General features: G+C 40.9%; 1 protein-coding gene and 1 non-coding gene across 2 annotated transcripts; one reads left to right on the top strand and one right to left on the bottom strand.

The window, feature by feature from the left end:
* Positions 1 to 43,337: 43,337 nt before the first annotated feature.
* GNAI1 (G protein subunit alpha i1) lies at positions 43,338 to 107,825 on the bottom strand. Its single transcript, XM_029077868.1, is given in 11 exon segments — positions 43,338 to 44,858; positions 44,997 to 45,197; positions 47,957 to 48,110; positions 49,423 to 49,552; positions 56,277 to 56,405; positions 58,194 to 58,351; positions 63,717 to 63,858; positions 63,964 to 64,006; positions 95,362 to 95,367; positions 107,715 to 107,807; positions 107,810 to 107,825. Coding segments are annotated over 10 exon segments (1,062 nt in total). The 3' UTR covers positions 43,338 to 44,858; positions 44,997 to 45,006.
* A 20,344-nt stretch (positions 107,826 to 128,169) lies between these two features.
* On the top strand, positions 128,170 to 128,307 carry LOC114816312. Its single transcript, XR_003764076.1, has one exon. It is a non-coding gene; the product is annotated as a small nucleolar RNA SNORA7 (small nucleolar RNA).
* The last annotated feature ends 15,872 nt before the right edge of the window (positions 128,308 to 144,179 follow it).

Genomic DNA, 144,179 nt, shown 5'->3' with positions numbered 1-144,179 from the left:
TGTTTTGTACCTTACCCAGCATCTAGTACAGTGCTTAAGAAATACCATAAAAAAGAGAAAAAGGTAACAAGCAGCAAAAATTAGAAAGAGACAGAAAGAACTGGACCTGAATCATCCAGTGCAGCAAATCTGCTCAACACCTACCCACCCCATGGAGGAAACAACTGCTGCTGTGATGTGATCCCATCACTAGTGTCACCAGGATCACCCTGGCTGCAGCCACAGATCCATATATCAACCAAGATATTTACTGAGTGCTTACTTTGTGCAGAGCCCTGTACTAAGCACCTGGGAGGGTGCAGTATACTTGGTGGACATAACCCCCGCCCTCAAGGAGTTTACAGTTTAGCGGATGCACCTTCCAAGGAGGTATGTGATAGCCTAAAGCAGTATTAAGAAGGGACAGCACAAGCTGGAGAGGAATCAAGTGGGTAGAGGTAAAGATGGCTGTACTTTGCTCTCCAGCCAATCAATCAATGGTATTTACCAAGAGTTTATTGTGTGTCAAGCTCTGTACTAAGCACTTGGCAAAGTACCAGGCAATAAGAATAATAATAGTAATAATTATAGTACTTTGTTAAGTGCTTACTATGTGCCAAGCACTGTTCTAAGTGCTGGAGTAGTACAAATTAATCGGTTTGGACACAATCTCTGTCCTGCTTTGGGTTCAAAATCTTAATCCTTATTTTTTACAGATGAGGTAACTGAAACACAGAGAGTTAAGTGATGTGCCCAAGGTCATACAGCAGACATGTGGCAGAGCTGGGATTAGAGCCCATAACCTTCTGACTCCCAGTTCCATGCTCTAACCAGTAGGCCATGCTGCTTCCCAATGGAGTTGGTACAACAGAGTTAGTAGACATGATCCCTGCTCATAAGAGAGAGAAGCAGAGTGGCTCAGTGGAAAGAGCCTGGGCTTGGGAGTCGGAGGTCATGGGTTCTAATCCTGACTCCACCACTTATCAGCTGTGTAACTTTGGGATAGTCACTTAATTTCTCAGTGCCTCAGTTACCTCATCTGTAAGATGGGGATTAAGACTGTGAGCCCCATGTGGGGCAACCTGACTACCCTGTATCTACCTGAGCACTTAGAACAGTGTTTGGCACATAGTAAGCGCTTAACAAATACCAACATCATCATCATAAGCAGCTGTCATCATTATCATCATCATCAATGGTATTTATTCTATGCAGAGCACTATCCTTCCCAGCTTCGCTTCCCCACTTACGCCAGTATCCTAGTATCCCCACCACTGCCAACATAATTATTCCCACCACTGTTGCAAGGGTGATAGCAATATTTTGTCCCATCACGTTCAGTTATGCCTGTGGAAATATTAGCTTTGTCACCATAGGATCACTTCCCCTATCATTAGTTCTGTGCCTGTCAGAATTGCAAAAATCCCCTCAACAAATGCCCTTTCCACCTCATTGTTAATGAAAGCTGCATATTCAACCAAAACTTCAACCAGGATTCCCTTCTCTCCCAAAGCAGAACAGGGATAGCAGAAAAGGAAAAGAGTTTCTAAGAATTATCTATTGCTTTATCTCTTATTAACTGAGGAAGTACGTTTTTGGCTGGAGAGTCATTTTGCCAAATTAAAACTAACAACAACATCTTAGTAACGAGTACAATTACATAACAATTTGTTCTTGGCAGGATCCCACTGTGTCCTAGTGTTCTCTAATACCCTGGAGATTACATTTTATAAAATGAAAAAAATGCAGCATTCAGCAGGAACTCAGAATACTGTTCATGTAGTGTAAAGACTGTAAGCTACTTGTGGGCAGGGTTGGTGTCTATAGATTCTGTTGTGTTGTACTCCCTCAAGAGCTTAACACAGTAAATGCTCAGTAAATTCCACTGATTGAAAGGTAGCAAAAATGCTACCCTTGACATAGATAGTGCTCAATAAATATGATTGAATGAATTAATTAATTTACTAATCATGTACAGATGCATTGTTACTTGTATGTTCAATTATTTATTTGGCTATTTCTTTGTTGTGCATTTGTACTACTACCTGTTACACTGTTGTTTTTCCTCCTGCTCCCACTATTTGCAAATAATATTTGCTGCTTTTCCCCATTTTAATGGTGAATTCTTTAATGATATTCCATTTCCCCCCTACCTTTAACTTATTTTAAAGTTTGTTTTCCACATTAGATGGTAAACTCCTCAAGGGAAGGGATTGTGCCTATTTATCCTACTGTAGTTTCTCAAGTGCTTAGTACAGTGCCCTGCACACACTAAATGCTCATTAAAGACCACTGCTTGATAGATTCGGGTCAGGAAGTGTGTATTTTCCTGTGTAATCTCCAGAGCACTAAGTACAGTGCTCTGCACACAGTAGGTATTCAGTAAATACTATTGGTTGACTGACTGATCTGCTGATATTCTGGATCCTTCTGGCCTTTAGGAAATAACCAAGATACAGAACTTTCCCTGTCAACTTTAGCAGAAATGTAATGACTGCTTTTTGGTCATTCCTAAAATCCACTCCTCTGGACTTTGTCCTGGGGTACAGCAGTAGAGTTGGGAGATGCAGCCTGATACCAATATTATTAAACTTAAAACTGCTTTATGGGGATAAAACAGATGGTCCATCTTTGAGGAATTTGTCAAATAAGAAGATGGCTGCCTATAAAGCTGCATTAGCTTCATGTAACATTTATGGCTAGATCAAGCTTCTTTCCCAAATGCTCGATTGATTAACCAGCCTGGACCAAGCCTGAAATTCCTCTGAATTTTCTTCAAGCTCTATGTTCGCAACAATTATACAGGGATGACAAAGAATTCAAAGGTGGAAAATTACTAAAGAAGCTGCTACGCTACTTGAGAGTCCAGTCAGAAAGTCCCAAATATGGTCAAAATGGAGCAAGCATTTTTCCATTTTCCTTTTATTCTTCAAGCCACTTATTTCCAATTTTTGGATACTTGGATTTTCCTGATTCCTGAGGCTGCCATTTTTCTATGCTTTGCATTTCAAAATTGTTCTAATGAATAAAGGGAACAAGCCAGTCAGGAAAGGGAGAATGGACCATTGTATGTAATTAACAGGCTTATGCCTCAGAAGCTTAAAGGATTTAAGGCCATACCATCAGTAATCCGCTGACTTAGAGCAAATAAAGTGCTTTACCTAACCCAATTAATGACACCACTCCGCCTTTTACCGAGATTAACAATGGCAGGACTCCATTGCTCCATAGGTTTTGGGGCTGTTCTTGTCTTTCTTTCTTAAACATTATTTACTTCTATTTAAAGTGATCTTTCATTGGGATCACCCAGCACACTTTTTTATTATTATAATTATTAATAATAATAATGATATTGGTATTTGTTAAGTGCTTACTATGTGTCAAGCAATGTAGTGGACCCAAGATGATCCGGTACCACATGGGTCTCACAGTCTAAATAGAAGGGAGAATAGATATTGGAACCCCATTTTACAGATGAGGGCACTGAGGCACAGAGAAGTGCCTTGGTCACAGAGCAGACACATGGTGGAGGTGGAATAGAACCCAGTTTCCCTAACTCCCAGACCCTTGATCTTTCCATTAGGCAACACTGCTTCTTCTTTTAAATGAAAGTGTGGAAACTGGAGTTGAGTAAGTCTGCTTGTCTGTGTTAATCCCCTGCACACTTGGTGGAGATTGGTTAAAATAATGGGTTTGAGATTGACTGTCCTTACTTAAAGTGTTGCATGCAGATTTCCTGGAGACTAAACCCCATCCCAGAACCACCAACCTATGCAGCAATGAATCCACCTGATTTGTTCTCTCAGTTTTCTGCACTTTAGCAGTTCCCTGAGAGTCATGTAGAGAGCAAGTGGTTACAGATATTAATAGGGGTATGTATTGCCAAATGCAGTTAGAAAGCTTGCTGATATGAATTCAGAAACACACTGTCAGCAGACCTCTGGGATTTATTGAAGTTTTCCCAGCAGGCCCATTCACTTTATGATGTGTCTCCATGCAACACCACTGTTCTGCTGTCTGATCTTCTTGACGAATGGTTGAGCAAGAAGCAGCATGGCCTAGTGGATAGATCATGGGCCTGGGAATAAAAAGGTCATGGGTTCTAATTCCCACTCTGCCAAATGTCTGCAGTGTGACCTTGGACAAATCTCTTAATTTCACTGCACTTCAGTTACCTCATCTATAAAATGGGGATTAAGATTGTGAGCCCAACGTGGGACAGAGACTGTGTCCAACCCGATTTCATTCAATCATTCATTCATATCTCATTCACTGAGCGTATAGTGTGTGCAGAGCACTGAACTAATAATTATAGTATTTGTTAAGCATTTACTATGTGCCAAACACTGTTCTAAGCACTTGGGAGAGTACAGTACAACAATAAACAGACACATTCCCTGCTCACAATAAGCTTATAGTCTAGAGGACTGGCAAGTGACCTTGTCCAAGGTCACAAAGCAGACAAATAGAAGAGCTGGTACTAAAATCGAGGGCCTTCTGACTCCCAGGCCCATGCTCTATCCACTAAGATACAAGATAATCAGTTTGGACACAGTCCTTGTGCCACATGAGGCTGTGGAAGAAAAACTTCACAAACTCTGTATTGTGCTTAAAAGGCTATGTCAGAAATAAGTTTATTACTACAAGCACTTCCTCCAGCACTAGTCGGGAGAGGTGTTGAGCAGCAGAGATTCCCCCTGAGAGTCAAGGCCAGATATCTGTCAAGTCATAGAGTTACTTTATATACTGTTAGTACAACATTCATAATGATTAGAAGAATACAATAAGAGAAATACTTTAGGATAGAAAGTAGTGAGTCCTGGGGCATTTTCTATTTAGCCCCGCACCTGCTTTCATAAGGTGATAAGCAGGGCTAGGGGCTTGATTAGTTGAAGAGGGGGTTTTTACCATGTTGTGATGTGCTTGACTCAGGTTGAGCTTGACTATTCAGTTTGAGTCATTCATGAAAGCAAATTGAGTCAATCAAATGGCCAAGGTATTTGAGTCAATCAAATGACCGGATTTGGCCTTCAGTTAATCAAGTTACCAGGTAGTTTGAGTTAATCAACACATTAGGCACACCCAAAGTGGTCAAGCGGGCCTAGGCACAGAGAAAGATCAGAGAGAAAGGCAATAAATGCAGGACCTTGACCATTGTGCTTCCACAAGGCTCACACTCTTAATCCCCATTTTAGAGATGAAGTAATTGAGGCACAAATAAATTAAGTGACTCTGCAGCAGGTAAGTGGCAGAGATGGGAATATTACCCATATTACTCTGACTTTCATAGCTGTGCTCCTTCCACTAGGGCACACTGCTTCATCATTCATTCATTCATGTATTTGCTTGCATTCCCCACCAGCACTTAGTACAACGTCTGGCACATAAGATGGGCTTAACAAATACCACCTTTTTTTTCCTTTGCGGATGATGAGCCTCAATTTTTAGAAGATAAACCAGGTGCAGCCTGCAGCACTAATGATCATCATCTGAAAATCCTAAGTGAGGGTCAGCAATATGCAAGCATCCATTCAAGGGAAGTCTGAATCACTTAGAGAAAAGCCTTTATAGTAGATTAAAATTAATCAGTCAATTAATCAACAGTATTTATTGAATCACTGCTTAGTACAGTGCCTGGAAATAGTAAGTGCTTAAATATCATAATTACTATTATTATTATTATATTTATGGGGGCAGAGCACTCCACTAAGCACTTATTGATTAATCATATTTACTGAGCACTTATTGTGTGCAGAGCACCATATTAAGTTGTTAGGAGAGTATGCTATAATAAAGTTGATATTTAAAGAATACAACAGAAGAAGACATAATGCCTGCCCGGAAGCAGCTTCAATCTAACTGGTGGAGACAGTTTACAAATAGGAGGAAGGAGGGGTCAAAAAAGAGCACACAAAATGATGTGTACAAAATTGCCACACACTGAGAAGTGGTGAGTGCAAAAATGCAAATGTACAAAAGTGCTGGGAAAATCACAGGGAGGATGTAACACTGAGAAAAGAAAAGTTAATCAGGGAAAATCTCCTATAGCAGGCAGGATTTCAGAATGGTTTTTGAATATGGAGAGAACGGTGGAATGTTGGATTTGAAGGGGGAGGGCACACCAGGGAGGGAGGCAGGATTTGAGGCAGAGGTCAGAAGTGGGTGACTCAAATTTGAGGCACAGTGCACGGGAAAGCTTGAAAGGAATGAAGAGAGGAGTTGAGCTGTAGTAGGAAAGGCGAGTGATAAAAGTAAGAGTAGAATTTCCTGAGTGATGTGAAGAAGAATCGGTGACCATCAGTGGTGATCTACAAAGATCTACAGAGATCTTTTATGGGCCTCTCCTTTAAGAGTCTGACCAAAGCATAAACAAACAAAAAAAAACCAGAATTCCATACCAAGATCCAGAGCTATACATCCATTATGGTCAGTTAATGGAGGCTTGATCCCTCTCCCCTGGAGCCTTAGATAATAAAATATACAAACAAATGGGTCAAATCAATGTTCCATCTATTACCACTCTATAAAAATAACAAGGGGATGCTTGGGAGAACAATTTGATGCCTTCCTAGACCAACATCCATATCACTGGAGATAGGCCATCTAATATCACAGCATTTTCCTATAGTAGTCCATTATGGATTTATCATCCATGAATACATCCGAACCCCTTCTGGAATTTACTGGCATTTTCATCAGGCAAAGCTGATGGCACAATTTTTGCCAAGGGAATATAAGGCATTAGTTATACAGATGAACCATGGAAGACTGCATTCATTATAATAAAATCCTTCCTACTCCAGACCCATGACTCTCTGTTGAAAAAATCCAAAAGAAAATAGTGAGCCACAGAGGGTTCTAGGCAATTTGAAAAATATCCCATGAGAGAAGTGGTGAGTTTATTTTCCAGGAAGTGAAGTAAAGTGGATTTGAGGGTGAATGAATGTAACGTATTTTGAATAAAAACAAACATTTTGTTGCTGCAGTGATTGAGGATTTGGATTACAGTATAAACTGACCTTTTCAAAGAGTGGCCCAACACTAATACAAGGATTAGGCTTTTACCCTCCAAATGTTCTCACTTCCTAACTGTGAAAATCTTTCCCCTTTATTTGATAGCAGACTATTGATTAGAAAGCCCTTTTTATAGGCCCTGAACGTTTCTCATGACAGCAAAAGAAAAAGCCTCATTAGAGACACAAGTACAAAATCATGTGAGGCCGAGACAAAAGTCTGCTAACCTTGACAAATAATCCATCGAGAAAGATGTGTCCCATTATTGCCAACATGTCGATTTCGGAGAAAAAAAGCAGGAGCCCTGAGTTAGAGAAGATCTACAAGTTGGCACAGCCAGATTTATGTATTTGTGTCTTAAAACTCCTAAACCCAAAGCAGTTGTTTTTAAGAAGAAAAGCTGAGAGTAAATATGGCTTTTTATGGCCCTCTCTTCCAATGATACACAATCACTGTGACAAGGAGTAAATAGGGAAGCATTTACCTGAAGCTATGACACCACCGCGAGCTATCTTTCATCTAAATTCTTCTACCCTCTCTAAGTGATCAGATGCGCAGCACCTATGTATTTCTGCTGGACACAAGTCCTTTTCTCCTCCACCACTGAATTCGACCTGTAAGAATGAATCATGTCAAGATGAAAGTTCATAGATTATGGACACGATGTGCATATTTGTGTTCAAAACACCGAAACGATTTTCAAAGAAAGGATGAGTAAGTAGACCCACTGGGCAGCAATGTCTGACACACTGACAGCTTGTGCGTGATTTTACGCACTTGTGGTATTAATGCAGTTTCCCTAGCAACTGTGACATCATGAGGTGCCTTTTCAGCTACAAGAGCCTACTTAAAGATAAACACACCTACACCTGTTTGGAAAAATCCATCCTAATGAAATATTTCTCCACCTGAACACAATCTAACATTGACATGTGAGACTGTTCAGAAATGTATCCATTTGAATGGGTTTATTTTATTTTTTTCATAATTAAAAAATCTCATCAGCTCATCCCCAATAGATTTACAATAAGAAAAACTCAAGGGCCATACCTCACGTCAGAATGATGGATTCAGTAAGTGCTCAATTTCAAACAACTTTAATCACCGGTTTGGGCCTTTCCAGTTTGATGCTTCAAGCTGACTTCTTCTTGTTTATTCAGTGAGAAGCAGGTTATTGTTTCAGGAAGAGAGAGGAGATTGATGAAGGCAGAGGGGAGTGAATATGGCCTATAGCTAGTTCAGTGTGGTAATCTGCTTTACCAAATGCAGCAAATGATTTTATTAGGGCAGAAGCAGTTTCCACTGGGCCGTACTTTCCCAATCTAAGTTTTCAAAAGCCACTTGCCTAAAATTGTGACTGTTGACAAGCTATGAAGAAAATTAGCAATAGACAGAACTTGAGTCCTGGTAAAACTTGATGAACTAAAAATAAATCTTTCAAATACTGCTGAAAATTGCCCCACGTAGAATAAGGTTATGTTCTAATAAACCAGTCAATACAATCAGGTTGCTGGCAGAGACCCTAAATTCAATCTCCTGCCTTCAGAGGAGGCATTGACATATGCCTAGGCATAGACATAACCTAGACATAGTGAGGCCTGTCTATTCTCTTTTTTTATGGTATTTGTTAAGCCAGGCACTATACTAAGTATTGGGAAGATACAGACTAATTAGTTTGGACACAGTCCATATCCTACATGGGGTTCACATTCTTAATCCTCATTTTACATCTGAGGGAACTGAGGCACAGAGAAGTTAAGTGACTCGCTCAAGGGCCCACTGCAGACAAATGGCAGAGCTAGGATTAGAATCCAGGTCCTTCCAACTCCTGGGCCAAGGCTGTATCCATCAGACCAACAGTCCCTGAGGAAAGAGATTTGTTAATGCCACTAAGTAACCTTCTCTGCTTTATAATAATTCTTACTATGGAAATAGCTATCTTTTGGGACTCAACTAAATCACATGAGGCAATAGATCTATTTGGTCTTATTCTCTCCAAAAGAGAGATGGAGTTCAGCAGAGCAACATCAGAGAAGTCAGATGTATGCAGGACGTCACAGAGGAACATCAAAAAAAAAAGCTTTAGGCATTCAATTTCAAGCTGAGTCCATTTACCTCCTCAAAATAACAGGCTGTCAGAAATAAGAGAACTTCTGCCATTTTCTAAAATGTATTTCTTAAAAGTTCTGGAAAAAAATCATCTCCTGGATTCCCAGATTAATTCCCCTTCCTTTCTGACCCAGCCATACCATCAGATATCTCAGGAAATAAGAAGAGAGCTGTTGATTTGTTAATTTATTCACTTGTGAATATTACATATCTATTGTTTTACTCAAGCAGCATGGCCTAGTGGAAAGAGCATGAGCCTCAGAGACAGAGGACCTGAGTTCTAATCTCAGCTCCATCACTTGTCTGCTGTATAACAGTGGAGAGATCATTGAGCTTCTCTGTGCCTCAGTTACCTCATCTGTAAAATGGGGATTAAGACTGTTTGCCCTATGTGGACTGTGTCCAACTCAGTTATGTTGTATCTACCTCAGTGTATAATTCAGTATCTGGCACACAGTCAGCACTTAAATATCAGAAAAACAAATACATCAGTTTGAATCTACTGTCTTCCCCATGATATTTTAAGAATCCTGGGCAAAGGATTAATTTCATTACATTACATCTTTTTTGTGTGTGTCTCCACAAGTGACTAATACAGTGCTTCTACTTGACCACACATGGTAGTTAACTTTTGAGTCCAAAGACAATACATATGGTATCTGTGTCCAATACATTTACTAAGCCAACATATTTAGACCCAGGATAGAGCAACTAAAAACCCAATAACCACTTTCTTTCCATTTTCCACTATTTGCATGTTGGCTTGAAGAGCCATTTGGGGTGGGGGGAGGTTAATTCAAATTGGGTGAAAATTAGAGAGGTAAGATGGACCATCCATAAATATTAAGACTCCATATTTGGAGACAGATTCCTGGCCTGAGTCATTGATCTGAACTATTTAATGGCTTTGCTCATGCTCTCTCTTTTTTTTTCTTCATTTTGTTTTTTTTTATGGCATTTGTTAAGCACTTATCATGTGCCCTCTAGACTCCTTGTGGGCAGGGAATGTGTAGAACAACTCTGTTACATTGTACTCTCCCAAGCTCTTAGTTCAGTGCTCTACAGTCAATAAGCACTCAATAAATATGATTGATTGATGCCCCAGGCACTGTACTAAGTGTCGTGGTAGATACAAGATAGATTGGACACAGTGTGTGTCCCACATGAGGCTCACAGTCTTACTCTCCATTGTACAGATGAGATAACTGAGGCACAGAGAAGTCAAAGTGACTTGCCCAAGGTCACACAGCAGACAAGCAGTGGATCCAGAATTAAAAAACAGGTTCTCTGTCTCCCAGGCCCTTACTTTTACCACTAGGCATGTTGCTTCCCATTGCTCTTAGGCTCTTATTGCCAGATGAGAGGAAAAATATGTCACAATAGAAGATGGTGTGAAGAAACAAGGAGGGCATTATGGAACTAGACCCACAGCTCTGGGCTGGGGTCACCCCGTGCTCCATAATCAATCAATTGGTGACATTTAATGAGGGCTTACTGTGTGCAAGTCATTGTACTAAGCACTTGGGATACATATATAACAGAGTTGGTAAACAAGTTCCCTGCCCACAATACTATTGCATAATTTAGCTAATTTTAACCTCACAACACTCCTATGGGGTACGGAGAGTTAGGGATTATTATTATTCCCACTTTATAGATCAAGAAAGTGAGGCTCACACAAGAGTTCAGTAGTAGAACTGGAACTCAAATTCAGACCCTCAGAGTTCCAAGTCCTTACCACTAGACCACACTGCTTCTTCATGAGGATGAACAAAGCTACATTCCCAGTTAAGGCACTTTAGAAATAGAAAAACAAATTCGTCCCTCTTCTCACAGTTATTTTGGAGCCAAATACCTCAGATTTCTACTAAGCCCCGCTCTCCAGCTCACTGTGCCATCAGGAGGACAAAGGTCAAGAATGTGTCTAACCAACCCACTCTTTCAAATGCCAGCACAGACTTAATGTTTCAACTTTCCCACTGGTACATGGCCTGTATATTCTATGCCTTCCCTATGGGCTTGTTTGTGTGTTTCTACGTAGGTGAAAACTAATCAAATTGCAGGCTGGTACAAATGTCAAAACCACGCTGTAAACCCACTGGTCTAACTGCTGAATGCATTAAGCATTCCGATGAACAACTCATCCTTGTTACAAAGGTTGCAATATGCCATGGGACCGAACTGTCCAGGGTATCATTTTTATAACAAGTACTTTAATGAGAAAGGAGATGAGAGCTTGTTTGTGATGGTTTTGTCGTTCTTTTATTGGGATTTCCCTACCAAGATACTGAATCCTTGTTTTTAGGCATTAAAGGCTAAGGTTTACATTGTAAAAAATAATAGTAGTAATAATGATAAATATTTCATCTTCATGTTGGATCACTATCACCAATACCTTACACTTGGATATAGAGCTCTGCCTAGTAAGGAAATGCCCACTGCCCAGAGGCCAATTTCCCTTAAGTGCAGAATAAAAAACACCCTTCACCTTGGGCATTTCTTCTTCTCCAAATTTGAGGCAAGCTCAGACATTAGGCGGTCCATGGTCCTGGTTGGAATCTAACAGCTTAATGGCTTCATTTCATTCCTTCTCTTGCACTGCCCTTTGGAAATGCCATTTGTCTTTCCATTTGGAATTTTCTCTTGGCCATTCCTCCTCTTAAGAGGTAGTGCCACAAGAAAAAAATCATGGCTCTCATTACCAAGCAGAGAGCCAAGATTTCCCAAGAAATAAACAGTTGGTGTTCTGTTCCAGGAAGAGGACCTGGTAGAGAGAAGTGAAGCAGTGTGGCCTAATGCAAAGAGTATGATCCTGGTAGTCAAAAGTCTTGGGTTCTAGTCCTGGATCCTCCACTGGCTTGCTGTGTGACCTTGGGCAAGTCACTTAATAATAATAAAATTAATAAATGTGGTATGTTTTAAATGTGTACTATGTCCCCAGCACTGGGGTACATAAAAGGTTATCAAGTAGGACATAGCCCCTGTCCCACATGGTGCTCAGTGTAATTTCTCTGGGCCTCAGTTCCCTCATCTATAAAATGGGGATTAAGTAAGTGTTCTCCTGCCAACTTAAACTGTGAATCTCATGTAGAAGAGGGATTGTTTCCAAACTGATTATCTTGTATCCACCCCAATGCTGAGTACCGTACTCTAATAATAATAATTACTAAGTGGACATAGAGGAAAACAACCAAAATGTTTGGGTCTTGGGAAACAGTCTCTTTTCACGAAAGCAAAGGAAGTAGGTTTATTAAACATAGAAAACAAAAGATAAATGATGAATTCCAATGCAAACCCTTGAAAATCTTATTGGTGATGAGTAGCTTTTCTCTGCTTTCATTGACCTAAGACAGAGAATGGAGCTTGAATTTTAGCAGCAAGAATTCTGATTACATATTTGGAACAACTTCTCGGTGCACAAGCTGTGAAGCCTGTGACTGCAAGGAATTTCTTCTGAAAAATATTAAGAATGGGACTGACAGTTATTTTTGTGGAATGGGTTGAATGAGAGACATGAAAAATCACCACCTTTAGGCTGTCGACCTTTTCTTACACTGGCCCTTCTGTTTTCACTCACCCAGGTTTTTATTAATACCTGAACTCACATTGTCTCATTGTAAAATTCCCTGGATTGTAGAGAAATCCCAATACTTGGACTCATTCTTCCTGTGAAGTTTACACTATTTGATTGGCAGACTGCAAACTCTCATTAGACTGTAATCTCCTTGAAAGCAGGGATTCCTTTTTCCAACTGTGTTGTAATCTCCTGATGAGGTCTGTACAAATCAATCGATTGTATTTATTGAGTGCTTAGTATGTGCAGAACACTGTATTAAGTGCTTGGGAGGGTACAAAATCAGGACTCAGTGAATACCATAAATGGACTGATTGATTTGTAAATTAAATTCAGACCCCTCATATTGAGACAGACATGTGTCCCTAGTTAGTAGAAGCTTACCCGTTGTACTCTTCCTTCTCTTTCCCAAACTCACTTGGAAGACAATTGGGCTTTTGCCCATGAAAACACATAATATTCTTCATAAGTTTTTCTTTGTTTTCTACCTGACACTGGTTTCAGCTGGACCTGAGGAGAATCATCAAGGAAATCTGGACATAGCAGGGAAAAGGGAAAGGGGAATGATAGTAATGGTAATAAATATAACTGTGATATTTGTTAAGGAGTTATTACATGCCAGGCACAGAATTAAGTGCTGGTGTGGATACAAGCAAATCAGGTTGGACACAGTCCCTAACCCTCCTAAGACCTCTCCTAATCCTCCTTGACCTCTCAGCTGCCTTTGACACTGTCGACCATCCCCTTCTCCTCCACATTTTATCTCACCTTGGCTTCATGGACTCCATCCCCTCCTGGGTCTCCTCTTATCTTTCTGGCCATTCATTCTCGGTCTCCTTCGCAGGCTCCTCCTCCCCCTCTCACCCATTAACTGTAGGGGTTCCTCAAGAGTCAGTTCTTGGTCCTCTTCTGTTCTCCATCTATACTCACTCCCTTGGTGAACTCATTCGCTCTCACGGCTTCAACTATCATCTCTAGGCAGATGACACCCAAATCTACCTCCCCTGTTCTCTCCCCCTCCCTTCAGGCTCGTATCTCCTCCTGCCTCCAAGACTTCTCCACCTGGATGTCTGACGATTACCTAAAACTCAACATGTCCAAAACTGAGCTCCTTATCTTCCCTCCCAAATCCCATCCTCTTCCTGCCTTCCCTGTCACTGTGGATGGTACGACCATACTTCCATCTCTCAAGCCTGCAACCTTGGTGTCATCCTTGATTCAGCTCTCTCATTCACCCCACATATTCAATCTGTCACCAATGCCTGCCGGTCTCACCTTTACAATATCGCCAATATCCGCCCTTTCCTCTCCATCCAAACGGCTATCATGCTGGTACAAGCTCTCATAATATCCCGACTGGATTATTGTGTCAGCCTTCTCTCTGATCCCTTCCTCCTGTCTCTTCCCACTCCAGTCTATTCTTCATTCCGCTGCCCAGATCATCTTCCTACAGAAACTCTCTGGGCATGTCACTCCCCTCCTTAAAAACCTCCAGTGGTTGCCTATCAACCTCTCCCCAAAACAAAAACTCCCCACTCTTGGCTTCAAAGCTTTCCAGCACCTTGCCCCTTCCTACCTCACCTCCCTTCTCTCTTTCTACTGCCCACCGTGTACACTCCTCTCCTCTGTCGCTTACCTCCTCACTGTCCCCCGTTCATGCCTATCCCACCGTCGACCTCTGGCCCACGTCCTACCGCTATCCTGGAGTACCCTCCCTCCTCATGTCCACCAAGCTAACTCTCTTCCCCTCTTCAAAGCCCTACTGAGAGCTCACCTCCTCCAACAGGCCTTCCCAGACTGAGCTACCCCCTTTTCCCTCTGCTCCCCCTTCACCCTCTGCTCCTCCCACTTCCCCCTTCACCTCTCCTCAGCTGAGCCCCCTTTCCCTCTGCTCCTCCCCCCCTTCCCCTCCCCTCAACACTGTGATCATTTGTATATATTATTTATTACCCTATTTATTTTGTTAATGAGGTGTACATCCCCTTGATTCTATTTATCATGATAATATTGTCTTGTTTTTGTTTGGTTCTGTTTTGCTCTGCCATCTGTCTCCCCCGATTAGACTGTGAGCCTATCATTGGGCAGGGATTGTCTCTGTTGCCGAATTGTACATTCCAAGCACTTAGTACAGTGCTCTGCACATAGTAAGCACTCAATAAATACTATTGAATGAATGAATGAATGAATGAAGTCCCTGCCCTACGTGGGGCTCCTAGTCTTAATCCCCATATTACAGTTGAGGTAACTGAGGCACAGTGAAGAGAAGTGACTTCCTCAAGGTCACACAGCAGACAATTGGTGGAGCTGGGATTAGAAACCAGGTCTTTTGATTTCCAGGCCCGTGACTCCAGGAATCTGGCATCCGTAGTTTTACCCTGAAAGCCCTGCTTCTGATTATTTCCCCCAGTTAGCTCTCTTAATTGATTCTGTGGAAAGACCATCTAGAGAAAGAGGGGTAAATGAAGCATCATTTCCCTTAGAAAATAATGTAAAGCACATTCATGTATGACCAAGAGCCACTAAATTGTCCAAAACATGTTAATATAGTTTAAAACAATTAAAAATGACAAGGAATATAATAGGTATGTGATGAACTGGCAATGCTTATACGTATCGATTTTTCAAGACTACACATGTAAATACTTCGGACCAAAGGACATCCTCTGAGGTAGATGAATCCAGCAGGGAACAAGAAAAATAGCTGGCTAATGTAGGTTGGGGCAGCAGAAGCTGCCAAAACAACTGCCCTTTGGCCCCATGGCATAACATGGGTCATATGCTGTGCTTGTTTTGGCTTTAAATAATTAGAATGGCAATCATAATAACAAAAATAATGATATTTGTTACGTGATTACTCTGTGTAACCACTGGGGCAGATTCAAGATAATCAGATGAGTGTGCAATAAACGTCATTGATGATGATAATGAGCAGTTAGTAAATACCAAAATAAAATGGGGAAAAGTTGTCACAGAACTGTATCCATCCCTTTGTAAATATATTATTTCTTTTAGATAGTCAGTTCTACAAGCCTTTACCCTTTTTTTCATGATCCCAGACTGCATTCTGGTTCAGCATTTCATCAGGTTACACCTTGCCATTTCTAATGATTCTTCCTTAAACTTCCTAGGTAAAGATCAAATTCAGTAGAAAGTCAATTAACCAAAATGAGTCAAACTGAGGCCAGCCCATATAATCAAAAGGTCAGACATGATTTGGGTTATCTATTTCAAGTCTAACTTTTGTTCAATTATTCAAATTTTCATCTTTTAACTGGACATGTGGAAAATTATGGCTGAGATTTTAAAAACTTTCTGAAAAGTTGGAGTTAAATACTGTCAGCACAGAGCCTATTTTTCTAGAATGTAGCATAAATACCTCTGTGAATGAGAGAAGTGACACACTTAGAATAGGAGTTCATTAAATGTCATTTGTCACAACAGGAAAGGAGGTACCTAGGTTAGGGGAAATTAAATGGAGGGAGGTTAATTACAGTGCAGTTTTTTTATGTGTTTTTTTTTCCCCTGCCTCCACCAAAGAGCTGGCACAATTCCCAGATCCATTCTCTATGGTAAATATAATTTGTGCTCCCATCCACTTCCCAAGTTGATGGTTGCAAACTTCTTTTTTAAGAGAAAAAAAAATCACTAATGAGAATACCCTAACTCAAATGCTCCCGGAAGTCAAGGCTATCAAAAATTCCACAGCTGATTTCCTTTACCAAAACTACAAAAACGTGTAGAATTTTTCCCCATTTGGGTAACTCATGTAGAAAATCATGTAGTGTCCTAGATATCAAGAAATGGATTTTGTCTTCTGTTCCACAAACAGGCCGGAATCTGTCTTCGAAAACAGTCTCTAGCAGCAATATTCATTCATTCATTCATTCATTCATTCATATTTATTGAGCATTTACTGTGTGCAGAGCACTGTACTAAGCGCTTGGTAAATACAATTCAGCAACAGATAGAGACAATCCCTTCCTAACAGTGGGCTCATAGTCTAGAAGGGGGAGACAGACCACAAAACAAAAAACAAGCAGACAGGCATCCCTACCATCAAAATAGATAAATAGAACAAGACATAAATGGATATCATTAATAGAGTATTAAATATGTACAAATACATAAAATATGGAACACTTTACAAATTTGCGTGTCATCCATTGGTTTGAGTGGCTTTCATTTACTATTTTGAGAAGGTCTGGAAACCCACACAGAGTATATAGGAAGAGATGGCTTAGATTACCATTGCTAAACTTCTTGATCTTTTACTGCTCTCTCCCCCAAAGTTTTTTGAGGGCAGGGTTCATATCTACTTACTCTGCTTTACTTTTCCAAGTGCTTAGTAAAGTGCTCTGCACACAGAAAGCGCTCAATAAATAGCATCTATTGATCTCACCAATCCTCATACTGAAAAGACTGTCTGGTACGTGATCTAGACTCTAATCTGATTTTTGTCCTTTGAGCCTGAAATTTATCCCAGTCAGTGAGTCCCACACTCCTTATCACACTATTTCCCACTGAGCATCCTTTTCAAAGAAAATGAAAGAAAAATTGGCATTAAATATAGTGAGTCCCCGTCACTCTGGCTCTTATTAATGTATTTAGAAAGATATCATTAAGCTGGGATGTGTTTGTAGCTACCCAATGAGGAAATAAAAACTCTGTGTTCTCTAGTTAAAACTGTAATTATTGTTGATGCTCACTGCATTCCATCTAGAAGGGAGTAAATGAGTCATGATCCATCATAGGAATCAAAGGCATCACTGCATACGATATTTATTTATTCATTCAGGCGTATGTATTGAGCGCTTCCTGCATGCAAAACACTGTACTAAGCACTTGGGAGAGTACAATATAACAATGAACAGGCACATTCCCTGCCCACATATGAATTCTGTGACGTTGACACAGAAGAAAGGATAATCACAGCAGGTTTACTGGGAACCCTAAGCGTTGACCAAGAACAAACTATGAACTGTGAAAGATTAAAATCGGGTTTTTAGCAGCCAGTTAAAAAGAAAATGGTTTCTCTGAAGAGGTGTTCAGTTTATCAAATGAGGCCACAGAGCTGTAGGAAAGAGAATTTATTATGGCATAGGGTTTGCTTTTAACTCACTGCGGTCAGTGCTCTAAATGAAAATAGGATGTCAATAAATAGCAGCTGTATGAAGCTGCAAAGTGCAAAAGCCGAAGTACTAAAAACGAAAGAAAAATTGAAATGCTATTAAATTGAATGTTCTTTTTAGTCATTAATAGTCCTCTCTCCTTTCTCATCTCTTTTCATTTTCCCTTCTCTCTCCTTCTGACTTTGCTAGCACGGGCCAGTGGACAGAGCACAGGCCTGGGAGTAGCAGACCTGGGTTCAAAACCTGTTTCTGACACAATCTGCTGTGTGACTTAGAACAAGTCACCTACCATCACTGTCCCTTAGTTTCCTCATCTGTAAAATGGGATGCAATATCCATTCTCTCTGCTATTAGACAGTGAGCTCTATCTGGTACAGAAACTGGGTGTGACTAACTTTTATCTATCTCAGTGCTAAGCAGAAAGCAAATTCTTAAAAAACACTACATGTATTATTATTATTATTTCCCTCTTCCTTTCAGCCCTATATCTCCCACTGCTCAACCCACATCCCTTTTCTCCTCAAAACCTTCTTCCGGCTCCCTGTGTTTCTCTATATAGAACAAAAACTCATAACTGACTTCAAGGCTCTCTGCCATTTTACCTTATTTTGTCCTCATCCATTATTCCCCCAATAATAAATCTAAATATATTAGTATTGTCTATAGTATCACAGTGCTCTGTGGCAATGAAAACTGATTTTATTTTTGTTTTAAAGGTAATGGTTAAAATGATCAGGACATTCACCCCCCGAAGAAAGTCCAATAGTTGCCCATCTACCTCTGCATCGAAAAAAACTCCCTGCCATTGGTTTTAAAGCACACAATCACCTTGCCCTCTCCTGCCTCTCCTCACTACTCTCCTACTACAACCCAGCCTGCACACCTTTGCCCCTCTAATGCCAACCTTTTCACTGTACCTCGATCTCATCTATTTCACTACCAACTCCTCACCCACGTTATACCTCTGGTCTGGAACACCCTCCCTCCTCAAATTCAACAGACAATTACTCTCCCCCCCTTCAAAGCCTTATTGAAGGCACATCTCCTCCAAGAGACCTTCTCCTTCTCTGACTAAGCCCTCATTTCCTCTTCTCCCACTACCTTCAATTTTGCCCTGGCTTGCTCCCTTTATTCATTCCCCCCTCCCAGCCCCACTGTACTTATGTACATATCTGTAATTTATATTAATGTCTGCTTCCCATTCTAGCTGTAAACTCAATGTGGGCAGGGAACGTGTCTGCTCTTTTTTATAATGTACTCTCCCAAGAATCTAGTACAGTGCTCTGCACACAGTCAGTGCTCAGCAAATATGATTAAATGAATGAATGAATTACTGTGTGACTGGGACTGTTCTAAGCACTGGGGTGGATACAGATAATCAGGTTAAACTCAGTCCCTGTTCCACATTAGGCTCACGGTCTAAATCAGAGTGTTGACGATTTAATCTCCATTTTACAGATGAGGGAGCTGAGGCACAGAGAAGTTCAGTAACTAGCCCAAGATCACCCAGCAGGCCAGTGGTGGAGCCAAAATTAGAACCCAGGTCCTCTGACAACCAGACCCGTGTCCTTTCCACTAGGCACATTGCTTCTAGTTTACTTTGGTGCTGGCTCACTAATCCAATCCCTCATTTTTTATTATTCTGATCATTCAATATTAAGTATGATACTTTGGTGGCATGGCGTAGTAGATAGAGCACAGCTCCGGGAGTCAGAAGGTCATTGGTTCTTATCCCTGCTTCACCTCTTGTCTGTTGTGTGGCCTTGGGAAAGTCAATTCATTCCCTGTGCCTCTGTGACCTCATCTGTAAAATGGGGATTAAGACTTTGAGCCCCATGTGGGACAGGCACTGTGTCCAACCCAATTTGCTGTATCCACCCCAAGGCTTAGCACAGTGCCTGGCACGTAGTAAGTGCTTAACAAATGCCACAAATGTCAGTATTTACTGAGTACTGACTATGGACCACAATTGTTATTATTATAATTGTCATTAATGGAACTGCTCTAAAAGTCAGAGTGGCAGTCTTTCACCCTTATAGAAGGTTTGACATGATACTTTCTTCATAGACCTTCATTCTGGTCTGAAGGTTGATAGCACAAAATGGCACCAAGCCCTCCTTATAGTCTTTCAAAGGACATGCTGGCTTTGCATAGTTTCCATTTCTTTGTCACTGAATAGTGTATTGCCTTGATAGCAGAATTCAGTGGCAGTGTTATATTCCTCCTCATTTTTTTTCTTTTTTTTGTCAGTTGCATTATTTTTAGACATGCTACTTAGACCTACATCTGAAGGGAAAACTTCAGGGACTATATATAAATCAAAGCATTCGTATTCATGTCCTTGCTGCAGTTTTGGAAATTATCCAGTGTATTAAGAGGTGGACTTCAGTCAATATATTCATCTGAAAGAAAATGAGGAGGTCTGGATTCCAAAATCTGCTGCTTTAGAGCCTAATCACCCATAAAATGGAAATAATTTCATTTGCTCTCCAGGAAAAAAAAATGCTTAATGACAACAATCTCAGAGGCAGGAATAGGTTTCAGAATAAAGCCTTAAAACCTCCACAGAGAAAGATTCCAGACAGACACACTATAATCGTATTACCCAGAATTCTCTGAAAGGGATAGACCCAAGCGACTCCCAAACTTTCTCATTTTTTTGTGATATTTGTTAAGCACTTACTATGTGTCAAACACTTTTCTAGGTACTGAGGTAAATACAAATTGATTGTTAGACACAGTCCCTGTCCCACATGGGGTTCACAGTCTAAGTCAGAAGGAGAACAGGAGAACTGAGGCACAGAGAAGTTAAATAACTTGTTTGAGGTCACACAACAAGCCACTGACAGATCTGGGATTAGAGCCCAGGTCCTTAGTGCTTTCCACTAGGCCATGCTGCTTATCTCAAAGATCTGTACTCACATATTTGCAAGAGCTCTTATTACCCAGACTGAACAAGAAAATGACCAGAGATAGCGAAGATTGCTTTTATCTAGTTTTGCTATATCACAGTGGTCATCCCAAAGCCAATGTTTCTCAAGCTTTTAAATTTCAAAACTGACATTAACTCTACTTGAGAGTTGAGTATGAATCTGTTACCCAGAGAAGGTTGGACCAGTTGTTATGCCGTAGGCTCCATATCTCCCAAATTGAGAAACCCCTTCAAAACCCAAACATTTAGATTTCCTTCTACCCTAAATTGCAAACTAAGCAAATCTCACTTGCATCATTCATCTTGGCTCATCTAAGGCTCAGGATGAATAGAAAGCAATATTTTCAAGCTCATGCTTCTCTCTACTGAGCTTTTCAAAACAGACATAAAAGAGGAATTATGAAAGATTCATTCAGCTACTAACAGAATGTAGAGTTAGAGTGTAGATGTGGTAAGCCACAACCTAGACACAAGTCCAGATCAAAGCTGGAGTTTCATGTTTGCCTGTTTCTGCTTCACTCATGCAAGGCCAGAAGGATTCACTATTGCTTCTCATTAATTCAATTCATTCAAATGTATTTATTAAGTGCTTACTGTGTGCAAAGCACTGTTCTAAGCGCTTGATCACTAAGTTCTACTTCTCACTGTACCTCATGTTCAGGAATAGCATACTGTACCTTTCATATGTAGGATCTGCAGAGTTTATTGTGTCCACCTACATTATAATTTATGTACAGGGTCAACTTTGGTATATTGAATGAGAACCCTCCAAATAAAATCTAGATTCCCTTTGTATTCATCATTATTATTATCATTAATGATAGTAATTGTGGTATTCCTTAAGCACTTATTCTTTGCCAAGCACTGTACTAAACACTGGGGTAGATATAAGATAGAGGTACAGGTACAGAACATAGTCCCTGTCCCACACGGGGCTCACAGTCTAAAAGGGAGGTTGAATAAATACTAAATCCTCATTTTACTGATGATAAAATGGAGGCACAGAGAAGTTAAATGCTTTGCACAAAATCACACAGCAGGTAGTGGAAAAGCTGGGATTAGAACCCATGTCCTCTGACTTATTCATTCATTCATTCAATCATATGTATTGAGCACTGTGTGCAAAGCAAGGAAAGGCTCCAAGGCCCATGTTATTCCATTTAATGGGGCGGGGGGGCGGGGAGACACACAATTGCCTGTCTTTTATTACTTCCCTTAATCCTCCTCTGCCTCTTTCATGGCTTGCCTCTAATAAACAATCCACCCCTAAATACTTTTAAGTTTTCTTGACCTAAGCCTTGTCACTTTTCATGTATAACTCCTCCAACTTCCTTTTGTGGTTTTTTATTATCATTCTAAAAGCCAGCCTCCATGTGACTTTACCTATGGCGGTGTTTTTCACTTGCTTAGATGACTGTGACGTTTGTAATGGGTTTCTTTCTTCCTGAGTTGTATTAAAACCCATCCTAAGGCGCAGGCTTCCTCGTGACTTAAGCTCTCCACTAAACAAGATAGGACATGGACTTCTCTGAGATAGCTAATCCAAATTGGGTCTGGATTTTGAATTCAACCCTGTTTAACTTGAATAATCCAACCAGATTTTAACTGGACTTCTTCCACATACCAGACTCAAAATGTGCTGAGAAACCCCTCACCCTTTCCAAGAAAAAAACAAAACACTAGTGGGTTGGAAGTGGAGATCCCACCCCTCACTTTGATGCCACCTGAAAAGTCCTACCTTGTCCCCGTTCTGTAATCCTGAATATTCCAACCTCATTTTAAGAGCACCCAGATTTCCAAAACTGAAAGCAGGCTGGAGGTTCCTCCAAACACATTAGGGGACTCCTGGAAGACAGCCTGGGGCTGGAATCTCCCAGCCATCTCTGAGGAATTACAAGAAGCTAGGCTCACATCTGTTTCAGATGTGATCCGAGAGAGTGTTTAAGATCCTTTTCTCTCTCTCACCAACCCTCCCAGATATCAATCATTTGCCTGCCCAGGGCGCATTCACTATCAGGGATACAACCCCCAAGGGCTAGTCAAATTTCCTGTCCCTCACAAACCATCCCTCTAAAGATCCATTTTTCAGCTCATGTTCACAGCTCGACAGGAAAAGGATGCCCTATTAATAGCACAACTTTGAACTCGCTTATTTCTGAAGAGGCAAACATTGTTGTTGCTCCAATTTCCAGTTCAAATCCTTTCCATGATCAAAGAATGAATCCACTGATCCAGCTGATAGGTGTTGAACAATCACTTGGGAAACTCTGCTTGGTTCTAGTTTCATCAGTCATTTTCACCATTTTAAGTGTGTTTTTAAGATATGAAAAAAAGAAACGAAATGAGAAATATTTCAATTTTTTCACTGACCAAAGCGAATGATGATTTCCTTTTTCTAATTGAAGATACAAGGGGTAAGGTGTTATTTAAAAACAAACACACACACACAAAACGCCCCCACCATATTGGATTTGTTAGTTACTTACTAGGTGTCAGACACTGTTCTAAGCAATGGGGTAGAAATGAGGTAAACTGGTTAGACACATTCCCTGTCCCACTTGAGGCTCACAGCCTTAATCCCCATTTTCCAGATGAGGTAACAGAGGCACAGAGAAGTGAAGCACATGCCCAAGGTCACATAGCAGACAAGTGGCAGAGCGGGGACTAGAATCTAAGTCTTTCAGACCCCCAGGCCCATGATCTACCCACTAGGCCATGCTGCTTTTCAGTGTTATTTTTTGTGCAGCAAGTACTGAAGTGAATAGGTCTAATAAAAGATTACAAATGGAATATATGCCCTAGATTTCAAGTTGTGGATCATCTGAAACCCAATATTCCTCCATTAGAAGAAAAAGTTGTCAAACTACAAGACTCAAATCCTAACAGGAATGGTACAATTTCAGGATATGTCCTCCTTTCCAAGAGACTTACTTAACCTATTTGGGTAGGTTAATGGCACGTGCGTCTAACACAGTTTCTGAACACCAAATTATGTTCTCAGCACCGTTCCAGTTTTCCATTAAAAAGTGATTAATATGTGTCTGAAGCAGGGCAGAGGAAGAATATTTCACTTTTCAGGGAAACCACTATTATTTGTTAGAGCTACTAACACCTTGACTTCATAAATCACTTTTTTCTCCAAACTGTTTTCACATCAACTCTCATTTTATTTGCATAGAAATCCTGTGAAATAAGTAATCTGTTACATGACTGCTGTATGACCTTTGGCAAGTCATTTAAGTCCTCTGTGCCTCAGTTCCCTCATCTACAAAATGGGAATTTGATACCTGTTCTCCCTCCCACTTAGACTCTGAGCCCCGTGTGGTATCTGAAGCAGCTTGTCTCAGTGGAAAGAGCCTGGGCTTGGGAGTCAGAGGTCATGGGTTCGAATCCCAGCTCTGCCACTTGTCAGCTGTGTGACTGTGGGCAAGTAACTTCACTTCTCTGGGCCTCAGTGACCTCATCTGTAAAATGGGGATTAACTGTGAGCCTCACATGGGACAACCTGATTACCCTGTGTCTACCCCAGCATGTAGAAAAGTGTGCCAAGCCCTGTTTTAAGTGCTGGGGCATATACGAGTTAATCAGATTGGACACATTCCCTGTCCCACAAGGGGCTCACGCTCTAAATCCCCATTTTTCAGATGAGGTAACTGAGGCCCAGAGAAGTTAAGTGACTTGTTCATGGTCACACAGCAGACATGTGGTAGAGCCAGAATTAGAATGCAGGTCCTTCTGACTCCCAGGGCCATGCTCTAGCCACTAAGCCACACTGTTTGCTACTTGTCTTCTGACTCCTGGCCCCATATTCATGCCACAAGGCAATATTGCCTCCTTGATACTCTGGGTAATATTACACAGCCATAGTCTTTGTGGGCCCTAACTATGAACTGTGTTATTCTGAAAAGTAAGTCACAACCTATCTTTGGTAAGCCCATCCATGGGCAGGGATTGTCTCTGTTGCCCAGTTGTACATTCCAAGCGCTTAGTACAGTGCTCGGTACATAGTAAGTGCTCAATAAATATTATTGAACGAATATTTGGAATAGTAGCCAGTAGAACAAGGAAGCTGCTAACAACCAAATCACATCAGTGGTCTTCATAGACTGTGAGCTCAGTGTCGGTTAGGGATTGTCTCTATTTGTTGCCATATTGTACTTTCCAAGCACTTAGTACAGTGCTCTGCACACAGTAAGCACTCAATAAAAATGATTGAAATGAATTTACTGCTTATTGCATGCTGATCATCCTAAGTCCTTGGAAGAGAACAATACAACAGAGTCACTAGAGTAGTTCCCTGCCCATAAAGAGCTTATAGTCTTACAGGATTTGGTTTGAGAGCCTTCCAGTGGGTAAACTTGAATATCAGGCTTACCTCAGATAAGCTACTCAGCTGAGTGGAATAAAATGAGAATCCATCTCTTCAATCAATCAGTGTCATTTATTGTGTGCTTACTATGTGAAGACCACCGTACTAAGTGCTTGAGCAAGTATAATGCAACAGAATTAGCGGACATGTTCCTTACCCGTAACGAGCTTTCGATGTGATCTCTGCTTCTTGAAGGATCAAGGTCTCCTGGCCACTCCCAAGTGCTCAGGAAATAGGATGGACTTCTACAACTACTATTTCAACCAGTATTGCCAACCATATTGCTAAAGTATGAAATAAATATTCCTTTCACAAGTAATTAAGCAATGATATTTATTGAGCACTTACTCTGTGCAGAGCACTGTACAAAGCACTTGGGAGAGTACAGTATAACAGAGTTGGTAAACGTTCTCTGCCCACAGTAAGCTTGCAGTCTAGAAGGGAAGACAGACAATAATATAAATCCTTTACAATATATAATTTATAGATATAGAGAACTTCCTTGACTTCTCAGCTACCTTCGACACTGTGAACAACTCCCCGTTCACCATTAGGTTTTAAAGTCCTTGAGAAAGGGATTTTGTCTTCTAATTCCTTTGTACTCTCCCAACTACTTACTACGGTGCTCTGTACGCAGTTGGCACTCACTAGACACTCCTAAAACAAAGCGATCTAATTTGAAGTGCATCATTAAGAGAGTATGCCTAAACTCTGATCACCGCGGAGTTGGCACCTCACAAACTTCTGGTTTTAACATTAAGAGAGTGCAGTAGAGTTTAGACGGGATCCCTGCCTTCAAGGAGCTTACAATCTAAAGAAGGAGACAGTCTCTAAAACAAATTTCAGGTAGGGGGAAGCAACTCAGATACGAGAGAAATAGCAAAAGAAAGAGTCCATTGGCCTAGCTGGTCTATTCCTTTTAGAGGTCTCATTTCCAACTGTAAACTAATAAAAAGGTTAATTAATCCTACCATTTGCCAAGGCTTAGGAGCAAACTAAACTTCAACATCTCTCTAAACATTCTTTCCCAATGATGGGTGATGAGTCAATGATAAGAAAAGGGCACACAGCCATCAATAATAGACATGCTTCAATAAAGCCTCCTGGCCTTCAGAGCCTTAAGCAAGGTCCATCTGTTTAGACAGACTGTATTCCTAATTGATGAGAGTCTTCTGGTCCTCCCTCCCTTAAAGGCTACAACCACTTGATTTTGATTGTTTTAGTGGAAAGGTTCTAAAACTCCTCTGTTGGGAATATTTTTATAAATGACATCAGCTGTGTTTCATCATTTTGTTATTACTGACCAGAATCAGATACCACACAATTAAAATATACTAAATCACACAGAAATTCATCAGTAAAGTAACGAAGGCAAAAATCTCCTATTTCTGTTTAAAAATAAGACAAAAAAAGGAATTAAAAATTTTGAGACAGTGAAGCTTTAAGAAGTCAAATAATTCCATCAGTAACAATTCAATTTTCATAAATGCCACTGAAACAAAATGAGAAATTGCTTTTTCATGTAAAGTTTTGTATTCAGCAATAAATCTATGCTTGTATTCAAATCTGTCTGTGAGGAGGCTGAAAGTGAGTGGGAGTATAGAAGAGAGAGAGAGAGAAAAGGAGAAGAAGAGATGGAGATTATTTATTATACCAAAACAAGTTTCTTTGCCTGGATAATTTTTGGCTCAAGAGGAAAAACTTAAGAGAAAACAATAGTAAAGTGTCAAAATAATTTGAAGTCTAATAGATGGCACAATCGTTCAAAAATACACCAGCTCCTTATTGTACCCTTTAGAAGTAATAAACATAACAATAATAGCATTAATAGTAATATTTGTTAAGCAACTACTGTGTGTCAAAACAATCAGATCAAACACAATCCCTGTCACATCCAGGGTTCACAGCAAGAGGTAGAACAGGTATTGAATCTCCATTTTTCAGATGAAAAAACAGAGGCATAGAAAAAACTCAGTGACCTGCTCAAGATCACATACAGCAGCCGGCAAGTGATCAAAGCAATAATAGATCAGGTTCTCTAACTCCCAGTTCCCTGGTCTTTCCACACAAAGTAACCCCTTAGATCTGGGTATACTTTCATTCCATTTGTTGTATATTTAAGGAAATAATTTCCTCCCAAAGAACTGAAGATGCATTTCTCCTAATAGGTCTTTAATTCAGTTCACCAGCTGAAGAAAGATACCACTAATCAGATACTCACTGCCTTTATCTGAGTGTGCTGAATTTGGATAATCTCTTTGTCTTAATAGGTTGCATTGTCTCAAAAACTACTGCTGTGTTTGCTAATTACCTAAAGTTTTACCATGAGTCCCTCTTGAGTCTTTACTCATGGATGACACTCTTAGATAAGGCATTTGCTGAGACTGGAGAGTGAAGTTGGACAGTAAATAGTCATGACTTTCTAAATTGTTGATTCATTAAACTCTAACCACCAGGATCTCCAACCCGACGAGAGCCAGAAGCACCTAAAAGAATGAATGAGGAAGGATACTGTGGAAAGTGCTTTTGAGAAATGCTTCAACGTCTTCTTCCTTTCCTATTTCCCAAAGCCCAGGCAAAGGTATTCATTGTCCTACTCACGGTTTCCCTTCTCAGTTGGTCCTGGTACTCTACCAAGCACTTTATATAGTGCTCTTCATTCAGTAAGCAACCCCAATAAATACTGATGATGATGAAGCTACTCATAGGAGGCCTGGGGAAAGCAAGACCAGCTGGTATTTGTAGTGCTGGGAGAATGAAAGTTAAAGCAGTAGCTTCCAGTTGGAGGCAGCAGACGTGGTTGGGGGAAGGGACTTAAAAGTCCAAGAGCTGACTTACAAGTCTTAAAGGGGCCTTATACTAGTCCTCCTCCACCTCCATTTGCTGAGTTGGCAGGTAATTGGCTGCCTTCGACTTTAACTTTCCAATTGACTAGCTACAACTGGCTCAATTCAGAGGCCCCTGAGCAACTCATATTTTACACTTAAGGAAACTGAGGCACAGAGAAGTTAAATAATTTGCTCAAGATACACAGGAGGCAAGTGGTAGAGTGACGATTAGAACCCAGCACCTGGGAGAGTCAACATGCTTCCTGTCCTCAAGGAGCCAACGTGCTGGAAGTGCAGCATAATAATAATAATAATAATAATGTTGGTATTTGTTAAGCGCTTACTATGTGCCAAGCACTGTTCTAAGCGCTGGGGTAGACACAGGGGAATCAGGTTGTCCCATGTGGGGCTCACAGTCTTAATCCCCATTTTACTGATGAGGTAACTGAGGCACCGAGAAGTTGTGACTTGCCCAAAGTCACACAGCTGACAAGTGGTAGAGCCGGGGTTCGAACCCACGACCTCTGACTCCAAAGCCCGTGCTCTTTCCAGTGAGCCACGCTGCTTCTCTAGCAGGAAGATTTCCATAGAACCGTCTGTAAGATCATTGTGGGCAGGGAATGTCTGTTACATTGTGTGTTGTGCTCTCCTAAGAGTTTATTATAGTTTCCTGTGCACAGTAAGTGCTCAATTAATGCGATTGATTAATTGAACTGTCAAACAATAGCCAGAGGACATCGAGCTTCCATGGTTCCCAAAGAGGTATTCACCTCTAAGTTTCTCACAAGTCTGCACAATAATAATAATAATAATAATGTTGGTATTTGTTAAGCGCTTACTATGTGCAGAGCACTGTTCTAAGCGCTGGGGTAAACATAGGGGAATCAGGTTGTCCCACATGGGGCTCACAGTCTTAATCCCCATTTTACAGATGAGGTAACTCAGGCCCAGAGAAGTTAAGTGACTTGCCCACAGTCACACAGCTGACAAGTGGCAGATCTGGGATTCGAACTCATGACCTCCGACTCCAAAGCCTGTGCTCTTCCCACTGAGCCACGCTGCTTCTCTATAGGTCAATATATCATCAATTTCCCTTTCAGTGTCCCTGTGCCCAATTCTTATCTCTGCACCCAACAAGATCCCAGTCTATGTCAGGAAAAACTATTTGCTGAGTGCTTACTAGGGGCCAAGCAATTTGCTAAGCACTGGGTAGGAAAACTGATAATCAGATCAGATACAGTCCCTGTTTCACAAAGGGCTCACAGTGTAATGGGGACAAAGAACAGGTGTTTAACCCCCATTTCTCAGAGAGAAAACTGAGACACAGAGAAGTTAAGTGACTTGCCCCAGGTTACACAGCAGGCATGTAGTGTGTACATGAGCATGTGATATTGTGCTCTTTCCATTAGACCACAATGCTTCAGACATACTTTTCAAAGGCATAGGGAAAAGATGAGGGTTTTTTCATCAGAACTTAAAGTATGGTGTAATAGTATAAATCAGTCCAATCAGACATAGTACCATATGTTTAGAACACCCCCTCCTAATTGACTTACTCAATTCCTCTAGTAGGATGCTAAAATCCAACACCTTAGTATGCTGAAGAGGGTTATCTTAAACAATCAATGAACAGTATTTATTGAATGACTACCAAATATGAGGCACCTTATTAAGAACTTGGAAGGATACAGCAGTGTAGTAACCCAACCTGCTTCCTGCCTCCAAGAACTTTATAATCTTATGGTGGAGGCAGGCAAAAATTATTTACAGCTAGGGAAAGCTGAAGGAAGAACAAGTCTAAGGCAGAAAGCAGTACAAACACAGAATGAAACAGCTGAACAGATGATTGAATGTTCAGATGAATATATGAATATTATTTAAATAAATTTAAATTATACATAGATAAGTAATCACTGCAAGGGAAGGGGACAGAGCTTGTTTTATTTATGGAGAAAAAGCCTTTTTTCCCCTCTATAAATGTGTGGTTTCTGCAATGGATCTGTTGCTTCCTGTGCCTCTCCAGTCAGTCAATCGTATTTATTTAGTGCTTACTATGTACAGAGCACTGCACTAAGCGCTTGGGAGAGTACAATGTAACAATAAACAGACACAATCCCTGCCCACAATGAACTTACTGTCTAGAGGGGGTGACTGGAATTCATATAAATAAATTACAGCTCCTGAATCCAGAGCTGTTGTTTTGAGTATCTTGTGCCCACCAATGTTCAAAGTGCAGAGATTCAGAGGGGAGGGCAAGGCAGGTGGTGGGATGGGTGCATTAGGGACCTCAAGAGGGGAGCAAGGAGTGTAAGGAGCCCTAGAGCCAGGGAGAAGTGGAGACTCTGCTCATCGGGCCAGCTGGGCCCATCTGAATAGTCCCTACCGCTCCTTCTGCCCTGGGAGACGGGCTTTGTTGTTAATAGCTCTTATCGCCTTGGGGATTTGTAAAAAAAACAACATACCTATGCCTACAGAAGATGCCATCATGCAATGGGTCCAGGAGACCAGTTGAGTTTGCAAATTCTGGCCAAGTGGAAAGACCATTGGCCTGGAACTCAGAAGGGCCTGAGTTCTAATCCCGGTTTTGCCACTTGTCAGCTGTGTGACCTTGGGCAAGTCACTTCACTTCTTTGTGCCTCAGTTATCTCATCTATAAACTGGAGATTAAGACTGTGAGCCCTTTGTGGGACAAGGACTAATGTTCAGCCCAATTATCTTGTATCTATTCCAGCGCTTAATACAGTGCTTGACACATAGCTCTTAACAAATACCACAATTATTATTATTTAAAAAGTCTCTTTCATTCATTCATTCATTCATTCATTCATTCAATCGTATTTATTAAGAGCTTACTGAATGCAGAGGACTGTACTAAGCCCTTGGAAAAGTATAATACAACAATAAACAGTGACATTCCCTGCCCACAGTGAGCTCACAGTCTAGAAGGTGGGGAGACAGACAATACAAATAAATGAAATTACAAATGCTGTGGGGCTTCCACTTCGCAACTGCCCCTCCCTCTCCACACTGACTCAAGCATCTTCACTATCCACCCCTAGAGGAAAAGCCTGAATAAGCAGATGAGCTTACAATCTAGCGGGGGAGAGAGACACTAAAATAAATTACACTTAGGAGGAAGCATCTGAGTTTAAAGATATCCACATAAGATTGGGGGTCGGGGTGGTGCTTAATGAGTATTTAAGTGGTTAGCTGGTGAGAATTCATGTACGTAAGTGATGCAGTAGGGAGGGAGATGAGAGATTAGTTAGGGAGTGAGATGTGATTTTGGTAGGGTTTTTGAAGATGGAGAAAGCAGTGGTCTGCTGGATATGAAGTAGGTGAGGAGTTTCTGTGTGGCACAAACCAGGTTGTAGGGGGTCAAGAAGAGAAGTGAAGAGAGGAAGTGGAGGCAGAGGATGTAAACAACTTCCTCCAGGAGTTTGGAAGGGAATGATAGGAAGGATATGAGGTGATAACTGGAGGGTGTCTTGGGGTTAATAAGAGGAGGGTACTTTTAGGGTAGAGAATACACAGGCATGTTTGAAAGCTGTGGGATAGGATCCATTGGAGAGTGAGCAGTTGAAGTCAGGGAGGATGATGCAAAGAGATGGGGTCAGAGAAGTTGGTGGAGGAGGTAGATTTTATAAGCAGGTGGCAAATGTAAAATGAGGATTGAGACTGTGAACCCCAGGTGGGGCAGGGACAGTATCCAACCTGATTATCTTGTATCCACCCCAATGCTTAGTACAGTGCCTGGCACATAGTAAGTGCTTAATAAATACGATTATTATTATTATTGTATGTAGAGGGCTATATCCATACCTACCAAGACAACCTCTCCCAACCTCTTCTTCCTTGAACACCATAAAAGACAAGCAATAAATTTGAGCATCTGAGTTGTTATGCTCCCCTGCAGCAAATTAAATTTCTGCCCTCCTCTGTAGCTCTAAAAGTAGAACTGGCCTCAGTAGATAACCAGCTCTAGGGTGTCTGGAGGAGTTATGAAGGAAAAGAAGAATTTGGCTTGGGAAGACTGAAACAAATTCAGTTTTGTATTTTGGCTGAAGACCATTAAAGAAACAGACTTGGAAGATGAGGATTTTGCTTTCTTCAAAACAGGATTAGTGAAGGTGAATTAGTAGGATTTATTTGGTAAAAACAACCTGGCTGGTTTAGTGTCACATCAAATATGCAGCCTGTAATTTTACTTCCAAAAATGAAAAAAGATCAGGGTTTTTGTTTGATCTGAGATGCCTGGCTCTGATTCAGTCCCTGAAATGGGTTCTAGTTGACTGTAAGATCCTTGAGGGAAGGAGCAGTGTCTTCTACTTTTTGCACTTAGTACAGGATTCCTCTAGGTCACATCTGGCTGTGTGGTTCCCCTGCAGCTCTGGACTTCAAGCAGATGGGCTAAAGCTCCCTCTCATCCTTAGCTCAGAGCTGTTAATTCATTGGTTCAGCTCACTTTATCATATTGTTTCTTTCCTCAAGTGCCTGGCTTCTCCTCACCATTTACAATTTTAGACTGTAAACCCCCCTATGTTGGAATTATTATTCTGTATTTTTGACTCCAGGTAAATGCTTAATAAATTATAATACTTTTGATGATGATAGTGATAAATAAAAATGATTAAAGATTTACTATAGCACTGTACTCAGGGGGTGGATAAGAAATAATCAAATCAGACACAAACCCTGTTCAACCCAATCCTTGTCCCTCACAGTCTGAGACCAGGAGAAGCAGTATGGTGAAGGGAAGCAGTGAGGTGAAGTGGCAGAGTCCTGGTCTAGAAGCCAGAGGACCCAGGTTCAAGTCCGAGCTGTGCTGTTATCCTCCTGTGTGACCTTGGGTGAGTCACTTAACTTCCCTGTATTTCCGTTTCCTCATCTGTAAAATGGGGGTAATAATAATACCTGCCTTGTGACCCTATCTCCCAGGGTTTTTGAACTAATTAATGTGATAGTGCTTTGGTAATAAAAGCTCTATAGCAAACCAAGGTATTAAATACTTATTACAGTGCTAAGTGCTTAGTATAGTGCTTTGCACACAGTAAGTGCTCAATAAATATGAATGAATGAATGAATGAATGAATGAATGAATGAATGAATGAATGAATGAGAACAGGTGTAATCCCCATCATACAGATGAGGAAACTGCATTCACTGACAGATGGAAGGAAGAATACAAAACTTGATAGATCTTCTACCTTGCATCTAAGGTGACAGGGATTTTCCCAATCTAAAGAAAGGATGGAAATGGTGAAAGGACATAAAAAAGTGCTGAAAAAAAGAGAGATTGGTGAGGTTTAGCAGTATTGATTCTGTTGAACTTTTAAGAAGGGCAGAAAGTGGGTGAAAAATTCAGGAATTGCAATCTGAAGATTTTAAAGAACGCTTACAACTTTCATAGACTCTAACAAAATAAAAAGCTAGATGACTTGTACTAAGCCCCAGAAATAGCCAAGAAAAGGTTTGCAAAGTCTGAGCTCTGACTCAACAAATTGAATTTTAGGAAGTCGTTGGTGACTAAGTCAGTTAAAAAAATATTTTAAAGTGGAAAAAAATGTAGACCTAAAATATGCTGTGCTTGAACAGTCTCTTCCTGGGGTTACTTGGCTTCAATATGGCAACGTTTGGAGGAAAATGGCTGAGGGAGCTAAAGCTGAGTTTGGAAATCACCATAACATAACAGGAGAGATGGAAGACTCATCTCTTCAGAAATTTAGTATCAGAGGTGCCTGTAATATAAGAGACAGGTAAATTTTCTTCTTTATTTGCAACCTTTAGAGAAAGAGAACAGCACCAGGAATGTCATTAGCTCTGGACTAAATTCCAAAATAAATAAATAAATCAGTACTATTGACTGAGTACCTATTGTGTGCAGAACACTGCATTAAGCACTTAGAAGAATACAGTAGAGGTAATAAGAATGATCCATGCATTCAGGGAACTTATATCCCTCTGGGGAAACCCATTAAAATTCTTTACACATAGGAGAAAGAAACAAAAGGGGATATTTACATTACCTATTATTTAAGTAATAGGGGATGCTAGTTATGTACATATGTGCTATAAGAGATTATGAGTACATAAGTACTTGAGTGGTTTAGAAGTGTTGAAACAACAGTTGGGAAGATACAGGGTGGGATATTAGAAATTAATTGAGGAAGATGTTTTATCTCTCCTTACTTTTCATCATTTCCATCCTTTCTCTAGATTGGGAACATCCCTGTCATCTTAGATACAAGGTAGAAGATCTATCGAGTTCCGTATTCTTCCTTCCATCTTGAATTCTGTCAGTGAATACAGTTTCCTCATCTGTTCTCATTCATTCATACGTTCAATCATATTTATTGAGCACTTACTGTGTGTGGGGAGCACTGTAATAAACACTTGGGAGAGTACAGTAAATCAATAAACAGACACATTCCCTGCCCACAATGAGCTTACAGTCTCCAGTGATTGTCCATCCACCTTTGCATCCATGAGATGTCCTGGAGATGCAAGCTTGGAGAGGAGAGAGGAGCACCTAGGGGGAGAGAGAGAGAGAAACAGTGAGAACACAATTGTCATTCACTCACATCACCCACATCACAGCTGAGATATCTGGCCAATCTTCAGTGTAGGAGACTTGAACCATAGAATTTGTCTGATCTTCAGCCTTATTGTGGTCCTAGAATTTATGTAGTTTATTGTTTTTCTGTGTGTATAATGCCTGTGATATTTTAGCCAAAGAATCAGTATTGTATGTTATATGTTGCCACCAAGAATGTTCTTAGAATTATTTTCTCTCATATTTCTTACTTAGGAATCACATCAGATTAGACAGATCAGACACAGTCCCTGTCCCAAATGGGGCTCACAGTCAAAGGGGGAGGAAAAACAGGTATTTTATCTCCAATTTACAAATGTGAAAACGGAGGCACAGAGAAAATAAGTGAACTGCCCAAGATCACAAAACAACCAAGAGGCCAAGGCAAGATTAGACCCCCAAAATGGTTTGAACAAGTGCCAATCTGCACAGTATATATGTAAACTTATGGGAAAGAAACATGTCTGTTAATTCTTTCATATTGAACTCTCCCAAGCACTCAGTAAAATCAATCAAGCATTGGTATTCGAGTGCTTACTATGTGCAGAGAACATAGTAAGAACATAGGACAGTGCTCTGCACATAGTAAGCGCTCAATAAATACTATTAGTTGATTTATCTAGTAGTAGCTAGTACTCAAAGATGATACCATTAATGGTATCATTTGCATGTGACTGAAAACAGATATGAACTACCCTCCATTTGAGACTGTGGGTACAGCTAGAGTTCTTAGTTGGGACACATTCCATTCAAGAATTGTCTCTGTTTTTAAGGCAAGACTAGATCAGGAATTTACTGTCTTCATTGGTCAACAAGGAAATCAGGGTTTGCTGGACATTACGAGTTCTCTACAAACCCAAGCTACTGCTCTATAAAAGCTGGTTATCCACAGGATACCAGGAAACTGATTTTCCTGATGAATAACTCCAGAATCTTTGCTGGTAGGTAAATTCGCTTATCCGCCTTCCAATATTCCAGATGAAAAACAAGGATGATTAATACTGTTAGAGTTGTCACATGGCAGTTTTGGTATAGTGCATATGGCTGAGTGCATGTGGCTAAATATGGCTATACACATATAAGTTGCAGGTGAAAGACCTAGGTAAAATCATCTAGGGGACCACGACTTGAAGCAGTGAGAAACTGAGAACTACCTTCTCCAGATACTGACCTAGCTCTTTAGTTTAATATTCTTATTATATTAATGGTTGAATTGTAAAGTGTGTTATTAATAGTAATTATAAAAAAAATTCATATTTAAGTGCTTGTAATGTATCGAGAATTGTGCAAAGCTCTGGGGAGGAAACTAGAAAATCCTAATGGATATGGTCCCTATCCTACAGAGGTTCACAGCCTAAAGGGGAGAGAGAATCAATATTTAAACCTCAGTGGGCAGAGAAGGTGTCTGTTATATTGTTACATTGTACTTTCTCAAGCGCTTAGCGTAGTGTTCTGCACTCAATAAGCACTCAATACAGTTGATTGATTTCACAAATCAGGAAACTGAGGCACAGATAAATGAATTAATTTGGCCAAAGTCACTCGTGGGCAGAGTCAGGATTAGTCCCTGGATCTCCTGACTCCAAGGTCTGTGTTTTCTACTAGGTCATTTACACTTATTTTCTATGTGACTGTCCTTCTCCGCTTAGGTAGTGAGTTCTTCTCACTAGCTAAGTGAGATTGATTGATTGACTGACTGATTAAATGATTTTTGGCCAGGACTGTGTATCAATTGCTTATCTTGACTCTATTCCGGCAATTACAGTGCTCAGCTCCAAGAGCCTAATCCAGTACCAATTCTATTATTAAGAAGCAGCATGGCCTAGAGCAAAGAGCAAGGATCTAGGAATCAGAAGACCTGGGTCTAATCCCAGCTCCTCCACTACTCTGTTGTGTGGTATTGGGCAATCATGTAACAGTGCCAAAACTTCTTTCATCTGTAAAATGGGGATGAAATTCTTGTTCTCCCACCCTCTTAGACTGTGAACTCCATGAGAGACTGGGCCTGTGTCTAGCCTGTTTATCTTTTATTTAACCCAGTGTTAAGTACAAAGTTTAGTATATACCACACTTATTAGTAAGAACAACAACTGCAGCATGTGCATGTTTAGATTTTCCTTTGAAAGGGGACACATGCAAGCAGGAAGAAGATACAGGAAGATTAGGATACGAAGAGATGGTCAAACGTTGAGGAACGGCCGAGAAAAATATATTTACTGGCAATATTGTCAGTGGTCTTGAAGATACACATTCTTGCTGGATGATAATTTCCAGCTTTCAAAATCTCAGAATAGAAGATGTAACTTTTAGCCCTGAAATGGTTTCTTCTCCCAAGAATTTGACAGGATTTCTGAGGTCCCTGATGGTTAGCACTATAGATGTTATTCCACACATGTCTAGAAGTGGATAGCCTAGCTAGTTTCAGTCAACACATTAAATGCAGAAATCACTGAAAATACTATCCAAAATTTTAAATCTGTACATCAAAGCAAGATTGCTATTGGTGCCTGAAAGGGTTATTAGCGTTAAAGGATACTTTTCACCATCAGAGTATTCTTCCTCAACTCAAAAAGTAGTTCTGTCAACCTGTCCCCTTGAAAAGAGACTGAGTTTCAATGTGGAAATGAAAACCATTTTGTGATATGAGATGAAGAAACAATCAGATTACATAATTCACATGCATAGAAAGCTTAAACCCAAGTTAAAAAAAAAAGAGGAAATTGAAATGTGGTATCACCTTCTAAAGTAGTATAGTTAACCAATAATGGATCTTGAATTTTTGCAGAGTTAAAAGAAACCCAAGTCCTATGCCTGTAGTCTTTCAACCTATAAAATATAACAGGCTGGTTTCAAATGGAATTTATAGACATGACCCATTTCTGCTATAAATGAATGGTTTATCCTGAGGTGTTAGAAAAATGCATTAAAAGCTGAACAGGCAGATCCTGTATAAATGACTGGACTTCACATGTGTTGAAACATTACACTATAAAATAATACATCTTCAAAATACTTTAGGACTACTAAGAAATGTGGGATAATAATAAATGATTTGATCTTAGGAAAATAATCACGGATCGGAGGCCAGAATAAGTAACACTTATGCACTTGTTTGCTTCTCTTAACCAATAATTTATTTTAACCTCACTTCCCCCACCCCCATCCCCCAACTAGACTTTAAGTATCCTAGGGGCAGGAATCATGAATAATAACACAGGCTACTCTCTCAAACACTAAGTACAGTGCTCTGCACAAGTGCTCGGTAAATATCATTGCTTGACTGCATTTTTTATATGGTAGTTGTTAAGCGCTTGTTTTCTGTCAAATATTGTTCTAAGCCCTGGGGTAGATGCAAATGAATTAGGTTAAACAGTCTCTGGCCCACAAGGGGCTCACACCCAAGTAGGATTGATTGATTGGGTGTGGTCTCAGTTAACAAAAGGAATAAGTGTGGATGGCTGTATAATAGCATTGAAGTCAAGTGTGTTCAACCCTCTGCTCCCATGGATAAACATAAACTTTCTAAATCGTTTCATATTGTAATCTACTTTACTTAAAGTTTATTTGATCGGAGTTGAGAAACATCAATTAGGCATCATTGAAAAGATTAATCAACATTCTTGCTTTCCAACTCTACTCCGACTTTATTTTTTTTTTTTTGAGTTAGGCATTTGTGGGAAACTTTTTTGTCACAGTGAACCCATGCATATTACAGATGCAAAGAAACTCTTCCTTCCAGACTCTGAAGACATAGTCATCAAGCTGGTCACATGGGTGGGGTGCGATGTGGCTCTCCAGATAATAATGTTGGCATTTGTTAAGCGCTATGTGTAAAGCACTGTTCTAAGCGCTGGGAAGGATAGAAGGTGATCAGGTTGTCCCACGTAGGGCTCAATCTTAATGCCCATTTTACAGATGAGGCAACTGAGGCCCAGAGAAGTTAAGTGACTTGCCCAAGTCACACAGCTGACAAGCGGCAGAGCCAGGATTTGAACCCATGATCTCTGACTCCCCAGCCTGTGCTCTTACCACTGAGCCCGGCCAATGGGTGCAGTAGTGAAGAGGAACGGGCAGACTGAAATTATGAAACAATGCTAGGGTTAGCTCCACTATGTCACCAGAGCTTCCTCTCCCAGGGTGCCTGACGCCACCCCTTTGATTTACCTCCTACGTTTCATGGCCTGAGTAACCTCGTTTAACAAACCAATAATAATAATAATGTCATTTAAGTGCTGTGTGACCTTGGGCAGTCTCTTCACTTTCCTATGCCTCAATTACCTCATCTGTGAAATGGGAACTAAGACTGTTAGCCCCATGTGGACCATGGACTGTGTCTAACCTGATTGGTTTTATCTACCCCAGTGCTTAGAACTGTGCCTGGCACATAATAAGCACTTAATAAATGCCATTAAAAAACAAACAAACTGCTCTGAGCCCTGGCCCATGCCCTGCCCAGAACTCCCTCACCTTTAAAATCTGCAAGTCTGCAGTTTTACCCATCTTTAAAATCTTTTTGAAATCCTGTTTCCTCTAGCATGCTTCCCCTCATTATTTTTTCTTCTTCCCAGGTCATGTCCGCCCTTCTTCACCTCAGTACTTTTACACCACCTTAACACTTCTGAACTCACTATTTTCATTGCACTTTTGGATATATTTTCCATACTATACTTCTATTCCATTTTGCCTCTCCAGCTAGATTGTAAAATCCTGATGGCTAGGGTTCATGCCTTTTTATTGTACATTCCCAAATGCAATACTCTTGTACAGGCAGACACTTTACTGACCACTCCACACACACTAATAAAAAAAAATCCCACCATTTTTATCCCAAGGAATAGCTCTCTTTATATACATGTAGATTTTTAAATTTGCAAAATTGAGCAACAATATAATTTTGATCACCTAAACATTATAATTTCTCCTATCTCAATTACTGACAGGTTGTCAAAATTGGTTGTACTTTAGGGAAGCATTCAAATTAAAAGGGTTTTAACATTCGAATTCAAACCTAATCAATCACTGCTACTGCTACTGTTCAGAAAGATGAACAGTATGGATTTCTTTTAGAATTTGGAGATCTGAGAGTTCATGCCACCCTGAGGGAATAGAGCAATCAAAATGGCATTAACTGCCTATGTCATAGGCATTCGATGACTTTTAAACCTTTTAAGAAGTCTGCAGCAAAATCTAAAGAAAAAATGTATAAGTGAATAAATGCAAACTAAGTTGCCTCACTGTTAATTTAATATTTTCCTAGAGATAATATACTCTAAAACCTTGATTGTCAGGCAAATTAGCAGCATGACATTACCAAGCACAATGGACACCTGTAATAGTAATGGAACAAGAGGTGACAAAAGACTTCCAGAGACTCTGACTGGAGAGACCCTCAAAAGTAATATACAGGATTCAAAGATGCTGACTGAAAGATAGCTGTGGTCTTGAGATTCCCATTTCTATAATTTTTTTATGGTATTTAATGAGGGTATTTAAGCATTTACTATGTGCAGAGCACTGTTCTTAGCACTGGGGTAGATACAGGGTAATCAGGTTGTCCCACGTGAGGCTCACAATTTTAATCCCCATTTTATAGATGAGGGAACTGAGGCGCAGAGAAGTTACGTGATTTGCCCACAGTCACACAGCTGACAAGTGGCAGAGCCAGAATTCGAACCCATGACCTCTATCAAGCCCAGGCTCTTTCCACTGAGCCACGCTGCTTATTTGTTAAGAGCTTATTAAGTGTCAAGCACTGTTCTAAGCCCTGGGGTAGACATAGGCTAATCAGGTTGGATTCAGTCCATCTCCCACATGTGGCTCAGTCTTAATCCTCATTTTACAGATGAGGTAACTGAGGCCCAGAGAAGTAAAGTGATTTTCTCAAGATCATACAGCAGATAAGTGAGTGGCAGATCTGGGAGGAGAACCCAATTCCTTTTGATGCTTAGGCCTGTGGCCTTTTCACTAGGCCAAGCTTCTTCTCATTTTAATTTTGAGACTAGAACTCCCTTAAAACTAGCATTTATAGGTATCTCCTGTATACCTCGGTTGGTCTACCTTTCAGCCTTTGTGTAAAATGTGCATAAAGACACAATGAATCTGTGAGCATCCCCATGAACATGTCTATGGGTCCATAGCATAGTCCCCACTTCTTGGAAGTTCATCTCTTTGTTTCTAAATTTATAGAACAGAAATCTATTAAATTGCCCACCAACACTGAGGTGCTCACTGTCTTCCTTCATCCACTGGGTAGAAAAGTGAGTAATTCACTGAGAATTTTGTTAAACTCACTATAGAACAAAATCTTCGCATTGTAGAATGAGAACTTATTTTCCTTTGTAATAGGGAAGCAGCATTAACTGGCATTATAGAATGAAATAGGATGACACTCCTCAAGAAATATCTAAGTGATTATGCCATCAACTGAACACTACATTAGACCTGCACAAAATTCTCTAGACTGTAAGCTCATCTTGGACAGGGAAAGTGTATAATTCTGTTGTATTATACTCTCCAAAGCCCGTAGTACAGTGATCTGCACATGGCCTAGTGGATAGAGCATGGGCCTGGGAGTCAGGAGGTCATGGGTTCCAATCCTACCACTGCCACTTGTCTGTTGTGTGGCCTTGGGCAAGTCACTTCACTTCTCCGGGCCTCAGTTACCTCATCTGTAAAATGTGGTCTAAGACTGTGACCCCTATGCCGGACAAGGACTGTATTCAACCTCATTAACTTACATCTACCTCCAACTCTTAATATAATGCCTGGCGCATAGAGGTTAACAAATACCATAAAAAAATCATTGACTGATCCATAAAAAAATATTAGAAACAGTTTAATTCATACTTAAATGCCTCTACTGGAATTGAGATGGACTCACATTATATAGCAGTTGGGTCTTAGTATTAAAATGCTTTTAATTTTTCATCTTAGTTCAAAATTTCCTAAACGCTACATGAATTCAGTTGAATTACGATACTTTCTTACATTATACTTTTGCAGTCTGATAAACCATAACAGCGGAGGCTATCTTTAAGGGACACCATAAGAAAATCAGATCTCGTATTATCCAACCTGTCCAAATCTGTCCCATGTAAGCAACGCCTGAAACCACCACTTCTCTGTGAGAAAATCCAGCTGAGGGAAAGGGATTGTGGAAAAGGCCACCGGTGCAGCCAATTTGGCATTTGGGCAGTAGATCTTGCCTCAATTCTGCCCCTGAAAAAGAGCAGTTGTCACTAGCTGAGTCAGTCAATCATATTCTTTGAGCACTGTACTAAAGCACTTGGGAGAGTACAATATAACACCGTAACAGACACATTCACTGCTCACAACAAGCTTACAGTCTAGAGAGGGAGACATACATTAACAGAAATAAATTACAGATATGGGGCTGGGAAGGGGGACGAATAAAGAGAGCAAATCAGGGCGACACAGAAGGGAGTGGAAGAAAAGGGAATGAGAGCTTAATCAGGGAAGGCCTCTTGGAGGAGATACGTATTCACTATTATTCGTAAGGGTTTGAAGGAGGGGAGAATAATTGTGTATCGAATATGAAGAAGGAGGGCGTTCCAGGTCAGAGTCAGGATGTGGGTGAGAGGTCAACGGTGAGATAGAGATAGAGATAGGCAGAGCACACAGAGCTAACACATCGGTAGTCCTTGGCGCAGCCCACGGGGATGCCCAAAAGAGCAGCATCACCAAACCTGATCTTCTCAGAGCTGCTCGCAGACACTACTTGCTCCTCCAACTTTCTGCTCAGCAAAAGGCAGCCTTCAGTGAACTCCAGAACATTTCTTTATCCTCTTTCAGGTTAATGTTTAACTAAATAGTATTACCCCAAATAAATACTGCCAGACTGAATATACACTCCTTCTGACCTTCTGGGAAACTGGTGCCAAGGAAGAAACCAATTCTTATTTACTAAGCAGCCAGAAAGCCTATAAAAATCAGTATCAGTCAGTGGTATTTACTTAGCACTTACCGTGTGCAGACCATGTACTCTCCTCGGACTCTTCACTCCACAGAGCTATGCTTCTGGAACTGCAGTGTTACCCTCATTTAATAACTGATATTCTAATAATTACGGTCCTGTACTTGGTAAGCACTTATTATGCGCCAAGCACTGTTTTAAGCCCTGGGGTAGATGCAAGGTAATCAGGTTGGACTCAATCCGTCCGACAAGGGGCTCATCATTTAAGTAGAAGAGAATAGCATTCAATTTCCATTTTACAGATGAGGTAAACCGAGGCACAGAGAACTCAAGTTACTGGCCCAGGGTCACACAGCAGACACATGACACAGCTGGGATTAGAAACCAGGTCCTCTGACTCCAAAGTACATGGTCCTTCCACTAGGCCATGCTGCTTCTCACATCCTGGTGGGAAACAGTGAGCTTGAGTCTAACCTAGATCTCCAAGTCAAAATGTCCAGTGTTCACAATTATAGCACATGGCACAAAACCCTCTAGAGTACAGCAGGGCATAACCAGGAAAGGGGTAAGGGTTCGATCTTTGACTCTGCCTCTGGTCTACCTTTCTAATTCAGTAGAAACTGAGGTACCGGTTGTCCATCTAAGATGCACTGTATTGATTTATGGGCTAGGGGAAGAAGACCTAATTTCCCAGAGTGCCAAGCTTGCTTTTTCTACAAGGGGATGAGGGAAAAGGCATTCCATCTTGGACAAAGTCATGTGGCTTTCCTCTAGCGGGGAGGAGTTGTTTGTGCCAAAGGAAGAATACAAAGTTTTGGGAAATACTGGTGGTTCAGTTAAAACTTGCAAGCGATACATGTGATCAGCAAAACAGATTATAAAATTTTAAAAATCTTAAATTTATTAGGCTTTATTAGTAACTCAATTACACAGGAAAAAAAAAATTCGGGAAGTCATCAGAGATGGTCCCAATGTGTGCTTCTTGAACAGAATTCTTCACAATGCAATTCTACTTCATTTCCTTTGCTCCTCTTCACACTCTGGACACAGGACTCCCATATGTAGATTTAATGAAAAAAATATATATATATATCCCCCAGGCAAGGCACATAAAGAATTTAGACAAATATGACAAAAATGTTTTTGATCATTCCCAATTTCTTCTCACATTACCAGTACAAAAACTAAAGTGAAATGGATACAAATACAATTTTGGTTGCACATAAAGTACTTCAACATTACATAGAAACATCAACAAATCCAAAAAGACTGCACATTTAAACAGCCCAAATGTATTAACTGCTTACCTGCAAAGCTTATTAAAAGGGGGCTTTATCCACTGGAAAAATAATTGCTCTTTCAAAGCATACTGAAGGTGATAATGCGAAGCTTTGACAAACTATCATTATCATTGCTATTTTAGTCACTGCTAATTGATCAAATTTTACAAATTCTACCTGTTCAATAATGTTCCACAGAAAATAATGGAACTTTATAAGAATGAAATGATGCTGACCTCATGAGAGGGAATTTGAATATCCAAGAAAGAAAAAAAAACCCATCCCCAAATCCCTTGTCACACAAATGAAGTTAGCAGAATAACTAGGTTCAAACCCAGCTATATATGTGACTTTTTAAAGCTTCTGCTGAAATCAGTAGTTCTAGTTCTTACACTCATCTGGTAAAGTACTATTATGGAGGCTGCATACACAGAGTTTCGCGAAGCAGGTTCACAAAAGAAGGTCTTTAAATTCATTATGGAGCAGTCAATTTAAGCCAACAAAAATGCTCAACACCCCTCTCAACTTATTTACAAATAAAATCTTATTCATTTAAAATGTATAAAAAATTAATTTTGGCACCACCTTTAAGGCAATGCACCTATATCAATGACATAGTAAAATCCAAAGTGAAAGCGCTTAACTGAATAGAAATGTGGTGTAATATTAACTGTAAGAATTTTCTGAACCTTAAGAGCCCTACAATATTTCTTACAAGTTTTGCAAACAAAACTTAAGAGGGAATAAGGCAGCATGCTTGTTTGAAAGGAAAGCAAAATTAAAATTTACAAGATTGGTTTAAATAATCAATCCAAAGACAAAATATTCATCCTCTGTAAGAGCATTTCAATAAACCCCAGGAAATTTAGAGGACAAATCAAGTTATTAAAATATTCTGTTTGACGTTATTTTACAAATAACATTCCTACAAGTATACATATAAGATAATTTTCCAATGCTTTCTAATAATTACCTTACTGAAAAATTTACAGGACATGAACATAAATAAAGCTGTTTAAAACTCCAAATACAATACTGGGCTATCATTCAGCCCAACTTGCTCTGTATTTCTCACTTCGAGAAGCATCAGGCTAGAATCCTGTGAAGTCATTCTTCAACCTTGAAAATAAGTTCAAATAATTAGTTTCTATTTAGAATCACAAAATAATTTCTTTACTTACTCTCAAACAAAAAACAGTAATCCACAAATCCATTATAAGTGTGCATTTTTCCAAAAGGAATGTGATTTACAATCACCTGCATGCTTTTAGAAGAGGCCACAATCTTTAAGATTATTTTTTATGATGACATCTGTGACTGCATCAAAAACAAACTGCACATTCTTAGTATCTGTGGCACAAGTGAAGTGGGTGTAGATTTCCTTTGTGTCCTTTCTCTTGTTGAGGTCCTCAAATTGGCACTGAATATATGCCGCAGCTTCTTCATAAGTGTTTGAGCCTGAGGAGGCAAAACAACGAACCGTAAAATTAAGGCACTTAATTTGAAAACTTTAAAATCACATAAGGAAATAGGACAGTTCAATTGGGTTTTCCCCTTTTATATTACGGAAGAATGAAAATCCAGTGAATACTGGATGTTTGATCCAGCAAATTTAAAACAAGAGGTGGAAGCCTGAATGGAATCCTGACCCTCTAACAAGCAAATCCATAATTTTTACTGCTGTTTATCCACCTGCAGTAGAGCAAGAGAAGAAACTATTTTTTCAGTTGTTTGTTTCTTCATCGATGGATTTCAGAGCAACTTGAATGGATTTTTTTTAAAAAAATAGCATTTGTTGAGCAGTTACTATATACCAGGCACCATACTAAGCACTGGGATAGATACAAGATGATCGGGTTGGACACAGTCCCTGTCTCACATGGAACTCACAATCTTAATCCCCACATACAGATTAGTGAAGCAGCATGGCCTAGTGGATAGAGCATTAGCCTGGGAGTCAGAAGGACCTGGGTTCGAATCCCAGCTCTACCACTTGTTGGCTGTGTGACCTTGGGCAAGTAACTTCAAATCCCTGGGTCTCAGCTACCTCATCTGTAAAATGGGGATTAACACTGGGACCCCCTTGTGGGACAGTAACTGTGTCCTACCTGATTAGCTTGTATCTACCCCAGTGCTTGACACATAGTAAGCACTTAACAAACACCATCATTATTATAATGGAAGCACACAGAAGTTAAAAGTGACCATCATCATGATGATGGGTATTTATTGAGAGCTTACTGGATGCAAAGCACTGTACTAAGTGCTTGGGGGCATACAATACACCAGACATCCCATCCACAACTGTGCAAGTTCACTTTTCATGTCACACTTTTTAGTCAATGCAATGAAAGACACTGGCTTTCCACAGTAACTAAGGCACTTTACTTTTTCTTTTGGAATAATGAGTTCTAGGTTTCAGTGTATAGGTGGGGTATACTGTAGAAAACTAATCTTTAAAGCCTTGACACACTTCTGGTTGACTTCTGCTTTCAGACAAAAGCACAATGAATTCTTAGCCCTTCTAGACTGCTGGTGATTGCTAGAACCCCACTGCAAGTCTGTTCAACCCTCATTCACTGATGAGAATGTATATTTTATTAAAAATACTGCTAACAAAGAGCAGCATTAAACAGCTAAAGTCATAAATGTCAAGCTAAGGGGTTTAGATATATGGGTGTAACAGAATTGACTCGATTAGACCTTGAAGCTGGTCTTATAGACTTCATCAATTCAGGCAGAGCCAACCATCAGGTTGTCACTAAAAGTTTTCAATGATTTATAGGATTCTATACACAACGAATATAAAGTTCAGAGGCTTTATATTTTTTCCAAACACTTTGTTTTAAAACAGAGATGACTCAGGAAACCAAATTCTACCATCTGGGAGAGGTGCAAAATATTTGGATGAGTGTACGCAGGAAGGAATTTTTCCGAGAGATTGCTGTGTGCTAAATCATTTAAACACAGACAAGTCAGAAAACGGACACATTCCCATTTACTTGTATGCCTTAGCAATCAATCAGTGTTACTTCTGAAGTTCTTTCTGTGTGCAGAGCACTGTACTTAGTACTTGGGAGAGTATTCTACAGCAGAGTTAGTAAACATGCTCCCTGTCCACTGGGAATTTATAATTTAGAGGGGGAGAGAGACGTTAAAATAAATTACGGATTTGGACTTCAGTGCCGTGGGGCTGAGGGAAGGGAGTAAGGGAAAAGAGGAGTTAACCCAGGAAGGCCTCTTGGAGGAGATGTGATTTTAATAATCAAATCAGGTTCTCCTGAGGAATCTCATTGTTCTTTGAAGTGCTCAACTGACAAGTGAAAACTCCTGGACAGAGCTATCTCTAGAACTGAAATCTCTCTGGACTGAGGGAGGGAAATTCAAATTAATTTGACCACCTTCTATTGGATTCATTCATTCACTCACATTTATTGAGTGCTTACTGTGTGCAAAGCACTGTACTAAGTATTTGGGAGAGTACAATACAATAATAAACAGACATTCCCTGTCCACAATGAAGCTTACAGTCTAGAGGAGGAGTGAGACATTGATATACATATATAAATTGCCTATATATACATATGTGCTATGAGGATGGAAGGGAGGATGAATGAAAGGAGCAAATCATGGTGATGCAGAAAGGAGTGGGAGAAGACGAGAAGAGGGTTTAGGGAAGGCTTCTTGGAGGAGATATGCCTTCAATAAGGCTTTGAAGAGGGAGAGAGCAATTATCTCTCTGATATGAGGAGGGAAGGCAATCTAGGTCAGAGGTAGGATGTGGGCGAGATGTTGGCAGAGAGACGAGATCAAGATACAGTACCAAGGTTAGCGTTAGAGGAAGGAAGTGTGCGGGCTGGGTTGTAGTAGAAGAGCAAGGTGAGGTATGAGGGGGCAAGATGACTGAGTGCTTTAAAGACAATGGTGAGAAGTTTTTGTTTGATGTGGGGGTGGATGAGCAACCACTGAGCTTCTTGAGGAGTGGGGAAGCATGTTCTGAATATTTCTGAAGGAAAATGATGCGGACAGCAGAATGAAGCATGGACTGGAGTGGGGAGAGACAGGAAACAGGGAGGTCAGCAAGGAGGCTGATACAATAATCAAGGTGGGATAGGATATGAGCTTGCATTAATATAGTAGTAGTTCGGATGGAGAGGAAGGGTGGGATTTCAGTGATGTTGTGAAAGAACAGCTGACAGGGTAGGAAAGTGAAATACCTGCATATTCTGGATAGCAGATGGTGAGAGGACTCCTCTTGATTTTTTCTTCAAAGAGATCCTTCTTATTTAGGAAAAGAATAATTGAGGTGTCCGTAAACCACTTGTTGTTGCAGATGCTGTCAAACAATTTCATGCTCTCGTGCATCCGATTCTGCAATTGAAAAGAGTGTTGTTAATAAAAACCGTGATATCTGTTTAGCACTTTCTTCATGCCAAGCACTCTACTAAGCACTGGGGTAGATACTAGTCAATCAGAACTCCTATGGGGCTCACAGTGTAAGTACGAGGGAGAATAAGTATTGAATCCCCATTTTGCAGATGAGGGAATTGAGGCATGAAGAAGTTAAGGCATAGAGCATTAAATGCATGCAGATGAGAATAACATTTGTATTAACTATGAAGTTCACATCTGCCACGGACAGACCAAAAGAACGTCATCACTCCAGTTGCCTTAGCAGTCCTGATCATTTCTCACTCAGTCAGCATTAAGGAGGACTTATGAGAAACCTGAAATGCAGCCTATCAATTAGGTGGATGGATTTATGTAGGAGTTACCAGAGCAATCTGGAGGTTGGCCTAGTGGATCTTGGACTCCCAAAAGTTAATCCCTTCTGCACAATGCAATCCTTGCTAACCTCTGCCTGGTACTGAATGTTAGGTTTGCCCCCACACTGAATCAGGCAAAAGGCTGAACTTTCCTGAGGAAATTATCTCTAAAAATTATCCCCGGTCTGTTGAGGAATAGCAAATATCTTTGAAATCCCATCAGAAAATGAATAATGAATGGGATTTTTAAACCTCAATTGAACTAAAGAGTGTTTCCAAAAAATAATGAGTTTGATTCACCCACATTTACTCAGACATTAAAGTTTAACATATTAGAATCCTATGGGATTCAGGGGGCAAAGTAGAAAGGAGTGATGATAGGCATGGTATTTGTTAAGCACTTACTATATGCCAGGCAGTGTCAAAGCCCTGGGGTAGTACTGGATCGCCAGGTTGGCACAGTCCCTGCTCCACACAGACCTCACAGTCTTCATCCCCACAGAGAGGTTAAATGACTTGCCCAAGGTCACACAGCAGAGACGTGGCAGACCTGGGACTAGCACCCAGGATTTCTGACATCCAGCACTATGCTCTTTCCACTAGGCCAAGCTGCTTCTCAAATGAGCTCAAAACTCCTCTGTGCCATTCAAACTAAATGGTTGAATACAAGTGACCTTTAAAATATAGGAGAATCAAACGGCACACTTTGCTGTCTTCATGTCCATTTAAAAAAGTCTGAATGCAAGATAAGGGAGCGCCAAACTCGGATGCAATCAAACTAATAGTGCTTCCTCCACAAGGCAGAGTAGTACTGAGCCTTAGGCGCTGCCCTCAAATGGTACAGTTTTGAGAAAACCACTTTGCGACATCCAGACTATTCCTCCCTTTCCCAATTCTTTACATAATATTTCACTTGCCATTTCTTCATCTTCGGCTAGAACCAGGTCATAGTCACTAAGAGCGACACAAAAAATTATCGCAGTGACTCCTTCAAAGCAATGGATCCACTTCTTCCTTTCAGATCTCTGACCTCCCACATCAAACATTCTACAAAAGAAAACACATCACATTATAAAACAATAAAAGATGAGCCCTCTGAATAATACCATCAGGTAAATACCTACAAACCAGCTGGAACTGGAGGTAAAGAGGCCAGAAAAGAGAAGGGAGGGTAAAAGGAAGTGAGAAAGGGAGGGGGGCATGGAATGAAAATCAAAATCATACTATAAACAAAGAAAGCTTTGAAGAGAGAGGGAAGAGGAAAGTCATTTTGATATTGTCTGAAATTTCCCTCGACTTAATAACTTGACAGATGGGATTGTTGTTTTTTCAAATTCTAACTCCAACAATTCATTCTCAATCATTAGTATTTACTGAGCACTTACTGTGCTTGGGAGAGTTGCCCACAACACAAATGGAAAAATTATCCAAAAAGGAAGAGCACAATCATCTAATTGATTTGAATTATCTGAACTACACACCTAATAATAGAAATAAAAGTATATGGAAGCAGTAAGGCCTGGTGGAAAGAGTATTGGACTCAGAGGTTCTGGGTACTAATTCCAGCTCTGCCAATTCAGTGCTGTATGAATATGAGAAAGTCACAACTTCCCTGGGACTCAGTTTCCTCTTCTGTAAAATGGGGATTACATCCTACTCCCTCCTAATTAGACTGTGAACCCCATGTGGGACAGGGACTGTGTCCAACTGATTATCTTGTACCTATCCCAGTACTTAGTACAGTGCTTGGCACACCAAAAGCACTTAAATATAATTATCAAAATTACTATTATTAGGGTGCTGTTGCTAGAGACTTAACTACTCATGTGGAAATGAAACTATTCATGTGGAAATGACCTTGAACTTTTCAGAAGTTTCCTTTCTAAAATGTACTACAAATGCAGAAAACAAAAAACTTCAGTGGTTGAGCAAGGGGTTGGAGAAACCACCCTGATAAAGATATTTTACGTATCAGATACAGTTGAGGGAGTGGTGCATTTCATTTTCTGTGTCAGCAGAGTTGAACACAACTCAGTAGACATGAGAAAAACTATTCTTATGCAACCAAATGCATAAACCAATGCCAAAATGCCCTTTCATGGAAGTGGTAAACTTCGAAACCAAACTGGTAGTAGTAGTAATGGTATTTATTCAGTGCTTACTGTGTGTACTGCACACACAAGTGCAGGGTAGAGCACTGTACTCCTTATTAACTCATTTAAAGTTATGTACACTTATTGCAAAGGTACTCAGTTTATATGAATTAAGGACATGGTGTATGGAGTTACACTCTGTCAAAATATTCAATCATCAGGAAGAGAAAAAGGAGTTGAGTTCTGATGGCTCTGTCTGACTTCCAGGTACTTGAGCTTGCACTAGTACTAGTACTAAGCACTAGGGCAGATACAAGCAAATCGGGTTGGAAACAGTCCCTGTTCCAAATGGGGCTCACAGCCTCAATCCCCATTTTACAGATGAGGTAAGTGAGGCACAGAGAAGTGAAGTGACTTGACCAAGGTCACATAGCAGACAGGTGGCAGAGCCGAGATTAGAACCCATGACCTTCTGACTCCCAGACCCAGGCTCTATCCACTATACGATGCTTACATATCAATCTATGGGCAGTGACCTTTTAGGGCAAAAGAGCTCACGGAAATAAAACTTCAGGGGAGTTGTTGTTCGAAGAGTCGCTCAGACAGTTTCAACACAGTTTAAAATAGGTTCACTGCGAATCTAGTGGTTTTAAGTGCCTTATCCATCAGTCTATGCGGTGATGACTTGTTCCCCCAACCTATACCCTGGTCTGAATTAACCTCACCCCCTCTCCTGGGCCCCAGGAGTGCTGAGTGTTGTGGGTTTCCCACATGACATCATGGCATAGCACTGGGCTTAGTGCATGTGATGCTGTCACTGCTCTGTGCAACAGCTTCAGAGCCAGAGGGAAGGAAAAAGGAAGGGGAGAAAGGAGAAGGGAGAGTATAGGAGGCACCCAAGTAGTAGCTCCTGACCCCCAGCTAGCCAATATGTAACCAAAACCAGGGGCTCACATTTCAAATGAGCTACAAAAAACACTAAAAACAGGCCAGCTTACAATTATGCCTAAATTGGCAAGGGAATCACGACTAAAACGTACTATGAAATCTGCCTCACCCAGGCAAATTGAAGGAAGCATTACAATGCACTTCCTGTTAAGCACCATTGCTCATAGCCTACTTTAGAGCAGGACAATACTTGCCCAATGATGACATGATAAAACACTAGAAAATCCACAGGGTATGAAAGAATGATCTTTTGCATATGAGTATGGAAGCTTCCCACAAGTGTCTAACTGATAAAAGTTTTACAGGAAAAACACTAAGTCAACTCTATTAAATATTTCCAAATTTGCACTCCATGATACAGCAATTTTGGGGTGCAGCTCCAAAGATGCCCCAGATAATCATCATATTTACTGAGTGCTTACTATGTGCAGAGCGTACAATGTATCAGAGTTGCTGATACTCCTGATACGTCTCAAAAGACTAAAAAGGGCAATGTCTAGTAAAATTCGACAATGTACAACTAAGACCTACAAAATACTAAGCAGGAGTCAATAGACCAGGGCTTTGCTGATCCAAGATAGTCCAAGAGTTTCCCAAGGAGGTCTCAGAAAAATGACTTGGGAGTTAAAATGAAAATCCCTAGGCCACAGTCAACTCCCTGAAATGCACTCAAAAGTGGGTGGCACACCCTAAGCGTAGAGCCGTGTGGGCTTACTGTCATAATTGTCAGGCCACTACAGTCAAACTCAACTGCTTGTGACGGTCAGCTCCTCAAGGGCAGGGATCCCATCTTCCCTGTGTGTCTGTCTCCTCCTCTACACTGTCAGCTCGTTGTGGGCAGGGAATGTGTCTGTTACACTGTTATACTGTACTCTCCCAAGTGCTTAGTACTGTGCTCTGCACAGTAAGCACTCATAGGATTGACTGACTAATCAGCTATGCAATCAATGATTTAGTCTGATCATCCTATTTGTACATATTATGTCTACCTAGACAGTAGACCATAAACTCCTTATAGGCGGGGTACATGGTCTTGTGCTTCTATTGTATTTCTTAAGGGTTTAATACACTACAGTGTGGGTACTCAATAAATAACAATGTGGGTACTCAATAAGTACCTATACTATCACCAGTAGGTTCTCGGTAAATGCTTTTGGTGCCAATGTTCTAGAAAGAATTTGGAACTGGAATGAATTATTGGCCATCGTGACCTGAAATGTCCTAATTATTGTCTTTAAAGGTCATTCTTAAAAGTAGTTGTCACCTGAGAGCTGTGAGGCTTATCAGTGTGAACTCTGGAAAACCCAAATATTGTGAACCATTGGCAAAGGCCAAGTACCAGCCCACTGATGACGATGCAGAGAGACATGTTACTTTTTAACATGCTCATTTTGGCTATGTGAAAATGATTTCTCTAAAGAAATATACATTGTCTCTTTTGGATTTCTTAATGTAACATCTTCTAATAGCCTACTAAAGGCAACCCACCCTTGGAGTCAGCGTGTGGGAAAATCATTTTTGGTGAAACAATTTCATGAAACTTGATATTATCTATTTGTAGGACCTGCAGGGAAAGCACTCAGCCTTCACTGGAAATTTCCACTTGGCAATAAAGGAGATTTCCTCTACATAAAATGGCCTCTAATAGTACAAGTGGCAAGTCTCTGCAGTGATTTTTTTTAATCTAAAACTTTAATCAAGGAAACAGATGAAAAATAAAAAACAAAAACAATGATGGGATACTTCTGGAGAATGAATGCAGACACTACTTTCTCTGTATATTCAAGAACTTCTGAAGAAGAAGATTTTAAGGCAGTCAAATCTATCTCCTAACTGCAACTCAAGTATTATAAACTGAATTACTCATTATTTAGAGAAAGAATGCAGTGGTTTCTTGTTGAGCTATCAAATACCTATAACTTCACAATTGGAAAAAAGCACCAATAACAAGACAAAAGATTCAACTTTTGTAGACAGAAAAGGCATGTCACCTATCTCTGCAACAATTCAAATTGAGATGATTATAAACTAGAATTCATATGGAGTTCTAGGGTGTACTGATCAGATATAAGAAGCAATTTGAATATGCCTGGAGATTTGTGGGGGTGACAATTTTTTAATCCCGCATTAAAAAGTCTTTTATGAAATTAGTACATTCCATCCAATTTCACACTGACTTGGACAGAAACTCCTAAAGACCTTCTATTAAGTATTGAGAATGGACCTTAGCCTCGTCTAAAGAATGTCAACAGGTGTTTTCTGAACATATTCTACATCATCTAAAAAAAAAATCTGGTCATCAAACTAAGTTATATTACAAGACTGAATCAGGCAATCTCTCCATATCTTAATCTCACAACCGCATCTTTCTGCACCTCCTGATTGAAAAAAGTGAGGGTTTTAAAAAGTTTTGTAAGGACATACAAAATCATGTTAAGGGATACACACAAACCTGGGTGGTGGTGGGAGGGTAAAGCAGAAGAGAACCACAAGTAGGCAGGCCACCTTAAAAGCAAAAACGTGGCTCATCATTAATGACAATTTCTAGCCTTGTACAAGCCATATAACCCAAAAGACTGAAGATGGCCCCATCTTCATCATAGGCAAGGAGAAAACCAAGAAGAGACAGCAACATTTTAATATTCCACTACTGAAAATGAGGTCTCTCAAAATACAGAAATCAAACATGTGAAGATGTGGCACTTGTCCCAACTGCTATAGAACTACTGGGGAAGTCAATTTATTCATTTATATTACTGTCCGTCTCCCCTTCTAGACTGTAATCTCCTTGGTGGCAGGTAACATGTCTATCAATTCTGTTATACTGTACTCTCCCAAGTGCTTAGGGCTGTGCTCTGCATACAGTAAGCAGTCAATAAATACAATTGATTGATTGGTGTTTATGGTATTTGCTAAGCAATTACTATGTATCAGGCACTGTACTTAGTGCTGGAGTAGATACAAGATAATCAATTCAGATTATCTTGTCCATGGGGCTCACAGTCCAAGTAGGAGGAAGAAAAGGTATTAAATTCCCATTTTGCAGATGAGGAAACCTAGGCAACGAGACATAAATGACTTGCCCAAGGTTACACAGCAGACAAGCTGCGGAGCTGGGATTAGAACCCAGGTCCTCTAACTTCCAGGCCCATGCTCTTTCCACTTGGTCATACTGCACTGCTTCCCTGAAATTAATTGAAAGTACCTGGGCCTGATGGCCTAACTCTATCGTCCTGCTCATTCTTTCCCTTACCGTATGGAAGAGTGAAGAGATGCTACAGAATTTCTTCTAACTCTACTGAACTCTACCAAGTGCTTAGTACAGTCCTCCTGTACAAAATTAAGTGCCAGTGAATACTACTGATTTATGGAAAGGATTGGACACTCTTACACCCTCATCAATCAATCAATGGTATTTACTGAGCTTGTGCAGAGCACTGTACTAAGTGCTTGGAAGAGTAGAATGCAGTAGAGACAGCAAACAGTATTCCTGCCCACAGTAATACTTATGGCACTTGTTAAGCACTTATGTGCCAGGCACTGATATAAACACTGGGACAGGTACAAGATAATAATAATAATGTTGGTATTTGTTCAGCGCTTACTATGTGCCGAGCACTGTTCTAAGCGCTGGGGTAGACATAGGGGAATCAGGTTGTCCCACGTGGGGCTCACAGTCTTAATCCCCATTTTACAGATGAGGGAACTGAGGCACAGAGAAGTTAAGTGACTTGCCCACAGTCACACAGCCGACAAGTGGCAGAGCTGGGATTCAAACTCATGAGCCCTGACTCCAAAGCCCGTGCTCTTTCCACTGAGCCACGCTGCTTCTCTAAGATACAAGATAATAGGGTTGAACATAGTCCCTGCCCCACACAGGTCTCACAGTCTTAATCCTTATTTGAAAGATGAGGGAACCGAGGCACAGTGACTTGCCCAAGGTCACATAGCAGATAAGTGGGGGAGCCAGGATTAGAACCCATTACTCTATCAGCCTCCTTGCTGACCTCCCTGCCTCCTGTCTCTCCCCACTCTAGTTCTTACTTCACTCTGCTGCCTGGATCATTTTTCTACAAAAACATTCAGCCTATGCTTCTCCACTTGTCAAGAACCTCCAGTGGTTGTCCATCCACCTCGAATCAGGCAGAAACTCCTTATCATTGGCTTTAAGGCACTCCATCACCTTGCCCCCTTTTACCTCGTCTTGCTACTCTCCTATTATAACCCAGCCCACACAATTTGCTCCTATAATGCCAAGCTACTCACTCTACCCTAGATCTTGCCACAACCTCTCGCCCACCTTCTGCCTCTGACCTGGAACGCCCACCTCTTTATATCTGACAATTACTCTCCCCACTTTCAAAGTCTTAATGAAGGCACATCTCCACCAAGAGACCTTCCCCCAGCCCTTTTTTTCCTTTTTTCCACTCCCTTCTGCGCTGCCCTGACTTGCTCCCTTTATTTACCCCCGTCCCACACCCACAGAATTTAAGTACATATCCATAATTTACTGTCTCCCCATCTAGACTGTAGCTCATTGCGAGCAGGGGATATGTCTATTATACTCTCCCAAGTGCTCAGTACAGTGCTCTGCACACATTAAGCACTCAATAAAGGTGACTGACTGATTGACTGACTGAAGGAGCTTACCCTGCTGTCCTTCATATAAAGTTCTAACTCTTTGGCAAAAAAAATGCAGTCAATACTTTTACATACAGTTTATTACTCACTTAAAATGAAGATCCTTGAAAGTAAAATGTGTTTCCACTATTCCTGTTGTTTTCACTCTAGTTCTGAGAACATCTTGCTGAGTTGGAATATAACTGTTTTGTGCTATCCTGTCCAAGTCATTCAAGTAGCTGAAATTTAAAAAAAAATAATAAAAATGAATGTTTACTACTCAAACCCACAAAGGGGACCAAGATAAGAAGCTTTTGCAGAAGGATGGAATCTTGAGTGTGGACACACTATTCAGGATGAGTTATACCTAAGGCAGCCCAAGTATGAGGATAGTCCATAAAATTAATTGGAAAGAGTTTCAAGGAACAGAAGAAATCCAGACGTCCAGGTGCAAGCTCCTGGAAGGCTTTCCACTGCCTTAATTTGATATAAGCTCTGTGAAATAAAAAGTAAATACAGTGGTGGAAAAATAAAAACTATGAGAAGTAAAGCTTTTAAAATTGTTTACCAATGTTATTTATTAAGTTCTTACTATGTACTAAGAACTTGGAGACACATAAGATGATCAAATCAAACACATGGCGTGTTCCATCCTAGAAAGAGGGAGAGCAGGCATTTTATTCCCATTTTGTAGATGGAAGAAACTAACAGGCCAGTGACATTTCCACAGTCAATGGAATTTCCACAGCAGGCCAATGGAAAAGCTGAGATTAGAATCTGGGTCTCCTAACCCCAGTTCTGTATATGCCTTCAATTAATCAACCATATTTATTATTTACTGTGTGCTTTCCTTTAGGCTTCACTGCCTTCTGTCCACCTTCTACCAACTCTGTTGTATTTTACTTTCCCAAGCACTTAGAACACTGCTCTGCATGCAGCAAGCATTCAAATACCACTGATTGATTATTATGGTAATGAAGCTCATGGGTTCCTAAGCAAAGAAGTGCTCAAATTAAAGAAGTCCTTTAGAAAAAATGTTATTGTTCATTAAAAGAACCTTAGCACTTGTCACGAAACTAATATGGACGTTTAGAACATATCCAAGTTCTTTTTCAAAGAATGTTTTGTAGATCAAAACCATTAGAAACAAAGCTTAATAATGGTGTATATTTTGAATTCGAAGATAGAAAATCATAAAAATGCAACTTATTTACAAAAAATTCCACCGCACGTGGAAAAAAGATGGAAATTGAGTTTCAGGTTTTTGTGTACAGGAACAATTACAGAGCTATATATCAAGACTTCAATATAATTAAGTTCCTTTATACCAACCTATCCAATGCCAAGCGCTTAAAAAATACTACCATTATTATAACTGAATTTCTGGGTCTTGAATGCTGAGCAGCTGTCTAAATCTATCAGGCTAAAACTTCCACATCATAAGCCAAATGAAAAATGAATACCCTCACTCCTGTCATCACATATGCTTACACTCTGAGTTTTGGCTAGAATAATGAGACTGCAGAATTAGGGAGCATTCTTCCAACAGCGAGCCTGTTTGGACACAGTGAATCGTAGTTTTAGAAGAAACGACTGCATGCATAGATGCAGAATTAGACATCGGGGGACTTAGAATATAAATTCTCCTTTATGAGGGATTTTCATGAATGCAGCCCCCACATTATGAAAAAAGAACACCATAGATAAGTATCATCTATTTTTAAGGAAAGTGATAGATTAGTTCAATTTTTCACCCAGGGCCTACATCCTTGAAAATGTCTTAAGAACCTATCCACGCTTATTTTTTTCCATCAATCTCTACAGCCACATCCTAGCTCATAGGAAGAAATATTGACCATGCAACATATGGACAAAATATAATAGGGCTTAAAGTTCACTGGAGCCATTTATAGGTTGAGAGATGATATTGTTTTGTCTATCCAGCAATATAATGCTGAGTTTGGAGCACATCTGACTTTTGCATTAGTTACTTATAAAGCTTTCATTCAGATGGTAGGAATACTTACTAGGCTGCAGAATCATTGAGCTGATACTCCCGGGATCTATTAAAACATGCTTGAACACCACTATCATTCCACAACCTCTTGATGACACCTGCAAGTTCGGCTGTCATAAAACCCTCCTCAGCCGCTCCTGCAAGGACGAAGAGTTGCCGAGCATCGTCCTGCTCACAGAAAACACAGAAATGAAAACATGACAATAGGGAAATGATCAGAAGGAAAAATAATAGGAATGCATATTGTCCTCCCTTTATTCTTGATGAAAAATAGAAGCATCTTCCATTCCTCAAATCAACAAAAACCCTCCAAAGAAAACATGAAAATTAGAGTGCATTCTAGTCTACTATGTACAGGGAAGTTACAATGAAATGTCCCTTCCACTAAAGATCTTACAACACAAAGCTAGGCATTGGCATATGGGAGAAAGCACTATACTTAGAAAAATACAACTCAGGATAATGTTGTCACCCTTTTTAATATCTGTAAGTCTGGAAGGTGTGGTTACAATTCCAGGCATTTAGAGGGCACTATTTTATGGTTTGTATTGTTACCTTTTTTAATGGTATCTGTCCAAGTGCTTTCCACGTGCCAGGCACAGAAAATTTAAGAAGCCGCATGGTTTAGAGGATAGGGCACAGGCTTAGGAGTCAGAGGGACCTGAGTTAGAATCCCAGCCCCACCACTTGTCTGCTGTGTCACCTCAGGCAGGTCACTTAATTTCTCTGTGCCTCAGTACTTCATCTGCAAAATGGGGAATAAGACTGTGAGTCCCATGTGGGACATGGACTGTGTCCAACCTAATTATCTAGCACATAGTAAGTGCTTAATTAATACCATAAAAAATTAAATTACAAAGTGACTGCCCAAGGTTATTCAGCATTGAAATGGCAGAACCAGAATTAGAATCCATGTCCTCTGACTCTCAGGCCCCATACTCCTTCCATTAGGTCACTCTGCTTCTCATTAGTTACATATGTAACTAATAGCTGGATGGTACAGGTTCTAAACCTTTTTATAAAAAAAGTCTTTAAAAAAAATAACTTTGCCTCATTCTAATTATTATTTTGTAATCTTTTATCCTATACTTTTAGGAAATTACACTTTAAATGAAGTAAATCTTCTTAGCTCTGTCTTGGTTTGCAATCCTTGGGGAAAATCATGGTACACGTTGAAAAGAAGTCAAATAAAAAAATTAAATTTTCTAGCAAAAATATGATAGGGAAATAATAATAATAATAATGATAATAATGGCATTTATTAAGCACATACTATTGCAAAGCACTGTTCTAAGTGCTGGGGAGGATACAGGGTGATCAAGTTGACCCATGTGGGGCTCAGAGTCTTAATCCCCATTTTACAGATGAGGTAACTGAGGCACAGAGAAGCTAAGTGACTTGCCCAAAGTCACACAGCTGACAACCGGCTGATCCAGGATTTGAACCCATGACCCCTTACTCCCAAGCCCATGCTCTTTCCACTGAGCCACGCTGCTTCTCTGCAGAAGCAGACTACATACATAAAAAATATACGTTTGTTACAAAAATTTACAATAACTTTCAGCTTCTCTTATACCATTACTGAAATTTAAATACCAAGAGTAATTTTATGAATTTGGTTGTCACTGCCACAAAAAAGATTTAATCTTAAACACCTCACTCAAATCACCATGTTCACAGTTTGTCAAATTCCTGTCATTCAATTTAATTCCTCAGTTTATAACAATCACTCAGAAGTTTCTAAATCAGCTCATTCATTTGATAATTTTGGTTTGTATTAATTTATTGGATTTCATTCATTAGTATTTATTGAGAGCTTAGTATGTGCAAAGCACTGTACTAAGCACTTAGAATGTATAATTCGGCAACAGATAGAGACAATCCCTGCCCAATAACTGGCTCACAGTCTAAATAGATTTTATTTACCTGAACAGGGATACAAATATGCCTCAGTGCACAGCAACGTGATATGGATGTTTTAGTCAGTCAATCAGTAGTATTCACTGGGCTGAGCAGAACACTTCACTAACTGGGAGAGTACAATAGGGTTTAGTTACTAGATAGGATCCCTGCCCTCAGGGAACTTTCAACCTAATGGACAATTAGGACAGTAAAAAAAAAATACAATACATACATAAATTCTAATGGGATGGGTGTATTTAAAGTAATTTAGAAATTTCTTGAAATCAGTACAGCATACTTGCACAGGACAAATAAAAATGGTGAGTGGCACATTCCAATTTCAAGAATCAAAAAATTTAGGCAGGATGTAGTTCTCCTCCTAATCTCATTAGAAACTGGTACCTAATTACCTCTGTTAAGCAGAAAGTCTAAAATAGCAATCAAAATAGGGACATGTGGAAAAAACTTTCTTTGCTATTTAGGAAAAGAGACATGGTGTAAGGGAAAAAGGCAAAGGGAGAATAAACCTATCAAATATGGTAAGAAAATACTTCCAGTTGTGAAACTTAGCAACATTTTCTCAGAAGCAGTAGTCTATGAAAGCAAATCAACTCTTTTGGAATGGGGAAAATATACTCAAGCATATTTTTCCTTTTTTAGTGAACCCAAGTCAACTGCTGGCAATCCACTACCATCTAGGAGAAGTCCTTTGACATGTAAAAATATAAGATGCCCTTGAGGCTGTGTTCTTGGATTTAAGAAACAAAAATAAAATCACCTCCAGAATCCACAATAATCCCACTACTCCATATATTCCCACCAATTTTAGGGTAAAGTATTATCTATTAATTATGGGTTCTTTAATGGATAATACTTTACCCTAAAATTGGTGGGAATATATGGGAATATTACTTTACCCAGCTTCTAAACTAGCTCATAAGATTGAGTCTAATTGGGGGAACACTGCTAAGGTTTCAAATAGTTGCAAGAAGTCCCTTTGGTTTTGATCATTAATAAGGTTTATTCATTAGAAGCTGTCTAAATCAAAACATTGCAGACCATATCAAAAGTCTTTGCATCAAACTCCAGATGAAACAAGATCTGTCCATCTTTAAATATGGAATCTTCTGATTTGGAGTTCAAATGGGGTAAAATTCATACTTCATTATGCGTACCTTATCCTTAAGGAGGCTTTACATACATGGATACATACATGTAATCTTCTGGCATTCTTCAAGCATGGAAGCATCAGCATCTAGAAGCTTCCTGATGACTGTCAAGGATGTTCCAAAAGTTCATTATGAAATACTTCATTATGCGTACCTTATCCTTAAGGAGGCTTTACATACATGGATTTCATAAAGGTGCCTTTCACAAAGCTTTGATTAATTCATTCACTTTGAAAATGAAGCCAAAGCTCCAACCATCAAGAACACATTTTCTATTAAGAACTTTGACTTCAAATTTATGACCAGGCAATGAATAAGTCTATGAGATTTCTATATGATAATGTGCTTCAGGTGTGACTTTTGAGAAGCTGGGTAATGAGTCTCAAGTACACCCAAACAAAAGTACAGCCAAACAAATCATCTCCAAAAACAGCATTTTCAGGGATTTTTAGTGCAAAAATCTCCGGTGATTTAGGGAAAGCAACAGTGTAGCCTAATGGATAGAACACAGGTCTGGGAGTCAGAAGGAGCTGTGTTCTAATCGCAGTTCAGAGACTCGTCTGCTCTAGACCCTGGGCAAGTCATTTCACTTTTTTGTGCATCAATTCCCTTATAGGTAGAATGGGGATTAAGACTGTGAGGCCCATGTGAGACATGGACCGTGTTCAAACTGATTAGCTTGTATCTACCCAGAGCTTAGAACAGTTCCTGGCAGAGTAAACTCAACAAACACCATAAAAAAAGTATTACCCTAATGATGAGGCCACTGAAATATTATTTTCAAGAAATATCACTACCTAACATTATAGAGATACACGGTTCAGAGAGGCTACTCAACTATGAGAACATATTCCATTTTTCAATGTATTCGTAATGATGATTAGCACTCGTTTTCTATTTGGGGATGGAAAATACATCTTTCCTTGATTTACATACATGAAAACCAAATTAGTTATATACAGGTTTATGTTTGGAAGTAATTTCAATTCCTCCACCTGTGATTTTTTCCCATCTCAATGACCTGTCTTTGCCAGCACTCCACAGCTACGCTAACATACTCTTCATCCATCAGCCTACCTTACACTCACCACAATGCAAATCACTCTTCAGAAGTATCCCTCGTACCACACATGTTGTTGGGTAGGGATTGTCTCTACCTGTTGACAAACTGTACTGTCCAAATGCTTAGTACAATGTTCTGCACAGAGTAAGTGCTCAATAAAATAACTGAATCAACAGGTCCAAATGACCGTATCTATATGGCACTTAACACATCCATTAAAAAAAAAAGCAGTGCTAAGTGCTTATTCAATGCCAGGCACTGTACTAAGCATTGGGGTAGACAAAAGCTAATTACTTTGGACACAGTCCCTGTCCCACATGGGGCTCACAGTCTTAATCCCCATTTTACAAATGAAGTGAGGCACAGATAAGTGAAGTGAGTTGCCCACAAACAAGTGGCAGAGCCGGGATTAGAAACCAGGTCTTTCTGACTCCCAGGCCCAGGCTCCATCCACTAGACCATGCTGCTTCTTTAAGCTGCTTCACTGATTCTTTGATGGAACTGGCTAAAGTTGCAGGTCTTCATGATCTGTAATTTGATTTGCCATTTAAATATGAAGTGTGGCTTTTGGAAACTAAATATGGTATTTCAGGATTAAGTCTCAAAGCCATATAGAGGGCTGGACACTGTCTCTACTCTGTAGACCTTTGTTTTTAAATGCTTAATGATGACACTTGATCTCCTGGTAACCTCCAAAAAGTTGTGCCTCCTTGGTTTTCTTCTAACAGAAGTATGCTGTAGACAGTGGCATTCAGGAACCGTTTTTGTTTCTTTGTCTTTGAGGGCAGATGGACTGGTGCAGTTCCTTAGTTTTAGTTTTTCTTTTCACCCTGGATCAATCATCTGTAAACTATGGTGGGCTCCCCTCCCCTGTGGTCTGTAATCTTCTGGCATTCTTCAAGCATAGAAGCATCAGCATCTAGAAGCTTCCTGATGACTGTCAAGGATGTTCCAAAAGTTTGTGGATCAGAGAAATAATTCTGGAGTTTCCAGAATTAACAGGCTGTCATCATGCCAAAGCACAGAACCTACAGCAAAGGAACTGCAGTGGTAGGATAAGCTACTTACCTCTTACTTCAAAGCTACCAGCCTCAGAGTGCACAAACATCAATTCACCCAACATCCATTCCTTTTCAGTTTTCATTGCCAAATCTTATTCTCTTCCTACCTGACCACCCCCGCTTCTAGCCAGGATTTACAGATGACAGCGGTCTTTCAACTTAATGCAGAATGTTATTGCAGCAAATTCTGAGCAGGGAAATTATCTGCTAATTCTCTTGTATTGTACTCTCCCGAGTGCTTAGAACATACGCTATGTACATAGTAAGCGCTCAAATAATACCATTGATTGATTGAGAGTCTACTCCTCATTACTGTCCAAATTAACTTCCATACTTACCGCCCTAGCCGAGTCCCCGAAATCTATCTTCAACCTTCCCATTGCCCTAATAATAGCAATAATAGACTGAATTGTGTTACTGTAGACCACGGCTTTGTACTGTTTACATTCTTCTTCTGAATAACCAGCCTCATGGATAATTCTGAGAGAGGAAAGAAAAAGAACATTTACTTCCTTGACTGAAAGCATGCATGCAAAGCACAATGTTGCAGACCATATATTTCTAAATGTTTTCATTTGCACTTACTTCATTTGTTTGACAATTGTGCTCTTTCCTGATTCACCAGCTCCTAAAAAACAAAAACAAAACAAAAAAAAAAATCACACGTAGTTGGTAAAGGGATTCTTTCAATTTTTCTCTTTTCCCACTCTTAGAAATGAAAGCTCTTAATCAAACTTCAAAAAAAAAGAGCTCAAAACCAAAAAGAGTAAGAAATCTACTTTTAATTGCCTTGTAATGGAAAATTTGTGGGGGGGGGAGGGGTTATAGAAAAGTTCTTTAGAAAATGTCAAGTTGTGAATGAGCTTGATAAAGAAAAGTATTATAATTAAATGTATCCTTCCACTTTCTATATCAGCTATTTTTATTTTATTTGCTTGGGCTTATGTCTGTTTAGATATTTAAGGGATCTCACTCTACATCATTGGAAACTGAAGGTCTTGAAAAGAAAAATCCACACAACACTATATTAATAACCCTCCATTTCAAGCTTTCCTTACAATAAGAATTGTTTTAAAATGAATAGCGCAAGACTAAAAGCAACGTATACTATTTTTTCTAATCCTGCATTACACTTGAATGCTTGGTCCTTAGACAACATTACGCTGTCTCACGGTATGTAACTTCATAATGTTACCTAATTTGTAATATTTCTACATAATATTTCAGCACCATCTGGTTTGGCCCTTTGCTTTGCCACCAGTACAGCAGGAAAAAAAAAAATCTAGGTGTTCATAGTTGCCCACAAACTACTCGTTTTCAATGCAGGGATGCCATTAAAAATTAAAATGCTATTCGAATGAAGCAAACTAGAAGAGTCAGGAAGATACTGTTCCACAATAGAGAAGCAGCGTGGCTCACTGGAAAGAGCATGGGCTTTGGAGTCAGAGGTCATGAGTTCGAATCCCAGCTCTGCCACTTGTCAGCTGTGTGACTGTGGGCAAGTCACTTAACTTCTCTGGGCCTCAGTTACCTCATCTGTAAAATGGGGATTAAGATTGTGAGCCCCATGTGGGACAACCTGATTCCCCCGTGTCTCCCCCAGCGCTTAGAACAGTGCTCTGCACATAGTAAGCGCTTAACAAATACCAACATTATTATTATTATTCAGAACTTGCCAGGCTTTTATTAGAGTACTGTGTCCACTTATGACCAATCTAAAAGTATATGAAGATGGAGTGAGGCCATAACAGAATGAAGAAAATTGACTTAAAGGAATAGAAAATAGGTTCTATGAGAGGATGGTAGAGAAAATGGGTTTTTTTCACCTAGTGATAGATTGAGAATAACCATCTTCACTACACACACATGCACACACACTTTTTATAAAGATGTTGGACAGTTGTTCTCCATATCTACTGAGGGCCAAAAAGAGAGGGAATGGGATCATATTTAAAGTAGGAGAGACTGTAGTTGGATTTATAGAAATAATTTCTTGACATGGAAACTATAAGCAGGTTTTTAGGGCTTTGAGTTAGAAGACTCTTCCAGTTCAACAGCCTACAGGTATCCTGAAGTCCTGGAGAACTTGATGGATGGGCACCTTTTGTGCTACGGACCATCATTTGGGTGAAACCCTTCAAGATGATCCATAAAGCCATGGTTCATAATGGCTCCTGAATGATTGTCTTAGTTTAAATTACTAGTTTGCCAGCTTTTGAGACCGAGGGGCAGTGCTGGAGAAGAGAGAGGTGATTTTTCTCTGGAGCTAGCCCCCAAGGCAGGGAACAAGGGACAAATACTTGGATTGTGGGGCTGGGGAAAAGACTGGCAAGCATGTACTTTATTACCAGGGCTCTTCCCTGAAACTGACCCCAGTGGCATGAACCAGGGTGGGGTGAAGGCACAGAGCCTGTCCAGGGATGCATGTGGATTGTGGAGGTGGGCAGCAGACCAGACAGAGTGTGCCTTGTGTATCTCTTCCTCAGAGCTGACCCCCCAAGGCACGGGCAGTGGGGAAGAATAAGGAGTCTGTCCAGGGATGCTAGATGGTGGGGGCGGGCAGCGGACCAGGGAGCATGTGCCCTGCTATGGACCTCTCCCCCAGAGCTGACCCCCTTGGCGAGGGTAGGAGGAAATCCCAACCTGGGCTGCCTTAGCCAGGCCTCTCCCAGCCATGCTGGGAGAGTTGCCGTTGCTTCCTCTACCACGCTCATGTCACAATTCCCATTTGGGCAGCCGTGGCCACCCTGAACAGAGAGGAGGAAGAAAAAAACTAAACACCTCCATCCGGGTTGCTCAAGAGGGATTCTGCCCACCCAGGATATTCCCTCTGCCTCCCCCAGCACCAGGGGCTGCCATTCCTTCGGGGGACAGAGAGGCTGCTCTGGGAGGGTAGCAGATCATCTGCAGGGGATGCGCACAGGGGGTGGACCACAAGGCTGGAGTCAAATTGTGTCATGTGACAGTAAGAGGTCAATCACAGGAGAGGCGGAGCCATGTTAGGTCACAGTTCAACCCTCCTACTAGGGATTCTACTACATCTGATAGCACATCCAAGTGACATCAAAATCCAAAAAAATGCCTCTTAGGCAAATTGCGGCTCCAATCACTATATGCTGACAACAGCACTACGGAAGCATATTTCCAAGAAGTGACGTTGATCATTTTAAACCAGTTGGCTGAGTCAGTGAAGCACTATGGTTCACAATAATTCTAAAGATGACTAAGCTGCCACACCAACCTTGACCCACATAGTACTCATCCCGCCTAAAAAATTCCAGTTAGGCAATACAGAACTGAACAGTATTCTTGAAACAGCTTATTGTCATATGATGCCTTGATAGACAAATAAAAGGGAGAAAGAGTTCATCAAGAAGACTAATATTCCTCTGGGACAGAGAATGGGGCCAGTTAATTCCTGCTTCAACCCATGTGGCGAATCTGTGAAAGACTGAGGTCCTTCAGATTCCCAGGTCTGTGTTTTATGCAGTAACCCACAATGCGTCTACTCCGCTGCTTCACTATGTTTCTCCTACATTTCTCCATGCTGCTTTTTTGGACTAGGCATTTCCAAAATGATAATTAACAAAGAAAACAATGTATTGATAACAAAGCACAGGAAATTTAAACAGCAAATTTAAAGCACCAAGCAGCACAAAATCATTACAATGGTTCTGCACTTTAAGAACAGTGACAATAAAGGTTGTCCATAGAGCTTTCAAAAAGAGTGTTATTTCAAATCACAGAAATCATAATTATCAGTTTTACTTAATTTTAAAATTAATCAAAAAAATACAGTTAAAATATTCTATATTAAAGAAATAATTTTTATATTTGGATTCCACAGAGAGCACTTATTTTCTCAAATGATGGTGGTCAATAGCTCAGGAATGATTCAAAGGCAACAATTTAAGCACATCTGACTTTTTAAATATAAAGCAATCCAAGCAAATGCAAAGATTGGATGCGATATTTTATATGAAACAAATTAACTGTATTTCCTCCATCTTGTCCTTCCGAAAGAAATCAAGATGATTTGCATAAATGAAAAGACTTTTAGTCCTAGTAAGATACAAAGCATAACCATAAATTTCACTTTGAATGCCACTAAAACGTTGATGCCTCTGGAATGGAATGTAGGGCTGACGAAAGGATAAATTAATGCCTCTAAAAGACTACACTGCTTTACTACAGAGACTTGTAAGCTCCTCAAAAGCAAGAATCATGTCTTCTAACTACTTAGCACAGGACTTAGCACTGTTTTGCCCAGAGTAAGTGCTCATTAAATACTACTGATTGGTTTTGAGGGAGCATCTCCCCCCTCCAACAATTTAGATCATGAAGGTTAAGGCAAAGGAAGAGATAAAAAAGAAAAAATGGTTAGGAAATCTACACAACTCCAAAGCTAGGTTTTTACTTAGGGAAATGAATCAAATTAATAACCTACAGTTCATACAAGGTAACATCCTTCTCAGAGTTAGTAAACACACTCCCTGTCCAAAACAAGCTCACAGTCTAGAGGGGTAGATCACACAGTCCATAGGCATTATTTCACTTGAAATAATGATCACACCTGAGGGTAAAAAAAAATCACCGGTCAGACCAACAAATGGGCCTATTCTAAGACCAAACAGGAAAAACAGCTGAATATAACAACTTGCCAGAACTAGCATTGGGGATTAAAATCAGTTCCCCACCCTTCAAAACCTGTGGCCACACCCTGTGCATTTTCAGTTTCCTTCCTCCCAAATCCACTTCCCCTATTCAAGGTACACCTTTATCTGCCTCTTAGAATGAAAAGAAAATAGCAACAAAAATGGCAAAAATGAAATGGTCTGTGTGATTCATCTTGAACACTGTATTTGTATTGTTAACCATATTTTCTCCTTGTAAAGCAACCTACTTGCCAAGGGTTTGTGAGCTCTTGAGACATTTCCTTGTTGGAAAGTGGTCTTTACTGTTCTTGTCTGTAAGTGTAGACCCTCCTACCTTGAAGTGCTCTCCCTCTTACTTAGCCCCATGTGGCACCTGATTAATTTTAATCTAACCCAATGCTTAGCACAATTCTTGGCTCATAGTAAAACACTTAAACATCACAATCTCTGTTATTATTAGACCCAGAATGGCGCTGCAACGAACTGGTTAAGTGAGTATAGTGTAGGACTGTTACAATATGTGAGGCGTAGTCTTAGATTTGGAATAGAATATGCTAAAAATAATCTCTTTGACTTTGAAGAAATACTGGTCAATGACTTTACTATGTATAGAAGGATGAAATACAAGTCAAAGAAAGGAAATGTGAAACACTGGGGAGAGCAGTAGTCAGAGAGACATAAAACCCTTATTCTATTTCTAAACTCCTCTTCTCTGAAGATCTCAACCTCTTGGGAATCTCTATTAATTTGAAGAAATTATCACCTTTGATAATTCTCAGATGAAAGGAGAAATCTAAACCTACAGAGAACTCAATAAATGCTATTTGACAGTCAAAAAACCCTGCCTGAGAGTCTGACTTTGCTGCTGCCTCCGCTTTACCTGTTTAAAATGTTGCCTTTCCTTTTTTCTTTGATGTTTTGCCTTACAACCCCTCTGGGGTCCCTCCTGAATTTGCTACCTTCACAGATGAGTTAAGGTCAGGTCAGTGATATGGTTTCACTGTAAGCACACAAAATAGTTAAGTGCTTACTATGTGTCAAGCACTGTTCTAAGAGCTGGTGAAGATACAAGATAATCAAATCGCCCCTGTCCCGCACAGGGCTCCAATCTAAGGAAGATGGTAATTGAATCCCCATTTTACAGATGAAGCAAATGAGGAACAAAGTTATTAAGTGACTTGCCCAAGAACACACAGCAAGCACGAGGAGCCAAGGTTATAAAAAGCACAAGCACTGCCATCACTGGGTTGAACCAGTGGTCCATCCAGCCTATTATGATGTCTTCCACAGTGGGAGAAGCTATCTAGGAGGAACTTCATGATGTTTGTCTTGCTTGACATCCATGGAGCTAAATTTGCCCTTGCATATAGTGGGAATGATCGTTCCAGAGCTCTATTACTGACTGGTATGGCACTCCTCTTCTCAAATCACTGAAACTTTTGGAAACTACTGAAACTTCATAATAGAATTACCTTGAGATAAAACAATGGTAAGATGACCATTCTGCTGTCCCTCAGCACAAAGGATACTTTCCAACTTTCACCATGAATGTCTGTGGTGTCTAGAACTCTGGCTTCCAATCTAAGAAGAGGCAACTTATGGACAACTTTATATTTTCATGGTTACCCTCCTCAACAAATTGAGCATGAATATTTTTTTCCAATTAATAGACTTAAAATATGGTTATAGTTATTTTTATCTCAGGCACTTGCATGATCCGATTAGTTTATTCCACTGAAAACAAATTTAGACTAAAAAAGTACATAATGAGGACTTTGAAAATCATTCATCATCAAGCTGTTCTACAGAAATCAAACTGTTCTGATATTTTATTGGCATTGAAGTAATAAGGGGATTTTAAAATCAAGTTCAGCCAAAAACATTCACATTTCTTTCTGACATTAATCTTCCATTTTTCTAACAAAAGTGGAACAAAAAATCATAAGAGCCTGAATCCCAAATCAAGTTATGCCCAGCCGAACCAGCTAAATATTCTTACTTTGCCTATGGCACTGAGTGTTTAGAGGAACAATCTAGTGTATGCCCTCCTTGATATCAGTCATCATGGCCAAGGATCTACCACCTAATATCCCCAAGGTATTATGGATATATCATCTGTGAATCTTTTTTGACCTTTCTCAATCAATGGTATTTATTGACCACTAGTGCAGAGCACTGTATTAAGAACTTGGAGAGTGCAATATAACAGAGTTGGTTTCTCGAGTTTCTTATCTTTTAATTTCTCAAAACTCCACAATTAGTCTGTGGAATTAGTTTTAATCGAACCAAGTAAAAAAAAACAAAACAAAAAAAAAACCAGAAGTGCTCAATGGAAATGGATTCTTGTGATCACTAATTAGATATGTTACCATACAATTGAGCTAGGAGAAACAAGTTTAGAGGCTCTGAAGGTTTCTATCAAAAGGGAATAAAAATTTAGGCCCACAAGCCTCTTGGATAAAAATTACCTTTTCTAATGATAGAATTTTGGACATTTAGTAGCTAATTTTCTCTTCACTGAGAACACAGGTCCAAACTCTTGAAAAATGGTTCTCAAAGAAAATGGTCACCAATTTCATTTAAACTGTTTTCGTATAATTTTTTCTATAAATTTTAGAAGGAAGTTTTTATAAGTTTCATTATAATTACACATATGCCAAATATATACCAAAATTACCTTGAAAGCATTTTAACATTTCCTTCATCTTGGGATGAACAATATTTAAATCAGTCTAACAGTGAGTATTGTGGAATTGTATTTGAAATGAATATCCTAGCAGATTTATTCAAATCTTTATGAAATATATATGCTTCACAGTTCATTATGAAAAGCCACTAAGGGAAGTCTACTGATGGTGAAATGCAGTCGGACCCTGGCAGAGACTTAGGAATGACATTTTGAAGTCAGCCATTGGGTATGTGAAGTGAATACGTGGTGCGTGAAACTTTTAATACCAGTCGTTGGCAGGCACAGGCTCCTTTTGACAACTCAACACTCCCAAGACCCATCATTTTGGATAGAATGTCAGGCTGCATCAAACGTCTGGACGCAGAGGTAAATTTCAACAGGAATCCTGGCGCTTAATTCAGGGTGGTTCAATCGTAAGAGTGCCTTACCAATTTTGAACCAAGGTCAACAGAAATCACCCCCATGTTGAGTGATGTACCAACTGCAGGTAATAATGTAACATCTGGATAAGGTTTTCATTTTCATGGACAACAGAATCAATGATATTTATTGAGCACTTACTGTGTGCAGAGCACTGTACGAAGCACTTGGAAGAGTACAACATAATAAAGTTGGTAGGAAAATTCAATTTGGCCCATGGAATGTTGCCTTGGACACAGAGTTAAAACTGGATACTGACTCAAAGTGGCCACAGCATATTCTATTACTAGACAGCTGATTATCTTGTGTCTACAGGGACGTTCCGTGCTTTGGAATATAGGAATCATTTAGTGAAAAGCGAATGCTTTTAATTAATATTCACCATTAAAATATTAATTTCAATTAATATTCACTAACTCTTATTATTATAAGAACTACCAGTGTAATGACTCAGTTTTCAGGATCTGATTCTCCCAAGTTATCCTGAAACAACCCTCTCCAAGAATACAAAAATCACAGGGATGTTGTGGGAGACATATAAGGGTGGTGGTTGAAGGGGGCCAGTGTGCTGCCGAGGGATTGTATTGCTGAGACATAAATAAAAAAGGGAATCCTGGGTCCCAAGTGTTAACCCAGATAAGCTGCAGTATCAGCACTTGCTGACATCAAAGGGTACCCTAACACTTGAGGCAGGTCTCGACCTTGTCTCTTTGCACTTCTCCACCCCTGCAACTCCACCCCGACAACCACACAGTCTCCTTCAGGGCTGCCTATGAAACTCTTCTCTCTTCCAGGAGAAGTGCTCTGCAAGAGTACAAGAGGATTAGTAGATGACAGCTCTGCCTTCAAGGAGCTTCCAATCTAACTGGGAGACATAGACACTAGCTAGAAGTAATGAAGTATGAAGATATGTCACAGGTGCAATGGGGATTGTGACTCCTTAAATTCTGAGGTGGGGTGGATGCGCTGAAATGGGCAATCGTTGCCTGGTAGCCATCTCTAAACTATTTAGGGCACTCAACTGTAACTCAGAGGCAACTTCTATTATATACACATACATTACTGTATCCCTTAATCATTCTACATGTTCATTCATTCATTCATTCATTCAATTGTATTTATTGAGGGTTTACTGTGTGCAGAGCACTGTACTAAGCCCTTGGGAAGTATAATTCAGCAACAAATAGAGACAATTCCTGCCCACAATAGGCTCACAGTCTAGAAGGGGGGAGACAGACATCAAAACAAGTACATATCGAAACAGTACATACATACACATCATTAATAAAAATAAATAGAATTATAATTATAAATATGTACATATATACACAAGTGCTGTGGGGTGAGGGGGCAGAGCAAAGGGAGTGAGTCAGGGTGATGGGAAGGAGGAGCAGCGGAAAAGGAGGGCATAGTCTGGGAAGACCTTCTGGAAGAGGTGAGCTTTCAGTAGGGCTTTGAAGGGGGGGAAGTGTGGTAGTTTGGTGGATTTGAGAAGGGAGGGCATTTCAGGCCAGAGGTAGGATATGGGCCAGGGCTCGATGGCGGGACAGGAGATATCGAGGCACCGTGAGAAGGTTAGTACCAGAGGAGCAGTGTGTGTGGGCTGGGATGTAGAAGGAGAGAAGGGAGATGAGGTAAGAAGGAGAAAGGTGATGGAAAGCTAGGTATGCCTTTGCTAAAATGCTTTTTTTCCCTGGGAAAATTTAAGAATATAAAGCACAAAGAATGAATTATGAAGGGATCATTTTCTTCAGAAGTATTCAAATCTATAAATAAAATTTCTCATTAAAAAAACCTTTAAAATGTTGTGGTCATGAAGAAACTACTTCAGTAGTAAGACAAATAACATGTTAATGTGCACCTGCTAATAGCATACATGCAACGGACATGTAGTAGTAGCATTTACTGAGCACCCACTTGGTCAAGCACTTAGTACAGTGCTCTGCACATAAGTGCTCAATAAATACTATTGAATGCAGTGTACTTTATTGGTGCTAGGGAAGTACAGAGCAGAGAAGTGACACATTCCCTTACCACAAGAGGCTTACATTCTAACAGGGATGGCAAGATCAGTGGTTTTTCAGATAATGAACTAAGGCATTTTAAAGTAAAAGAGTTTGTATACATAAGGATGTGCCTAATGATTGTGAAATTCAAACTCTGGGGATGAAAACACGAAAGAAATGTCCTGGGAATCGTCTGTTCCCCTTCATCAAATCTGAGAGTTCAAAATAGATTATCACAGCAATTCAGCTGGAAAATGGGAAACTGGAATCAGTATTTCAAAAATACTTGTTGGAAAAAAGTCGAGAAACACCTTACTTGCCCATATGATAAGATGAAAAACTGAGGCTATTTGAAGGACAAAAGGTTTGCAAATAAATTAAAGATCCGGACAAAATAAATGGTTCTGAAAGGGACATTCATTGCTAGGTAGACTCATTACTTGCACCAACTATTTTTCTAATCAAGTGAAAGGTGGACACATCCTTAAGAAAAGAATGGCAATGGGAATGAAGTAGGAAAATAAGTAGGAAATCTCAAATGGATGAAATAAATGATATTGGTTCTGCTAGTTGCCTGCTGTGTGACCTTGGGTAAGTCACTTCTCTGTGCCTCAGTTTCTTCAGCTGTAAAATGGGGCTTCAATACTTGCCCTTCCTACTACTTAAACTGCAAAGCCATGTAAGACAAGGATTATGTCCAAATTGATTAATTTGTATCTACCCCTGCACTTAGAACAGTGCTGGGCACTTGGTAAGTGCTTAATGAATACCATTTAAAAAAAACAGATAAAAGGGATTCACTCAAGCAGTAGTCAATAATGCAAATCCTTTCATTGGATTCTCTCTCCTTTGTTCCTCAACAAATGCAAGACATCTCTCTCTAAGGTCACCCATGACCTCCTCCTTGCCAAATCCAATGGCTCCTACTCCATTCTAATCCTCCTTGACCTCTCTGCTGCCTTTGACACTGTCGACCATCCCCTCCTCCTCCATACCTTATCTCACCTTGGCTTCACGGACTCTGTCCTCTCCTGGTTCTCCTCTTACCTCTCTGGCCGGTCATTCTCGGTCTCCTTCGCTGGAGCCTCCTCCCCCTCCCATCCTTTAAATGTTGGAGTTCCTCAAGGGTCAGTTCTTGGCCCTCTTCTGTTATCCATTTACACTCACTCCCTCGGTGAACTCATCCGCTCTCACGGCTTTGACTACCATCTCTACGCAGATGACACGCAGATCAACATCTCCGCCCCTGTCCTCTCCCCCTCCCTTCAGGCTCGCATCTCCTCCTGCCTCCGGGATGTCTCCACCTGGATGTCCGCCCGCCACCTAAAACTCAACATGAGTAAGACTGAGCTCCTCATCTTCCCTCCCAAACCCGGTCCTCTCCCAGACTTCTCTATCACCGTGGATGGCACGACCATCCTTCCCGTCTCTGAGGCCCGCAATCTCGGTGTCATCCTTGACTCGTCTCTCTCATTCACCCCACACATCCTATCCATTACCGAGACCTGCCGGTTTCACCTCTACAATATCGCCAAGATCCGCCCTTTCCTCTCCACCCAAACGGCACCTTACTGCTACAGGCTCTCGTTATATCCCGGCTAGACTACTGTGTCAGCCTTCTCTCTGACCTCCCTTCCTCCTCTCTCGCCCCGCTCCAGTCTATTCTTCACTCCGCTGCCCGGCTCATCTTCCTGCAGAAACGATCTGGGCATGTCACTCCCCTTCTTAAACAACTCCAGTGGTTGCCTATCAACCTCCGCTCCAAACAAAAACTCCTCACTCAAGGCTTCAAGGCTCTCCATCACCTTGCCCCTTCCTACCTCTCCTCCCTTCTCTCTTTCTACCGCCCACCCCGCACGCTCCGCTCCTCTGCCGCCCACCTCCTCACCGTCCCTCGGTCTCGCCTATCCCGCCGTCGACCCCTGGGCCACGTCCTCCCGCGGTCCTGGAACACCCTCCCTCCTCACCTCCGCCAAACTGATTCTCTTCCCCTCTTCAAAACCCTACTTAAAACTCACCTCCTCCAAGAGGCCTTCCCAGACTGAGCTCCTCTTCTCCCTCTACTCCTTCTGCCACCCCCCCTTTACCTCTCCGCAGCTAAACTCCCTTTTTCCCCTTTTCCCTCTGCTCCTCCACCTCTCCCTTCCCATCCCCACAGCACTGTACTCGTCCGCTCAACTGTATATATTTTCATTACCCTATTTATTTTGTTAATGAATTGTACATCGCCTTGATTCTATTTAGTTGCCATTGTTTTTACGAGATGTTCTTCCCCTCGACTCTATTTATTGCCATTGTTCTTGTCTGTCCGTCTCCCCCGATTAGACCGTAAGCCCGTCAAACGGCAGGGACTGTCTCTATCTGTTGCCGACTTGTTCATCCCAAGCGCTTAGTACAGTGCTCTGCACATAGTAAGCGCTCAATAAATACTATTGAATGAATGAATGAATACACAATTTTCAACTCCTTCTAACATGCTACATTAATCTCTGGCTCCGAAGTTCTTGGGGCATAGCCATCTTCTCTCTCAAGGTGCTGTTAACAAATACTTTGATGTGAATTATCACTGAAGGCAAAGCACCATCCAAAGTTCTGGCATTAGTTATTTCCTGGCCAAAGGATATGTAGCTTCCCACTTTTTCAGTCATATAACCATTTAGCTGAATACTTTCTCCAGAGCAAATTTCATAGCATAGCCTACAGATGTACTTTGATCCTGATGCCATGCTATTGAAATTATTATTCTTCCATTACCCTTTGCAACTTTACCAATTTCCAATATAACTATTATATTATTAATAGTAGTACTAATACTGATATTTGTTAAATGTTTACTATGTGTTAAACGCTATTCAAAGTAGTAGAGTAGATACAACTTGAACTGATCAGACACCGTCTCTATCCACATGTGGGTCACAGGCTATGGGGGAAGGAGAACAGACAATGAATCCCAATCTTACAGATGAGAAAACTGAGGCACAAAGGCATTTAGTAATTTGCCCAATTAGAAGAGGGAAATTAGAACAGCCTCCCAGATCTGGGCTCTAAGAAGAAAGGGTTCTCCTTCTAGTTGGGAAAATTACACCTGATTTTCATATGACTGAATAATAATAATAATGGTATTTAAGTTTCTATTATATGCCAAACACTGTACTAAGCACTAGGGCAAATACTAGTCAAGTCCCACATGGGGCTCACAGTCTAAGTAGGAGGTATTCAATCCTCATTTCACAGATGAGGAAATGGGGACACAGAAGTTAAGTGACTCACCGAAGGATACTCAGCAGACACAGCCAGGACTAGACTTCAGGTCTTCCCAGGCCCATACTCTTCCTACTACGCTACGCTGCTTCAGGAGGGGTGAGGAAAATAAGGATCTGAAAATAATGTTTTACTTTTTGCTATATAAATCTGTTCAACTGTTTGATTTTTATGATTTTTCCTGTTTTGGTTCCTTTTAATTACCTTTGTCAGCTTCCATTCTCCCCCATTTCTCCCAGAAGATTGTGAAATTTGTAGGGGCCAGGGATCCAGTCTGAATTCAAATCCACATATTCAACCCAGCACTTTCTAGTGCTCTGCACACTGTATAAGTGACTACTGATGGCTAGTCAATCAGTAACCTGATTGGAATTAGCTTGTTCTTTGGAGGCATACTGTTGGAGGTCATTTTTGATGTTTGCATAATAAACCACATCAAGAGGAACAGGTAAAATGGCCCAAGTGTACAAAGTGAATGGAAAAACAAAGGAAAGTTACCTAAATGAAAGAAGTCATACTAGAAAGAAAAACATTCAGATTAATACCAAATCCAAGGTAGGCATGGTGAGGAAAATGACTATAAACTGCTCTGAAGGCAACGGTTTATCTTCCAATCGGGTAAAACTAAGAAAAACATGGGAAAGAGGACCATAGGCAGGACGTGGAAGCAATGGACAGAAAAGTCCCTATGTGATATGGAATTGGGGAGAATAAAGTTGAACACCTCATCATCCTTAAAATATTATTCTTTAAATCACTAATTTGAATTATTTAAATAATGTTCAATTCAATCCCATTTTTAAAAATTATTTAGTACTAATGGTATGAATTGGTTACTCTGGGTGAAAAACCACATGGAGCCCTGGGAAGACATAATATATTTAGTACAGTATACGGGAATTACAGGAATAATATTATTATTATTATTACAGGAATGGCACTATTATTACAGGATGACACCACTTTTCCTTTGGAAGCCAAAAAACCCCCTGAATTCCACTGGGCCTTCATCACTGGTTTGCGAATGTATAGATAGATAGATAGATAGATAGATAGATAGATAGATAGATAGATAGATAGATAGATAGATGCACGTGTGTGTGTGTGCATATATATATATGTACATATGTTTATGTGGGTATATATGCATATACCTATAATTCTATTTATATCATTGCCTGTTTACTTTTTTGATGTGTACATATCTATAATTCTTTTTATTTATATTGATGGCTGTTTACTTGTTTTGATGTCTTTCTCCCCCCTTCTAGACTGTGAGCCCATTGTGGGCAGGAATTCTCTCTCTCCATTGCTGAACTGTATTTTCTAAGCGCTTAGTAGAGTGCTCTGCACACAGTAAGTGCTCAGTAAATATGACTGAATGAATGAGTGAATGAATTGCCAAGTTCTTAGTCTGAAAGAGTGCCAACTCCCTTCTCCCCTTCCATGCCCTTCTGCTCTCAGAAATTCCTAACTGGGATATCTGCAGGAGTAGCAATCACTCTGGAGTCCTAGGGAATGTCCTCGGTTTAGTTCCTGGGCAAAACCTAGGCCACATATGCACACCCTCAGTTACAATACGTGGCACGGTTTGCTTAGACTGTGAGCCCCATGTGGGACAGGGACTGTATCCAACCTGATTACTTTGTATCTACGCCACTGCTTAGAACAGTGCTTGACACATAGTAAATGCTTAGGACGTGCCATAATGATTATTATTGCTTCCCCAAACTTAACTGAAACCATTCTCTCTGGTTTGGATTCAACCAAGAGTCAGTCAGCCAGTCATATTCATTGAGCACTTAGTGTGTGTGGAGCACTGTACTAAGCATTTGAGGAGAGTACATTATAGCAATAAACAGACATAACAAGCTTACCATCTGGAAGGGGATAGAGACATTAATAATAATAATAATGTTGGTATTTGCAGTGCAGAGCCCTGTTCTAATCGCTGGGGTAGATACAGGGTAATCAGGTTGTCCCTCGTGAGGCTCACAGTTAATCCCCCATTTTACAGATGAGGTAAGCGAGGCCCAGAGAAGTTAAGTGGCTTGCCAACAATCATACAGCTGACAAGTGGCAGAGCCGGGATTCGAACCCATGACTTCTGATTCCCAAGCCCATGCTCTTTCCACTGAAACAAATACACAAATTACAGATCTCTAAATAAGTGCTATGGGGCTGGGAGTGTGGTGAATAAAGGGAAGCAAGTCAAGGTGACACAGAAGGGAGTGGGAGAAGAGGAAAGGAGGGCTTAATCAGTGAAGGCCTCTTGGAGGAGATCTGTGCTGTTCTGTTGCATACATAATCATCCTCTAACATGGCTGAAACCCACTAATGCTGGGTTACAGGTTTTAATGTCGTTTTAACACATTTAAATACCCCTTAAATTATCTGGATTATCCATGATCCAAATTATGCCTAATCTTGTGTGGTTCAGGTCACCAAAGTTCTACTGGATGATGAAAGGTTGCCTACTTATACTTTTTTGATGGCTACTGTTTACTAAATGCTTTTCCATGTATTTTTTTTTCAATCTGTTGATTGAACCACTTTCTCCATCTTTCAGACTGCGAGCCCCTTGAGGACCAGGGAGTAAGTCCAATTCTATAGCCTCATACCTTTCTCCACTGTTCAGTTCAGTTCTCTGCACAAAATGCTTACAAAATGGTAGATATAACGAGGAAAAAGTATGAATAAGAGCAAAGAGTCCCTGCAAGAAAGACTGCTTAATATAATGAAAGAAACCAGAAGTAGCAACTAAGGATATTCCCTAATGGCTGTGAGGTAGCAGGTGGCTCTGGGCACAAATGGTCAGTTTATCCCATTAACTTAATAGATAAAGCAGCACTGTTTGTATCTAAACTTTCTTATTTGCTCGCCATAAACTTGTATTTCTTTTTTTCTTGATGAAACATCTGAGAACAAATCTGTCAATAGCATTCATGCTGTCATTTAACAATTTAAAACCTTAATCATACTTCCTGATCTTTAATATGACATGTCCCTTATCACTGGCTTTGCCACTTAAATGACTAGGAAAGCATGACTAGATCATACAAAAGAACTTTCAAAGAGGAAAGCACAAGTGATTATTTTGCTTACTCTAAGAGCAAGCAAATGATTTGGGAGTGAATCAAACAAGATCTCTGTAATAATTTGGCTTCCAATCCTTAAGTGTGATCGTTGAAGACAGATCTTTTCAGTAAAATTTTTACCTGCTAAATCTAGTACTAAATATGTTAGAGCTTGCCGGTTCACAGCTTAACAGCTTGTGGGTCTTGCTTTTTCTTCTGAGGTTGTTTGTTATGTGTTACATAGGCAAATGGAACACAAAGATCTTCAAGAAATTCAACCCGCTTGTCAAAATGAGGGAGTCTGGATCACCTACCTATTTTGTTGTCTCGCTAACATTACAGGACATTTCCTTCACTAGAATCTGGGGGGCCCTTTTAGGGATGTGGCAGGGATGTAGCAGGGGTAAGGAGATCCAAAGGCTGACAATGGCATGGAGCAGTCCCTGGCATTGCCAGCTGTCCTTCACCAGTGTTACCACAGGGAACACAATGTCCTTTAGCCTTTATCGTTTTCAAGGAGGCTTCCCAGTCTCCCTGTACCAATCATGTCAACTCTCTTCCCCCAACCCATCAAATGGGCATTTGGGGAAATTGAAGGGAAGGGAGTGGAGCAGTTGGTGGGCATGAGCAGTGATTACTGTTGTATTGTACTCTCCCAAGAACTTTGTACAGTGCTCTGCACACAATAAGCACTCAATAAATTGAATGAACTGAATGCATGAATTCTGCCATCTGGGCAGTATGGCAACAGGTGAGGGCCTAAATGCCCACCCCAGTATTTCCTTCTGAGGGCCCCTGGAAGGGCACCCAGGCCCAGAGCCCAAAAAGCCCTTTGGTGGTACCCAGTAGGCTGGAAGCAGCAATGGAGGCTGGGTACCAGGAATGGTTTCCCAACACTCCTGGAATGCCCTTCTATGGGTTTCCCTGAATGGGCCTGAGAATTTGGCCAGCAATTGGAGCAGCAATACCTCCACCAGACCACAGATTCTTCTAGAAGATGACAGCGGGGCCAAGTGCCCCTAAAAGACTAGAAAGGGACCACAGTAAAATGGTCCAATCTCCAGGAGATAGGAAGCCAGAACAAAGGAACCCATCCCAGAGAATCAACCTGATAGTATTTGATAATTAACAGCTGAATAATTTACCATTACTACTTTACGGTTCACACAAGCAGGCTGTTTTAACAACTTTAGCTGGTATAATTTCACATCAATAGTAGAGGATAATCCCCTCATGGGATCGCACCTGAAAAGTACTTTACCAATCTCGGCTACGGGAGGAAGAGTCAAGCAGAGACATACCCATTCAACTATTAGTTTAGGCAGTGGCTAGCGAGTGGAAGACAATCTGTAACAAATCAAAACTCACCTATGCTGGGCAGCTGCACTATGGGAGAGAGTCAAGGACATAGGCTCAAGTTTACTGCACGGTAGAAGACAATGGTAAAACTATTTCCTTATTTTTACCAAAAAAACTCTATGGATATATTACTAGAATGATTGCAGGTGGAGATGGGGTGTTCTGGGAAAGATGTGTCCATGGAGTCACTATGGTTAGAGAAAAAGACAGCATAATACAAGTTGCCAGGACTTCTTGCCTTGGGTTAGTTTTGTTGTATTATGTCTTCTCCCAACCACTGCTAAAGCATAAACAAAATGACTGCCAACTCTCAACTACCTAGGTGACATAGAGAGCAGGAAAAACTGTAATCTCAATCAAGAAGCTTCTTTTAGTAATTATTTTCAACTTTCTCTCCCACCAAACCTTCAATCAATCTTTAACCTGATTACTTCTGGGGTTGCTTATATAAACGGAACCTAAGTATCAAAGATGATGAATTTGATTTGAGTCCTCTATTGCAATACAGATTCTGCTAAAAGTGCTAATGCCTAATTGGCAGAATGAGTGTGAATAACAAATTAATTGGCTAATAGTCCCCTGAATAATGGAGGTTAAAGTAAGATGAAAGAAGGCCCAACAACGTATTTTAGTGTTTTGATGGCATAATACGTAATACACTTAATGGAGAAGGTTACACTCTCTTTTATGTAAATCCAGAGTAAAAATGCAGTGTTTCACTGTGCTTTACAATATCCCTCTCTTTAGTCTCCAAATGATGATGATGATGATGATGGCATTTGTTAAGTGATGTGCCAAGCACTGTTCTAAGCACTGGAGGATACAAGGTAATCAGGTTGTCCCACGTGAGGCTCACTGTCTTAATCCCCATTTTACAGATGAGTTAACTGAGGCCCAGAGAAGTTAAGTGACTTGTCCAAAGTCACACAGCTGACAAGTGGCAGAGGCGGGATTAGAACCAATGTCTCTGACTCTCAAGCCCGGGCTCTTTCTACTGAGCCACGCTGCTTCTCATACTCCATACATACTCAGCTACCCTGACCAAAAGGAGAGCAAGCTAAAAGTAAAAACCACAAAAATATTTCTTACTAAATTCCCATGTTGAAACAATTCATGACAGGACAAGACATAATCCTTGGAAAAATCAATTATGTTTCATGATCTGCCATCGGAAGAGGAATCTCTACAGTGCTGATGTGCTTCAAGGCAGAAGTAAATGAAGTTACTGAAATCCACTGACTAATTGGATTAGATTTAAATGGCTATTTAGGAAAAAAAACAATAGTCTTTTTCCAAATTGGACATTTTATAATTTCCCATTTTTAATGCTATTTTGTTCTAATACTTTCACAAATGTGTGCTTGTTCTAGAAACATTTGGGCATTACACATACCAGAACATCAAAATTAAATGAGGGTTAAAGAGAAGAACTCGATCAAACTCTTTGGAGCAGAATCCATAACAATCAGAGATATTCAGACCCCAGATTTTGGATGGAGCTTGGGATCTTACAAAACCATTCTAAGGATCTACTAGGGTTTGCCCAATGCCACAACTATCAGCCTTATCATTTTTCTTGAGGAATGACAACATATCAAACCACTCACTAAAAATAGAATGGGGGATCACTGCATATTTGCATCTACTTAACCTACAAATTACAAATATTTGTCCAAGGTTACCTGGGTTACTTGGAGTTAAAATGTTTTATTGTTATTGCTGGAGTTATCACAGGTTAACTTTTACAAAGCAGTTCTCACTATCTCTGACGTAAACCTCCTCTACCTAGAAGTAGAGGAAAGGTACAGATGGGTAAAGAGTACCATGAGAAGGTCATACTCGACCCAGGTTTAGATGACAATATTGTCAGCCCTCACAGAGCAGTATCTTGGCCTGGCGGAAAGAATACAGGCCTGGGAGTCAGAGGACCTGGGTTCTAATCCCAGTTCTGACACTTGCCTGCTGTGTGACCTTGGTCAAGTAACTTAACTTCTCTGTGCCTCAGTTCCCTCATGTGCAAAATGGGGATTCAATTTGCCCCTATTTAGACAGTGAGCCTCATGTGGGACCTGATTATCATGTATCTATCCCAGTACTTAGTACAGTGCTTGGCAGATAGTATGCATTTAACACCACAATTATTGTTAGATTCAGCTGGAATCTAAACAAAATTGCCTTCTTAAAGCAAACTGTGAAAAAGCTAACTTTTGTGCATTTCTAAAATTAAACTAACACAATTCTGAATTACTATCTTTCCATCAACCAATCCATCAATCAGTGGTATTTATTGAGCACTTGTGTGCAGAGCATTGTACTAAGCACTTGGGAGAGTATAATACAAAAGAGTTGGTAGGAATGTTCCCTGTCCACCGTGAGCTTGCCATCTAGAGGGAGAGACATATTAATATAAATAATTTATGGACATGCACATAACTGCATGTGCATGGGGATGAGGCTGGTGCACATAGTATAAAGAGCAGGGGCAATCAGCCATCTCAACCTGGAAGCCACTGCACAGACCCAAGAACCTCCACTAGGATGATTTCCATATAAGATCCCAGTCACCAATGGATTCAACCTGGAGCTGAGAGGCCTATAAATCACTTGAGAATCACAAGGTTCAGTTAAAATTTTGGTACAAAAGCCAGTTTCTCTAAACAAACTAAATGCTTCTCATCATTTTTATTTACACGTGGTCAATCCTTTCAAGCAGTTTGAAGGCTGTTTTCTACTGAGGCACAGAAGGTGGTCCTGGAAAGGCAGACCACTTAGTCCTGCAAGCTAAAATTTTTCTCCACTGTTTTTCTGTTGCTGAGTTACTGTCAGGAAATGCTAAATATTTAATAAGCTACTTTCGCTGGGTCAGACTGCCACAGAGGGGGACCCACTATTTTTCAGACCCACTATTTTTCAGGCACCTTCTCATAGAGAAATTCATTCAATTCATTCAATAGTATTTATTGAGCGCTTACTATGTGCAGAGCACTGTACTAAGCGCTTGGAATGAACAAGTCGGCAACAGATGGAGACATTCTCTGCCGTTTGACGGGCTTACAGTCTAATCGGGGGAGACGGACAGACAAGAACAATGGTAATAAATAGAGTCGAGGGAAGAACATCTCGTAAAAACAATGGCAACTAAATAGAATCAAGGCGATGTACATTTCATTAACAAAATAAATAGGGTAATGAAAATATATACAGTTGAGCGGACGAGTACAGTGCTGATGGGAAGGGAGGGGGGAGGAGCAGAGGGAAATGGGGGGAAAAGAGGGTTATGCTGCGGAGAGGTGAAGGGGGGTGGTAGAGGGAGTAGAGGGAGAAGAGGAGCTCAGTCTGGGAAGGCCTCTTGGAGGAGGTGCGTTTTAAGTAGGGTTTTGAAGAGGGGAAGAGAATCAGTTTGGCGTAGGTGAGGAGGGAAGGCGTTCCAGGACCGCGGGAGGACGTGGCCCAGGGATCGACGGCGGGATAGGCGAGACCGAGGGACGGTGAGGAGGTGGGCGGCAGAGGAGCGGAGCGTGCGGGGTGGGCAGTAGAAAGAGAGAAGGGAGGAGAGGTAGGAAGGGGCAAGGTGATGGAGAGCCTTGAAGCCTAGAGTGAGGAGTTTTTGTTTGGAGCGGAGGTTGAGAGGCAACCACTGGAGTTGTTTAAGAAGGGGAGTGACATGCCCAGATCGTTTCTGCAGGAAGATGAGCCAGGCAGCGGAGTGAAGAATAGACTGGAGCAGGGCGAGAGAGGAGGAAGGGAGATCAGAGAGAAGGCTGACACAATAGTCTAGCCGGGATATAACGAGAGCCCTGTAGCAATAAGGTAGCCATACTTACCTACGTAGGGAAGGTTACACTAGGAATGTTAGGTTGAAATTAACATCTCAGGATCAAAGATCAACCCTCCAAAGTAATTTCTTATTAAATTATTTTCTAACAAATACACCTAGAGTGTTTGGAATCACTGAAACAAGTTATGGAAAACAACAGTTCTTTGTTCTTTCAATCGGTGACTAATAACAACACACCGATCATGTTCCTTTTACTCAAAAATAGAGTAGAGGAATTTCATTTAAAAAGAACCCTAATAGTCTAGAAACTGCAATTATCCAGAAGCATCAATAACCGTTGATTATCCCTGCCCTGCACCCCCAAAAAAAACTCAGAAAGTGATCCTAATTTAGATTTTTGTACAAAGAAGTGCATCAGATGCTCATTCTGATAAAAAAAATGCCCAGTTAGAGCAGTTAAAAGAATGAAGTGTAAGAATCTTTAAAGAAGCTGTTCATTTGAAATGAAACCTCAGCTTGTTTCACAACTTTTCCCTTTATGGACAAGAGTTTTTATGATGCCATCCTCTACTACTGTGCGTCTCTAATGTAAAAGATAACAAAATGTTGCGATTCCATTTAAGAATTCTGTTCCATGTTCTCTCCAAATAGTTCTGGACTATAGCCCAAAATGCCATTACTGAACCAGAACAAAATAGGGCAAAAAGTTGCCATGATTGGAGAAGTCAAATATTAAATTCAACTGATTTATTCTATAGTTTGGGCTATGAAATTTATTAGCTCAACTAATTAGAAATAGAAAAGTAATTTTGGAAAATCTTTACATATTCTTTAGTTCATTTCTATAAGCAGCATCTGAATTCACTTTTTTTCCAATTATGTTTAATTTGAAACATCTACAAGATTTTGAGGACAAAACTAAATCTCTGTTGATGTGCATGTACAAAGTACTCCTAAAACAAAAGTGAAAAATCAGTATTCTTGATGACTACATTAAAGATATGACTGGGGATCCAAACACATTAAAAGAAAATTAAATGACTCAAGAACCTTAACTCACTTAAGGTTATTTTTTTGTTGCTGATTTGGGAGGATGAACACTGGAAGGGCAGTTAAGTCAATATAGTATTTAATGAATGTCTCTGTTTGGAATACTCTACTGTCCTCTAGAAGACTATGTCTTTGCAATGGAAAGTCCACCATCTATGAAGCAAAGAAATCGAAATTTTATGACAAAAATCCAGGATTTTATGGGCAGGGAACATATCTACATTGTATTGCCTCCTATCAGGCGCTCGGCTCACAGTAAGCATTCAAAAAATATGACTGATTAACTTGTGTAATTAAGCAAATGCCTGAGAGAACTAAAAAAAAAAAAAAAAAAAAAAAACAACAGCAAACACTACATCTGGATTACGGTATGTATACAGCCAGACAGCCTCTGACAGAGCACTGGGTTTTTTGAAGATGACAGCCAACCGGGACATCCTACTTGCATATGTGGGTTATAGCCGAAAAGGCACAGAGGGGACACCAGCATTCTATACCACATGGTGCACATCAATAGAGTCTTCTTTCCCACCGACATCTCTGTCTACTATGTAGGATCTGCGTCAGCTTCCCAATCTTCTTGCAGCTTCCAATTAAGAGGGGAAGCCCTTCTCCTGCTTGCTGTAAGCCTGTTGTGGGCAGGGAGTGTCTCTGCTAACTCAGCTGTACTGTACTCTCCCAAGCACTTAGTCCAAGAAGTGCTGAATAAATACCATTTATGATTGATCGATTGATTGCAATGACTCAGGCTGGCCTGCCTAATGCAGCTAACAGCCTGCCACTTAACCACACTGTTGGGGTCGTGTTTCACTAGATCTTTGAAAGGTTTGTTCTGCCTTTCCTGCTTGTCGACGCCCCTTTCAGTCACCATAGAGCAGCTGCTTGGGCGTTTTGCTGTTTTCTGGTCTGCCCAGATACCTCACCCAGCAAAACCTTATAGCAGTGAACACTGCTGGTTTATTGATATTATCATAGGTTGGCAATATCACTGAGCCTGTCTTGCCACTTGACATCGGGTGGAGTTTACGTGACGCTGATAAAACTCAAGAATCTAGATTAAGTTTCTCGGCTCCCAGTGAACATCTTTATGTCAAGGGTTTCCCTTGTGCAGGCAGGTTTTTCAGGGTCCATTTTAAGTACAAGTTCTGTATTAGTTCCTGAAGTGGTTTCTAAGGATACGAATATCTTCACATGTGTGCATGCACACACACGCGTGTTTCGGCAACCCGGTCATCAACGAAATGTTGGATACTGAATGGTCGTCTCAAAATGGTCATTTGAGTTGTTTAATTGAGAAGCGCTCTCCCCGGCACGGCCTACCTGCAAAGATCACAGAGGTGGGAGTCAGGGGATCTGGATTCTAATCCCAACTCCGCCCTGTACCTGTTATGTGGCCTTGGACAAGTTACTTAACTTCTCTGTGCCTTAGTTCTTTCATCTGCAAAATGGAGATTCAAAACCTGTTGTTCTTCCTCCAACTCAACTGTGAACCTTATGTGGGACCAAATTATCGTGTATCTACAGGATTTAGTAGTTCTTGGCACAGAGTAATTACCACCATTATCTTGGTATACAAATTGACTGTTCTTGCAATAGGCCCAAATGTTTTCTTCTCCAAACATCCCTTCCCTGTCCCTACCCTCATTCCCATAACTTTCTGTGCTCCATAACACCTCTTTTGCCTCAATTCCACTCCCACACACCCAAACAGGTTTCCCTCCATCTTAGTCTAATGACTCATCTTAAAGCTTGTAGCCAGCCACCTCAAGACACCAGCACTGAAAACCTCTAGCCTGTGAGGCCAAACTCCACCAATCCCTGCCATTAATTTGCTCTTTCAGAGAACATTCTGTGGGTTTAAATTGACGGTATCTATGTACATACAAAACCTGAAATTTTTCATTTTCATCAGGCCAACTTTCACTTAATAATAATAATGGTATTTAAGTGCTATGTGCCAAGCACTGTTCTAAATGCTGAGATAGATACAAGGTAATCACACTGTCCCAGTAGAGCTCACAGTCTTAACCCCCACTTTACAGATGAGGTAACTGAAGCCCACAGAAGTTACATGGCTTGCCCAAGGTCACACAGCAGACAAGTGGCGGAGCCAGGATTAGAACCCTCATCCTCTGACTCCCCAGCCCGGGCTCTTTCCACTAAGCCACGCTGCTTCACTTGAGGAGGATGGAAGAGGAGAGAGAGCAGAGAGCTGTCTCTGCTACAATTCTTTATCACAAGCTTATTTGGTTATTAAATACAACAGTTTTAATGGTGCTTAAACCACTTCCATTCCTATTTAAATCTCCAAAAAGCCAAAAATCAGTCATGTTATTTACCCTCCTCACTTAATAAATGCAAATTAATTGACTCAATTTCATAAACTGCTACACATCTCAAGAGTTATGATGTGTAAAATGACCAACATACACAAAACTGCCAGGCACTAGGGTAGATACAAGATAAATGGGTTGGACACAGTCTCTGAACAATATAAGGCAAACAGTCTTAATCCCTAGTGTATAGGTTAGGTAACAGATACAAAGAAGTGAAGTAACTTGCCCAAGGTCATGCGGCAAGCAAGTGGCAGAGCCAAGATTAGACCCCAGGTCCTCTGACTTGCAGGCCATTGCTCTTTCCACTAGGCCATGCTGTTTCTTCTAAGAATTAAAATCTAACAACTTTAGGAATGTGTATATTGACAAGGAATGGGTGACAATTTTCATAGTTTACTACAAGACTTCATGATAACCTTTCAAAAATGCAGAATTGGTACCGCCAGCCTTGCACATATTTTTAATCTTGGAATCTCCAAATTGTATTCGAACATTCCTGAAAATATTCCCATGACAGAAAGCCCTCGAAAACATCCTACAAAATTAAATGAACATGCCATCACAGCCAAAATAGATTAGAATTTTCTTTTTCTTATTTGAAAAGGAATAAAACGTATCTTCTGGTGCTCACTGCCTAACTTGTACAGAGATTTTGGAAACTACTTCAAAGGTTATGGCAAAACTACATGATTTGCACATTGGCATAGATGCAATGCAATGATGCTTCCCAGACATGGGCGTGAGGATAAGAAGAAGATATGGGGAAGGGAAAGTTGAAAAGGAAGAAAAATAAATTTGGAAATTTGAATAGCATTTATACCATCAAATATCATACTATTTTGATCAATCAACTGTTACCAGGCACTGAAAAAAACAATCTATTGTTTCTAGGATTATAAAAACAACAGTCAATACTAGAGCCAGTGTTCTAAATCATTCACTCCTGACAGAGAAAACGTGTTCAATTTTTCATGGCGACTCATTAAACAGAAGTGTTTGGGTCCATATTTTTCATTAATTATCACCCGTTGGATCAGGTTTCAGAAACTGTTTTTCTTATTCATTCAATCGTATTTTTTGAGCACTTACTGTGTTCAGAGCACTGTACTAATATCTTGGAAAGTACAAATCGGCAATAAAGACAATCCCTACCCAACAATGGGCTCACAGTCTAGAAGCGGGGAGACAGACAACAAAACAAAAGAAGTAGATAGGCATCAATAGCATCAATAAAAATAAATAGAATTATAGATATATACACATCATTAATAAAACAAATAGAATAACAAGTATGTACATATATGCACAAGTGCTGGAGGGCAGGAAGGGGGGGAAGAAAAACAGAGGGAGGGAGTCGGGGCAAAGGGGGGGAGGAGCAGAGGAAAAGAGGAGCTCAATCTGGGAAGGCCTCCTGGAGGAGGTGAGCTTTCTGTAGGGCTTTGAAGGGGGGAAGCATGCTAGTTGGGCGGACGTGAGAAGGGAGGATGTTCCAGGCCAGAGGTAAACTGAAATCAGAGTGAGGACTGCTACTGAGTCAACATTAGCAATGATGAACACAATGATACAGCTCAGTAAAACAAAGCACTGTCCACACGAGGGCTTCCACTGCTTGCTGCTCACCCTCCTGAGACCCAATGGGTAGAGAACTACTCTCCCTGGAGGCATTCAAAACTTCAGCAAATGAACGTCCAAAAGTCATATTTCAAAATCAAGCTTTTTCTTACATCTTTAGTTTGTTCAGTTATGGTTGTGATATACTTAGCATTTCTGTTGTGCAAACTTCGCCTGTTAAACTTTTGTCTGTTTGCCGCATCTGTTTTCATGAGCAGCTATATCTCACAAGCCTTCATTCATTCATTCAATGGTATTTACTGAGCGCTTACTGTGGGCAGAGCACTGTACTGAGCGCTCGGAAAGTATAATTTGGCAACAAATAGAGACAATCCCTATCCAACAACGGACTCACAGTCTAGAAGTCTAGAACAGAGTCTAGAACATAGTCCAGTTTATCCACAAACTGGAGCCAGATTTTCAAATTCCTAAGCTAGAGGCAAGCCTAGGAACAGTTGAACAAAATATCATCCAAGCCAATGTAAAAAGGGTGGGAAGGAGGTGGGAGGAAAAGGCAAGGAAGAAGTAATGTAAGAGTTAAAGGAACACTCCTCAGAAGGCTTTTTTATCGAAATAATAATCAACAATTTATTGTTCTTAGTGGGAGACAGGGATCAAAGTGAGTTTTAGGAAGGTGGTCAGCCTATGATGGGATTGGAAATGAGTGTAATTCAGGGGCTCAAACGGAAGGAACATCAAGGGAGGGGTCTTGTCCCAGTACACTCAGAAGCCTGATCTTTCTCCAGGCAAAAGTTTGCCTATTTGAATCCAAGTTAAAGGCCAAATGATTTATCACTTGTCCTCTCCCCATACCAAAGCATTCCAGGTCATTTAAGTATGATTCAATACACTACTTTCCCTCAACAATAAAGTTACTCATTTAATCACGGAAAGACAGCTTTCAAACACGCCCAGCATTAAACGCTTAATAATCTTCAACTTCCCCAAAAAAGTATAAGAATAAAATAAGAAGACTTTAACCTAGAGGCCTTTCGTTTTGCATATGGTATCTAAAAAGGCATCTTCATAAATAACTTGGAGGGGCTTTCGCCCATCCTGAAATTCGAGAATGAAAGTCATTTGTTATAACTATTCAGCCTTAATCAAGTGTGCAGGGTGTTCTAATTAAAATATCATGTCCCACCGCGCAGAGCTAACTGCCAAAGAAAAAAAGGAAAAAGATAACTAGTGGAGGAGACCTTATAAAGAAGACTGTTGGCATGTGTTATTGGAGAAAGGGCCTTCACACACTTTATCAGGCACTTGATCATGAGATTCAAAGGGAGTTTCCATAGAGAAGCAGCGTGGCTCAGTGGAAAGAGCACGGGCTTTGGAGTCAGAGATAAAATGGGTTCAAATCCCGGCTCGGCCATTTGTCAGCTGTGTGACTTTGGGCAAGTCACTTAACTTCTCGGTGCCTCAGTTACCTCATCTGTAAAATGGGGATGAAGACTGTGAGCCCCATGTGGGACAACCTGATTCCCCTGTGTCTACCCCAGCGCTTAGAACAGTGCTTTGCACATAGTAAGCGCTTAACAAATACCAACATTATTATTATTATTATTAGAGGAAAAATGAAAATGTGACAAATTACAAGCAAGAAAACTTGTAAGATACAAAAAGTGATGACTACTTTCAGTTACCGGACCGGCCAGGTGAGATGGAAGGGAAGGATAAAGCTGCACAGTGGGAAAGAGAGCAGGGCGTGTACATGCCTGAAAGAAGTAGTCACGGTTTGATGACTCCAAGTGCTTAGTACAGTATCCTGCACACTGTAAGTGTTCAATAAATGCCATTGTTTGACTGATCCAAAGGTCTCCCACCATGCAACTACAGACAAAATTAAAATGGGCCTGAGGGAAAGATCACCAGTCTGAGAGTCAGAAGACCTGGGTTCTTATCCTGGCTCCAATTATTTGCTCACAGTATGACCTTAAGCAAGCCACTGAAGCTTCTCTCTTTTTCAGTTTCCTCATCTGTAACATTGGGGTGAAATACCTGTTCTCCCTCCCTCAGCACTGACTGACAAGGATTGTGTCCAACCTAGTTATCTTGTACCTATTCCAGCACTTAGCATAGTGCTTGGCACAAGTAAGAGTTTAAGAAATACCACAATTATTACTATTATATATTATTAGTAGCCATAAGCAAGAGTGGCAACAGGCCATCAGGTCTGGTAGTCTTCTTCTGCTATGCAGGCAGGGCTGCCTGCTTTTTTCTTTTTTTTGATAGTAATTGTTAAGAGCTTACTTTGTGCCAGACACTGCACTAAGTACTGGGGTAGATACAAGATCATCAGGTTGGACACAGTCCATTTCCTTGTTGGAACTCACAGTCTTAATTCCCATTTTATAGATGAGGAAAGTGAGGCACAAAAACATGAAATGACTTGCTCCTTGTCACACTGCAGGTTTGTGGTGGAGGTAGGATTAGAACCCAGGTTCTCTGACTCCCAAGCCCATGCTCTTTCCACTAGGACTACCAGTTAATGAAGGTCTTCATCTAGAGATTCCCAAACGTTTACTAGATGCACCCTGGCACCTCGAATCAGCAGGAGCTTGGAGCCCTAGTATCATCAAATCTCCACTTATGTAAGTGTTGAAGTGAAGACAGGTTCAACAATGGCAGACTGACTTGGTTCTTGATGGTGTTATTTTAGCTCCTGCCTTGCCCCTTGGTGCTGAGTAGATTACGTAGGTGACAGTGACAAGACTGTTCAAGGAGTCAAATGTGACTTTTTGCTGGATCCAGTCTCACAATCCCCCCCCCCCACCAAAAAGTAGGACTACAGCTCTGTGGACCCTTGCTCGATGTTTGTGAACATCCACATTCTCACTCATTTTGAGTAATAATGGTATATTTTCTTTTTGGTTTGCTTTATTTAACTGTATTTCACGTTTTCAACTTAGTTAGGTGAGCACACTTCTTAAAGAGGTTCCAGAAGGTAAAGGAGAAAGCTATCTTTCTATTTTAAAAAAAAAAACCCTAACCACTAGATTGCTTCAGTTCAGCACATAGTCAACTCTTAAAGGGCAGGGACTGTGTCTACCAACACTCTACTGAATTTAGTTATTTATTATGGTGTTTGTTAAGTGCTTGCTGTGTCAAGCACTATTCTTAGAGCTAGGTAGATACTAGTTTATCAGATTGGACCCAGTCCCTGTCCCACATGGGGCTTGCAATCTAAGTAGAAAGGAGAACAGGTATTCAATTCTCATTTTACCGTCAAGGAAACTGAGAGATAGAGAAGTACAGTGACTTGCCCAAGATCACAAAGCAGACAACTGGAAGACTCAGAATTAGAACCCAGGTCCTCTCAGGTCCCAGGTCCCAGGCCTGTGCTCTTTCCACTATTCCACACTGCTTCCCAAGTGCCTAGTACAGTCCGCTGCTCTCAATAAATACCGCTGATGGAGTTATTCTGAATTCCAGAAGCTAAACATAGACCCAATCAATAAACTGAAATCCTTTTAGTTATTTCAACCTATAACAGCACTTAATAAATTTTCCCTGAATGAATTATCCTGGTGATGCCATAAGCAAGATCTCACTGGGGTCAAATTTTCAACTTCTCCAAATGACTCAAAATTGTGAATCGGCAGCAATTATGAAGACTTAAGAATATTTGGAGTTAATAGTTTCAGATTTTTTTTGTCTACTAGAAGGCAAAATAAGGTCCCAAAAGACAAATATTTTCATTTGAAACAACACTTGCAAATTAAAGTGCTCACTGCAGTTCACAGCTTTACTTCAATTCGGAGGATGATGTTCTCAAGAATGACCAAAAAATGAATTATTGAAGTAATTTCAAAATGAAACAAGAATTACCAAGAAAAGGCAATCATCTTTAGGCACGTGCAAAACTGTCTGAAAACCCCAGAAAATCACAAGCAAAATGTTCAGAATCTCACATCCACCCTTTTCACGATCCTGTTAGCATTCTAGTCACACAACTATCCTGAATTAGAAGGACTTGTGTGACTACAGAAAACGTTAGCCATCAGTTTGCTTTTACTGCTGCTAGAAGTGGCCCTGGATCTGCTGTTATCTTTTGCAGAGCATCAGACAATGACAGCTGACTGAGGGTTGCCAACCTCATCTTCCCCCTAAGGCACAATATGGGAATTCTAAGTGGCAGGAGAAAGGGAGTATAGCCAGTAACCCAGAACCCTGCCTGGGACAATAATCTGGAATGCAGCCCCAGCCTCAGCAATGTGAAGCCTACTGCCCTTACTTTTGCCAGTTCTTCAGGACCGTGGAATAGGCGGGGATAAGGGGAAGACAGAGGAGCAACAGGAAAGGATGAGTGGGAGAGGCTCACTTTTTATCACTCCTTCCTGATTCCCAAGCTGACCCCTTTCTCAACCTGGCTCTGTGCTGAGAACACTCTAGACGGTAACATTCTGCGAACCTCTAGACTATCTCCTTGTGGGCACGGAACGTATCTGTTACACTGTACTCTCCCAACCACTCAGTACAGTGCTCTGCACACAGTAAACACTCAGTACCTGCAACTGAGAAAGAATGACAAACCAGCTATGTCTATTGGGAAGATCCTGACCATCAGAATGAACTAACAGATCTAGTCGGAATAGATGTAAACATGAACTAGGATTCAGCAATGTAACAAATCTGTTTTGAATAGTGTTTAAATAATCCCTACCAAGCTCCACTAACCTTACCACAAATGGGGATAGGAGAGACAGAGGGGAAAGTCAAGCAATGCCCAGAAGTAAAGGGGTGCTTTCAGAGACTCTTCCAACGATGACGAAGGTTCTTGGCCAAAGACCATCTCAGGCATCTTGCACAGTGGACAGACTCAGCAGGAATTCTGAAAATGTCCAGTTAACGAGGACGGTGAACATCACAGTGGCAAACGAAGTGGGAATCCTGGGATTCGCCAGCTGGTCTACAATACGGCAGGGCGGCACCGCCACATGCTGCAGACTCTTTGGTCTTCAGTAGGTTTTGGATGTAAGATTATTGCACGTCTGCAATAAGGGGTAGCCCTCCCCGGCTATCTACGTGTTCCACTGCTGCCCCAGTAGGAATCTGACTGTAAGGAAGGACAGTGTGAGAAAGTGCACAAGACCTAGCACTGTTGTCAATTTCTTCGTGCAAGTTCTTGGTGCCAGAGTTTTCATTACTGAAATGAGGCTCATCTGTCACTGACAACAGGAGAAGCCATCACCACAAGCGATGATGAACCAGCATCTAACCAAGAGTACAATACACTAGATGGGACCAATGAGGAAATCCTCCTGGGGGAGTCTGAATTTGTCCAAATTCCATAATAATGTAGGAGGCAACATGGGGGAAAAACACAGTGCCTAGACCCGACTCTGCCGCTCTCCTGCTAAGTTGCCTTCATGAAAGACACTTCACCTTTTCTGATCCTCAGTTTTTTTTATTTGTGACTTGGAGAATTACCACTTGCCCTTTTCTACCCTTCATAGTTGATGTGAGAACAAAGTGAAAAACTCATGGAACCTGGAGAAATGAACCTTAAGAAATAAAAGGGCCAGTACCATGGCAACTGCATTGTAATTATTTTTATTAGTAGTAATAATAATAGTACTTGTCCAGGCTTGGTCCTCAACTTGAGTGAAAATTGCAAAACTTCACTTAAGGAAACAGAAGACATAATTAGAAGACTGAAGGGTTGGAAAAAAAGTATTTTGGCTAAGAAAGGAATTGAAGGCGGAGGTAACGGGTAAGTCAGTGGAACAGTTGGTGGTGACCAAGTACTATTCATTTAATAGTATTTATTGAACGCTTACTATGTGCAGAGCCCTGTACTAAGCGCTTGGAATGTACAAATCGGTAACAGATAGAGACAGTCCCTGCCCTTTGACGGGTTTACAGTCTAATCCATTTCCAATTCAGTAGAATAAAAATGGATAAACTGTTTTACAGAAAGCTTTCCTTCAAAAAAAAAAAAGGTGATTTTGTAACAAGATTTTTTATCTGAAGTAAGAAGGTTTCATAATACGGAGAGGATAGGCCCAGCCAGGTCTGCCTGAATCAGTCAAGAACTGTGTTCAACCTGACTAGCTTGCATCTACTGGAGCACTTAGTACTGTGCCTGGAAGATAGTAAGTGCTTAAATGAGAAAGAAAAAAAGAGAACAAGAAAAAAACTTCACTGAGCTCAGAGTACTGTACTAAGTTCTTGAAAGAGTTCAATACAGTAAGCTTGGCAGACATGATCCCTGTCCCCAGGGAGTTTACAGTCTAAAGATTTTGGATAAGATGGTCTCATCACACCTTCCAGCAGTGATTTGGTGGATTTCTCTTCTTAATTTCCCTTCATAATCTTACTACCACTCTTCCTAAACTAAAATGTACAACTTTAAAAAAAAATTACTTTATAGTATATGGAAAATTTCTAATGTAGCAGTGAAAAACTTTTGTGGGAACTATATAACCACATCAAGATACTACTTATTCTTAAGTTTAGGTTCTGAATGAAAATTCATAGAGGGAATTTTGACATGATAATCACTAATCTAAAAAAGACATGACCTTTGTGATAGGCAAAGAACTGAAGGCGATTCTGAAAGTTTGACAGGAAACCACTGAGCAATTCTGGAGAAACTTCTAGCAGGCTAAATTAATTAAAGAATGTAAAACATTTGCCTAAGTGTAAACTCTTTATCATCAAGCATTATGCCTTCCTTTAAACAGGAAATTAAATTTAACTCGTACAGAATTATTCTTCAGGTGGTCTAGTAGAGTGCTTTTGTTCGGTTGCCTTATACTTGAATTGTATACTCACGAGGCTGGACAATGCTCTCCCGGTACTCAATAAGTATAGCTGGCAGGTGAAAATGAATACTTTCATTAAACCTGATAATGACGACACCACAAATGGTGATTCTTACCTCCAGCTCTATTACTGAACGGGCAAATGCGTGAGACAATCCCCGATGAAACCATGCACAATCCCTTGTTGGGCTGCTGTGTGTGCTGGCTTTTTGCAGGGCTTGCTGCTGTTTTCATTTTCGCCTCTGCTTCACACTCCTTTTGAAGCTTCTGCTTGTCAAGAGTCACTCCTCCGACTGCATTGTGCACTCTTTCTTTCCCAATTGCCCACCCCCATCCATTTCCTGTAACGCCAAGTTTTCTGAAGCCGTTTTTGCCGAGTATTACTTCTGACTCCATGGCTTCCGGCTATCACCCCTGAATTCATCACAGAGCATTCACTCAGTCATATTTAATGAGTGCTTACTGTGTGCAGAGCAGTGTACTAAGCACTTGGGAGAGTTCAATATAATAAACAGAAACATTCCCAGCTCACAACGAGTTTACAGTCTAGAGAAGCTGTTTTGGAAACCATACATTCTATCCATTCTTCTCCCAGGTGGAGTAGTCTTGAGTGTCAGTGCTACCAGACTGAGTTTGTTCCAGGAATAACTTGTTTGTGATTCTATTTCTCTCCTTGATGTTGAGTAAGGTTTTAGCTGATGTATATCCTGTGGTAGTAGGTTCAGGCCTCACATCCCTCTGGCCAGCACACAGCTCTATGAACCTTCAGGTCGGTTTGATTTTCTGCTAATACTTTACCTTCTTGATCCAATCTTCTACTTTCCTTGTATATCGCTGTGCTGACTGGTGGTGTGCTGTCTAGGTAACGGAATCCTGCGATAGCCTTCGCTCCCATGGTACCAATGAAGACCTTAGGATCTGGGTAAAGTTTCCTAGTGCTGGGAAATTCAATTTCAAAGAAACTCCGGGAGGGAAGTCAAAAGGCTCACATACGCTGGTGTATGTGGTGTGACTCAAGCTGGACCTCAGGAAATGAGATGGTTGGTCAACACCTAAGTGACCAAGACTCACCACAAAGGCAGTTAAAAAAAAAAAAGCAAAAAAGAGGGGCTGTGTATATGCTGGAGCGGCCCTTAACTTGTAAAGTCCGGGATTCTCCGTGCTTACTGAGGATGATGACAGGAATCTCTGAGCGTGCACAATTCCCCCACAGCCAGAGAATCTGCCAGGAATGTCAGTGCGCTCTGCCTTGGAACAGAGAGCAGGGGAACCCTATGACCAGATCCCTTTTCCAAGGCCAGGCTTATCGTGGCCCATAGAAATCCAACTTCCCCAGGAGACCTATCACCCTCCAGTCATGCCTCATCCTTTCCTGTGATCAACAGAACAGGCAACCTGACTCTCCGTGGTTCAACACTGGCAAAGGCAGACCGGGTCAATAACTATCAACCAAGAAACTCTGAAAATCAAAGAATGTGGTCTGCATGGTCTCTATTACTGTTCTCAGCTGCCTGAACTAAGGCTCCTAAAAATAGATACTGATTAGATTAGATTCCCTCAAGATAAGGTTCTAAGAAAACAGATGGATTCTTTTCAACTATCCCCCAAAAGGGAGAACTCTCCATGAATTAATATCCAATAAAGTCTGGAAAAATACAGAGAACTATGACTTCAGAGGATGCTTCCTGCAGTATCTCTGTCACTCGATGCCACGGAGTGGTTCCAGACTTTATGATCCATCTATTAGCTATGTAAGCTGAGTGAAAAATCAATTCTATGCCTCAGAACATAAACTGATCACATTCTGGTCTCAGGAAGGCTGCCATCCTTCTGTTCCCTTTCAACACTAGAAAAAGATGTTCATTTGGAACTTAACAAGATCTCATGATTGTGAGCCGGGTGTGGGACAAGAAATGAGTCTGACCTGATGATCCTGTATCTTTCCCAGTGCTTAGAACAGTGCTTGACACATAGTAAGCACTTAACGAATACCACAATTATTATTATTACTATTATTAATAAAAACTACTGAACCCTGTAAACTACAGATGGAACTGAAGAGTACAATCCAAGGCTTGAGCTGCATTCTCTGGCCATCCCACTGACGGTTGCCTCAGCTCCACTGTTATCTCACTCTCCATCTAAGAGTAAGGTAAACGGTCAAGCCAACAAGTCTAGCTTGCATTACTGCATCTTCAGGAATCAAATCACAAGATCAAGGCTAAGAAAAGGCAGAAATGGGTAATGATTAATCCTCCAGTTGAGAGAGCCCCAGGCAGAAACAGGGTTACTCCCTCATCATCTGAGGGATTACTATTCAAATTTCCATCTCAAAGAAGTGTGTGACTGAACAGATAACCATACAGGAACTGTTATGTTTCGTTGCCATGACTACAAAATTTTAACTGGATTTGGGGCTTCCAGAGTGTAAAAGATAAATTTTACCTGAGGTATGGGGGGGGAGGGGGAGAAAAAAACAGAAAGAATACTCTGAGGCTTAATAACCTGGATAGTCCCTAACTTCATTTTTATTATCAAATTAAAGCATGACATCTGATTAACAACAAAAAAAATCCTATCTCAGGCTTATCTGCAACAGATTTATCTCTTTTCAGAAATCTTAGTATCACTATTAGATCAGGATCCTATTCACCTCAACACATGGTGAATAATCTAAATTACTAACAATTTGAATGTATTATAAAATTTTACAAACTGAAATAAAGATGATGTTTATCCCAACATCGTAATTAGAGCCCTCAGTCTATATTATAAAATTATACACTAGTCTTTGGATTATAGAAAAACTAAGACTGCATGCTTTTTCTTTGTTAGCCACCATCGGCTTACAGCGACTTGTTCAAATTGAATCACTGTGCTCATCATATTACTTAAATAGCAATTACTCTTGTTACCAATCTAATAATATTTATTGAGCAGAACATTTTACTAAGTGCTTGGAAGAATATAATACAGTTAGCAGATATGATGCTTAACCTTCAAGGAGCTTACTGTCTGGATGCCAGTTATATCTGTATCTTTCCTCCTCCTCCCACTAAGAGCAAAACATTTATGACGGTACATCTTCCTTATTAGACTGTATGATCATTCAGAGCAGGGAACCTTGGCTTTTAGCTCTACTGCACTCACCCAAATGAGTGGTATAGTTCTCAGCACATCCAGAGTTCAATAATACTACTGAATGAGCATTACAACAGAAAGTGATCCAGAAAAAAGACTCCATCCCTGGTTCCTTATGACACGGTGATGACTACCGTTCTTATCAAAGAAATATTTAAATATGCAAAGTTAGTTGTATGAAGTTATTTTCGGTAAGTTTAGTTATGGAAATTCTGCAAAGCACATGACAAAAGTCTATCTAGCCATTTTTTTTAAAGTGGAAACAAATGACATTGTGTCTCTCACCAGAAACCATCATAGATCTCAGGATTAGAAATCCATTTCTTCTCCAGAATACTATTTTCAGAATTCTATTAGCCTGGACTTTTATGATTTTCTAGGTAAAATAAGCCACCTCAGATTATAGTATTTCAAACAACAGAAAAGCAACTGAGAAACATTTGAGAAGCATCATGGCCTAACGGATAAAGCGTGTGCCTGGGTTCTAATCCCAGCTCTGCCTCTTGCTTGCTGTGTGATCTTGGGAAAGTCACTTCACTTCTCTGTGCTTCAATTTCCTCTTCTGTAAAAGGGAGACTAAGACTGAAGGCCCCAGGTGGGACGTGGACTGTTTACAACCTGATTACCTTGCATCTATCCCAGCTTAGAAGAGTGACTGGCATATAGTAAGCACTTAAAAACCATTTAAAAAAAAAAAGCAATAACCTTAAACAATAAGAGACTTATTTTTCAAAGATGAAAATAACATGACCCAAAACACTTCCAAGTTAACACTGTGCCCTTTCAGATGTCTTTCCCAGTGTTCTTCCATTGCCAAACAAAAGAAAGTTTCTAAATTAGAAATGACAGATCTAGGCAAAAAAAAAAAAAGCCCAAGCCACAATTTAGCAATCTTAGCTTCTTCAACGTAAATGACTGGGTCAATCTTTGTTACTCTTCTTAATCAGTGTGGGTGATAAGTCATTAAGTGAAATTAAGTTTAAGCTTCTCAAGAGTTCACTATGTTTGCATTTGTAAAATTTGACAAATGGCCAAGCCTTACAGATCTTCAAAAGACTAAAACTGCAGAAGAAGAAAAAAGAGTCCACATTTCCTCTCCTTAACAAAATTCTCCATTATTAAAGAATCAGAAAAAGAGTTGATGTGCTTTTTCTATAAGCTTTACTACCATGTAAGCACACTTGAAGTTGACCAGGAATTGAACAGACTAACATGTGTTACTTAGAATCTGTTCTGTATTTGCCAGCTGAGATTACTTCATTTATATTTGAACTGTCTACCCATATGCTCTACATATGTAAGAGAAAGGAATAGTGGTCAGGATTCATTGCCCTAAAGTTACAGAAAAAATTAAAGTTTCAAACAAAGTTATGAAATAAATAAATAAATAATAATAATAATAATGGCATTTGTTAAGCACTTACTATGTTCAAAGCACTGTTCTAAGCACTGGGGAGGATATAAGGTAATCAGGTTGTCCCAAGTGGGGCTCACAGTCTTAATCCCCGTTTTACAGACGGGGTAACTGAGGCCCAGAGAAGTTAAGTAACTTGCTCAAAGTCACACAGTTGACAAGTGGCTGAGCCGGGATTTGAACCCATGATCTCTGATTCCCAAGCCCAGGCTCTTTTCACTGAGCCATGCTGCTTCTGCCAGCCCTCTCACTTGTAGGTAAAATGGGACAGGAACTCTGGGCAAAAGGTAATCAGGAAGGGAGGGAATTATACCGCAGAGAAAGGAGAACACAGTTTAGAGTGCAGAATACAGAAGCAGTGTGGTCTAGTGGATAGAGCACAGGCCCAGGAGTCAGGAGGACCTGTGTTCTAATTTCAGCTCCACCACCTGTCTTCTGTGTGACCCTGAGTAAGTCATTTCTCTGCGCCTCAGCTACTTCATCTGTAAAATGGGATTAAGAGTGTGAGTCCCATGTGGGACATGGACTGTGTCCAGCCTGATTATGTTGTATCTACCCCAGTGTTTAGGACAGTGCCTGGCACAAAGTGCTCAACAAATACAATTTAAAAAAAAAAACGAAAGGACATAAGGACAAAGTATAGAAAAAGAATGGGTAAACTTCTCTTTCTCACAATAAAAATCCTTAACTAACATGCCTCCGAGCATTCCTAATTTGATAATTGAGAATAATTAGAATTACTCAGCCCCTCCACCGCCCACCTGCTCAACCCCCCAGTTCATCGGTTGATCACCTTGATCACTTTTCTTACATTTACTTTCGCTGGTAGAATTACTATGAAGAAGAAATGTTTAAGTATGCTGGTATTTAATAAGGATATTTTGGTACAAATTCTTCCCTAATATGTCTTCCGAAATCCAGCAAAGATGCCAGACTATCACTCCGCCCCTCTCTCATGTTCCTTGCTCACTCGTTCTTCCTTCCAAGTGTGGTATGTTAGGAGCTTACTATGCATCAAGCACTGTAGTAGATATTAGTTAATCAGGTTGGACATAGTCTCTGTCCTCTATGGGACTCCCAGTCTAAGTAAAAGGGAGAACAGATGTTGAAAAATTGCCATTTTACAGTCAAGAAAACTGAGAATTGTTAAGAGACTTGCCCAAGGTCATGCAGCAGGGAAGTCCCACCCCTATTTAAAATCCAACAGACTACAACTCTCCATGTCTTTAGAGTCCTCAATTAATTTCTTCACTCCCATTTTATGCCAACTACCAGACATTTATGTACATGCAACCACTAAAGCATGTTTGTACACATTACTGAACTCAGCCTCACCTAAACAGCCACTTTGCTCATGCAAAGTATTTTGGAGTCTTCTCTCCCAGGAGATTATAAACTCCTCAGGGGCAGGGATCATGCTCTCAAGTGTTCATCCCAGTGCTCAACACAGTGCACTCAATCAGTACAACTGATGACTGTTGGTGAGTTGCCAGAAAGCAAGTAGGGTGGAGGGGAAATAATAGGCATCAGCTCATTGTGGGCACGGAACGTAACAACTCCCAGATTAAGCCCCCCTTTTTCTCAGCTCCCCCTCCCCATCACCCTAACTCGCTCCTTTTGCTCTACCCACCCACCCCACCCTACAGCACTTGTGCATATATGTACATAGCTATAATTCCATTTACTTATATTAATGCCTGTTTACTTGTTTTGATGTACATACATCTATAATTCTATTTATATTAATCCGTTTACTTGTTTTGATGTGTATATATCTCTAATTCTATTTATTTATATGGATGTTGTTGATGCCTGTTTACTTGTTGTGATGTCTGTCTCCCCCCTTCTAGACTGTGAGCCTGCTGTGGGCAGGGATTGTCTATGTTGTGGAATTGTACTTTCCAAGCACTAAGGACAGTGCTCTGCACACAGTAAGTGCTCAATAAATACAATTGAATGAATGAATTATGCTGAGCCAAGAGTTTAGTACAGAGTAAAAACTCAATAGATGATTGATTGAGCCTCCGCCAAAGCTTCTCCCTCCCTATCATTTGCCTGAGCAGAATCTTGAATAAGAACAACAGTGACATTAAGGGCTTATTATGTGCTAAGCACTGTTCTGAGTGCCATGGTAGATGCAAGATTACCAGGTCAGACTATTTTATGAAGCAGTGTAGTCTATGGAAAGAGCATGGGCCTGCAAGTAAGAAGATCTGTGTTCTTATTCCGACTCTGCCATTTGTCTGCTGTGTGACCTTGGGCAAATCACTTAACTTCTCCGTGCCTCAGTTTCCTCATTTGTAAATGGGGATTTAATAACAGTTCTCCCTCCTCCTTAGTGAGCCCCAAGTTAGATAGGAACCGTGTCTAGCTTGACTGATTTGCATCTACCCCATTGTTTAGATTTGTTGCTGAACTGTACTATCCAAGCACTTAGTATAGTGCTCTGCATATAGTAAGCGCTCAATAAATAGAATTGGATGAATGAATCAGTGCTTGGCACATAAGTAGCACTTGACAAAGGTAATAATAATAATGATACCAATGATGATAATAATATGGGGCTCGTGGTCGGAATTAGGAAGAGAATGGTATCACATCTATATTTTTGCAGATGAAGAGGCACAGAGAAGTTAAGTGATTTGCACAAGGTCCACAGCAGGCAAATAGCAGAACGGGATTAGAACCCAGGTCCTCTGATTCCCAAACCCATCAATCATATTTATTCAACTCATACTGCGTGCAGAGCACAGCAATTAGGAGAGTACAGTATAACAGATTTAACAGACACGTTCCCTGTCCTCAAGGCACTTTCAGTCTAATAATAATAATAATAATGTTGGTATTTGTTTAGTGCTTACTATGTGCAGAGCACTGTTCTAAGAGCAGATACAGGGAGGAGATACAGGGTAATCAGGTTGTCCCACGTGAGGCTCACAGTTAATCCCCATTTTACAGATGAGGTAACTGAGGCACAGAGAAGTGAAGTGATGGAGGAGATACAGGGTAATCAGGTTATCCCACGTGAGGCTCACAGTTAATCCCCATTTTACAGATGAGGTAACTGAGGCACAGAGAAGTGAAGTGATTTGCCCACAATCACACAGCTGACAAGTAGCAGAGCCAGGATTCGAACCCACGACCTCTGACTCCCAAGCCCGGGCTCTCTCCACTCAGCCACGCTGCTTCTGGGGCAGACACAAAAATAAATTATGGCTATGTACACAAGTGCTGTGGGGCTGGAGCGAATAAAGGGTACAAATCCAAGTGCCAGGGTGACGCAGAAGGGAGAAGGAGGAGGGGAAACACGGGCTTAGCCAAGGAAGGCCTCTTAGGGAGATGTGATTTTAAGGCTGGCTTAGGGGTCATCTAACTAGTTGTTCCTCTTTACATACTATTCTAAACTGGACCTAGAGAAAAGTAAACATACTCTTAATGCCCTCCAGATCACCCGAACAGCCCCATGTGGACAGGGACTCTGACCTGATTATTCCGTGCTTAAAACAATATTTGTCACATAGTGCTTAACGGATGCCACCATTATTATTACATTTCTCATAAAACCTGATTTCGAAGATGCAGCTCTAATGTCAAGGGACTCAAATTTAGCCTCTCCCATAAATCACTGAAAACTTGAAAGTTCTCAATGGAATAAGAGGGATCAGTTGCTTAGTTTTTCTAGAGTTTCTTTAGCGTCGTCTAAGTCGGTCAAAAGTCTGCAGGCGTTGAAGTGTCTTGGATGAGTTACCATGAGAGTACTGGCTTATACCAACTGTTGGCAAAGGCCTGCAAGGGAATGAACAAATGAGCTGAGAAAGTGCAGGGGAGGAAACTGAAAATCCCTCGGCTGGTTCCACATCTTCTCAAGAGCCTTAAACCAAGTGGGAAAGGAAATATATCAGGGGCAGTCCTACTGTGGAAAACTTTTCTCCTCTGAGCCAAATGATGAAAGATAATTTAGTCAACGATCTTTACATCTAGACTTCATGCTGTGTACACTTCTGAATAAGCATGCTGAGAAAGCAGAGAAGGGTGTCCACTTCTTTAAGACGCAAAGTTATTTCGCAGCTTGATATAAATGACTCAGATCACCATTACTTTTGGGCACGCCAAGTCTGCTTCCTCTAAAACCTGAAGAAAAGCATATCGCTGTGGCCGGGAAACCAGGGGCAAACGGTTGAACTTAACCTTTTAAAGAATTATATTTATGGCGATTCTCGTTCCACACTGCAGCATTAGCTGTGTACTCAGAGCGAAGCCATTTCTCCAGAAATAGGCTAATCTCCAGATTTCAAAGATAAAAATTCTGAGAAATGCATTTACTCTCACCCACTTTACAGCAGTTCCCATTTAGGGAAAAACCATGAAGAACATACCGCGACAAAACAATCAGCCTTTTCCTGTTAACAGCCCCGACTCAGAGGCTGTTCTTCTCCCAGTAACACTGAAGCAAATTTTGTAAGTAATTGGAGTATAGGGCGTCCAAAGAGAAAATAAAACCCAAGTAGAGGGTGGGCGGGATCTCACTTAAAAAATCAGTTTATAGGGTTAATAAAGAATAACTTCTCTTTTCAATGTACACTTCCAAATCTTCCTTATTTCCAGCTGGCTTTCACAGAGTTGACACATCCGGAATCAACCTAGGTTCTCCCTTGTTACAAAGGAAAAAAAAATCCAACAGAGACTAGACATCTGCAGCAGACGAGTACAATAAGACGTTATTTAAAGCTTAGCAAATGCAGGATCAACTCAATTAAAAGAATTCTGCAGAGCGCATGCAAGGAGAGCCGCCCTGTATATGCTATAACTCTCTGAAAAGAGGAACCTACATTACTGGTAAAGCCTTCCTTGTAGTTTTTGGGGTTTTAAAATCCTTTCATCTTGAATACCATGAGCTAATTAAAAACTCAGTTTACAACTCCGCCAGAAATGCTACGTTGAGTCAGGTCCCTCTGCATTTCTTGTCTTTGGAAAAAACCTTATGGGAGAAATAAAATTGCACCCTCAATTACTGACCTCTCACCAAACCAAAGAAAGAAATGGTGGGGGGCTGGGAAAGAAGGAAAAAAGCAGAGAGGAGGAGACAGATTATAGATGTCTGTCTCCCCTCTAGACTGGAAGTCTTGGGCAGGAATGGTCTCATTGTTATCATCGTCATCATTATTAATAATCGTATATTAAGCCTGCAAAGCACTTACTAAGCGCTTGGAGAGTCGATGTACCATCAAACACATCCCAACGAGCTCCTTATTCTGGCCATCCTCCCAGCTTTAGTACGTGCCTGCACGCAGTAAGCGCTCAAAAAATAGATTAAAAAATGAGAATGGGGCGGGGGGTAAGAGCTATGGCAGACTGGCTCTCTCTGTTGCCGAACTGTCCATTCCAAAGCCTTAGACAGTCTCTGCACATAGTAATAAGAAGAACGATGTATCTTAAGCGCTACTACGTGCAAACACTGTTCTAACCTGGGGGAATTCAAGCCATCGGGTCGTCCCACATGGTTCCCATAATAAGCGCTCAAACATACTATTAATGATAATGATAATATAACATGGCATTTTTCATTCACTCAACAGTATGTATTACGCTACTATGTGCAGACACTGACTAAGCGCTTAAGGGACAAATTAAGCTACTACTGCATGGCTCTTACTAAGCTGGCTCAGTGGAAAGCGCCAGTTTGGGATCAGACATGCAGGGTCGACTCCCGACTTGCCCCTTTCAGCGTTGACTGTGGCGAGTCATTCTCTGCCTCATGACCTCACTGGAAAATGGATGAAAACTGTGAGCCCCATGTGGACAACCTGATCACCCGTATCCCCCCAGCGCTTAGAACAGTTTGGCACATAGTAAGCGCTTAGTAATAATAATGTTATTTGTTAAGCGCTTACTAGTGCACAGCACTGTTCTAAGCGCGGTACATAGAGGGTAATCAGTTGTCCCACGTGAGCTCACAGTCAATCCCCATTTTACCGCTGAGGTCACTGAGGCCCAGAGAAGTACTCGCCCAAGGTCACACAGCAGGCAAGGCAGAGGCAGATTAGAACTCACGACCTCTGCCTCCCAAGCCTGGCTCCTTTAACTGAGGCCCAGAGAAGTGAGATGACTCGCCAAGGTGACACAGCAGCCCGTGGCAGTCCGGGATTAGAACCCACACTTGTTCATCCCAAGCGCTTAGTCCAGTGCTCTGCACATAGTAAGCGCTCAATAAATACTATGAATGAATGAATGAATGAATGCCTCCCCAAGCCTGCTCTTTTAACTGGGGCCCAGAGAATGAAGTGACTCGCCCCAGGTGACACAGCAGGCCAGCAGAGCCGGATTAGAACCCACGACCTCCCAAGCCTGCTCTTTCCACTGAGCCACGCGCTTCTCTTAACCAATACCACATTATTACTAAGCGCCGATCAGAGCGGGAAGGCGACAGGGCAGGAAAAGCGTCTGCGTGGCCCTCCCCCGGGCGCTCAGGCGCTCAGTACAGTGCACCGCACCGAGTGGGCTCACAACCGATTCACGCCTCAGGGATTTCTTGAGCGCCGCCTGGGCAGAGCACCGGCCCTAGCGCCTGGAAGGGACCCCACGGGCGACAGGCACCAGCCCTGCCAATGCCGGCTCACGGTCTATACGATCGATCATCGATCGATCGATCGATCGCTCGCTCGCTCGCTCGAGATGGGGAGAATGAGGGCCGGGGCAGAGAGGAGTCCGGGGAGAAAGGCTTGGGGTTGAAAGCCTCCAAAAAGGGCAGTTTCCCGGCCGGTCCTTACCGAGCAGAGCAGCTTGACCTCCCGGGCCGCCTTCTCCCCGTCCTCCCGCAGGTTGCGGTCGATCATCTTGCTCCGCTCCACCGCCGCCTTGTCCTCGCGCTGAGCGTGCACCCCATCTGCCGGAGGGGCACAACGCCCGCACAACCCGAGCCCCGCAAAGAAGCCCCGCAAAGATGCCCCGCCGGGGAACCCGACCAGCGCCGCCAACTGCACCGCCCGCCGCGCCGCCCGCGGCACAGGCTACGCCCCCTACCGCCACCCCCCTCCCGCCGGGCCATGTCCCCTCCGCACTGCGCAGGCTCCGCTCCTCCCCCCCGCCAGCCCCCCTCCCTCCCCGCCCGGCCGCACTGCGCCTGCGCCCCTTGCCCCGCCCACCGCGCCCCGCAGGCGCGCACAGAAGAGGGCTGGCGGCGCGCGCGGCGCGGAGGGCCGCGTGGCTCGGTGGAAGAGCGCGGGCTGAGGCGATTCGTGGGTTCGAACCCCGACCTTGTCTCTTAATATGGTGTACAGGGCCAGTCGTTTCCCTTCTCTGCCTCAGTGACCTCGTCTGCACACGGGGACACCCTCCTTACCCTCTATCTCCCCCAGCGCTTAAACAGTGCTCTGCACAGAGGAAGCGCTTAACAAATATCAACATTATTATTTATTCATTCAATGGTAGTTATTGAGCGCTTACTGTGTGCAGAACACGGACTAAGCGCTGAATGTACAATTACATGTAAGATAAACACTTAAGAATACCACGTTATGTAATTCTCATTCAATAGTATCTATTGATACTATTGCAACGACTAAGCGCTTGGAAGACAATACATAGTACGTCCAATTACATGGTGCATATGTAACAATACCAAATTATTATTCATTCAATAGTAGTTATTGAGCACTTACTGTTGCAGACCCTGGACTAAGGCTTGGAAGGACAATACATAGTAGTCCAATTACATGGTGCATAGTGAGCCCTTAACAATACCAACATTATTATTCATTCAATAGTAGTTATTGAGCACTTACTGTGTGCAGAGCACTGAACTAAGCGCTTGGAATGTACAATTACATGGTACAGAGTAAACACTTAAGAAATACCAACGTTATTATTATTATTCATTCATTCAATAGTATCTATTGAGCTCTTACTATGTGCAGAGCCCTGGACTAAGCGCTTGGAAGGGACAATTACATAGTACGTCCAATTACATGGTGCATAGTGAGCCCTTAACAAATACCAACATTATTATTCATTCAATAGTAGTTATTGAGCACTTACTGTGTGCAGAGCACTGGACTAAGTGCTTGGAAGGGACAATTACATAGTATGTCCAATTACATGGTGCATAGTGAGCCCTTAACAAATACCAACATTATTATTCATTCAATAGTAGTTATTGAGCACTTACTGTGTGCAGAGCACTGAACTAAGCGCTTGGAATGTACAATTACATGGTACAGAGTAAACACTTAAGAAATACCAACGTTATTATTATTATTCATTCATTCAATAGTATCTATTGAGCTCTTACTATGTGCAGAGCCCTGGACTAAGCGCTTGGAAGGGACAATTACATAGTACGTCCAATTACATGGTGCATAGTGAGCCCTTAACAAATACCAACATTATTATTCATTCAATAGTAGTTATTGAGCACTTACTGTGTGCAGACCCCTGGACTAAGCGCTTGGAAGGGACAATTACATAGTACGTCCAAATACATGGTGCATAGTGAGCCCTTAACAAATACCAACATTATTATTCATTCAATAGTAGTTATTGAGCACTTACTGTGTGCAGAGCACTGAACTAAGCGCTTGGAATGTACAATTACATTGGTACAGAGTAAACACTTAAGAATACCAACGTTATTAATTATTATTCATTCATTCAATAGTATCATTGAGCTCTTACTATGTGCAGAGCCCTTGGACTAACGCTTGGAAGGGACAATTACATAGTACGTCCAATACATGGTGCATAGTGAGCCTTAACTATACACATATTATTCATTCAATAGTAGTTATTGAGCACTTACTGTGTGCAGAGCACTGGACTAAGTGCTTTGGAAGGGACAATTCCATAGTACAGAGTAAACACTTAAACAAATACCAACATTATTATTATTATTCATTCATTCAATTAGTATTTACTGAGCGCTTACTTATGTGCAGAGCACTGGACTAAGCGCTTGGAGTGCCCAATTACATAGTACAGAGTGAGTGCTTAAATACCAACGTTATTATTATTATTCATTCATTCAATAGTATCTATTGAGCTCTTACTATGTGCAGAGCCCTGGACTAAGCGCTTGGAAGGGACAATTACATAGTACGTCCAATTACATGGTGCATAGTGAGCCCTTAACTAATACCAACATTATTATTCATTCAATAGTAGTTATTGAGCACTTACTGTGTGCAGAGCACTGGACTAAGTGCTTGGAATGCCCAATTCCATAGTACAGAGTAAACACTTAACAAATACCAACATTATTATTATTATTCATTCATTCAATAGTATTTACTGAGCGCTTACTATGTGCAGAGCACTGGACTAAGCGCTTGGAGTGCCCAATTACATAGTACAGAGTGAGTGCTTAAATACCAACGTTATTATTATTATTCATTCATTCAATAGTATCTATTGAGCGCTTACTATGTGCAGAGCACTGGACTAACCGCGTGAAATGTACAATCCGACCACAGAGAGAGGCTCACAGTCTAAACCGGGGAGACAGACAGCAAAGCAAAACAAAAACAAGGCAACATCATCTTAGCATGGCTAGAATCAGGGGACGTGTGGCTCAGTGGAAAGAGCCCGGTCTTGGAAGCCAGAGGTCATGGGTTCAAATTCCGACTCAGCCACTTGTCAGCTGTGTGGCTTTGGGCAAGTCACTTCACTTCTCTGGGCCTCAGTTACCCCATCTGTTAAAGGGGGATAAGACTGTGAGCCCACATTGGCACAACCTGATCACCCTTGTATCCTCCCCAGCACTTGGAACAGTGCTTTGCACATAGTAAGCACTGAACAAATGTCATCATTATTATTATTAACAAAATAAATAAGGTCATAAATAATATATACAAATGAGCACAGTGCTGAGGGGAGGGGAAGGGGGAAGAGCAGAGGGTGGGGGGGAGGGGAAGCAGAGGGGGCTCGGTCTGGGAAGGCCTCCTGGAGGAGGTGAGCTCTCAGTAGGGCAACCCATTCAGTAGTATTTATTGAGCGCTTACTGTGTGCAGAGCACTGTACTAAGCGCTTGGAATGGACAATTTGGCAATAGATAGAAACCATCCCTGCCCAATGACGGGCTCGCAGTCCTAACAGAGAGAGCCACAGGAAGGAATAATAATAACAATAATAGTAATAATAATTGTGGTATTTGCGCAGCCCTGACTCTGTGCCAGGCACTGTTCTAAGCACTGGGGGGATACAGACAAATCGAATGGACACAGCCCCAGTCGTCCCCCCGGGGTTCACAGTCTCAATCCCCATTTTCAGATGGGGTAACTGAGACCCAGAGAAGTGAAATGACATGTCCAAGGCCACACAACAGACAAGTGGCAGAGCTGAGATTAGAACTCATGACCTCCTAACTTCCGGGCCTGTGTTCTAGCCACTACATCATGCCAAAGCATCATAGCTCAGTGGAAAAAGCCCGGGCTTGGGAGTCGGAGGTCATGGATTCTAATCCCGCTCCACCACTTGTCAGCTGTGCGACTTGGTCAAAGTCACTTCATTTCCCTGTGCCTCAGTGACCTCATCGGTAAAATGAGGATCAAGACTGTGAACTCAATGTGGGACAATCTGATTAACTTGCATCCCCCCAGTGCTTAGAACAGTGCTTGGCAAATAGTAAGCGCTTAACAAATGCCAACATTATTATTCCCGAGAGGACAGAACCAAAGGGCTATTATTATGCCATCCCTATTTCTGACAAGCCTTGCCCCTGACCAATAAATAGCAAATAATGATTGGGGTCTTTGTTGAGCGCTCCTTATGTGCCCAGCTCTGTACTAAGCACCGGCGTAGTGATGAGATGATCGGAATGGACACAGTCCATGGCCAACATAGGATTCCCAATCTCAATCCCCTATTTTGCCAATGAGAGAACTGAGACACAGAGGAGTGAAGTGACCTGTCTGAGGTCACACAGCAGAAACATGGCAGAAGAGGATTAGAACCCAGTTCCTTTCATTCAGTTCATTCAAGCATATTTATTAAGCACTTACTGGGTGCAGAGCACTGTATTAAGTGGTTGGGAAAGAGCAATACAGTTGCAAACACTGACAATCTGACTCCCGGGTCCATGCTCTGTAATAATAATAATAATAATGATATTTGCTAAGTGCCTACTTTGTGCCAAGCACTTTTCTAAGCGCTGAAGTAGATAAAGGGTAATCAGGTTGTTCCACCTGGGGCTCACACTTTTAATCTCCATTTTATAGATGAGGTAATTCAGTCACAGAGAAGTGAAGTGACTTCCCCAAGGTCACACAGCAGACAAGTGGCGGGGCTGGGATTAGAACCCACATCCTCTGAAAAAGCCCGTGTTCTTTCCACTAAGCTTCTCTGCTACTCTGCTTCTCTAACATCCTGTAGGATTTTCAGGAGGAGGCTGGCATGGCTTGGGCCAGAGAAGGCCTCCAGGGGTGGCACAAAATTCTGCCCCCCTCTTGCTGGCCTCGGGGGCAGGGTGTACAGAGAAGCAGCGTGGCTCAATGTGGAAAGAGCATGGGCTTGGGAGTCAGAGGTTGTGGGTTCTAATCCTGGCTCTGCCACTGGCCAGCTGTATGACTTTGGGCAAGTCACTTAACTTCTCTGTGCCTCAGTTACCTCATCTCTAAAATGGGGATTAAAACTGTGAGCCCCATGTGGGACAACCTGATCACCTTGTATCCCCCAGCACTTAGAACAGTGCTTTGCACATAGTAAGCTCTTAACAAATACCACCATTTATTTTATTTTTTTATTTATTTTATCCCTGGCCTTGGGGTGCAGCTCCAGTGCTCCACGGTCTTCAACTCTGGTCTCCACCTTTTTTGTGTGTGTGTGTGATATTTGTTAAGTGCTTACTATGAGCCAGGGACCCTAGTAAGATACTCAGGTTGGATGCAGTTTCCAGCATTCATTTATTCATTCATTCACTCATTTAATTGTATTTATTGAGTGCTTACTGTGTGCAAAGCACTGTACTAAGTGCTTCAGAAAGTACCCCATTTTCCAGATGAGGTAACTGGGATACAGAGAAGTTAAGTGACTTGCCCAAGGTCACACAGCAGACAAGTGGTAGAGCTGGGATTAGAAACCAGGTCCTTCCGCTTCCCGTGCCCGTGCTCTACTCTCTAGACCACACTGCTTCCTTTTTCACACCCACTTCAGCCTGCCCAGCCCAGCTCCTCAGTTTGGAGCATTGCGGTAGAAGCCATGTGGTGGTGGAGGGGGCAGTAATATGGGGCATCTAAAGGGGTGAACATAGAATAATTACAACGATGGTACTTCTTAAGTGCTTACTATATGCCGAGCACTATTCTAAGCACTAGGATAGGTTCATTCCCCACCTTTTCCCTCAACATCACTCACTTTCCTTCTCGGAACCCATTATGGACTGCTCACCAATTATTAATTACCCATTAGAGTCTTTGCTATGCACTTACTATGTGTCAAGCACTGTTCTGAGCGCTGGGGTAGATGCAAGTTAATCAGGTCAGACACAGTCCCTGCCCCGCCTGGAGATCACAGTCTAAGTAGGAGCGAGAATAGGTATTGAACCCCCATTTTACAGTTAAGGAAACTGAGGCACAGAGAAGTTAAGTGACTTGTCCAAGGGCACACAGGAGACAAGTGACGGAGCCGCAATTAGAACCCAGGTCCTCTGATTCCCAGATCCATTTCCTCTCCACTAGGCCATACTGCTTCTCATGAATTCAATAAATTTATCTTAAAACATTTTAGGGGTAGTATCTGGGCTGGAACTATCATCCTGTGTGGACATATTCAGTTTGTTGCATATTCAGTTGGAGTCAGGGGAAGTAATTTAGTGAAAAGTGAAGAGAACATTAGCAACTCTCACTCTTGCCTGCAATTTGAGTAGTTCCTGTTTTGCTGGTTCCGTTAAAAGAAGGGTTATCTTGCTGCCAACATCATATTTGCACGCGTTCCAAACCGCCCAAAGAGTACACTCTGACCTTTTGATGAGGAGGATTAAATACTGATGAAGATTGAGACCAGAGCTGGCTTTCTGGAAGAAAAAGATAGACGATGCTACTTCTCAGACCAAATCCTATCAAGAACTGTCAGAGCGTCACTCTCAGCTTCTAACCGCAGGTGTTTTTCCACCTCTAGAGGAGAGTTCCTGAATCGCTTATCTTCCTTCTCAAGAAAGGACACCTAAGAAAGCTGTACACATACAGAAGCACACAAGTGATCAAGGAAACATATTCGTTAAGAAATGTAACGCACCAAGAAGAAATCCTTGAATGTACCCTGATTCGTTCAGTTCATTCATTCTATCATGTTTATTTAGTGCTTACTGTGTGCAGACCACTGCACTCAGTGCTTGGGAGAGTACAATGAAACAATCAAGAGACACATTCCTTGCCCACAAAGAGTTTACAGACTAGATACAGTCTGACCACCCCCACTCCCCTGCAAGTCTAGACTCTGAACAATTAGTCCATCTCCCACCTGGAATTCAGTGCAGCAGGGAGCTAAAATCATCCAGACTGCTTATAATAATGTTGGTATTTGTTAAGCGCTTACTATGTGCCGAGCACTGTTCTAAGCGCTGGGGTAGACATAGGGGAATCAGGTTGTCCCACGTGGGGCTCACAGTCTTCATCCCCATTTTACAGATGAGGGAACTGAGGCACAGAGAAGTTAAGTGACTTGCCCACAGTCACACAGCCGACAAGTGGCAGAGCTGGGATTCGAACTCATGAGCCCTGACTCCAAAGCCCGTGCTCTTTCCACTGAGCCACGCTGCTTCCCTAAGCCACGCGCTTATCCGAAGGTCATGTGGATTTAAGCATGGAGTAGTGGATAGAGCACGGGCCTGGGAGTCAAAAAGCCGTGGGTTCTATTCCCGGCTCTGCTACTTGTCTGCTGTGTGACCTTGGGCAAGTCATTTCACTTCTCTGTGCTTGAGTTTCCTCATCTGTAAAATGGGATTAAAGACTGTGAGCTCCATATGGGATAGGGACTGTATCCAAACCCAAGTGCTTGTATCCATCCCAGTGCTTAATACAGCGTCCGGCACTCAGTAAGCGCTTAACAAATACCAGAATTATTGTTAAGCATGGTCACTTCAAGCTTACCCCAAGATCATAAACAAATCTCAGCTAGCCAAGGGAATCTCAGCTAGCCTCGGGTGGCCTAGCAGCATCTATTTCTCCTTTCTCTATCTTCTGTCTCTGTCCCAATCCCTAAATTCTCATTCTTTCTTGGAGTGTTCCTGTCCTTCTGACCCCTTTCGACCTTCCCCTTCATTCTTCCTGTTCATTTTTCTATCTCATGTCTCGCTCTCCTCTCTGCCTTGCCGCTAGCCTATGTACTATGAAAAAGACTGGGGAAGATTAGGGAAAAATTTCCTGTCGGAGGTTTCCACGGATCTTTTCCATGGTGAAGCTACCGGGGTCATACTAACACAAAGGACTTGCGGGAATTCTCTCCGAAGGCAAGTCAGTAACACCTGTTTCGGTGTGAATACAGTGATAGCTAGGAAATCCTTATCATGCCATGCTTACCTATAAGCCAGGAAAGACTCTGACAATATTGACACAAGGAGGCAACTTAAGTTACAAATGTTGAACTGCACATTTCAAAGAAAGCCAATAATTGGTAACCCTCCCTGAAAGGTTTGTGGGCCAAGTACCATTGTTCTTTTATGCTTCCCCATAGAGACGAGTATAGTCCCGTGGACCCCAGGTGACTTTTAATAAATACTGTTAGACTGTAAGCCCGTCAAAGGGCAGGGACTGTCTCTGTTACCGATTTGTACATTCCAAGTGCTTAGTACAGTGCTCTGCACATAGTAAGCGCTCAATAAATACTACTGAATGAATTGTTGACTAGTTGTCCCATCTTTCCACATTTCTAAGATGTTGGAAATGTTGCCCTCAATCAATTCTTTCTGTCAAAGCTTTTATTTTTCTGCAGGAATGAGGAAGAAGATAAGTATGCACAAGGCACTCAAAAAGCAGTCCAGTGTGGGAGGGCCAACTCCTAGGCTTAAAAAGCTAAAGGGAGTCATCATTCCCCTCTCAACACCAAACACTGTTCAGAACCACCCTCCCTCCCTCCAACAAGTTTTCAACTAGGGGGCCAATTCTTTTAAGAAATATTAACTAATGTCAATTAGAAAGTCACATTGACATAATAATAATAATAATAATAATGGCATTTGTTAAGCACTTACTATGTGCTAGGCACTGCAGTAAGTGCTGGGGTAGATATAAGATAATTGGGTCAGACATAGCCCCTGTCCCACATAGAGCTCATACACAGTGCACATATCCTTAAATTATATATGATAGATTACTTATTTATTCAAATTAATGTCTCTCTCTCCCACTTTAGCCTTTTAGCTCGTCTTGGGCAGGGAATGTATCTGTTTATTGTTATCTTGTACCCTCCCCAGCACTTAGTACAATACTCTGCACAGAGTAGACGCTCAATAAATACAACTGACTGGCTGACATAGAACTGTAAGGCTACAGTATCGGAGTGTTTAAAGGGTACCCAGAAAAGTACAGAGAAGATGCAAGGGAGGGGAGGGGGAAGTGGTCATATATGCTATGCTGGACAAGGGGCAGGTATAGGTAAATGAACACATAAAGAGTTTGGCAGACCCAAGCCTCCTGAGATGCAATGAAGCTTATTTCTTATTTTTTCTATCTTCTGGAAGATAGAGATCGGCTGGCGCCGGTTTCTGTATTATACATACATTTGAAGGCAATGATTAAGAAAGTAGGAACATATGCACATATTTGTAATCTGCAATTTATTTATTCATATCACTGGCTGTCTTCCCCTCTAGACTGTACGTTATGGGCAGGGAATATGCCTGTTTATTGTTATAGTGTGCTCTCCCAAGTGCTTAGTACAGTGCTTTGCACACAGTAGGTGCTCCATAAATACAACTTAAGATAATACAAGAAGCTTAGTGGGGAAGGCAGACATTAAAATAAAAAATTGGTAGGGGAAACACAAATACATGCTTCCTGATGACCTCGTGAATATTCATTTTTTCTAACTGCCTGCAAAGGGGAAAGAACATTTCTGCCTGGGCCAAAATGTCATGGTTTTGACAGCAGGCCTGCTAATCATTTCTGTTCACCTGCCGGAAATATAGAATGGCCAAGGAGTTCTTGGTCAGCACAGCAGCTGTGGAAAAATCATCTAACTGGCTCAAATCCAAGAAATTGTCACTTCCCCCTCTATTTCTGCTCCCCGCGGGCCAAACTTCTGTTCCTCCCCCTGCTATTGTGGTTCACTTAGTGACGTTGTAATACTGACACGTTCATCAGCTCTGAGTTCAGCAGCTTCCAAGTCCCCGAAGAAGTGCTGAAGACAGAATGAAGGAGGATCCAGCCAGAGGGAATCCTGGAGACAATGACCTCATTATTCCTAAGAATCATTAGGAATCATTAGAGATATTAGCCACAGTCTCCCAGGAGGAGAACGTTTTGGGTAAAGCGATGCTGGAGCTAATTATGAGATAATTTGAGGAAGTGGTTCAGTTGCAGATAAAATTGCCTGTTTGCCTGCACAGTTTGGACATGACCACACTCAATCATCCCATTTCCAAGCACGCCATTGCAACAGCATGCAGATACGAAAGGGGTGGACAATCAGAAAAGGCATTGAAATCGATACCCTCTAACTTCTACTTATTACTGATTCCTGGTGATTTCCAAGGCTACTTGGAATCCCAGAGGAAAGATGAAATGACAGGGATTGCCTCTCCTAGTAAAACATCCCAGCTCCACCACGTCTGCTATGTGACCTTGGGCAAATCACTCCACTTCTCTGTGCCTCAGTGACCTCATCTGTAAAATGGGGATTAAGACTGTGAGTCCTACGTGGTACATGGACTGTGTCCAACCTAACTGGTTTGTATCTACTCCAGCATTCAGTACAGTGCCTTGCACATACAAAACACTAAAAAATACCATTAAAGAAAACCTCTTAGCCTAGTATTTGGGCTGGGGCGTTGATGAATATCAGATATGCCCAGTTTAAGGCTGGGGGGACTTTTCAGGACTATCAGAAGACCTCAGTTCTCTCCCCTTCCCTTTGCTACAGTCTTGAGTCTATTCCTCTTGGCTTGGAGTTGGAAAATTGCAGGAAGTTTTGCATGGGGTGAGAGAAAGTTGAGAAGGTGAGAAATAGGATGATATGGAAGGAAGAGCTCATGTCACTCATTTCTATATTTTCCTCCCTCTCCAGCTGATATCTAGTAGTTTTATTAACCATTAAAATGATCTGCTTAGTCCAAATTTTGCCTACAGATTGTTAAGAAGCAGTTTTGCTGTGTGGTGTTAAATGTTTTGTTCCTGAGTAAAAATCTTTCTGGTTTCATTGTTCATTCATTGTTCTAGGAATTGTAGAAAAGTAAAATGGAGTTGAGGTCCTTCAGAAAGACTTCTTAATACAGTGAAGAGAAAGTTCAAATTCTGTGGCTGCTTAATTGAATTGTGTTTCCAAATAAATGATATTTTCATTTTGTTTCAAAGTTCAGGTGAAATACTTTTTCTTTCAAGAAATGGGGTCATCTAGATGATTACCAAATAAAGAGTTCTATATATTTATAATTAAAACATCTATTTTCCTAATGTAGATGAGCACAGCAATAGTAGATTAGTATTTCAATATTACTGGATGAGTTCCAAAACCTAGCTTTATTGCCCTGTCCATTTCTCCAGAGGTTGACTGCTGTTTTGATATGTGCCACAATTTCCATTTTATATATTTTAATCTGGTATGCATTTTTATTCTTTCCGGAAGCATTTTTGCAAAATTTGAAATGCATTTTTAATCCACAATCTTAAATGCTTTTGAAGTGCATGATAAATTTATGTTATTCCTTCAGCCAGAGAGATGACATTGAAAATATACTAAAAGTAGACCAAAAGAGAAAAAAAATCATCATTATTATTTACAGAAGGTGTAAGAGTTATCATCACCATTTTTTATTGAGTGTTTGGTAGCATACAAATAGAAATAGAAGGCAGGCCCTGACAGTTCACAGTTTAAGAGAGAAGCTTACAATAGGATGGCAATTCCCTAATAAGATTCTTGAGAAAAGAGATTATGTTTTACATTCTTTTTTGAAGCAGCATGGCCTAGTGGATAGACCTTGGGTCTGGGAATCAGAAGGACCTGGGTTCTAATCCTGGCTCTGCCACATCTCTGCTGTGTGCCCTTGGGCAAATCACTTCACTTCTTTTTGCCTCAGCTACCTCCTCTGTAAAATGAGGATTAAGACTATGAGCCCTATGTGAGACATGGACTGTGTCCAACCTAATTAGCTTGTATCTTCCCCAGTGCTTAGACCAGGGCCTGGCACATAGTAAGGGATTTACACATGCCATTAAAAAGAAAAGTGCCCTAAGTACCTTATGAAGAGATACTTCCCTTGCCTAAGAACTCAACTAATGCTTCTAATGAAGTTCATATCAAAGCTAATATTTGAGAATTGATTATAATCGTTAACAAAATTATATTCACTGATCCATACTTGTTACTAAGAGACTAAAAGAACATTTAATTCAGCTGCCTACTCTAAACTGTGAGCTCTTTGTGGGCAGAGACTGTGTTTGCCAACTCTACATTAATATTCCCTCCCAGGTGCCTAGTACAGTTTTGGGCACACAGAAAGCACTCACTAAGTGCTTGATTGATTGGTAGGTGGATGAGCTGTTCTCTTAAAACTCTGAACTACACACAGTGAAAGTGGCAAAAAGAAGACTGGTATCCTTATATTTTTTCAGAGTACAGAGGTCTCATTTATTTTCATCATGGCAGTGTAACATTTCTGGAATGCCTTATATCATACTGATGTTTGCTTTAGCCCCAAGTCAGGGGAATTAGCATTCTGAATTTGGGGTTCTTTCATCTAACCTAGAAGTAGTTGGGGTTTTTTGTTGTTTTTTAAATTGAGCTCCTTTTCCTAGCTTCTCCCTGCTCCCAGTGATCTTGTCTGAGAATACTGGGCTCAGCCCTGGCACAAAAGACTTTGCCGGTTCACAGTGCCAGTTGAATTGTTGCTATTGGTAACAATGACAATGTTACTAAGACCTGCTGCTTTACACATTTTAAATATGAAATCACACAATCACTACAGCCCTAGCCCCACTGTCATTGCAAATTCAATCCTGCAGGCTCCCAGAAATCTCTTACGGTTTTGGAGTTTTTCTGGAAATTTTTACTGCTTCTAGAATTACCTTTCATCAGGCAGCATGTAGGAAGGTGCGTTATGAATAGGAAACTGGTCCTTCTGTCCAACATACCCACAAAAAAATCTAATTGTAAAATATCATCTCAATGTAACAGATGATAACTATATACCACTCACTCTAAAACTACATGCCTAGAGTGAATTACAAATGCTTTCTCAATCACCAGAAATGGTATTGTGGGGATTAGTTGGGTATTGTGGAGGGCTGTTTTTGATCCTTTTTAGGCAGTTTTGCCTAGTGGCTACAGCACGAGCCTGGGAGTCAGAAGGACCTAGGTTCCTATCCCAGCTCCTCCACTTACCTATGTGATCTTGGCAAGTTACTTCATTTCTCTGAGCCTCAGTTATCTCATCTGTAAAATGGGGATTCAAACTGTGAAACCCATGTGGGACATGGACTTTGTCCAACTTGATTAGCTTGTATCTACGCCAGTGCTTAGTACAGTGTTTGTGACATAGTAAGCCCTTAACAAATACCATAAAAAAAATTCTTTCCCGTTTTCTGCTCTGATGCATCTTTGCTCAATAGTGTAAATCCCAGAACATGGTCCAATCAGATTCCAAGCAATCAATCAGTGGTATTTATTGAGCCTTTACAGCAAGCAGAACTCTGTACTAAGGGCTTGGGAAAGTACAGTACAACAGAGTTGTTAGGCCAGTCTCTGCCCACAAGGAGCTTACAGAGTAGAGGATCATGTTACCATTCCATTTGTGAATGGGCTAACAACTAATCTCTGTCCCCACTAATGACATGTGTTTGTGTTGCTAAGAGACATATAGGAGAGCTGTGTTTTTCATGATTACACACCACTGGCATCAGAGAGAAAATAAGAGGGAAGACCCCACCCACCTTATTATGGATATTATGGGAAATGGTGTGGTCAGAGACACTGGGATTTCAACAGAAAAAGTCTTCATCATCATCATCATGGTAAGTATGGTATTTGTTGAGCATTTACTAGTGCTAAACAGTATACTAAGTACAATATATGCAGATCAGAAACAGTCCCTGTCCCTCCTGGGGCTCACAGTCTATGGGAGAGGGAGAAGAGGTATTTAATCCCCATTTTACAGATGAGAAAACTGAAGCAAAAATAGGTGGCTTTCCTAGAGTACCACAGCAGACAAGGGGTAAAGGCAGGATTAGGAATCAGGTCAGAGGCCTGTGCTCTTTCCACTAGGCCATGCTTCTTCTCATGAAAAAGGGGAGTTTGGGCAGAGAGGAAGGATACAGTTTAATAATGTGGCAAGGAGAGGGTATTCAGAAACTCAGGAAAAGGGAGTTCAAAATATTAAACATTTACTATGAATACACAATATCAAACTATGATGAACATAAACCAGTAGACTGTAATCACCTTGAGGACAACAAAAAAATCTGCACAGATGAACAAAAAAAAGTTGTCAAATAAATCAGGCAAGTATAGATTATTCAAATATTCAATTCATTCTTGTCCCCATCCCCTTCCAACAGGGCCATCAGCTCATAGGCCCAGAATGGAAAATTAAAGAATGCTTTAAAGGGCACCTTAAACATGAACAGTAAACAGTCTTTTTAGATCAAAGTGACCCAGCAAGAAAAGAAAAAAAAGGAAAATTACCCTGGTCCTCCCTAAGGCTGGCATTATGGCATTTTACCATAGGACCTTGGGTAGTGTAGCTCCTCCCATGACACTAGTTGCTACTCTGCTCAAGGCCCTTTAGTAAAGTGGCATAATGCCAGCCTTATATGGGGAGGACTAGGGTTGTCTCTTTTTTTTTTGCTTGCTGGATGTGCCAGTGAATGAATGCCTTTGCCTTCAGTCCTATAGGTGGGTGACTATTCCATAGAGATGGGTGAATATTCTGGACTTAATTTGCCCAGTCTCTTTTTAACCTATTGGAGAAGTTAGCAACCCAGAAATTCAGAAAGTTCTTCCAGCTGTTTAATCTAAACATCTGCAACTCAGGCATATTTCCAGAAATCCAGAAAGTTCTTCCAGCTGTTTAATCTAAACATCTGCAACTCAGACAAATTTCTTCTTCTGTTCTTAGGACCTTGATAGGATTTTAAATATCTGTGCAAATAACCACCCCAGAATGTGTTTTTCTTTCTTTGAAGTGGACAGGTGCTTGGAATCATTAGCTTTTCACCTACTGTGCAGTGTTATGTCTTTAAAGTTCTACCATTAAAGGTGAGCATTCTGAACCACAAGCGAAGTAAAATTAGATCATGCATATTGAAAGAAACCTTTTTCTTGTTGGAAATTCCTGGGGTTAAATTAATAAATTTCAGTCCCATAAATGATTAATGTCACCACCGTGAAACATAAAGCAGATTAGAGAATTCTACCCAATTCATCATTTTATAGATCGAGGGTGATAATCAGTTAAAGAAGTTTGTTAAAAAAAACTGGGAACTATTTATCCCAAAGGAAATAAATTAATTGGATAGAGTCATAGGCAGGATAAATAAAATGAGCATTTGGGATTATTCATGGGATAACTAGACCTCAAAACTGTAGAGAAAAAATGGTAATGTAGTCCAGAATTTCTGGATCAAAGGGTTTAGGGTATTTCAGGCCAAGAACATAACATGGAATTTTGTAATCTTCCTTGAGGGAGATTATGGTGGCATTCCAAGGTGACTGTGGCAAAGGTGGAAGGTGACAAGTGTGGAAGTTAATCCAAATCCTTTGACAGACTTTCCTGGTGCCTTCTGAAACGGGGAGAGAAGATTACACACATTGATCAATCCATGGAAATGAGACTGAAATGAGAATAGTAAGCAAAGTGGACATTTTTCCCCGGGCCAAATTTTCCCAGAGTTACTAAATTGTTTTTCCATAAACTCTGAGCAAGCACAGCTGTGAGGACTTCAGTTTGTATTTTTTTTAGAAAGTGGATTTTATTTTTACTACCAGAGGGACTTTGCATTTTTAATTTAATGTCCTTATTATGACAACTTTAAGCTGCAGGACTGTAACATTTGGGGAAAAAATCATGCTTTGCTAAATGCTCTTTCATGCTTCACTAAAATATCTACAATCCCAATTTGGAAACCACTAATATTTTATCTCAGTGAAGGCAACCTTCAAGCTGACAACCAGAAAGCTACAGATAAAAGGAATTCAGCCAACATAACCCACAAAAGAACTTGATTTGAATTTAGTTTATTTTGGGGCTATCAAACACAAAGCAGCTTCTGGGGTAGCTAGCAGGGCTGTTGATTTGTCAGCTACTTGGACTCAATTTCCTCAGTATCACATTCTTTACCATACTTAGGCAGGGACTTGCACTCTACTGATCCTAGTTTTCCTTTCAAAATCTTCCTCTACTTGGGCTCCATCATCCAAACTAAATTGCCCTCTTCTAGCGAAGATGCAAACCAGGGCCAGGAAAGAAGAAGGAAGGGATACACCATAATCTATGGCTTACCAACCTAAAACTTTCCCAAAAAATGAAAATCTTCCAGAAATTCTTTGTTGTTTGGATTCATGGCCTCAGTGGGAGGATAGTTGTGGGTTAGGGACTGCGAAGGAGAATTGGAGGGAAAAAAAGATAAGGAAGTTAGAATTGGCTTCAGATAACTCACTTCCACACACCTCCATTCAGTAACCCAAGGTGTTCCTTTTTTTGCCCCTCCCTCTCCCAGAACTACCAGACCCCTTAAAACCCTCCCTTGCCCACTTGCTTCCCCATAAATTATACCAGGCATTCCATTAATCAACTTTATGTTTAAGGCAAGTGTAAAATCGGGATAGGGGAAGGATTAGATCTTTAGGCATCAGGGTAAAGACAGGGCAGAAAAAGAAAGAAAGATGGGAGGAAAGAGTAGGGAGAGAGAGGGGAGAGGGACATAGGAGAGGAGGAAAGGAGGAAGGTGGAGAAAGAGAGGACAAAAAGAAAAAGGGGAGAGAAGAGAGGAGATAGAGAAAAGATGGATAAGGAGGGGAGAGCAGACGGAGAGGATATGGAGATGGAAAGGAAGTGGAGAGGAGATCAAGATGGAAATAAGATAGAAGAGGAAATAGGAATGGAAATCGAGATGGAGAGGAAATGGAGAGAAGGAAAGAGGAATATGGGGAAATAGGGAAAGAGAAAAAGAAGAGAGAAGAAAGGAGAAGAGTAGAGGAAAGAAGATGGAGATGAGGAAAGGTGAGGAGATGAAGAGGAGAGAAGATGGCCCCAGGCCTTCTGGGTAATGAATTGTCTTGTCTCCCAGAAATCACAATCTTCCTTAGTGAGGGTGACATCACTTGACCCATGATTGCTTTGGGTTTTGGACTGGAAAAATGCTAGCAGTCAATTAGCCCTCCTTACCCAACACTAAATGTTCCAGTCTTCAGTGGAGTTCAAGGGAGTACTGGGTGGCAATTTTATTGTACTTTCCAAAGTGTTTAGTTCATTGCTCTGCAAATCATAAGCACTCAGCAAATACCATTGAATAATTAATAGCATTCAATATTTTTCAATGCAAACTAAAAAAATTGTATGCCTGCTTGCAACCTGATTTAAATGTCCCGAGCACTATAGTGCCCTAGAAGAACTTCTTGTAGTTCTGCAATAATTGGGAAATACCCCCCTTTATGACCACAATACTGCTATTTGTTAAGCACTGGGGTGCCTACAATACAATCTACTCAGACCCAATCCTTCTTCACAGGCGGCTCACAGTCTAAGGTGGGAAGTAGAGAATAGGTATTTAATTCTCATTTTATAGATGAGGATACTGAAGCCCATATAGGTTAATTGACTTGCCCAAGGTCCCAGGATTAGAACTCATGTCCTGTTGCCCAATTCCTATGCTCTTTCCTTTAGGTCATGCTGTTCTTCTAAGGAAGCAGTTTCTTCTCCAAGAAATTGTGTCACAGTATTTGTATTGTGTGGGGTAGTTGTGTCTACCCCAGCGCTTAGAACAGTGCTCGGCACATAGTAAGCGCTTAACAAATACCAACATTATTCCTCACTCTAGGCTTCAAGGCTCTCCATCATCTTGCCCCTTCCTACCTCTCCTCCCTTCTCTCTTTCTACCACCCACCCCGCACGCTCCGCTCCTCTGCCGCCCACCTCCTCACCGTCCCTCGGTCTCGCCTATCCCGCCGTCGACCCCTGGGTCACGTCCTCCCGCGGTCCTGGAAGGCCCTCCCTCCTCACCTACGCCAAACTGATTCTCTTTCCCTCTTCAAAACCCTACTTAAAACTCACCTCCTCCAAGAGGCCTTCCCAGACTGAGCTCCTCTTCTCCCTCTCCTCCCTCTGCCACCCCCCCTTTACCTCTCCGCAGCTAAACCCTCTTTTTCCCTTTTTCCCTCTGCTCCTCCACCTCTCCCTCCCCATCCCCACAGCACTGTACTCGTCCGCTCAACTGTATATATTTTCATTACCCTATTTATTTTGTTAATGAATTGTACATCGCCTTGATTCTATTTAGTTGCCATTGTTTTTACGAGATGTTCTTCCCCTTGACTCTATTTATTGCCATTGTTCTTGTCTGTCCATCTCCCCCGATTAGACCGTAAGCCCGTCAAACGGCAGGGACCGTCTCTATCTGTTGCCGACTTGTTCATCCCAAGCGCTTAGTACAGTGCTCTGCACATAGTAAGCGCTCAATAAATACTATTGAATGAATGAATAAGTATCCCTTTTCGGTGATGGAAGGAAAATTTGGTGAAGCATAACAAATCTCACTAAGAGTCATGTTGTGTTATTTAGAAACATGGGGACAGATTCACATCCTGTATACCTCGTGGGAAATTCTACATTTCCTCATGATGAATGGCTATTCCATAAACAGATATCCATGAAAATCGTAAGCTGACATTAAAATGAAAATCCAGTGTCATCATCTGCTTCATTTACCACTGCTTGGTAAGTATTACAAATACCTCAATTTTAGATAATAGTTGATCTGAGTTGATAGAGCTTAATCAATGAGGTGTTAATGGATTTTCAAGTATTTTCAAAGCTCTCCTTAGTAACAGACTGTTGCCTTGGTGATGATTTACATTGTGATGAAGGAACTCTTCGAGGGTCATTTTTAAAAACAGTATGAAAGAAGAGAGTTAGCAAATTACTTTGCTTGTGGATTAAAGAAGTTATTCTTCCAACTCTCCAAATGTAATTGTGTGTTCAGTTCATCCAATGGCTATTAAAAGACTACTGTCAGGGTTTGGGGGGTAACTTGGGTAAATATTTAACTATTTACTAGGAAGGAAGGGAACTCCATGTGATTTTGCTCATTTGGAAAGCAGTGACTCCCTCGTTTCATAAAATCTACAGAACTGTAAAATAATTATTCATGAGAATACTTACCTAGAGAAAAAGCAAAAGGATCAACTAGACAAAAACTCTGTTAACAGTAACCACTTGAGTTTTACCAGTACCAGCAGAAAAGCTTGATCTTTTTCTATAACATCTAAAGGTTGATTACAAATATAAAATAAATTAGGATGTGGCTCAATGGGGAGACACACATCTTTTTTCAAAGTGTCTGGGAAATTCTTCAGGCTGCAAAAGGAAATGAAAGAGCAAGTATAAGCCATATAATTCATATTCTCTGACTGCATCAAGAAATTGAGTCAGACTAGAATCAAATTCTCAAACCTGAGATTCGTCCACATTGCCCTGCTTGACGGAGATATGCAGGCCTCCTTAACCAACCCTGCTGACATCGGGCGGTTTCAGGGCAACCCCCAAAGTCTATGCATCCTCGTGCAGGAGACCAGGTAAGGTTGCCAACCCAAGAACTGTCAATCATGGAGCATCCTGGAACAGTTTCATCTCCTCTGTCTTGTCTATCAGCATCAAAGCAGTGCTGGTCCCGTCCATTCCCTTGCTGGGTTGGTTCAATATAAGGAGATTTGATGACAGCAGAATTCCCAAACAGCTGCTTCCTGATGAGCTGTAATAGGGTAATAATTGAAAAGGTGGATACAAGAAGCAATTTGAAAACACAGTGAAGCAAACACCGATAACAGTAATGAGGTTAGTGAGTAGGTTCTTAAAACTGAAACATGACTAATCGCCTAAAATAATGGATAGTCTGGCTTTTTAAGTGCCAGTTTTGTTTTGCCCTATTTAACTGTTCAGTCTTCCCTTTAAAAAGTAAAAAAAAAAAAAGCAACAGCAGTCAAGTCATACTTCATAAGGACATTATGCTCTATCCTCAATACACAGACAGTATTTCTTAATAGTTACCCAGTTTTTCCACCAATATTACCAGAAAGCAGGAGGAAGGTAAAATTATTAATTTTTAATTTCCATAGGGCATTGAATACCAATACTCTGGTTGTTTGCTTGAATAATGCATTATGTTTAATGGATAGTGGAATTGTAAATTGTCTTTTCTTCTTTCTGGTCTTTGCTGGAAGGTTCCTATTTAGTGTGCTCTTCATTGATTCATCTAAGTCTCCCAGAAAAATTAATAGCAATGGAGTAATCTCTAGTTTTTACAAATTCATTCTCAATATGCCATGTAAATTAATATGAGAAGGAAAAATGCTTTGACACTACCACCACTCTCATCACAGCCCCAAACAAAGACAAGTGCACCACTGTCTATTAAATGTGATGCTTTGAAAAAAAACATTGCCAATGACACTGGTAATGTCACCAGTAAATGCCAGACAAGCTCTGTTACAGTCATGGAGACGCAGGGAGCAAGAATCTGCACAAAGTTTTTCTCCCTCCTCCTTAGACTGTGAAACCCATGGTGGACATGGACTCAGTCCAATCTGATTAACTTGTTTCTACCCCAGCACTTATAACAGTGCTCAACATTTAACAAATACCATCACTACTGTAATTCTTGTACTAAGTAGTTTGTTCAGAGCCACAGGAATGTGTCTGTTTGTTGTTTATTACAATCTCCCAAGTGATTAGTGCAGTGCTGTCCACACAGGAAGCACTCCACAAATACGATTGACTGTCTCATTCATGCCAGTTGTAGATAGGCAGGTTGCGACACATTACGAAGTCTCTGCAAGTATTATCCTTACCAGTGTTTTATTGAGTCTAGTGTTAAATTCCTCTCTCAGGGTTGCACCTGGTGAGTTCCCAGTACTCTACCAGTCTCGACTATAGGGGGGAGAGTTAAGCAGAGGCCTACCCATTCCATTCCTAGCTTGGCCAGTGGCTAGCGAGTGGAAGGCAATCTGCTACAAACTCACCTGTGCTGGGCAGCAGTGGAATGGGAGAGAGTCGAGGGTGGAGACTAATTTATTGCACGGAAGGAGTCAAGGGTAAACGCTTTCGAATTTTTACCAAGAAAACTCTATGGGTACACTGCCAGAACAACTACAGATGGAGGTGGGGCATTCTGGGAGACATGTATCCATGGTGTCGCTATGGGTCGGAGAGGACTTGGCGGCATAAGACAAGACCAGACTTAAGGTTGGACTTCCCTCAGTCCTTTAGAAGGTGATTCTGAGCCTAATCTCAATCTTATTTTCCCGAAAGTCTTCTTTAAACTACTTCTGAAACTTCTTCATTGCCTTCAGCTAAGCACTGCATTCCTATATATTTCCATCTTTGTTACTGAACCCCGCCTAGGTCATTTACCTTTACTGGAAATTTCCAGTCAACTATTTTTAATTTGGGTTTTTTTGTGTCTTTTTTTTTCCTCTAGCTGCTCTGCCCTTCCCAACCTCCCTCACTCCCAATATCTATCGCTATAAGTCAGAGCTGCAGAGCTGGTGGCGATGGAGCCAACTAACTGCTTGGAAGTGCTACCTCAGTGGAATCAGATTTAAGTAAGCTTCAAATGCAGAACAGAGGAGGGTTGGTGGAAGGATTTTGCCCTCCACAGAGCCTCACGGCATCTCTAACTGCCTCAAAAGTCTGGGCTGGAGGATAAGGCTCATTATCTTCAGAATTCACTATCACAGACAGGTAGAAGTCAAATCTGCACATTATCGGGACCCTGCACCAGCTCTTTTAAAATCGTTCATTTAATTAAATTCAAAATAAATCCAGTTCATCGTTTCATATATTGCTCAATAATTCGGCACACCTTGACATAGCTATGTTAATGAGTCGGGGATGCATTTATACCCTGAAACATGATGTTGGACTCCAGGCTTATCTTACATCAGCCAAGTGCCTATGTATAAGCCAGTCCACATACTGAGTCGTGCATACCTGTTTTGCAGAAAAGTGTGTCACAAATTATAAAACGGTAGCCTAAATGCTTTAGTATTTGGAGGAATGTAAAATCTTTTCAGCTGTTTTGGAAACACTGTAATGAAGCATTTTAGGGAGACATTTTTAAAATGCATGTTCAAAAGTCCCTCTTGATTAGTGCATTCAGAAGGAAATTCACTTTTAAAAACACAAGTTTGAAGAATTCAGAAAAGGAACATACACTGTACGTTTCTTCTGTTTAAAAATAAGAAGCTTGACTTGTTAGCTATCTAGCACAAGCTTAATTACATATGTAAAAGATGCATTTGCTGTGGTAATTCGCAGGGCACTTGAGTACATTTACACCCCTTATCGCCCACCCTTCAGTAAGACTGGAAATGGGTGTAATAAAAATTCCTAGCATGGCCCTACTCATTTACTTTAAGCACTTTATTCAACTCCTAGTTGTCCTCCAGCAATTCGTCCTTGATGGTTCCATCGATTTTTAAGTAAGGGATTCTCATCTTTCTGAGCAAATTTACATGTATGAATCTGGCAAGATTCTCCATCAGCATATGCCATCTGCTTTGCATTTTCTGGTAGCCGCCTGGAGCTCAGCTCTATAACATCATCTGCAAAACTAAACAGCCATCCAGAAATAAGTTACTTGGCAGGGGAATGCAGTATGTGAAAAATAAACAGGAAGATGAATGCAGCTTGTGTTTTCCTTACTCTGGCAGATAAACAGGCAATCACCCCAACAGGTTGTGGCCCCCCATTGCCAGATTTTGGTGACTCCATCCTACAAGTGGGCTAACTGTTCTTCTGGGGGAGGGGGAGGTGGGAATGGGAGGGAAGTCTGCAGTCTGAGGTGCCTCTGGGATTCAGAGATGGAGATGGGATTAGCCAGGATCATACTAAAGGAGGAACTAGGGCAAAGACCCAGTTCTCACATCTGCAAGGCCGTTTTTTGTGTCCTCTTCATTTACTCTCATATTTGAATATTCACAGTAATATTTGCATGAACAATTATTTCACCTAGCAAGCCTCTGGTTAAGGGACTTGCATCTGGCAGGCTTTCAGTTCCGAAAAGGTAGGGGAGGGTGTTTATTGGCTTTTTTTTCCTAATGGATTAAAAAAAAATGGCTTTTTGTTGAGCCAGTGTGTGTTCGAAAGCCGGGGAGATGCTTCACTAAAGGAGGTCGCCTTAGAAGGCAGATCTCTTGGGCACTGCCCGAGATTGCTGTCTCTTCATTATTTCTCAGCTCCCCCTGAAGAGGAGAATTGTGAGCAGAGTATCACAAAAGATACTGTCATCTCAGCATTACTTGTCCAGTATTTTCCTGTGTTCCCAGGAGCACTTGAATCCCACACTGCATCTTGGAGAACCACATCCTGAAGGCATTGCTTTTTGAGGCAGCAGAATGTCCTCTTTCTCTTCCTGTAATCGAAACAGGATGTTCAGAGAGCCCTGGGAAAACAGACAACACAAGGTGCAGTTCTCTTAGCATCGGAAGCTGCAGAAGGCTGTGGCCGCCTCAGCAACCAATTAAGAATAATAGATGGACAGAATGTGTGAGGCCCAACCTCTTAGCTAATGGACTATGCCTAGGGCCATGTGCAGGATGGCACTTGATAATTATATCAATTTATGCCCCACTTAACGCTGGCTGGTAAATGCTGTGTTGCCATATCATATCCCTTCTATTTGGAGCTGCCTTCTGTCTGATTCTGAGCCGCAAGAGCTATTTCTCACCCGCTCTAGAAGTCAGGAGCCTTCTCCCAGTACCACCTCTTTCCAGGGTTATAAATGGTTTCCCCAAGCAGCCCCCTCACTCCCCTGGGAAGGAGAATGGCCTAGTGGCAAGAGCATGGGCTTGAGAGTCAGAGAATGTGTGTTCTAATCCAAGCTCTGCCACTTACCTGCTATGTGACCTTGGACAAATCACTTCTCTGGACCTCAGTTACCTCATCTGGAAAATGGGGATAAAGAGTGGGAGCCCCATGTGGGGCAGGGACTGTGTCCAATCTGATTACCTTGTATCTACCCCAGCACTTAGAACAGTGCTTGGCACATGAGGTAGTGGATAGAACACGGGACTGGGAGACAGAAGATCATCAGTTCTAATCCCAACTCTGCCACTTTTCTGCTGTATGACCTTGGGCAAATAGCTTTATTTCTCTGTGTCTCAGTTACCTCATCTGCAAAACGGGGACTGAGACTGTGAGCCCCATGTGGGACAGGGTCTGTGTCCAACCCAATTTGTTTGTATTCACCCCTGCGCTTAGTACTGTGCCTGGTTTATAGTAAGCACTTAATAAATACCAGAATAATAATGATAATGATAATTTTTATTAATTAATACCATTAAATTATTATAATTTTTATTCTGAGCAGGAACCGGTACTACAAAAATGTCTTTTAGAAAAACAGTGCTACCTACTAGAAAGAGCATGGGCCTGGGAGTCAGAGGATACCTGGGATATAATCCTTATTCAGCTGCTAGCCTGCTGTGTGACCTTGGACAAGTCACTTCTCTGTGCCTCAGTTACCTCATCTGTAAAATGAGGATGAAGACTGTGAGCCCCATGGTGAACAGGGACTGTGTCCAACCTGGCTATCTTGTATTTACCCAAGTGCTTAGTACAATTCTTGGCATACAGTAAGCACTTAACAAATATCACAGTAAAAATAATTATTATTTTGAAATTCAAGACTGTGGGAGATGAACATGCTTGGTGTCCATTTATGGCCCGAGGGTGGGTGTTCAGCGAGATCTCTTCAAGCACAGTGAGTGCCAGAATCAGACTGCATGTGGAAGGGCTACTGCTAGTAATAATGATAATAAGGATGATCATAATTGTGGAATCTGTGAAGCATTTATCATGTGCTAAACTCAGTACTAAACACTGGGCTAGAGCCAAAGGACAAAGTCCTTGTCCTACAGTCTAAGTAAGAGGGAGAGCACATATCGAATCCCCATTTTATAGAAGAGGAAACTGAGGGACAGAGAAGTTAAGTGAGTTGCCCAAGGTCACACAGTAGCCAAGTGGAAGGGTGGGGATTAGAACCCATGACTATAACCAAAAAAGTCTAAGTTCCATTCAAGGTCTTTGAAAATACCCCTGCAAAACCTGGAGACACTTGGGGGTTTCCTTTAGGGACATGTGCAAATGGGTCTTCCGATGGTGGACTTGTTATTTGGCTGCGTGAATGGGATTCTACCAACCGACCAATCAATCCATCTATGGTATTTATTGGGTGCTTACTACATGCAGAGCACCGTACTAAGGGCTTGGGAGAATATGAAATAGACATCATGCCTGCCCTAGAGGAACTTCCAATATAATATGAGAGATAGACACTAAAATAATTTACAGGTAGGGGATGCAAAAGACTGATGCATTTCTGACAGTCCCTTCTACACCATTTACAGGAAAAGATGGGCTCCAGAGGAATGGCAGTAGTGATTAGGAATGGTTCATGATGCTGTTTTTGGTGGTCTCCTAGATCCTCAGTCTGCACATGTCTCTGCTGAAAAAATGCCATCTGATTTCTGACTGTTGCAAAACTGCTTCTCCCCACAAAATTCTCCTTAGGGTTTCCAGTATGGCCAATTAAGGGCCTATTGGGAATCTCTGGGAAATATCTGAGAATTCTTGCAGCAGCGGCTGATGCAGTTGCTGCCTACACTAAGGAAAAGGAAGGCAGGAAGAAACCTTATGGCCTTCAGGGAAACAATCGCTCGACCACCCAGCTGAAAGCAGACCCTTTATGGGTGTCGAGGGAAAGTCCACGATTTGTGATTATCTCACCCGAAGCAGGGTGCTTTGCTCATATTACTGTGACTAAGTGGTATTTTCCTGTCTACTCATGGGAATTTAGAATCATTTCCAAAACCTCTTTCCCATTTTTCACTTTGCTACTAGTTATGTAATTATTTTGAAACATTTCATGCCTCATGGGTCCTGTAAATTGGAGGTTACTTAAATTTAAGTATTCATGAGATGGCAACTCTGACCTCCCCCTTTTTTACTTTCAGCCAAAAGAATAACAAAAAAGAATGAATAAAGTCATATTTTCTTTCCTTTTTTTTTTGCATGAGGCAGGTTACTACCTGCAATCTAAACCTCAATCTGTCAATCTTAATTCCAGATGGAACAAATGACTCCCCAGTAATGCATGGAAATTAAATTAAAGCTATTGTTTGGATTTCAAGGTTGCATATAAGCCACATTATCTATTTGCCTTCCTCAGAATAAAAGGTTGTTGCTATTTTCGGTTTCAAATGAATTTTGATTTATCTTAAACTTTACCCAGGTGGAAGCTCTAAAAATATCCAGTTTGCATCTTGTCATGTGGGAGAGTAATGTATTCTTTTTTTGGTACCTGTGAAGCGCTTAATATGTGCCAGACCCTGTACTAAGAGCTGGGGTAGATACATACTAATCAGGTTGGATGCAGTCCCTGAACCACATGGGGCTGACAGTATTAATCTCCTTCTTACAGATGAGGTAACCGAGGCACAGATCAGTTAAGTGACTTGCCCAAGGTGTAATTGATTGATCTAATCCATTTAGTGTCAAAGTCTAATGAAAACTTTAGGTCTGGCTTGGTAGCCCAGTAGCAATTCTTTAGCACAGCCTAAGACAAACACAGTCTTTCTAGTAATTTCATTCCATCTGTAGATGAAGATGAATCCCACATCCAGTCAACACCACAGTATTCATCTATCCAAAAGGCATCAAATTGAGGAGAAATTCAAATAGAAACTCACTGATGCCTCAGAAAAATAAATTTATTTTAAGACTTAAGAGTTGGAAATTTAGGGAATGCCTGTAGACAGAAAGGTAAAATAAAGAGTGCCACACTACTGTTTAGTTTCTCTTTGGGTAAAAATACTTCATTAACAAAGGATTGAGAAATCTCACCATCTTGATAATCAATCAGTCAATCCAATGATTATACTTATTGAACCCTTACTCGGTGTAGTGGTTGGGAGAGTTCAGTAGTTAGTAGATGCAATTCCTGCCCTCCGGGAAGTTACAACCTGGAGGGGGAGGCAGGCATTAAAATAAATTTCAACAGATATTAAATAAGTTCTGTGGGGTCAGTTAGTGGAGGTGAGTACCTAAGAGCCCTCCTGGAGTAGTGGTTTAATAAAGTTAAATTCCAAGTGCCTAAATGACTTAGAAAACTTTCCTGGGTATTGAAATGATTTTGGTTATTCGCTTTGAAGAAAAGCATAACTGGGCTAACTTTTCTTTAAATTCTTTCATTCACTTAAAAATACTGAATACTCACCATAGGCAGAGACTGTGCTAGGTGCTTAGGAAAGTTCAATCAATTAATCATATTTATTGAGTGCTTATTGTGTGAAGAGCACTGTACTAACCGCTTGGAAGGGTACAAGAGAAGCAGCGTGGCTCAGTGGAAAGAGCACGGGCTTTGGAGTCAGAGGTCATGGGTTCAAATCCCGGCTCGGCCATTTGTCAGCTGTGTGACTTTGGGCAAGTCACTTCACTTCTCGGTGCCTCAGTTACCTCATCTGTAAAATGGGGATTAAGACTGTGAGCCCCACGTGGGACAACCTGATTCCCTTGTGTCTACGCCAGCGCTTAGAACAGTGCTCGGCACATAGTAAGCGCTTAACAAATACCAACATTATTATTATTACAAGACACAATATAACAGACACATTCCCTGCCCACAATGAGCTTAAATGCATATGACCCAGTCCCTGAACTCAGGAAGCTTACCATCTAATTTAGGATCATACAGTCTAAACCAGAAGGGGTGAAGCAGATAAGTTTTATTTTAAAAGAAAGAGATTGTACTGGATTACTTTGCAAATTGTCTCTCAGCACAGAGAGCTGGATTCTGAGTCTTAGTATGGTTTGTCTTGGATTCAAAATCGAAAAAAAAAAGGGGGAGGGATTGAATAGATGCCAATAGAAAAGGACATAAAGAATTGAAGTAGGAGGGATCAAAATGAATACAGCCTGCCTTCCCCCACTATGGTTATCGAGAGATGTGATCTCAAATCAATGGTCCTTATTGAGCATTTATTGTGTGCAGAGCACTGTACTAAGTGCTTCAGAGAGTACATTACAGCAGATTTGGTGGACACATTCCCTGCCCACAAGGAGAGTTCAGTGAGCAGAGCTGCCCACCAGCAGTGGGGCTTTCTAGGCCCCAGCTGGCACAGACATCTAATGGTGAATCCGAAGTCTCCCAGGGACCACAGCTGCCTTAGGGATTGCTCAGACCAGTGGCTCCAAGAATCCCAAAAGCCAGAGGTTCCTGGCCATTCTCCTCTACAACTGGATTAACCATCCAGGATGGCCTGGATAAAGAAGATTCACTCCAGAGAGTGAAAAGAGAGCACTCTTCCGTATGCCAGAAAGTATGTGCAGGTTCACGGTATTTCTTGAACTGAGCTGAAAATACTCTTGATAGAAAGAATAGTGGTGGCCATATTAATCTGGAAGAATTAGTTTATGTTGCCATTGGTCTGTTTTCAAAGGAAGAAAATGATAAAAACCTAGACCAGCTTTCTGCAAAAAAAGGGAAAGGGAAGAAGAATTACCCAGATTCTTCAGGCAAATAAAAATGAGTCGCCTCCATCTTCGGCTCCACCCTAATCTTCTGATTTTTTGTTTGGCTTTTCATGAATTAAACAGGAAATGCCCATAATCTCACGGGAGAGTTGCCTCTTGCAATAGTCATAGCCTGAATTTCAAGATCAAATTATTTGGGAGAGAGCGGATACGGTTGGGATAAATATTAAATAAAACTTTGGAATTACACTGACGCTGGATACATGCAATGTACTCTTCACTATTTCTTTCTGTTCAAATAAATAACCATCCCTAAAAATTACATTTGCATGAGGCTCTTTGTAATCAACTATTCTCCTCAGGAATCCTATGTAAAAATTCACAGTCTAAGGGCACTGGAAATCATCTACACACAAGTTCTTTCTTTTCTATGAAAAGCCTTTAAATATATATTTTACAAAAGAATCTCCATTTCAAACATAAATGCCATCCACTGACTGCTATACCAGAGAGCTTAGGAAACAATGTCTCTAAAATGGTATTTAGAAATAGAAGGGGAGGTATGTTCAGAATTAAACACTGGTGCTTTTTATAGAGTCTCTTAGTCCAGTTATGGTATTAATCGAAGATAGTGATTGCATTACTTAAGGAAAATGCTCCAAAGGGTTTGTTCATCAGAGAAACTGAACCAAAACTGAAACTGACTTTAATGTTTTATGAAAGAAATGTGTAAGATCATTATTTACTCCATGCTGCAGTGGCCTATCTGCCCTGTGACTGCTCAATAAATACTTGGACCCCACCATTAGTGGCATTCATTCTGAGAGGCAATTTCACCAAAAATGTTCCCTCTGAAAAACTTCCCAAGTCCCTTATTTCGGTCTGCAAAAATGATTGTTCATCAGTCGATACAGTTATCACTGACTGAAACTTTAATGTCTCTTTGGGGGTCAAATGCATTCAGAAAAAAAAAATCCAGGGCCTTCATGGAAATTGAATTTATAATCAGCCCTACTGATTGACATTCATTCTTGGTAACATACCTGCAGTTCTTGCTCTGCTAATTCGCTGAAACAACATTTCTAACACATGCAAATAGAAACTCATACCACAGTTTGCCCAAGATTTACTAAGAATAAACAAAATAAGATGTTTAATGAGTATATATTTGATTGCACTAAGTAGCCAATTATCTGGGGCCAATAACAATAGTGCTAGAATGTCATTTAGATAGATGCTTGAGGAGAAGAATGAGCCAATAGCTGGGGGACATGACATTCAATTCTAGTAGGTCGGGACTACAACAGGTATGTTAACTGTCTTCTATTTGTATCTTTCTCCCCATCCACCCACAGAGAGACTCATCCATCAACTATTAGGAACTGCACCTATATTATATTACTCAGTAGAGTATTATTACCCCATTGACAATATTTCATTTGACTACCTTGGCCATTTTCCAGCTCTGCTAACAAAATTTGGTCCACCCACTCTTTCCACTGCTATTTTCATTGGAAAATTTATTCTCCAAGATGCTAAAAATTGTTAATTTCATGACTGATGGCGTGGGGAAAGACAAAAAAAGTAGAACAAAATTCCTGGCCAATATATATTTTACCAGTATAAAATGAGGAGCAGCATGGCCTAGTGGTTAAAGCAACAGCCTGGTCCTGAGAAAACCTGGATTCTAATCCCAGGTCTGCCATGAGACTGTTCTGTGATTTTGGGCAAGTCACTTATCTTCTTTTGCCTCAGTTACCTCATTTGTAAAATGGGGATTCATTACCTGCTCTCCTTTCTATTTAGTCTGTGAGTCCTGTGTGGAACAAGGACTGTGCCTGACCTGAATATGTTGTATCTTCTCCAGCTCTTATAACAATGCTTGACACAGAGTAAAGTGCTTAATAAATACCACAATTATTATTACTAGGCTCCAAGGAGGTGTGAAGATTAAACTGGACCATAATTATTTTCTACTTGCCTATTATAAATTGTGACTCACCCATAACATATATTAAAAATATCATCTACACTGTAATAACAATTGTGGTATTTGTTAAGTGTTTACTATGTGCCAACCACTGTATTAAGTGCTAGGGTAGATATAAGGTAATCAGGTCAGACACAGTTCCTGATCCTCTTGGGGCTCATATTCTATGTAGGAAGGAGTCAGTTATTTAATCCCCATTTTGCAGATAACACTGAGGCATAGAGAAGTTAAGCAACTTGCCTAAGGTCACACAGTAGGCAAATAAGTGGCAAAGCTAGGATTAGAACCCAGGTCTTCTGACTCCTAGGCTTGCACTTTTTCCAGTAGACTTCACTGCTTTTCATCCACTAGACTGTAAGCCCCTCTAGAGCAAGTTTTGTGCCTACCAACACTTATACTCTACTAAGCACTTAATTCAGTGATCAGCATACAGTAGAGACCCAACAAATGTTTTAAATGATCGATTGATTGATTATGAAACTCTTTCTCAAATGTCTCCAATGCCTTCCCATTTCTTCTTAGATAAACAAAAATCTTGACCTCTGACTACAAGACATTCAATCACCAGAATTTCCCTATTTCTTCCCTTCTCTTCCTATGATCCCATTTGAGCAATGTGACCCAGCGGAAAGAGCATGGGCCTGAGAGTCAGAGGATATGGGTTCTAATCCCAGCTCTGCCACTTGCCTATGCGTCACTTAAGTTTTCTGTGCCTCAATTTCCTCATCTGTAAATTGAGGGTTCAGTGCCTATATTCCCTCCTACTTAGACTATGAACCCTGTGCAGGACAGGGATTGTGTCCAACCTGATTATCTTTTTATTCAAACCCAGAGCATATTACAGTGCTTGGCATAGAATAATAATTTAACTATTATTATTGTCATCATTATTATTAACTTGCTCCTCCATAATGAATCTTCTAAATTTACCTTCCTTGTTATTCTTCCTTTTATTTTATGGTATTTGTTAAGCACTTACTTTGTGTCAGATACTATTCTAAGCACTGGGGTAGATACAAGGTAATCAGGTTGAACAAAGTCCATGTCATACATGGGGCTGACAGTATTATTCCCTTTGTTACAGATGAGGTAACTGAGGCACAGATAAGTTAAGTGGCCACACAGCAGACCAATAGTAGGACTGGGCTTAGAACCCATGTCCTTCTCACTCCCACACCTGTGTTCTATCTCCTAGGCAATGCTACTTCTTCAATCCATTGGTAAACACTATTCTCTCTGCATGGAAAAATATTATTTAATACTTTGAGTCTTTTATTCACTTGTAGCTACTTATCTCACTTGTTTATCTATTATACATTTGGCATCATGAGTTAACTTGTCTCAGCTAGAATAGTGTTAATTGCATAATAGTGTAGAGAAGCAGTGTGGCCTAATTGATAGAGCATGGGTCTGGAAGTCAGAAGGACCTGGGTTCTAATCCCAGCTCCACCACTTATCCGCTGTGTGATCTTGGGCATGTCACTTCACTTCTCTGTGCCTCAATTACCTCATCTATAAAATGGGGATTAAGACTGTGAGTCCCACATACAACAGGGAATGTGTCAAACCAGATTTGCTTGTATCTACTTCAGTGCTTACTACAGTGCCTGTTACATAGTAAGCACTTAACAAATACCATACAGTGAAGAGAAAGGGGGTGGGGAGGCTGAGTGTGTCTTGCATTTCTGTTATACATTCCCCAAAGATCTAGCTCAGTGATTCTCAACACAAAAGACCCTCAGTAAATACTGTCTATGATGGTAAAGAGATTCACACAAGGCTGGTGTGAATCTCCCCATTTTAGTAACAGATAATCCCCACCTATAAAAGGTTTTGCACTTGTTGGATAGTTCTTAGATGCAATATGTGTGGTTGTGCAAGTATCTAGATGTGGAGATGTGCCAAGAAAACACCATCTAGAGAGTGAGTCCCTTGAGTTGTCCCCTTGAAAAATTAATAATTGACCACTCTGGGTCATTATGGTTTTAATCCTACAAAATTAAAGATTTAGAAACGTGTCAAGCAAGACCTGCTGTAATGTGAAACTCTAATGTGTACAGAGGGTGAAATGTTTGCTGAAGATTTTACTAATCACTCGATTTAAGGATTATATCAGCCAGTTGGCTTTTTCAAAACACAATGGATTAAATATTTTGACAAGGCCTTTGTCATATTTGCTCTCTTGATGTGGCTTGGGCTGTGGCTCCTAAACTCCCATAAATCCTTTCATTTGGGGAGGAAGAATAGGTCTCTTTGTATTTGTGAAGATCTGTGAAAGTTTTGTGTAGAGATTATAAAATTACCCAAGGCCAACAGTGTGAAAGCTAATTCTATTGTTCTCCCATTGAGATAACAAAACAATCCCTGACTAGTAAACTATAGGAATGGTCATTATTTGACTTGTACAATAATGAAGAATATTGACATAATGAGTAAATGTGTTTCTCCAAAATAATTCATCATTCAATATTCAAAAGGATCAAACTATTGGTATTAAGCATTCCATAAACAATCCATTTCTATAATTTAATAGTTATAGGAGTGTTTATTAAGTACTTACTAAGCACTTAATATTCACACCTCACCCCCAGTACTTGTGTACATATCTAGGATTAGAACCCATATCCTTCTGACTCCCAGGTCTGTGTTCTCCCCACTAGGCCACGCTGTCTCTATCTGTTGCCGACTTGTTCATTCCAAGCGCTTAGTACAGTGCTCTGCACATAGTAAGCGCTCAATAAATACTATTGAATGAATGAATGCTTTGCTGCCGATTGTCACACAACAGTTGTTCACCTTCACAACTTTGGAAATTTTCAAAGTACCTGACTACTGTAGCAATGGGCTCAGTTTTTTATAAAATGATTTCCACATTGCAACCTCTCAGGCACCGTGCGGTAAAAGCAAAGTGCCGGCACACAGGCTCCTGCATTTTCAGTCAGTCAAGTCATATTTATTGAACACTTACTGTGCCTAGAGGACTATACTAAGCACTTGGGAGAGTACAATATAACAATAAACATTCACATTGTCTGCCCACAAAGAGCTTGACAAACACACCCTCAAGGCAATTGAAGGATCACCGTTCTCTGGTCATGGATAGTACCCAGTCTGGGACTGAAGGATGTTGAGGCAATCCAATTACAATCCATAATGCTATTTTGAGGGGGCGCTGACTTGTCTGGATGTGAGTCTCTCCAACCCCTCCCTGGGGAAAGTGCATGTTTGTTGACTGGTTCTACTGGGTGTCCATAGGGCATTTTGCTTGGTTGTGAAATGAGGAGACTTCCAATTCCTTTCCAACAGTGCCTTTCATTTTTCAAAATGTTGTCCAACCTCCTCTCTGGGCTGGAGCCAAGGAATTTCATGTTTACAAACTCCTGAACCAGCTGCAAGCCCAAACCTGCTATTTTTGTCAGGGGCACAAAGGCATGAAACAATTCTGAGTCAGAGCTCTAGTCTAAGATCTGCCATTTGAGACTGGGGCCGAGGGGAAGGGGTCTTAACCTCCTACCCCCAGCTGTGTTCCTGACCCCAGCCTCCTCCCACCCGTTCTGACTTTCAGCATCCAACCCAGCGATTCCTGATTGGCCCCTAACGTTCTTTTCCTGCTCTCTGATTGGCTTCCTGAAAGTCAAATCCTCTGAGCCCTCTTTATCAGAAAATCTTTCCCACCAAAAGCTGCCCAACAAAAATAAAGTATTAAAAAGAAACTAATTTCCTTGTTCCCTTAAACTTCTTCAAAATCAGCTGACCCACTGCAGCCAACATTTTCTGCTGCTGCTCCCTTCAAAGCTTCTTCGAAGTCATTTGAGCTGAGTTTAACATATTATCAATCTCACCAGAAATAATAGAGCAGGGCGCTGTCAAGCTTCTGAGCCAGGTGTGCAAAGAGGATATTAGAAGTTTAAACTTGGTGTCCACTGACAGATTGTTTAGATATTTTCTTCAATCTAAAGGCAATTCAGCCACAATTTTCTAGGTATTTCCAGTTAAGTGAGTACTTTTGGGTAGAAATGTCTGGATTGCTAAGGCCCAGATGTGTTTTGGGGGTCTGAACCATTTGGACAATATGGTAGTTTATCACTAATATATGCTAGTAAAGAGAAGCATTGTGGGTTAATGGAAAGAACACAGGCCAGTGAGTCAGAGGATCTGGAATCTAGTCCTGGTTCCGCCACTTGTCTGCTGGGCGACCTTGGGCGAATCTCATAACTTCTCTGGGCCTCAGTTCCCACATGTGCAAAATGGGGATCAAATACCTGTTCTTCTTCCTGCTTAGACTGCTAGCCCCAGGGGAACTTATTAACCCATATCTACCCCAATGCTTAGTTTATACTTGGCAAATAGAAAACCACTTAATAAATACCACAATTTTTATTATTTTTCCTTTCTTTAAGGAATGTCTATCCAATGTAACAATCAATCAGTAGTATTCATCGAGCACTTACTGTGTGCAGAGCACATGTACTATGTTAATAATGACAATGACTGTGGCATTAATTAAGTGCTTACAATGAGACAAGCACTGTACTAAGCACTGGGACAGATACAACAAGATCAAGTCAGTCACTGTCCATGTCCCACATGAGGCTCACAGTTTAATAGGCGGGAGAAGAGGAATAAATAAAATTGTATTTATTGAGAGCTTTCTGTGTGCAGAACACTGTACTAAGTGCTTGGAAAGTACAATTCAGCAACAGATAGAGACAATCCCTACCCAACAACAGGCTCAAGGTCTAGAAGGGGGAGAGAGACCACAGAACAGATAGGCATTAGTAGCATCAAAATAGATGAATAGAATTATAGATATATACACATCATTAATAAAAATAAGTACAATAATAAATATGTACAAATATGCACAAGTGCTGTCTACCCCAGCCCTTAGTACAGTGCCTGACATATAGTAAGCACTTAGCAAATACCATAAAAAATGCTAAGCCCTCTGGGAGAAGCAGTGTGGCTCAGTGGAAAGAGCACGGGCTTTGGAGTCAGAGGTCATGAGTTCGAATCCCAGCTCTGCCACTTGTCAGCTGTGTGACTGTGGGCAAGTCACTTAACTTCTCTGTGCCTCAGTTACCTCATCTGTAAAATGGGGATTAAGACTGTGAGCCCCTCGTGGGACATCCTGATTCCCCTGTGTCTACCCCAGTGCTTAGAACAGTGCTTGGCACATAGTAAGCATTTAACAAATACCAACATTAATTAATAAAAAAGACACTGTTGACCCACAAGCTACCATCATTATCTAGCTTGTGTAAGCTTTTCCCTCAAAACTAACCCTATATACTTTTATTTATGCACTCTTTGATATAGAGGAGAACTGTATTTAATAAGCATTTTAAAGTGTGACTAAATCCTCCTTCCTTTTATAAATACACCTTCTAAAACTTTCCTCAGGACCAGTCAGGTTAATGCTTAGGTCTTGGTCATTCTATGAAGGATGTTGACCATTTTTCTATTCAAATTGCCTTGAGAAAGCAGCACAATACAATATACTCCATCAAATACTGCCCATAGCAGTGTCCATCAGTGCACTGTTCAATAAGACCTCCCAAAGGGCTTAGCATTTCAACAAAAGCTGAATCAATTCATGTATGAGTGAATTCCATAAAATATTTTGAATAAGCTCTAAGGTGAAAGGTTACCTACATAAGTGGAGATCAAAATCAATATTTTTTCATAAGTGTCTTCCTAATTGTTTTTACATCTGTAGGCCTTTTCATAGCATTTTGTAATGAGAAATATCCATTATGTCCCTCTCAGATTCTGACAGCTTTAAATCCTGCAACTGTTCAAAATGAATCTCATTTTTCCTTTTGTTCATTCTGGTCCATGCAACACATTCAACTGGGCCCTGGAAACAATAAATGCACTATGTAGAGTCTGAGAGCAGCTGACTAACATGGAAGACTTTAGAAACAGTCAATCAATCCATAGAACTTATTAACTGCTTACTGTGTGCACAGCACTGTACTAAGTGCTTGGGTGATTATTATATAAAACAAATGCCCACAAAGTATTGTAGCTCTTTAACAAACTATATTTAACTTATTCTCATAAATAAACATTTCTGAACTGAAGGAGAATTTCTTTTTTTTTAATCATTGCATTTCAAAAACATTCTTCAGCTGCTTTTAAAGTGCTTTTAATAAGGCCTTGAAAGATGGAGAGACCAATTTTTCTAGAAATTAAAACATCAATATTGACAGAAAATAATGCTATTGTTGGATGGTTGAATGAGGAGGGAGGAGAAGAAATGCTTTGTGCATTCAGAAAAGCAATTTTATTAGTAGCATTGGTTTTCTAAGTGCCTTAGTAAAAATCAATCAGTCATACTTATTCAGTGATTATTTTGTGCA

Source organism: Ornithorhynchus anatinus, chromosome 13 (assembly GCF_004115215.2).
Source record: "Ornithorhynchus anatinus isolate Pmale09 chromosome 13, mOrnAna1.pri.v4, whole genome shotgun sequence".
NCBI lineage: Eukaryota > Metazoa > Chordata > Mammalia > Monotremata > Ornithorhynchidae > Ornithorhynchus > Ornithorhynchus anatinus.
Note: the sequence above shows the minus strand (reverse complement) of the source record. Positions and strands in the feature narration are given on the sequence as shown.